The sequence below is a fragment of the Prinia subflava genome, chromosome 12 (genome assembly GCF_021018805.1).
Source record: "Prinia subflava isolate CZ2003 ecotype Zambia chromosome 12, Cam_Psub_1.2, whole genome shotgun sequence".
NCBI lineage: Eukaryota > Metazoa > Chordata > Aves > Passeriformes > Cisticolidae > Prinia > Prinia subflava.
This window is the reverse complement of record NC_086258.1, coordinates 13020215-13164393: the sequence shown is the minus strand read 5'-3', so window position 1 is coordinate 13164393 and position 144179 is coordinate 13020215.

Genomic DNA, 144179 nt, shown 5'->3' with positions numbered 1-144179 from the left:
CATGGTTTTGATGAGTGTCCTATGTTTAGGAAAAATGAGGCTAAATCTTGAATTATTTCTGAACAAATAGTTGGACAGTAAAACCCAGGTGCGTGTGGAGATGCTGGTGAGGTTCTGCAGCTTTATTTCAATCTGAAAAATGATTTATTGCTTTTTTCCCCATGAAGAGAGTCAGGGTTTTGCACTGGAGAAAGGCCAACTTCACCTCTTGATGGTTAAAAAAGCCCCAAATATCAGCTTGTACTTAAAATCCCTGCAAATGTTTTGGGTGGCAAAATCCTGTGGAAATTTGGGTTGAGCTGGGTAACATTTTTTCCTTACAATGCCTTCAGCACAATCCAAATTTCCAGAGCAAACAGCATTTTTTTTCCCCCCCGAAGATTTTTCAGCGTCCAGTGACAATTTGCAATGTGTTATTTCAATTAATTGTCAACTGTTTCCAGATCTCGGAGCAGATCACTGGATATAAACCCGGCCCTGCTACTCAATTTGCTTCTCTTTCCTCTCATTTATTTTCCAAGACAAGAGCTTTGGGGGGACCATCTGCTTCTCATTTCAAACCTGTCTGCTTTTGTTGATACCTGATGTCTTCTGCCTCATGCACAAGCTCAATTAAAGATTGATAAGCAGAGTTTTGTTTTGACACGGGTCCCCGATTCCGAGCAGCAAAGCTTCACCATTCCGAGTTGCTTTTGTGGCGCAGGGTTTTTTCAGGAGCTTTAAATTCAAGTTTCAGCCCCATGTTTGGCAATTATTTCCAAATCTGCTTGTGGGTTACCTTGTGGAATGGAATAGAGACATTTTGGGGCCAAATTAGAGGCATTTGTGAAATGTGGGGCTGTAGGAAATGTGAAGTTAAGGCTCCATCTCTTCCTCCCCCCTGGTTTCTGTACTGAACCCACTCGGTTTTTAGGCAGAAATAATGAATTAAGCAATTTATTTGCCTAATTCCCGGTGCTGCTGGAGCACTGGGAGGATCACCCCGGCTCCTCTCCACTCTTTCCCCTCTGATGCAGCTGCTGTCAGGTGAACAGCTCCAGGCAGAGAGCCAAACACCAACCTCTCCACATCCTAAAGTGATGTTTATTCTCTTAATTGACTCCTTGCCTCCCCTGCCCCCAGCAGGATAAAGCAGCTCTAAAAATTTCCCAACCTCTGAGGTGGCAGCGACTCAGAGCAGCTTGAAAGGAAAACGGGATGAAATATCCAATATAAGGAAGAAATTGTGTTTATCACCATCAAAATCTGCTTCCCCAGCCCCTCTCAGAGCTGCTAAAGGGACCAAACGTGAGGACAAAGTTAAAAAGTGGGATCTAAACTCAGGTGCTGCTTGAACCTGGGTTTATTTCCACTCTCACATCTCTAAATGCTTTTCCTCACCCAAGTTTTGTGCCCAGGGTGTGATTCCTGCATTAAAAATTTGGTCTTTTGAGGGTTTCAGGTGATGGAGAAACCTGAGGGTGCTTTGGTTCCCCTCAAACCTCAATTCCTCCCTTTATCTCCCCCCTTTTTCCATCCTGCAAACAGAACTGCCTGATACTGGGTAGGATGAACCTCAGACAGCAACTTCCCACTCTTCAGGTGGGAAGCTGCTCCTGTCTTCCCTTTTAATTATTCCCTAAAGCCCTTGATTATCTTCTATTTTCCCCATCTAGGCAGAACATCATACGCAAGCAAAATCCTCAAGGGTTTTTTTTTTTCCTGTCTGTTTTCCTTACTCCGTTCATATTTTTCTCATAAAATCTGTCACCAGTGGCCAGTTCCTTTCTCTCTGTAATGGAAATTTTGGGATTGGTTAAGAAAAAACCCCAATCCTAAATCATTAAGTAAGATAATATCTCAGAATTATTACTTAACAATGAGAAATTTTATAGCAGACGTTTTGACAGGACATTTTTCACTTACAAAACCATCCTTTTTTTTTTTTTTTTTAGTCCCTTAGGTTATAAGGTGCTTAAATCATTTTTGCTGAAGGAAGGAGGAAACAGCTGTGGCTCAAACACACTTTTTCCGTCTGTCATTCCCTCTTTATTTTTCTCTTTCTGTGCATTCAGCACTCTCAGAGTGAAAGCAGCGGCAGCAGGGCCAAGAATAGAAGTTAAAGAATGTAAACTTGAATTTGGCTGGTTTTGGGCAAGGTCTGAGAGCAGGAGCCCTTGTTCCCTGGCCGGGCTGGGTGTCCCATCTCTGGGTGAAGAGGCAGGAGCTGGAATGTGCCAACCTCTGCCCATCCTGCAGCCTGAGCTCCCCCTGCGCTTTGGAACCAGGCTTGGATCCCATTCCCAGGCTGTGGATCCCCTTCCCAGGCTGAGGATCCCATTCCCAGGCTGTGGATCCCATTCCCAGGCTGTGACTCCAATTCCCAGGCTGTGGATACCCTTCCTAGACTGGATCCCCTTTCCCAGATTGTGGCTCCCCTTTCCCAGGTTTTGGATCCAATTCCCAGACTGTGGATCATCTCCCCAGATCATAGATCCCCTTCCCAGGCTGTGGATCCCCATTCCCAGATTCTGGATCCTCTTCCCAAATTCTGGATCCCCTTCCCAAATTCTGAATTCCCCATTCCCAAATTCTAGACCCGCTTTCCAGATTCTGGACCCTCTTCCCAGATTCTGGATCTCCTCCCCAAATTCTGGATCCCCTTCTCAGATTCTGGATCCCCTTCCCAGATTCTGGATCCCCTTCCCAATTCTGGATCCCCTTCTCAGATTCTGGATCCCCTTCCCAGCTGCTCCCATTTAATCCAAGGAGCTTCTCCGGACCAAACCCAACCCACCCAAGCCCTTGAGTGATCCTGGAGTCTCCGAGGTTGGAAAAGACCTCCAGGATCATCCAGTCCAACATTGCCATGTCCAGATTTTGGGGATCTCTGTAGGCTGAGATTATGGGAAATGAAAAGCTTGGAGGGACGTGACCCCAGATAAACACAAAGTGTTCTCAGCTCCTTTAAATGAGGCTTTTCCCAAATTTCCCCTTCTAAGCCTTTCCCTCCCACCCCTTCCTATCCCAAGCATTTCTTGTGCTCTAACATTCCTCAGATCCATTTCAGGAATTCAAATTTTGGATCAGATCCTGACTGGTGCCTGTGGAAGTTTCTGCTTCCAAGGAAGCCTCGGGATGCCTGATAACAAGTGTGCATAAATATCATCCACATCAAAGCTGTTGAAATGCTAAACTCCAACAAGGAACAATTCAAATTAATAATATTCAGGAACACGTCCCAAGTCCAGGCCTCACTCCACAGCAGGAGAGTAAAATATTAACATGACAATATCAAGAGAGAGTTTTCAATGGGGGAAAGCTTCTAGAAGTTCATATTCAATTTTTTTCCATGAATTTCTTTTGAAGGAGCAGAATGGATCAGTGTGGAGCTGGAACACAGAGAAGTTCTGCTCCTTTCTGTTAGGCAGAGAAAAAGTTCTGAACTAAAATATCCCAGCAAAAATCCAATGATTATTTGGGTGAAAAAATAGCAGATAATCCCACAGTTATTGTTAATTTTGTGCCAGCTAAACCGGGCTGGCACCCATCCCAAAAAAACCAGCACGTGTTTTGACTTTGATTTTCATTTTCTCCTTCCTTTAAAAAACTGCCCCCATGAAGTCAGCCAGGATTTAAACAAATACATCTATAGCATGATAACACTGCCCTGGAACACAATAATTAGGAATGAGGCCTGAAATAACTGTCCAAAGACACTGGGAAAAGTAAATCAGCCCAGGGACGGGAATAACAGGGAGGTGCTGATGGAGCCTGGCTGAGGTGGCCCTGCTGGAGAAGCCAGAGGTTGTTTGGATGGGAAGAGCTTTGGATGGATCAGTGCAAGGTCTGGGTGTTCCGTGGGGTTCCAGGGGTTCTTTGGATGGGAAGAGAATTGGATGGATCAGTGCAAGGTCTGGGTGTTCCGTGGGGTTCCAGGGGTTGTTTGGATGGGAAGAGCAGTGGATGGATCAGTGCATGGTCTGGGTGTTCCGTGGGGTTCCTGGGCCGATCCATCTCCAAGGAATGTGTCAGGAAGGGCAGAGGGGCTCTGTAATTCTTGCCCCAGGTTTTGTGATGGGAGCAGAGCAGCTTTGAACTGACAAAGACACAGCTCACCTCCCTAAGCCAGGCTTCCTGTCTAATCTTTTGTACTTTTATTTTTTACATAGACCCCACTAATTTTCTTTTAAACCTTTTTATTTTTGCTTTGAAGCTATAGGAATGCTGTTAATTCCGAGATTTGCGCCTCTCCCTGTGGACTTTTTCCTGATGGAAATAAATATTGTTCCTTTTTATTACTTGATGGCAAAGAGCTCAACTCAACAAAGGGATTTTTTCAGTGTGTTTGAGTTCTCAGTTTCCATCTTTATTGAACGATTTGAGAGTTCTCCACAAATATTTCCCAGAGCCTCAGGGACGCAGGGTGTGCCTTATCAATCATGGAATGGTTTGTGTTGGAAGGGCCCCTAAAAACCACCTCATTCCACGGGCAGGGACATTTCCACTACCCCAGGCTGCTCCTTGGACACCTCCAGGGATCCAGGGAAGCTTCTCTAGGGCACCACCTGCATTAAAGAATTTCCTCCTCATCTCTAATCCAAATCAAACCCTGATTTATTTATTTCACAGCCCATCCACTTGCAGGATTTCCTGTGACCCTCAGGGGGAGGATGTCACAAATAAAGGAGATTTCAGCCCTGGACACCTCTGCCACCCCCTCGGTGCCACCTCCTCGGTGCCACCCCAGCCCTGGGCACTGCCAGGGGCGTTTTCCTCTCCTTCAGTCTCTGTTGGAGCCCAGGGAAGGTCCAGATCCCGTCCCTGCTGAGTCACGGGCTGTTCCTGGGCTCCCAGCAGGAGCTGTCCCCAAGGCAGGACGTTCCCAGGAACACCAGTGACTCACTGGTGTCATTTTTTATAAAAGGTCTCCTGCAAAAACCACCTCGTTCTGTGCTGCTCCTTCAGGCTGCTGCTGAGCTGAGCAGGCACTGGGACAACTGGAGAAGGAGTTCAAAATTAAGGAATTAATTATTTCCCACGTTATCCCTGTGAAATCTCACTTCTCACTTCACGTGCATCCACCAAGATCAAATAAAGCTCTGAAATGTCTTTTTTTTTTTCTTTTTTTTTGGAAAACATTAGTAAGGCTATTGACATTGGCTCTGAGGAGCAGATCACCAGGAACAGGGAGAGCTGCTGCTTTTTCTCTCATCACAAACGTGGGGAAGTCAGGAGAGATAAGAAAAGGCATTATTGGCAATGCACGGGGTGGCCACAGATCAATATTTTTCATGCAGAATGTTTTTCTGAGTTGAAAAATGCTTTGGTTTTGCAGGTACAATTCAGGACATGAAAACAGACTTTTGGAACATTCCTGTTTTGTGTTTCAAGCGCTACTGAACTTGAAATTATTTGTTTTTAAAAAGAAAACCATCTATTGCAGTCGTTCCCTTGCCTGAAAGCTCAATGTGCTTCACCAAAACCATTCCCAGTGTTTGGCTTTCAACATAAAAAATACAAACACTTTAAAACATTCAGGGTTTTTTCTCTCTTTGATGAGGTCCATTTTTTCAAAGTGTACAGAAGTTCTGTGAGATAAAAGCCAGGAGAATGAGCACAGAAAATAATGAATGATGGGGCCAGTGGCAGCCAGGAGCAGCTGTGGATGAGGGTCCTGCTGATGCACAAATTAGTGTATTTCTGTCTAATTAGGATGAGGATTCTTGGCCTAGAAAATCATCATCCTTAAACCAAGACCTAAACTTTGAAACGTTCTAAAAGACCTGAAAGTGCATCTTGGCCTGGAGAGCTTTAGTCAGCTTCAGCACCAGAGTTCATTTCTAATGATGGAAAATTGCTAATCTTCCCAAGTTTGTCACCAAACCAGCGCTAAAATCCGAATGGAAAAAGTTTTGCAGTCGTTTCTGTGAAATGTCATGGAATTCAGAGAAGGAGAGAAAGTGAAGAGAGTGTTCTTTCTCTTTGGCTTTTGGTTCTTGCACGGGCTGGTCTGACTCGACTTTGTCTTGGAATCAACCTGGACTGAGCCCTGGCAGGAAAATCCTTCAGGGACCAGGAAAACCCTCAAGGGGAAAGAGCTTTGAAAGGACCCCAAATTCAAGTCCCAAAGCTCCAGAAATCACCATTTCCTAGACGATGAATTAGGAATTAAGTGTTAATTGCACGGGTTGGTGCACTTTCAACTAATCAGATTAACAAGGTGGGGTTTTTTACCTCTTTATCTCAAAAAAATACCTTGAAACCTATTGTTTTGGTAGTTAACTTTGGGGCCAAATATAAATGTGAAAAGTTTCCATTTCACCAGTTTTTAGGGAAAAAAAAAATCTTATTGCCTACTTAACAACGTTCAAAATGAACAGGAGGGAGAGGAGCAAAGCAAGAACTGCCCAGCCCAGGGTGTAAGGAATGCCCAGGCAGGGTCAATACCGGTGTCAGAGGCAATCCGTGAGTTAATCTCATCCAAAGAGCAAATCTAAAAGTGTCAGGTGCTGGAGAGCCAGCCCAGCTCCACCTGGCTCCCTGGAAAAGCTCCCTGGAAAAGCTCCCTGGAAAAGCTCCCTGCCTGAGCCATGGAAAGAATGGGAGTTCAGAGCCCAGCAGAGCTTTGGAGGTGACAAAAGTCTCACTGAGCACGTGGCTGGTGGCACAAGGATGGGTTCCAAATCCTGCACCTTCTGCTCCACCACCTTTTCAGCTTGGCGCAAAATATCTCACGCAGGGGGGCTTCAAAGTGAGAAAGAGCGTGAAATACTTCAATATTATATATGTAAATATATGTATATATGTGTGTATAATTCTGGAATATCCTGAGGGAAGGGACCCACAAGGATCATCAGATTCATCCCCTGGACATTGCACAGGACATCCCAAATAACAAATTGTGTGCCTGGGAGGTTTTTCCCAGTGATTCTTGAGCTCTGGCAGGTTTGGAGCAGTGCCCATTCCCTGGGGAGCCTCTGGGGGAAGAATCTTCTCCCAAAATCAGGCCCTGCTCCACACCTGGGCAGTGAAAAGGGTCAGGGCAGAAAATGAGCTGCAAAAGCTCTGAAACTGAGGCCTCTCTGGGAGCTCCATGGAATATAAGGGAATTAAACCTTCAATTCTGACTATTCCTCTTTAATCAAGACCATCACCTTTCACAATACAAAGAATTAACATTTTTCTGTTGAAGTTCTTGCGATTTGGCCTGGATGTTTTCCCTCTAATTTCACCTTTTGCAGCCACCTCTGTAAAATGCCTGACAGTTTCTTGGAAAAGCTGTTTCTCAGTGTTGGGTACCTCCTGTATCCCTCACAAAAAAACCCCTCACACGTTCCCGAGTTCATAGACAGAACAGCTGTGCATCTTTATTGCACATATGCTGCACTCTGGTTTGGCTCGTGTGCCAGCAGACAGGAAAGTTTTATTTTTAGGCAGATGTGAAAGCCCTAATTTGTTGCAGAGGGGGATAGAGAGCCTAAGAATAGCACACAACGCAGCCACTGCCAAATTAATTAACGCGGACCAAAACAGGTTACAGCTCCCGAGCCAAAGCTACTATTTTCCACTTCCCCAGCTTTCCCCCTCTCCAAAATAGTGGAGTAGGGCTGGAGCTGGAAGAAATGTCCTTCTTCCCTATGGAATCTGCTCGTTCCTGGAGGATTTGTTTGCTGAGGGGTTGCGTGGGGAGGTTTCTCTCGACCTCACCAAATCAGCAGTCAGATTTCCACCGTGGCTGGACAACAACTCCCCTGGGGACGGGCACACTCCAAGCTGGGAAGGGGCTGGAGGGGCAAACCCAGAGCTCTGGAGAAGGTTTGGAGCACCCAGCAAAGCTCCTGCAGCACCAGTGCTGGTGGGTGTGAGGGCGCTGGCAGGGCCGAGCCTGTGACACGGCTCCGGGGTGACCACACGTGTTTGCTCCCAGCCCGTCCAGGCAGGAGCTGGCTCCTGTTTTGGGCTCTTCCTTCTCCTCACGCATGCACTGTTGCCATAGCTGCAAACCCAATGCACATGGGAGGAGAGGCTCTGGCTCTGGGCTGGCACAGAGGCACAGAGCTGCTCCTGTCCCCCGTCCTCACCGGGGCAGAGGGACCTGGCGGGGCTGAGCTGTACACGGTGAATCCCTGGAACTGGGAGCTGCTGGGACACCAACCCCTTTCTACACTGGTGCCTCCTGGGGCTACCTGAAAACACAGACAAGATGAAGTTAAGGCAATAAAAATCAGTTCTATTTACTGAAGAGCCTCCGGGTGCATTTAGGGCAGATGAAGCCCACCCAAAATGGACAATGGTCACGGGTTTCACACTTTGATAACTTTGGCTGGGTGGACAGAGGGAAGGGCAAAGGGCTGTTCCTGGGAACCTGGGAAGTGCCAGGAACATCTCGTGTATCCCAATCCTGGCAGCACAACCCCAGGAAAATGCAGTTTAAAGCAGATAAATAACACATCCATCCCCGTTTGATCACTCTGATGCCTTTTGGGGCTACCCAGAAACACAGGCCAGGCAGAATTAAGGCAATAAAAATCAGTTCTATTTATGGAAGGGTCTTCAGGTACATTTAGGGCAGATGAAGCCCACCCAAAAATGGACAATGGTCACGGGTTCCAGCCTGGTAGCAGGATCCACACCAACCCTTGCACTGATTTTGCCCACATTTGCAAACTTCCAGCCAGCTCCCATTCCAGGATAATTGCTGATTTTTTTGAAGCTGTTGTTTGTCAGGATATTTCCAGAAGAAACCATCTATACGCTTGAAAGGAGCCCATGGGCTTTGGCTAATGGTTTGGAAGGATACTTGATTTAAATGTTTAAATTTTCCTGCCCGCTCCCAATCTTAAACAAAAGCAAAACAACCCAACAGAACTTTTATTAAAGGCAGTGGGGTCTTCAGTGAATATGGACTTAAATGCTTTGCCTTCAAAATTTATTGAAGCTTTGGATTAAAAAAGATGCAAATGCAGGGGTAGGATGAGGGGGGAATGACTTTAGGCTCCAAAAAGGTAAATTTAGAGGACTGTTGGGCAGAAATTGTTCCCTGTGAGGGTGCTGAGCTGCTGGCACAAGTTGCCCAGAGAATCTGTGGCTGCCCCATCCCTGGAAGCAGAGGGAGAATTAAAAATAACAAAGACTAATGTGGGATTTGACTTCTGGAAACGATGCTGACGCCAAGAAAAGGAAAGAATAGAAGGGAGTTGAGCAAAAAATAAACCCTTGGAAAAGGAGGAAACAAATTATCCTACATTTTGTAATATTTTTTTTTCTCTCTAACTTGCACGTCTTACACTCTTTATTTAATTACCTAAGAATAGATGAGTTAATAACCTGCAAACCTGGGCCTGACTCACAGTCCCTGGCTGTGCAGAGGGATGGGAGACAGGCAGGTTTTCTTCAGGAGCCAAACAAGATTAGAAATAACCCCAGGAGCACACTGGGTTTTATTTCCATCAATGGGCTGCTCCAGGTGACATTTTATTCACTGCTTGAAGTGCCTTGGCTCAGTCTCTTTGTTAACTCGTGCAGTGTTAGAAGTGTTGCTACAGAAGCAATAAAGATCAATTCTGGATGGGGAAAAAAATCCATTTACTCACAGTTTACTGTGCAGGGTGCCACAGGAATAAGCTGTGGAGATGCAGACTGTGTTGAAAAAGTTTATATTGGATTTTGGAGGGGGTTTTTGTATATTTTGCCTCTTTTTTTGGTGGCAAAGTCTAAAGGAGCTACAGGGCACCAGCAGCCAGGTACTGAGAGCTCATGGTGGCCATGCCTTAATCTGAGCCTAACATTCAGACTCATCAGCTACTCTTGAAAGAGATAATTTTAATTGAATTCATCAATTTACAGACATGCTGGAGTTTCCTTTGTGTTTGTGAGTGAGCAGACTGTGTTGAAAAAACTTGCATTGGATTTTGGAGGGGTTTTTGTACATTTTGCCTTTTTTTTTTGGTGGCAAAGTCTAAAGGAGCTACAGGGCACCAGCACCCAGGTACAGAGGGTTCATGGTGGCCATGCCTTAATCTGAGCCTAACATTCAGACTCATCAGCTACTCTTGAAAGAGATAAATTAATTGATTTTATCAATTTACAGACATGCTGGAGTTTCCTTTGTGTTTGTCAGTGAGCAGACTGTGGGGGCTTTGCTCATCAATAATTTTTGTTGGTGCCAAGGTTTGACCACCTCAAGCCCCAGCCCTGCAGCTCAGCTTGGAGCTGTCAAGTGTCAGGGTATAAATAAGAGTCAGGATATAAATATTCCCCCCCAGCTATAGCTGTTTATAAAGGGATGCAGCCCTTTTAAAAAGTCAAATTACACCTCCCCTTCCTGCGCTCGCTAATTCCAAAGGCTGCTTAAACACGTCGGATATTTTCCCTTTGACATGCTTTAAATGTAGTTGTCATTAATCCTGACCCCTTGACTGTTCCCTGAGGGACAATGAAGTGATCAGACAGCTGTGCCCCTCATAACTTTTAATGCTTTAATGAAATCCCCTTTGGACCTTTTTTCCCCCCCCCTTTTCTCCGTTCTTTCTTTAGTTCAGCCACCAAGAAAAGCCAACCACAATTTTAACATCTAAACACTGGAAACTATGAACATATAACAATGCAGAAATAATTTCTTATTTTTCAATTTACTTAATTATTTTTCAATTTCGTTGCTGGAACGAATGAATGAGAGTTTCTATTTTCTTCTGAAAATCCTTTTTTTGAAGTCCCAGTGGTTTGGCCTCGTGCTGGATAACCATAAACAGAACTGTACAGCTTTGGACTGATGCTCTTAAGAGAGAGTTCAAGTTCTGCTCTTCCATAGTTTAACAAGACAATAGTCTTTATAAAGCTTTTCCCCACAGAAATAGTTGATCTGTTCTGAGAATGATCAATCTTATTTAAAGGTAGCAGCTTTGGCTCCCAGATAAAACAATCCCTATCATTTTATTCTCTCCATTCCCATGGTTTTCACCCCACTTTTGGTGTTCTGGATTTTCTGGCATGTATAGGAATTGCTGAAAATGTCACACAGTTGGCAAATTTTAAGTATCACTGACATTAAAAAAACAAAACAAAACAAACAACAAACCAAGAAATTGTTTTCCACTGCCTCAAACTTTCCATGAAAACCCTGTCAAAAGTGAGCATCACTTTTGATCCTCTAACTTTTCTTGGAAGGATTAAAGAAATCCACCAGGAATAAAAACGTTGCTAAATGACTTGGCAGGATTTTATTTGCATGGTGGGGGCACCCTGGTAGAATTCTGGTTTTGTTTTTACACCTCTTTCCCCCTTCTCCTCTGAGAATGCTCCTAATTTCAATTAAATAAATTTGTGTTTTATTTGTCAGGTGAATCTCACCGCAGCAAAATATCATTTTGGCTGTTTCTGGTAAAAAGTAGCCCAAAAATGTGAGTTTTAGCTGGCCTGGGGTTTTGGTGCAGCTGGCAAACGGTTTCCTTGGAAAACCTCGCAGGAACAGGCCCCAGTTGACACTTTGGGATGTGCCTGTGGCTTCCCACCCTGGGGAGGAGGGCTGGCAGCTCAGTCTGACACGTTTTTAATCTCCCCAGAGCTCAGAAATCAGGGAGAAGCTGTGCCAGGGGCTCTGCCCCTGAGAAACCTCACTGAGCCTTGTTTGGGGCACATCTTCCACCCACAGGAAAACTGGAATTGTTTCCAGCGTCCAGAAGAAGCAGGAGAACCTCTGGACACGTGGACTACACGGTTCTTGTGCTCTTTGCACTTCTTCCCACTCTGCAAAGCTTCTCCATGAGGGGGAAATGGTTCTGTGTCCTCTGCTGACCCACACAGGGCCCCAGATGTTCTCACCTGGGAGTTACACCACCCTCACACTCCTGATGCCCCTGGAATTCTTAAAAAAATGAATTTAATGGCGATGGACCTCCCCAGCTGGAAACAGCACCCAGAATTTTCTTACACAGGGAAGTTTTTACACCTGAGACCTGCTGATTTTACACCTCTAAAGACCTTGGGACAGATCTCCAAGCCCAACCTTCGACCAAATATCACCCAAACCACACCACAAAATCCCACACTGCTCGTTTCTCTGAAGGCTTCCAGGGATGGTGGCTCCAAGGGTTGTCTCCCAGCCCCTCAGGACAGGCTGAGTTTTTAAACCACCACAGTTTTTAAACCTAGGCCTGATCCCAAGGCCTGCAGATGGACCCAGCCCTTCTCCACAAAGCCAGCCACGCTTCCCACTAATTCAGCAGATATTTAATTAAAAAACAAAGGTGCCTTGGGGATAATTCCAGTGGAGGCTCAGGGCAGTTAACAACAGTTACCATCAGCTAAATTCCATTTATCTCTGCAGGATGAGGGGATGTGCTTCAAGAGGGAACTCCAGAGCAGCTGAAGGAGGACCTCTAGGGCTCCTCCACAGAAAGCAGCAGTGGCTGGAGCAGATTTGGACCAGCACGGGGAGAGGGAAAGGGCATCCCAGATAAAAGTGGCTTATAAAATCACTTGGAATGTCAGCACATGATTATGTTGTTTTCCCCTCAATCATTAGGCAGACTGCTGGGTTGCAAAACACTCCGAAGCCTGAGAAACTGCTAATGGGCAACAGCTTTTGGAATGTCACAAATGCTCCGTTTACTGGGCTGGAGAGGCAGCGCTTTGTACAGTCAGGAGGCAGATGGGGAAATATTTGGACGCTTGCAGCTGGTAATAAAAGGAGAGAAAGTGGATTAGTGGGTTTTGTAACTCGTTAAAAAGGAAGAGCTGCAAAAGGAGGGTTTGTGGGGAATGTGCACCCACCCCTGACAGTGCCTCAGAGTTATCCACACCTGGACCAGAGTGATCCCATGAACTCCCTGTGCCCCACCAGCTCCCAGCACCATTTGCAGATGGGGGAATCTGACAGGTGATGGACCTGGAAGACGCTGAGTGCTCGAGGTAATGATTTTTCCTTTATGGTTTGAAGGTGTGAGAGGAGCCCCTCATCTTTCAGGACAGCAAAATCTTCTAAAGGCGCAGCTGAGCACACAGTGCTGGATAAATCCAGCCCCGCGTGGCTTTTGGCTGCAGCAAGAAGTGGGATGAGCTGGTATCTGCCCTCCATAAATCTCCTTGACTTGCCCCCAGACTCATCCCAACGGAATGAAAACGCCTTTCTGCTTTAATAACACAGGGCGATTCCAGGGGTAAATTAAGAAGAGATACATTCTGAAGAATAAAAATTCCTCTGCGAGGTGTTGGAAAGCACTGAAAGGCTTTGCAATCCCTCCCTGGCAGGCTCAGCACCGGCTCTCTGCTCTTTGTTCTCACAGAACTCCCCACACTCCTCCTGCAGTAACGAGGCTTTTGCTGCCCACGCCAGATCAAAGTTGCCCGCGTAGATAAACACATTTGTTTAATGATTACACCTCCCCGTGCCAAATGAAAACGCATCAAAGTGCAAGACTCGACAGCTCTGGAGATATTTGTTTCTGCCTGAGCCGCACAATGGAAATTGTTTGTACTCCTGGCCAGAACAGTGAGGGCTCTGCAGCTCCGCAGCTGGGCCGGGCCCAGGCCAGGCCTCCCTCCAGGGATGGGGCAGAGGAGCGCCAGCAGCTCTTCCCACACTGCCAGGACGAGTCATGGACAGCACACAGCCACCCCAAACAGCTCCAGACACCCTCCCGGGGCTCCTCTCCCTCATGGAGAGGGCACCAGGCGCTGGGAGTGCCCAAGGAGGGCTGGAGGTGGCACTGGGCTGGTGGCAAGGTGGGCTCGGGCTCTGGATGATCCCAGAGGTCTTCTCCAACCTGGATGGTTTTGGGAGTTGTTCCATCACTGGAAACCCAAGGAGCCACCAGAACGGGGCTCTCCCTGCAGGAGCAGAGTTGGGGTTGGTTTGTGTTTGATTCCCTGGGTTTGGTTCTCTTTGGTTCCTTGAGTTTGGCTCCCTTTGGTTCCTTGGGTTTGGTTCCCCGGATTTGATTCCCTGGGTTCGGTTCCCTTTGGTTCCCTGGGTTTGATTCCTTGGGTTTGGTTCCCTGGATTTGATTCCCTGGGTTTGGTTCCCTTTGGTTCCTTGGGTTTGGTTCCCTGGATTTGATTCCCTGGGTTTGGTTCCCTGGGTTTGGTTCTCTTTGGTTCCCTGGGTTCGGTTCCCTTTGGTTCCCTGGGTTTGGTTCCCTGGATTTGATTCCCTGGATTTGATTCTCTGGATTTGATTCCCTGGGTTTGGTTCCCTTTGGTTCCCTGGGTTTAATTCCCTGGGTTTTAATTCCAGAGAGGAGGAGCGAGCACCACTGGAGGCTGAGGGCAGGATTATCCTAAATTTCAGTGAGTGTTGGGTCAGGGCTCAGGTACAGCTTGATTAAAACTTTATTAATCCTTAATTAAGCCTCTTAATTAATCCTGGCCGTGACCTCTGCCACGTCATTGAGTCCCAGCAGCCCTGAATAAAGACCCTGGTTACAGATCTGCCATGAAACACATCTGAAAGCCTCAGGAGTTAATTGGAATTGTCATTGCTCATTTTTCCCAATAATATCAGCAGTTAAATAAGCAACACAGCCTGACAATTTTCTCTGCTGGATCTGTAAAAACATCATTTTCTGATGTTTCATTTCTTTATTCTCCCTCTCTGACAGTTTACATATTTATTTGCTTAGTCATTTGCCTTCACGACTAGAGGCATTAATCTTCCCTGATTTTATTTTTATACATTTATTTATACAAACTCCACTTGCTGCAGCCCACTTAGCCCAGCACTTCATTAATATAATGCCTGTTTTTCTCTGTATGAAACTCATCAAAACCCTGCTAGGGCAAACACTTGTCAGGTGCTGAACACAATCCTCACTTCTTGTCGGAGTGGCAGGGGAACATTTCTGCCACCTGGGAATTACAGCACAAACCCCTCCCTATTTTCCCTCTCCCTGTGGAAAATTAAGGCAATTTTTACACGCTGGAAGTGCACAGTTGCAAGCTAAATATTGTGGTGGGGTTTTATTTTACCAGCAGAGAGCTTAACTCCATCCCTGGGTGAGCCCTGCAAAGCACCCCGTGAGGAGCTGTTGATGTGTTTAAGCCTAAAATAGTTTATAGGTGGCTTTTTTTTTTTTTCCTGACAATGCTGACTAAAGTTACCATTGGATGTCCTGGAAATTCCCAACGAGCACCAACAGCAGGGATAAGAATAACCTGGAGCACTGAGCCTTGCCCAGGGTGGTGCTGGGAGGGAATCCTGCTCAGCCGGTTGGGATTTTCCATTTTGTTGCCCATTTTTATAATTTCCAATATATTTTTTAATATATTTTAATATTTTTAATATTTTTTATATATTTTTATATCTTTTTATATATAATTTTTTTTTTTAATTTCCACAAATATTTGGGATGGATTCTAGAAACATTTAACCCACAAAAAAAAGCTCATTTCAGGTGTGCTTTTTCAGCTTCACCAGCCAATGTCCTTCACAGAGACCAAAACCCTCCACAATTCCCCGTTCCTCGCCTTGGGTGAAGGAGAAATATTTCAAATATCTCCGGGTATTTTGCTGGTGCCTGCAGCTCCAGGGGGTTTCCAGCCTGCCTGGAATGCTGTGTCCATTTACAGAGCACTCCAGGATGCTCCCACCTAGAACAGCACAAACCTGAATATTTTTTCAGGATGGATCTGGTTGTGAAATGAGGCAATTTGTGCTATTTTTATCCCAGTTACCTTTGTCTCCCTCCACACATTTCTAATAGGCAAAGGATGAACATTTTGTTCTTTGCTTTACGTTTCCAGGCGAGGCTGATTAATTCTTACATATTTTTTGATAGGACAGTATCACCATAGTAGCATCAAAATAAGATTCTCCTCGATACAGATATTAAACCCTGGATTTTTGACTTTAATCATGGAAAACACGGTGAGGTTCTGACACTTTTGGAGGATCTTCAAATGCCCACAGGAAATAAAAGTAAATATGTGCAATTAAGTTACAGATTATTCCTACCAAGGTTTATTTTCTTTGAGAAATGTGTGAAATGAAGTGTAATAATTTTTATATTTATTTTTTGGAAGGCATGATAAAATCCAAGCTAAAAAATAGAATCATCCCAAGTTGAGACCAGCACTGAACACTTTTGCAACCCCAAAAAGGGATAAAAATTCATTCTTCAAGAAACCCAAACTCCCCCAACTTTGGCCAGAAATTCCCATTTCGGTGAGACTTTTGTAACCAGCAGGAATTTTCTCTTCCTAAGGCATTATTGCCATTCCAGAGACTGGGATGGATCCCAGTTTTAGTTTGATTTGGGGTAATCAGCCAGGGAGCTCTCCCCAAAATTATTTCAGTATCTGGAGGCAGAGCAGCCACAGGACAAGGAGGTTCCTAAAACTTAAAATGCTCACTCCTTAAAATGTTCCAACATTCATCCCTTAAAATGCTCATTTCCTTAAAATCCTCATCCCTTAAAATGTTCATTCCTTAAAATGCTCACTTCTTTAAATGCTCACTCTTAATAATGCTTATTCCTAATAATGCTTATTAGGATTATTCCCAATAATCCTCATTCCTTAAAATGCTCATTTCTTAAAATGTTCATACTTTCAAATGCTCATTACTAATAATTTTTATTCCTTAAAATGCTCATTGCTGACAATGCCCATTCCTTCAAATGCTCATTCCATAAAATTTTCATTCCTAATAATGCTCACTCCTAAAAATGCTCACTCCCAATAATGCTCACTCCTAAAAATGCTCACTCCCAATAATGCTCACTCCTAAAAATGCTCATTCCCAATAATGCTCACTCCTCCTCTGGTGCTGAAGCTGTCCAGGCCCTGCAGGTGAGAATCAGAGAAATCTGGAGTGTAGATGGAGCCAAACCCTGAATTTTCAATCCCCCCCCCTGCCCATCCTCTCCCCGAGGTCCCAGCCCAGCCCGGGGTGTTGCTGTTTGGGTTCCTGCAGGGTGGGAATGAGGCCCTGCCAAACCTTTTCCCCACGGGGATTTTCATTTTCCACCCTGTTTTTCCACCCTTGCCCTTGGGTGTAGCGCCCCAGCTGTCCCTGCTTGCTGCCAGGGTGTTTTTATTCACTTATCTCCAAGCCAGCAGTTATTTTTCCAGTGGGGTTTAGTTTCCAATTCCCTCCCCCTGACCCCCCTGGGAAGAGGAGAGGGTTCTCTTTTCACCTCTGGTCCTTTTAGAGCTTCATCAGGGATGCTCTGACCTCTGTGGTTTGGAGAATCCGTTCAGCTCCTCACTCCCTAAACACGTGATGATCTCTGCTGGTGTGAGACTTCAGCTCTGAGTGTCAAAATCACCAATTTTTGTGATTTTACCTCGCATTTTTCCTGGTGTCTGGAAAGCACAGCATCACTTTTACTTGGTTTTATTAACCAGAAGCTGGTTTTCAGCTCACTGCTGCAATCATTAATTTCGATTAATGATACCATTCCTAACCTACTGTTCCACCAATTCAGCGCAGTTTGGAGGGAGCCAAAAGGGCTCAGATTCCCATTTCTACCACAAAACGGATTTTACAACGTTGACCATTTGTTTTCATTACTTCTAAATCCAAGACAAGCTCTCCCTGTGCTGCAGCACTAAGTGGATGAGCACAATGAACATCAGTGTTCAGAGCAGAAGCTCATAAATTATGGGCTTGAATATTTAATCTGCCAGGAGGATAAAATTTAGGGAGAAAAGAAAAGCCCCGGTTAAAAAATAAAAAGAAATTATTTCAGAAGTAGAGAGATCTCTGATCAGATGAATTTCTGGGACAGCCAAGAGGATCAGAAGAGGAAATAATGAGCCAAAAAGAGACAGAAATCCAAATTCCCAATGATCAGGGGGCTTTGGTGACCACACACTCCCAAAAACAGCTTCTGTTTGGATGGAAATTTTTGGAAAAGCACAAACAGCCCCTGATGGAGGGACCTGATGCATTCCCCAGCTGGAATTCCCCAACCAATGGATTCTGCTCAATGCCCAGCCCCGAGCTGCTCTTTATTTATAAGAGAATGAAAAGGATCAGGTCTATTTTTAACTTCCTGGAAAGTTTAAAAATACAGAATAATGCATTGAGCAGCAGGTTCTGGAAATGAGCCCGAGGGTGTGAAGGAGGTGAAGTCCTGGGGCTTCATCAACACCATGAGGAGGAGAATTTAGAACAAAAAAAAAAAACCAAAAAAACCCCCTACAAACCTGAGGGAAAAGCAGTGAGAAATCAAGAAATACAGGTAACATTTATGAGCAGGAATAGATTTGACAGGGAGCCTTTGGAGTGGCCTGGAGCTGAATCCCCCCTCAGCTCGAGAAGTTTTAGAAGGAAACAAATTCCACAGAAGGTTTCTCTTGTGATGGGAACACATCCACACAGATTTCGAGCTGTGAGGTCTCCCCAGTCCAGCCCTGCACCTTTCAGAACCTGCAGGTTCACTTCAGGAATTTTTCCATCCTATTTTCCACCCTATTCCAATTTTTTCTCTCATTTTCCCTGCACACCTTGTGCCTTTCACCATTCACAGTTCGAGTCAGGGTCTGCATTCATGAATTCCACAGCAAATCCCGGGACAAGGGGACAGCGATGCCAGCAGGAGCTTTGGGGACTGAGGAGCCCTGAGGGCTGGCACAGAGCCTGGGCGCCCTCTCGTCACCTCTGCCACCACTTTGTCACTGCCACCCTGGGCAGGGGACCCCAGGTGCAGCAGGAGGGCGTGGGGACCCGGCCAGCAGAAGAGGTGACATCAAAATCTGTCACCAGGAGGTCACCAGGGATCACCAGGGATCACCAGGGATCACTAGGAGATCACCAGGGGGTCACCAGGGATCACCAGAGATCACCAGGTGTCACCAGAGGATCACCAGGGTGTCACCAGGGTGTCACCAGGGTGTCACCAGGGGGTCACCAGGGGATCACCAGGGATCACCAGGAGATCACCAGGGATCACCAGGGGATCACCATAGATCACCAGGGATCACCAGGAGATCACCAGGGATCACCAGGGGATCACCATAGATCACCAGGGATCACCAGGAGGTCACCAAGGGGTCACCAGGGGATCACCAGGGGGTCACCAGGGATCACCAGGGGATCACCAGGGGGTCACCAGGGATCACCAGGAGATCACCAGAGATCACCAGGGATCACCAGGAGGTCACCAGGGGATCACCAGGGGGTCACCAGGGATCACCAGGGGGTCACCAGGGCCACCACTCGTGGCTGGTTGGGTTTTTGAAGAGCTCCCTGGATGGTGGCAGTGAAAGGGGCACTTGGGGACACTGCTGGTGGCCTTGGTGCCAGGTTGGGTTTGATGGTCCCCAAGGTCCTTCCCAAGCCAGAGCATGTCATGGTTCACCTCAGACAGACCCAGGGATCTCCTCCTCCCTCAGGGAACACCGACACCTACACAGAGACAACTTCTCCACAAATTATTTTGTGTTTTTTAAAGTTTCAGCTCAGATAGGACCTCAGGTTTAGGGTGGTTCATGAAGCTAAAATTCAGCCTTGCCTCCACAACCAGATCCTGGTGATTTTTCTCTTTTTCCTTTCATTTCTCTCTCCACAAGAGGAATCATTTTCCTTTAAGCCAAGAAAAGATGATGATAATGAAACAACTCATTTTGCATGAAGTGAAGTCAAGGAGAAGCCCAGAACCAACCCACGGCCTGGCACAGAACCCACAGAGAAAAAAAATGCTAAATAAGCATCACTTACACTTGGATTGAAAGGTTTCTCTAAAAGAAATTAATCTGGAATGCTGTCCAGAAAAAGGAGAAGTAATTATTTTAAAATTCAATTGACAGACAATGAAAGAGGGTTTTTTTAAAGTGTTGTCTGTTGTATAAATTTATGCCCACACACAAACCATGAGATTTAAAAAGCTGGTTTTTATCACAGAATGATCAGAGGTGGAAAGGACCTTAAAAATCAGTTTTTCTCCAAATATAATTCTCTAAATAACTGGATTAGCAGCACTCTGAGCCCAAATCCGAGTGACACAACACCTCCAGCACCGAGGGGAGGGGCAGCAGAACACAGGCGGGAAAGGAGGAATTTTCCAACAGGAAAATCAGCTCCTAACCCCAGTCAGGAGCTGCAGCAGGAGGAGGAATTCCCAGTGGATCCAGCCCAAAGCTCCATCCTCCCCTCTCACCTCCCACAGCTCCTGCTCCCAGCCAAAATCCACCTTCCCCCATTGGGAAAAAAAAGCCAAATTCACCTCGTGGCCAATCCCAGCTGAAATAAAGGGCCCAGCGCTAATGAAAGCAATTAGAAATTCAATTTTAAACCCCACAGGTGGCTGCTGGATCCATGGTTTTTTGCACTGAAGGCTGGGGAATGATGCCCTGTACAAATATAAAGCGAATTTAGCTGCTGAAAGCTCCCAACAGTCTGGCTTTTATTGGCATTCCTCCCTCTCTGCCCTGGCTTCCTCTCCCCCTTGCACTTGAAGCAGCAGCTCCTTTATTTCTGTCCATATTGGTACCTTATGCTCACTGGAAATCCAGCAGACTCAACTTCCCAGATCTTCCCCCCCAAGATTTTTAAGGAGAAAAGGTCAGAGTATTCCAGTGAACTGACGCACTCTGTCTAATTTATACAGCAAGAAGCTTAAAACTGTGCGTCATTTGACCATTTTCCATTTGTTCATGCTGAGATTAAGAGATGGGCTTATTGTTGAGCTGATAGTTGAAATTACAACTAAGAGGGAGGGGGAAAATAAAAAAGGGTTAGAGGGGATCAGTAGCTGCAGCTGGGCTGGGATTTACGGCTGCCCAGTCATGGCAGTGGAAATGAGAAAACTTGAAAAAAGCAGTTTGGGAGGGGTGGGAGGAGCTGGGTGAGTAATTAACCATTTCAGAGGTGGATGTTTCCAGATCAAACACAGAGGCAGGGTTTGCTCCCGGAGCTCATTTCATTGCCAAAAAGCCTCTGTGACCAGGGAGGGGGGTGAAAAACCCAGCAGCAAGCCCAGAACCAGCTGGAATAAAGGATTTTATTGAGGACTCAGCACATCTTGTACCGAGCCCTCACTGCTCTGCACCTCTCACACGGCAGAAATTCCACTCAGGTCCCTCTCCAGCTTTTTTTCCCCAAAAAATTGGATGTTTTCACCACACAAATCGTGAATTTCATATTGAATATTCCCGAATTTTACAGCAGGGCAGGCAAAAAACTGGAGCTGGTCACTGTTTGTTCACCGTTTCTCCCAGGAGGTTTTTGTGGTGTCCCCTGCCCTGCCCTGAGGAATCCACTGGGTTCTGATGGAAACACGGAAATTTCCACTGGAGACCCTTCAGCTCCGTTTTTAAAAATCGAAATTTTAAATTTTCATTGAATTTAATTTTAAATCCCGATTTTGAAACCTGAGTCAACAGATATCAGGTTCTTTCAAAGCAGGAAACCCGTGAGAGTTCTCACAGCTCTGATTCCTCTCATATTCTGTCCCCTGGATCCCAAATTTCTCCGTATTTTCACCACGGTGGTGACAAGGGGAGCAGCCCTGCTGGGGTCTTCTTGGAAGAACTGCTGCTGTCTATAGGATTTTCCATTTTCATCTGGGATATTTGCACGGGGCTGCAGACAGATGGCTTTTCTAGGAAGGTGAAAAGAAGAAATACATTATTGCCATCCCAATAATATATTTCCATCCCTAATACCCCAAGATTCTGCTCGGACTAAATTTATGGATTTTTCAGCACCAGCAGCCTCCTTCCCTGGTGGAAAAAACCCAAAAAATCTCACGTTCTGACTTTGCAAACACTCAAAAAAGGTGAAAACACACAAACTACTGGTGCCAAATGGTGCTGGGGACAGCCAGGGCAGTTATTTTGCTTGTTTAGAGGAAGATTTATGGTGAAATCTCCATTAACAAACTTTATAACTCTGAAAAATACATGACATTTTCCAGAGCTGTATCATTCCTGAGTGGAAGGACCAGAAAAATAGGAAAATGTGGCTGCAGGAGAGAGCAGAGCAGCACCAGGGAGCAAAACCAGGTCCCCTCAGCGGGAGTTGCCAAAACAAGAGCCATGAGGCCAAGCTGAAAAAGCAAATAAATTAAATTTTGTTTCTAAATCTGTCAGGAAAGAGTCTGTCTGTGGTTCCACCTCCTGCTCTTGGAGTTTTGTGGGACCAGCCACGATTTTCTCCTTTTTCTTCATGAATTCTCTCTCAGCTCTGGTTTTATTGGCTGCAAATTTTCCAGGGACCACCTGGATCAAGGCAGGTGATATTATTTTTTTTTCTATTTCAATATAAATTATTTTTATTAAAATACACAAATATTTTAATATTTTTATAAAATATTTTAATGAGCTAATAAAATATTTTAATGAGTTAATAAAAGATCAGCTCCACCCGTGACACTGACAGAGCTGAGACAGGAATGCCAGAAATTTAGGGAATACCTGGGTTTATAGGAATGAAATTTAAATTGGGATTGAGATTTGAATCTTGAGGATGCAGTGCCCAAACCTGGCTGTGAGATCTGAGTCTGACATCACAAAGGGATGGGAGTTTGATCTCAATCCCAGTGCAAATGAGTGGGATTTCACTCTGAATCCCAGTCCAGAGAAATGGGATTTCATCCTCAATCCCAATGCAAAGAATGGGATTTCATTCTGAATTACAATCCAGAAGAATGGAATTTCATTTTGAATGGCAATCCAGAGGAATGGAATTTAATTCTGAACCCCAATCCAGAGGAACAGAATTTCATCCTCAATCCCAGTCCAAGGAATGGGATTTCACTCTGAATCTCAGAGCAAAGGAATGGGATTTCATCATCAATTCCAATCCAGAGAAATAGAATTTCATTCTGAATTCCAATCCAGAGGAACAGGATTTCATCCTCAATCCCAATCCACAGGAATGGGATTTCACTCTGAATCCCAGTGCAAAGGACCAGGATTTCCTTCTGAATTCCAACCAAAGGAACACACCCACAGCAAACATCTGATAATCTCCTCACCTCCAAGAGATGGAGGGAATTTTATCCCAATTTGTGGTGACCATATGAGACAGGCACAAATCGTTATTGCATAATAAAATTATCAATTATAATAAGCTAAAAAATGATCTTTGGAGAGCCTTTTCCTCCTGGAGCCCTCCCAGTGCTGACAGAAAAAGGAATTTAATCCAGGAGTCTCCAGCACCCTCAGGGTTGGACCAGCTGTATTCCAGCTCAGAAATGTGATGGGACCTCTCCTGAAAGCCACATGTGGAGCAATTTTATTTCTACTCCAAATGCACAGGTGGAACAACAAGAAAATGAGGCAACACAAAAGGAGGATAAAATCTGAGAAAATGAGGCTACAGCAGCTCGTTAACCACCAGAGCTAAACCTGCAGCTGCCCAAAAATGGCTTTTCCAACCTGGAGAACCCCGCAGCATCTCTGTCCTCGTGCTCATCCCCATCACCAGGCTCATTTCCAAACCTTCTGTCAGATAAAAAAAACTTCCAGGGAGCTTAAGAGGAAAATGCATTTATAGCCCTGGCTATGGAGGCAGAGCAGATAAAGCTCAGTGCCCGAGCCCGGGGAGGTTTCAGATGTAATTCTGACATGAAACACACCCGGCCAATTTTCCAGCCCCTGCAAACGTATTAAATGTCATTGTCTTTCTAAGAAGAAAGGATCTATTCTATTTTCTTTCTTTTTTTTTTTTTTTTTATTGACTGAGGAAGATTAAAGGTAATCTCCCTAAATCCTCAATCGCCCCACAGGATATGTTTTTTTGGACGTGGCTGTGTCATTGAGAACATCACAGGGAGGACTTGGGTGATCCCTCCCTGCTTCTTTTTGTCCCCTCAAACCTCCTCTAAATCCCAACTTCTGCTCCTGCCACCCATTTTAAATCAACCCAGGCTGGCCACAGCCCTCAAATTTTTATTTTAAAACCCTTCAGAAAGGCCAATGGCCAAATGCAAGGGGGTTTCCTTCCTGCCTGGGCTGCTGGAGGAAAAGCCAAATTCAGCTTTGCCAAGGTGGATTCATTTCCCTGCTCCCCCTCTGCTCTCTCCCACCTCCTGTTATTTAAAAAAAATAATAAATTCATCAAAATCAAACTCAGCCCCCAAACAAACAGGGAAAAAAGTTAAACCACTAAAGAAAATGACTTTGGCTTCATGAAATCCAGTTTTTATCTGGAGATAAAAAGGTCTGGGTCAGGTGGCAGCGTGGGGAATTCCAGGGGAATTCACTGCCTGTGTGGTCATCTGCCCAAAAGGAGGTGGCAGGAGCGGGGTTTGTGCCAAATAAAGATTATTTCGGGCCTGGAGTTGCTGGGGACAAGGCACAAACCACAGCAGAGCCCTGCTGAGAGCCTGGATTAAGCCAAGGCACAGAGGCCAGTGGCTCCCATGTCAGCTTTTCCTCTGGAATTTGGAATTTGGGGCTCAGGAAATGTCAGAGATCTCTCACTCCCACAAAACCTCATTTTCTGCTCCCTTTGGGGCTGGGTGGCTCCTGAGAGCAGAAATGGGAGCTTGGGAAGGGATTTGCAGCTCTGGAGGGACATTCCCACCTGGCCAGAGGCACCTGGGGGAGGGATTTGGGGGTGATGACAAAGCTGCACCCCAGAACTGTCACCTGCCCTCGTTCCATCATGGATTTAAAGGCTCAAGAGGGATTTAGGAGAAGTCCAGACCAGGCTCAGCCTCTGAGCCACAGAATTAAACCAGTCAGTCCAAAAGGCCCTAAAAAACCAACAAAAATGGCAAAAAAATACAATATTAGGGAAAAAAAAACCATGCCAAGGAAGAGGGTCTGAACCCCTTGGATGTGAAATTTTTGACTTTTCCACCAGTTTTTCTTTGAAGAGAAATGCCAGCTTTTATTTCCAAGCTCTACTGAAAAGACTGCTCTAAAATTGACCAGGAGGGAGAAATTCTGGAGGAGAAGCATTTATTTCTCCCAGAATTTTCTCACTCTAAGGGATTCAATCCCATCAATCTGTGCCATCCACCAAACCACCGTTGTTCATCATTTTTTGTTTTAATAAAAGAGCAAATTTTGGGTGCACAGATCACTCTCGAGAATGACTTTTCATGGCAAGGTGGGAAGGCAAAAATTGGCCCTTCTGCTTCGAGACTCTTGCTTTGAGTGCAGCAGCACTGCCCTGAGGAGCCCAAAGTGGGGGAGAATAATGACCCCACTAATTAAAATAATCCTAATTCCCCACCCCAAGCGTGGGCCCGTGACTCAGGTCCTGTGCAGAGCCAGAATTTTTGGCCATTTCAGGATTAATGTTGAAAAAGACGCCAAAAGTTGGAATCCTGCTCGGGGCTGAACTGAAATCTCAGCAAAAAATAAAAAAAATAAAAAAGCTGCTTTGGAAGCTCCGTGGCTGCATTCCTATTTATCTTTCTTTTTTATTAAAAAATCCAACTAATAAAATAAAAGGCAGCTCTGGGGGACTTTCAGCAGAGGAGAGGAAGCTGAATTCAGCCACTGCTGCCCAGACTGACGAGATCTTTGGAAGAGAATCCCAAATGTCAGCAAAAACTCCTTTGCTCTGTCCAAGTGAGAAAGCAATTTTTCCTTTTTTTTTTCTTGGAGTGAAAACAAGCCAAGGATGACAGGATTGTGTAGAGGAGGCAGAAAACACAACAGAAAAAGGAGACAAAAATAAGATAGTGAGGATGAAGGGAAAAAGGTGGTGGCAGATAAGGAACTGAAAGAATTCGAGCTCTGGAAAACAGGAGCTGGGATAAAGCTCCGTGTGCTGGAATCGGGATAAAAACTGGGAGGAACAAGGGGAAGGGGAACTCTGAGAAATGCCCTGGGGTTTGTTCCATCTCCCCTGTTTGTGGGCACTTTTGTAAGGAGAGCCCAGGCAGCAAATCCCAGCTGGGATCTGACTCCCAGGGCCGGGTGGAAAAGGGTGGAAGAGCCATTCCCAGGCTCCTGCAGGTAATTCCACACTCCTGGGGGGTTTTTCCATAGGAGTTCCCACTCAGGAGTGCTCTGAGCTGTGCTGGGATGCTCCGGCAGCAGCTTTAATTTGAATTTCCTCTTCTTTCTGAGGTGTGGAAGCTGCAGAGAAATCCACTCCTGAGGGGCAGGAGGCTTTTCCACCCCGAATCCCACCCCAGTCCCGTCCCAGCTTCCATCATCCTCCCTGCCTGAGCCTTCATCCCAGGATCCAGGGTGATCCCACCCCTCCTGAGCCCTGCAAACCCTGCAGCAGGAGCTGAGACCCTCCCGAGCTGCAGGAGCCCTCATTTCCCCTTGCACAGGCTGCAGAAATAATTCTCAGGTTGAAAATGTGTCCAAGGGTTCCCCAGGATGTGCCTGGGTCTATCTCCAGGTCCTGTTGTCCAGAGGAAATATTGGAAGATATCTTGGTGATAAAAAACTGATTTTAGGGTTCTATTAGCACCTAAAGGAAAGGAGTTTGTTCTCTGGAGGTTCCACAGCCAAAGAGATTTTGGGGGGTAAATTGTCCAGTCTGGATGGGATTGTCCTGTCCCCATTCAGGGGAGGGGAAAACCTTCCAAACATTCCCAAATATCCCTGGGAAAGGCAGGAAAAGCTTTGCTGGGCTGGTGGACAGGGCACGGTCACCTCTGAAATCTGCTTTTGTAATCAGCTCTTCCCTAGGCTGGGAAAAGGTGCAGAAAATCACCCGGGGAGGAATTTCCTGGAGTTTGATTCCTTCCAGCACGGGGTGATTCAGCTCCGGGGGGGCAGGAGAAGCCTCAGGTGGGGGATGGAGGGGTCTGGATGGTCCCAAATCCAGGAAATCCCGAGCTGGGGGTGTTAAAGAAGCCACAAAGGAACAGCGTCACACGGGGGCTGAATCAGCACAGCCCGAGCAGGGGAGCAATTAGTGCTGGCAGCAATATTCCTGCCTCATTAATCCCACAGAAATCATAATCAGTCCCAATCAGCCTGAAACTGCAGCTCCAAACGAAGCCCAGGTGAGGTTCAACAGCCCCAGCTTCAAACACAAAAAAGGGGAAAAAAAGGAAAATGGAACTGAGGGAACATTTTATTTGTGGAGCTCTCTGATGCTCCCAGCTCCCAAACCCTCTGGAGCTTCCACAGGAATTCAAGGAGAAATTGGTGCTGCTAGCAATATTCCCGAATTAATAATCCCACAATATTCCTGAATTAATAATCCCACAATATTCCTAAATCCATTAGTCCTCCAAGAAATCATAATTAGTCGTAACCAGTGTGGAACTGCAGCTCCAAACGAAGCCCAGGTGAGGTTCAACAGCCCCAGCTTCAAACACAAAAAAGGGGAAAAAAAGGAAAATGGAACTGAGGGAATTAAATTTTGTGGAGAGCTCTGATGCTCCCAGCTCCCAAACCCTCTGGAGCTTCCATAGGAATTCAAGGAGAAATTGGTGCTGCTAGCAATATTCCTGAATTAATAATCCCACAATATTCCTAAATCCATTAATCCTCTAAGAAATCATAATCAGTCCCAATCAGCCTGAAACTGCAGCTCCAAATGAAGCCCAGGTCTCACCCCGAAGTTCAACAGCCCCAGTTTGAACCCCAAAAGGGTGGGAAAAGGGGGAAGTGGGGTTCAGGTGCTGTTTTATTGTGGGAGGGCTCTTTCTGCTGAGATAAAACACTTGGAAAGCTCAAACTGGTGAATTCCTCTTCCCTGCCTCTTGATTTTGGTATTTTTAAGCTGCTCACAATGGACAAAGGAGGGGTCAGGCTCTCTAATTAACGTCATTTAAAACAATCAAGCAGCTGAGGGATGGTTTCCTCATTTCTTGCATTAAAATTCAAAGAAAAACTGCAAAATTCCACCGAAGAGCCCCCCGTGAGTCACTGCAGGAATCAATCCATGGACGGGAATTCAGCACACACCGATGGAAATTTTTATTTGTTATTTTATTATTTATTCCCCTGGAGTCCCAGCTTGCACTTTCACCCTGCAGAGAGCCAGAGGGGCTGGCAGAGCTGGGGTTTCCTGCCAATCAACCCCAGGAAATGCAGAAATCCCAGCTCCAGTGGGTTCCCAGCACGGAGCAGATGGCAAAGCCACCCTTGGGGACAAACCTGGCTCAGGAAAAGCAAATTGTGCTGCTGACGGGAGGAACTGGGCTCACAGTCTGTGCTCCTGCCTGGAGTGACCTCCAGATGAATTATTCCAGCCCAGAGCTGGGGAAGTCAGGAGGAAAAAACGTGAGCAAAGCCATTCACGTGGTCAGGTAGGACCTGACAAAGGATTGCACACGAACACAGCCAGGAAAGGAACTTCCAGAAGTGATCCTGGTCCAGCCCTTCGTGGAAAAAGCAGCCCAGATGACAGCAAATAATCAAGTTCCACAAAAATGGTTGGAGAATGGAAAGTTCTCTGTTCTGACTCTGTCAGGGTTTTTTTTCTTTCATTTTTGAAAAAAAAAAAAGGTTTTTTTTTCATTTTTGAAAAAAAAAAAGAAGTTCATTTGCTTTTTTGTGCTACTACATTTTTAATATTCCTAGTAAAGAATTGTTATTCCTATTCCCATATCTCTGCCTGAGAGGCCCTTAATTTCAAAATTAAAATAATTTGGAGGGAGAGGGGTTTTATGTTCTCCATTCCAAGGGAAGCTCCACCTGTCTGTCCAACCCGAGACATCAGCCCTGGCCATGGGAAATCTCCTCATTTCAGGCTCACTCTCGGTTCCCTGGTGCCACCGGGCTGTGCAATCGTTGCCGTGCTACAGAGCAAATATTTTGCCCATTTGGGTTGTTTGACAACAAACAGAAACCCGTGGGGAAGTAATTTTCTGCTTTACTCCAGGGAGAAACGAGCCTTGAAACCGGAGCAGGCTTCCAGGGCAGTTCCTAGAAATGCAACAGGGAATAATAAAAAAATAAATATTCCACGTGGTGTGGAATTGGGTTCACCTTGGGGCAGCCACGCCAGGAGTGCTATAAAATTGTGTAAAATGCAGCTGTGACTTTGAGGAAACAAAACCAGGGAGAGAAACACGGGAGTTTTCCAAAGCAGGGCTGGCTCAGGCAGTGTTTGCTTGGAATATTCAGAAAATCGTGTTCAGTTCTTTAATTTGATCTTGTGTGAACTTCAATCATTCATCCGCTGCACTGAATAATAAACTTGGGTTTAACTAAGCCGTAATTAGGGTTTAGCTAAGGCACGTTCTGCTCCTGGGGCAGGAGATTCTCAGTCTGAGCATCCTCGTTGCCCTTGGAAATCATTTCCAGGATTTCATCAAGAAATGACATTTAAAGTATGCCCAGTCTCATTTCAATTTGTCCCATTTCAGCTTCCAGTGAAACTCGGGATGCTCTGGCAGATTCCAAAGGGCTCTGAGCGCAGCAATTCTCTCTGAAAGGGGAAGGGGCCGCGTTTAAATCACCTCGTTAGCAGCTAAATGGGAGATGTTGAAGCTTTTTATCCCATCTCTAGGTAATTTCTGCGGCCTCCCTCTCCATTTTAAACACATTGAACAAAGGCAATAACAATTAAAATAAAGAGGGATTGATCAGGCAGCGTTTTATTGTTATCCACTGCTTTGAAAAGTCGCGATAATTTGGAAAAAAATGAGATTTATCTCTTTTAGCGCAGTAACAGCAGGACGAGGCACGAGGATTACACAGGAAAAATGGAATATTCTAACCAGGAATATAAAACCATTTAGGGGGAGAACCTCTTGGCTCAGTCAGCCCCACAGGCTGTGAGGATTATAAAATGAAAGGGCAGCTTGACGGACAGGACACAAAAATCCCTGCAGCCTCCGATCCCTCTGGGATCACTCCTGGGAAGCTCCTCTGGGTGAAACCTCTGGAATTTACCCTTTGTGAGTGACCCAGAACTCCCGGCAGGGCTCAGGAAAAAGTTTTTCCTCCTGTACCCAACTCACCCGAATGGGTTTTGTCCTGGCTGTGGGCAAACAAGAATTGAAATCACATCAGGATTTTTATTTTTTTTTAATTCTTTCTCATCCTTGGGAAAAAGAAAAGTGAAACTAAACTTTAGCCCTACTCAGCATCAGGAGCTGCTCTTTGCCTCCAGCTCCGTGGCTCTTGTGCTGGCTGCAGAGTTTTTCCCAGAGTTTGGGTTATTTTGGGTTATTTTGGGTTATTTTGGGTCTGGCCAGGCCGTAAATCCGAGAGGAGATGACAATTCCTGATGTCAGCGCTGTGACCTCTGCTAGGGGACATTGCTCTCCTCTTTTAGGACTTGCAGGCTCCTTGGAAATAAAAAAAAAATAAAAATAAAAATCCCCCAAAACCGACCAAACAACAAAACAAAACCAGGAAAAAAATCAGAACAAAGTTCAAGGCTCGTTAAATACCTGATAATTATTAATGAGATGTGTTCCCTCAGTTCTCATCATCCCGGCAGCACGGCAGGATCAGTGCTGAGTTTAAAGGCCGATAAAATAAAATAATAATAAAAATAATAAAAAATAATAAAAGCTGAGTTTAAAGGCCGAGTCCCACCCTCTGCAGGGCTGATATTAAAAGCCAAATTTATTCATTTAAGGCCCACTTTATTCATTTCAAGATTGAAATTCAACACATTGCAAAGTGCAAGAAGGAGATTTTGGGGATTGCCACCCCCTCAGCCAGGCACTGCCCTCCTGCAGGACAATTCCCTGCTTTGTTCTCCCTTTTATCTCATTTTTTTTCTCTTTATTTCTACTCTTGATTTATTTATTTATTCATTTGATTTATTCAAGACCCAAAGGAAAAGCTCTGCCCATGGCAGGAACAAAGCTCAGAGCCCCTGAAAACCACCCCAAAATCTTGGTTTGTTGCACTCAGAGCAAAATAAAGAGGCCAGACATGAGGAAAAATTTTGTTCAGTTAACAATGGATGGTTTCTTTTCATTAATTAATTAGTGGAAGCAATTAATTAGTTAATTTCTTGTTAATACAAAAGAGTTTTTCAAGTTCGAAGAGCTACGTCTTGAGTGGGTTTTCAGCTTTATCTAAAATCCACCCCATGGAAATTAAAATAGCTAAAAAAAGCTAAAATATCTTGGAAAATTTTAAAAAAAAATCTAAAAAAATTTCAAACATAATCTTAAAATAATTTTAAATAACCTTAAAATAATCCTAAAATAATCTTAACCCTAAAATGGTAAAAATAGCTAAAAAAAATCTAAAATAAATCTAAAAATGTTTTTAAAATCTCTTTAAAATCTCTTCAAAATCTCTTTAAAATCTCTTTAAAATCTCTTTAAAGTCTCTTTAAAGTCTCTTTAAAGTCTCTTCAAAATCTGTGGCCTTGACTTCCACTCCTTGAGGGTATTTATTGCTGCAGGGCATAAATCCAGCTTTGCTCAGCAAGGATCACATTCCTGCCCTGCCATGGAGAAAAGAAAATGGATCTCTGATAAATAATTGGCATAAATTTGATCTAAAATATTCTTTTTCTAGGAGAAAAACCTGTCACCAGCAGGCTCTGAAAGGTTCTGAGTGCAGATCTTACCCAGGCTTGGGTAGGGAGCTGCCAATTAAAAGATGGGAATAGAAATGGGATTCCCAAAATGGAATTTCAGCCTCAGCTCTGGCTGATGGGATCCACTGGCAGTCAGATGAAATCTTTTTTATCAGGAAAAAGAAAATATTCCTATTTTTTTCCCACCCCCAGGCAATGTAAATACCCGGTGCTGCTGATGCATCAGAACCCAAATTATCTGCAAGGATAGAATTCTGGGCAGGTCACAAATCCAGCTCCAATTTCACTCAGCAAATATTTAATTTGTCAGCTGCTAATTAACTGAGTGCCTGGAACGTTTCCCAAGGTGCCCAGGAAAGTTCCAGGCCCTCTCAGGAGGTTTGGAATCCAACTCTGGCTCAGGGAAATGCAGGGAAATGTCCCCAAATTCTGGATTTCCAGCAGGAGGGGATTTCTGAGCACAGCTCGGAGATTTTCTCGTGGTTATTTCTGCTTTTCCCTGCTCTGTCCCACTCTTCGATCCCTCCCTTTGTGCTGTTTCCTCATAAATCAAATTTCAGCTGCTCTCCATCCCTGCCCACGGGAGCTGCCGTGGGGACACCGCCGTGGGGACACCGCTGTGGGGACACCGCCGTGGGGACAGCACCGTGGGGACAGCACCGTGGGGACACCGCCATGGGGACAGCACCGTGGGGACACTGCCGTGGGGACAGCACCGTGGGGACACCGCCGTGGGGACAGCGCCGTGGGGACAGCACCGTGGGGACACGGCCGTGGGGACACGGCCGTGGGGACACCGCCATGGGGACAGCACCGTGGGGACACCGCCGTGGGGACACCGCCGTGGGGACACCGCCGGGGGGACACCGCCGTGGGGACAGCACCGTGGGGACAGCACCGTGGGGACACCGCCATGGGGACACCGCCGTGGGGACACCGTCGTGGGGACACCGCCGTGGGGACACCGCCGTGGGGACAGCACCGTGGGGACACCGCCGTGGGGACATCGCCGTGGGGACACCGCCGTGGGGACAGCACCGTGGGGACAGCACCGTGGGGACACCGCCATGGGGACAGCACCGTGGGGACACTGCCGTGGGGACAGCACCGTGGGGACACCGCCGTGGGGACAGCGCCGTGGGGACAGCACCGTGGGGACACGGCCGTGGGGACACCGCCATGGGGACAGCACCGTGGGGACACCGCCGTGGGGACACCGCCGTGGGGACACCGCCGTGGGGACAGCACCGTGGGGACAGCACCGTGGGGACACCGCCATGGGGACACCGCCGTGGGGACACCGTCGTGGGGACACCGCCGTGGGGACACCGCCGTGGGGACAGCACCGTGGGGACACCGCCGTGGGGACATCGCCATGGGGACAGCGCCATGGGGACAGCGCCATGGGGACAGCACCGTGAGGACACCGCCATGGGAACAGCACCGTGGGGACAGCACCATGGGGACACCGCCATGGGGACACCGCCGTGGGGACACCGCCGTGGGGACAGCACCGTGGGGACAGCACCGTGAGGACACCGCCATGGGAACAGCACCGTGGGGACACCGCCGTGGGGACACCGCCGTGGGGACACCGCCGTGGGGACACCGCCATGGGGACACCGCCATGGGGACACCGCCGTGGGGACATCGCCATGGGGACAGCGCCATGGGGACAGCACCGTGAGGACACCGCCATGGGAACAGCACCGTGGGGACAGCACCATGGGGACACCGCCATGGGGACACCGCCGTGGGGACACCGCCGTGGGGACACCGCCGTGGGGACAGCACCGTGGGGACAGCACCGTGGGGACAGCACCGTGGGGACACTGCTGTGGGGACACCGCCGTGGGGACACCGCCGTGGGGACAGCACCGTGGGGACACCGCCGTGGGGACATGGCCGTGGGGACACTGCCATGGGGACACCGCCGTGGGGACACCGCCATGGGGACACCGCCGTGGGGACAGCACACCTGGGAAGGGCAGGAAGGGAAACCCCCAGCAGGGATGAGGGGCCAGGGGAGCCCTGCCAGAGGAAACAAATAAATACAGAGGAAATAAATAAATACAGAGGAAATAAATAAATACAGAGGAAATAAATAAAGAGGAAATGAACACAGAGGAAATAAAAAAATACAGAGGAAATAAATGAATACGGAGGAAATAAATAAATACAGAGGAAATAAATAAACACAGAGGAAATAAATAAAGGGGAAATAAACACAGAGGAAATAAATACGGAGGAAATAAATACAGAGGAAATAAATAAACACAGAGGAAATAAGTACAGAGGAAATAAATACAGAATAAATAAATACAAAGGAAATAAATACAGAGGAAATAAATAAATACAGAGGAAATAAATAAATACAGAGGAAATAAATACAGAGGAAATAAATAAATACAGAGGAAATAAATAAATACAGAGGAAATAAATACAGAGGAAATAAATAAATACGGAGGAAATAAATACAGAGGAAATAAATACAGAATAAATAAATACAGAGGAAATAAACACAGAGGAAATAAATAAATACAGATTAAACAATTCTTCACCTTGCTGGGCTATTTAGTAATGGCCACTTAATTCTGCGGGGTAATATATTAATGTATCTTAAACAGATTAAAAAGAATCAACTCAGAATCACAGAATTGGGTTGAGAGGATCTTAAAAACCTCCTCACCCCTCCACCCATGGGCAGCAACACCTTCCACCACCCCAGGCTGCTCCGAGCAGGAATTCCAGGGGGCTGCCTCTCCCCACTCCTCCCTGGGGTTTCTCTTACTCTCTCCATGTCTGGGCACTGATAATTACTGAAGGCTGGCTAATTAACAGTAAATGCAATCACAGAGAGGCCCGGGTTGGAAGGGACTCACACGGATCAAGGTCCAGCTGCTGGCAGGAGCTGAGTTGTGACTAAATGGGATATTTGTGATGCTTTAATTGCAGTTTATACGATTTCAATTTCAGTTTGTTTGATTTCTAATTTCAATTGCAGTTTATATGATTTTTACAGGATATGGAAATAAAAGCTCAGTTCAGGGGGTTTTGTCTGTCATTCTTATAAGAGACAGCAAAGAAGATCTGCTCTGCTGGCTTTAACCCCAAGTTTAAGAAGTGGCTTCATGTGCATGGAAAGATGTTTGAAGATCTCTGTTAATGCAGGAAAACTCCTTTATTCCTTTGATCTGACCAAACTTTTCTTAGGAAACGAAATTCCCCACACACATCACCGAGGACTTGTCTGCAGCCCCAGTAAATTAATGTCACTCTTGGAACTCAATCCTTCCATGAGTGCAGTGACATTTGAGAGGAGTCCCCACACTCACTTCTCTTGCAACTGATTAATTGTGACACCAAAAATATTTTAGGAAGTAAAACAAACAGTTTTCTTGAGACTTTTTTTTTTTTTGGGTTTTTTTGGGTTTTTTTTTGTTTGGTTTGGTTTGGTGTTTTTGTTTTTTTGGGTTTTTTTTTTTGTTTGTTTTTTGTTTTTGTTTTTGTTTTTTGTTTTGTTTTGGTTTTGATTGCAAGGCAAGAACTGCTGCTGCTCCCAGAGCTCTGCTTTGCTCAGGAATGGAAACCAAAGCCCGTCACACTCTCAGGGAATGTCTTCCCAAGCATTTTGCTCCAAGGACAGTTAAATTAGAAACCAACCTTTAGCTCCTGCCAGCACTCCAGAGAGTGAAGTTTCAGTGTCTGTGATCCCTTGGGAGGGCTGGGCTGGAGCAGAGCCTGGGCAGAGCTGGAGAATAAAGCAGAGATTTATTGAAAGGCCTTGAGGATCCACCTTGGGCAGGACAAGAGCCTGGCCAGGGCTGCACCCAAGGGGGACCCAAAATGGTCCCAAATGGACAAACGCTCCCCAGGGCTCCCCCTTGGATCAGTTTTGCTCCGTTTGCACTTTGGGGTTGAATTGTCCAATTGCAGCTGCAGGCTGGGAGGTCCCATCCTTCTTGTTGCTCCCTGCAGCCCCCCTTGTTTGTGCTCTTGGGGCTGAAAGTTGTCCTGGGTGTGCAGCAGGAGAAGGATTTGTTTTGTGTCCGTGCTGTGTGCAGAGAGCTGAGTGAGCCTGAGTGTGAGCTCAGAGCTGCTCCCTGGGCACCACAGGGGCTGGGATAAATGAAAATAAACCTGAAGGTATCATCTGCACACGGGAAAACCTCCCAGCAGCTCCCCCTCACTACAGCAGGACGGGCTGGACTCAGAAATCCTGATTAATGTCACATTAACTTGATGTCACTTAAGCTCTGGTGAAGTTAATTTGGTTTGAGCCTTGTGCATGAGCCAGCAGGAGCTGTGTCCCCAACTCGGAGCTGTCAACCCAACAGCTGCAGTGCTGTGCTCCAACACTCTAAATTCACTATTTCCAGGAATTTTGGATCTTTGGCTTCCATGGGAAAGGCCCAAAAGTTCATAAAATCTGCTTCTGCAGTGAAATTTCTGATTTCTGTGAGTATTGACACTCTTTCATCAGGTTAACCTGAATTTTCCTTGCCATAAAATCCCTGAAATGCCTGGGCAAGGTGGGATGGAATCCTTGGAACAGCACAAGCCAGAGGGGTTTTCAGGGAATGCAAAATCTACAGGATTGCACTTCAATCCTGCAGGACTTGGGGTTTTTAGTCCTAAATAAATCCCCCAAGAACATTTCTGTTTGGAAATTCTGAATGGAAACCAAAGGGCTTTTGGCAAGCAGGGAACTGAAGATTTCCAGGGAATTTAAACCAGATCTTGCTCCTCTTTTGGCAAGGAAAGCATCAAGAACAGGGTGAGAAGAGAACGAGTCCCCCAACATTCCTATTTTAGCTGGATTTCACAGAAACTGGTGATCACTTTGTATTTACACCGAACATTCCCGCCTTCAAGATGAATATTTGCCGGTGGGAATTAATTTCTCCTGTTAGACCCAGCCCTAGGCCGGGCTCAGAGCCCAGCACTCCCCAGTCCCAGCCTGACCTCTTCTGACCTAGTGAAGAAAATCAGTTTAAGCCGCATCCTCTCGGTGCTGCCTCTTCACCGGGCTGAGAAATTTGGTGCCATCAACACCTGAAATCGAATTTGGCATTTTCCGCACATTTTTTGCGCCTCGGGGTTAAAGCAAAGAGGCTGCTTTAGCTTGAGCAGGCAATAAAATCCCTTCTGGAGCTGAGAGCTCCACACGAGATTCCTCGGGTGGGATTTTTGGGGGAAAAGTTTGACAACCCCAGGAAAATTTGAGGAACTCCTCAATAGAATCCGATTCTGAGCTGGAAGGGACCAAAGGATAAAAATCATGTCCAGGACATTGAGGTGTCGCTTTTATAGATACAGATGCAGAATTTCCTGATGTCTTCAGGAAAATTGAAACCTGTACTAAAATCTGGGGTTTTTTTCCCAATCCCCGTTTTTGGAGCAGTTTTCCCAGGACAGCAGCCACAGCAAACAGGTCCGTGTATTCCACATTCCCATCCCCAGGGAATTGGTGCTGGGCTCCCTGAGACAAACGAGCAATTAGCACTCATTAGCGGAGCCCTTCATTCCCAACTTCCCAAACTTCTCCTCTCCCGGGAAAAGGAATCCCGCTGATTTCACCCTCTCAGGGTTGTCACAAACCAATCCAGGCTGGGAAAAATTCCCAATCCCGAATTTTCCGTGCCCGGCCCAGCCCTGCAGAACCTCTCCCCTCTCCAGACACCCCTGGAGGATCATTTCGAGACAACTCTGGAGTCACCAACACAACTCATCCAAAGAAAAACGAGGTTCCGACTTCCCAACTGCTTTTAAAAACACTTTGCCGGTCCCATGCATCCATTTATCCTCTCCCAATTATTTTTGTGCTGCCTGTTATTATTTTATTTCCACTTTCCCCTGCTTAAACCAGCATCTTTTGCCTCCTTTTCTCCTCAACACCCCTCAACAATAACCCCCAGTGGTGCAAATTCATTTTAAACTGACACCTGGTTCTCCTCACCCTCCGGAGAGGCCAAGAGCGGGCTGGGAATCGAAATGATTGACAAAGAAATAAAAAAAAATAATTAAGACTACATCTGAAAAAGTCAAATTATCTTGAGGTTTTGTGCAACCTTAATGCACTTGGAGCATTAAAGTGGCTGCGGGGAGTTAAGTGTTGTCATTTGAAGAGGTTTAATGAAAGCTGGCCGTGTTCCCCGTTAAATGGATAAAAGCTTTTCTTTATCTGCTGCAGAATTTCCTTCACCTGTAACTCTATCCCCTGTTAATCACCGTGTTCTGTGCATGAAGTGCTCTTTAAATACCCGAGGAGCCGAACAGGGCGTTCTCTTCCACCGCCCCAGAGGGCAAATCCCACACCTGACACCTTTCTGTGCCCTGCCAGAGAACCGGGAAGGGGTTAAAGAAAAACAAATTTTGGAGCAGCAGCATCCGAAAATCCATCGTGCCACATGCAAAGTGCGTGGTGGCTTCGGGGGTGGCTGCGAGTGAAGGGGCCTGAAAGGGAGGAAAAGGAGAAGAGAGAAAAAAAATCCATAAAAAATAAAATTTAAGAAGTTTTCAGTGTTTTCAGAGAAAGACAAGGACAGAAATGAAGAGAGCTGCAAAATGCTGGCATGGAAATTAATGCACATTCTAATTTAACTTGGGAGTGTTTGGGCTGGGCTCTATCAGGTGGTTTCAGAAATTAATGCATATTCTAATTTAACTTGGGAATATCTGGGGTGGCTTCTAACCAGTGGGTTCAGAACGGAAAGATAAAGTCCCAGAGCCACAAGATTGTCCCTGTAACAGAAAATATCTTTATAGATGAAGGCAAATGAATCATTTTGGCTTCATTAATTCCCAAAGGATGCACCAACCTTTGTGTCCAAGAGCTGAGCCCTCGCTCCCATCCTGGGCTCTCTGCTCAGCTTTTCTGCCCAGCTCAGCCTGATGGAAATAAGATAACTTTAGAAACCTATTTATTTTATTTCTCTAATAAATAAATAAAAATAAGACACAAAACCCACTGAAAATATTCCTAATTAATTATTTGCCCCAGAGTTAGAGAACATTGCTCTCAGTGCACGTGATAATTCTGGAGGTAACAGAGGAAAAAGGAAAATCTCTGAGCTGCACAAGAGGCTGCTGCATCTCTCTGTGCTGAGCTGAGGGCTCCACACAGGAGAGGATGAAAATCACTGCAGTAATTTTTCTGCAACTGGGACAAATCCAAATTGATGGTCACTCCCCTTAATCCTGCAAATTATCTGAAGTGCTACTCACTCCTCAGCGTTTTTTATTTTATATCATTTGTCAAAATGGATCCAGTTCTCACTGGCCAGGCCAGAAAATCACAGTGAGAACCAGCAGTGTTCCAGGAACATCGGGTTCTGATTGTCCTGGCCTGGAGAAATTCACTCCGTGCCAAAACCTTCTAAATCAGGTGGTGAAAAGTGGGGTGAACATGAGGGTACTTGGACAGATCCATTCCCTTGGGAATAACAGCAGAGAGCACCTCAAAAACGGGAGGAGCAACAGATCCTGGTCCCATCCCTGGAAGTGCCAAGGCCAGGCTGGAGCAGCTGGGTCTCTGGAAGGTTCCCTGCCCAGGGATGGAGGGATGAGATGAGTTTTCAGCTCCTTCCCAACCCAAACCATTCCATGATCTGTAGAGGGACATGGGGAGGATGTTCCAGGTCCTCTCCAGGTGTGAAGATGTTCCAGATCCTTTCCAGATGTGGAAGGTGTTCCAGGTCCTCTCCAGATGTGAAGATGTTCCAGGTCCTCTCCAGGCATGGAGGATGTTCCAGGTCTTTCCCAGATGTGAAGATGTTCCAGGTCCTTCCCAGGTGTGAAGCTGTTCCAGGTCCTTTCCGTAATTCTGCCACCCCTTGGTGTTTGCATGATTTTCTTCATGAAGCTCCAGTTCACTTTTTGAACATCTCAGCTGCACGAAGCAGCAGGCAGAGCCCCTTTTGGAGAGCCTGAGAACTTTTGTCTGCGGCGTTTTGGGATTTGATACCTTTGGCAGGGACTAAATTACCTCAGGAATCAGAAGCCTCTGGAATAAAGGAGGTGAGTTATCCCTGACCTTTTCTGCCTGAAGGAAGCCTCTTGGTCCAGCCCCAGAATCGTCACATGGAAATTTTCTTGCCAATATCCCACCCAAACCTACCCTCTGTCAGTTCAAAGCCATTTCCCCTCATCCTATCACTGAAATTCCTGATGAGGAGTCCCTACCCCACTCCCTTGCAGCCCCCATCAGACACTGGGGGCTGTTTAAAAATCCAAGTTGTTATTTTGTAAAAGTTCTGCTCTTAAACACTGCAATTCAAAATGATATTCATAAAATTCCTGAAAATTTTTCCAAGCACGTGCCACCCACCTTGGCACCTCTAGCCCACAATAAACACTGATTGGTTTATGGTGATTTATAAAGTCTAAATCAAGCTGAAAGATTGTTTTCACTTTGATTTACATTTATAGATCACTATAAACTAATCAATATTTATTGGTTTTCTCAAAACCTCTGCACAAACACAACTCTGCTCTGCATCCCCCAGACCCAAAATCCCATTTCTGGTGACAACAGAGCCCTGGACACGGTCAGGAGCTCCCTGCTGTCCCCTCAGCCCTGCCAGAGGGTGACACTGGCACAGATCATTGCACCCTGACCTTTCCATGGAATGGACTCCTCCAAATGCCTCAGCTGCTGCCTGGCACTCGCTTCCTTCAGGTTGTGTTTGGGGGAGAAAAGCAAACAGGGCACAGATTCCCACCTTGGAATGAGGGATGAGGGGCCCTGAGTGCCTGCAGGGTGAACAGGAGACATTTCTGGGTGTCATGTGAATCTATAAATGGATTATGGAATCAGGGCATGGATTGAATTGGATGAGATCTTAAATTTCATCTGATTTCAAGGCCAGGGACACCTTCCCCTGTCCCAGGGTGCTCCCAGCCCTGTCCAGCCTGGCCTTGGACACCTCCAGGGAGCTGGGAATTCCATCCCAGCCCCTCCCTATTGTGATAAGTTAGCTGAAATTCCATTATCTTCATGCAGGAAAAGCCAATTTTTTATTATCACAACCCATTTGATACATTTTTCACAGACCTCAACTTTAATTGCTTTCCTGCCAATGACTCTATTGGTTAGTCAAAGTTATTCCATTTGTCCATCAAAACCCAGCTTTAGCAAAAAGAAATTCAAATAATTTAAAACAAGAGTGCTGGGGCAGGGTGGGAGTTTTATATGGCCAAGGGGGAAAGAGGAGAAAGACAAAGAGGTCAAGTTCAAAAATAACTTGGAGGAGAGTTGGGAGGGAGCCCTGAACGGATACAAGGCTGTAATTTCCATCTTCACAGTTCTGTGTTGGAAATAGCGGATATTTATATATATTTATATAAATAAATATATATATTTATATAAATATATATATATATACACAGACCTAATTTATCCCCGGCTGCCTGGTTATATATTGGACCTCTCCACTTATAGCAAAGAAAATAAAGTAATTTGTATTTGAGGCTCTCAGGTTCCCAAATCCTTCTCCTCCCAACCCAGCTGGCGGCTGCCTTCAAAACTAAAATCCTGCTGTCAGCTCAGGAGCAGGGGTAAACCTACGGAAACTCCCTTATTTTTCAGCTCTAAGGGGTAAAATCCCAAGTTTTCCATCATGTGATATCACACACTTCTATTCAACCTACACACCCACAATCCCAGTGCTGTCACTCGATTTTGGAGCCTTCTCCACAGCCTCAGGTCAGTGCAGTGTTTGCTTGGGGGTCAGTGCCTGTCAGCACAGAAATATTAAAATATTAAAATTTTCAGTGCCCAGGGTTCCACCAGCTCCACATCAAGTTTTGTTCACTCACAGTGATTCCATCCCTCCACTCATGAAGTGAATAAAATGAGGTTTTTTCGGGTTTTTTTCTGGCTGCAGCTCTTTCAAACCCTCAGAAAATGCAAAACCTCCAGGAAAATGAGCCCTCAGCCCTTTTCAGCAAGCACTTTGCAGCAGTAGCTCTAAAACAAATGTTTGCCCATGGAGAGGCTCTATTTGTTCAGGGCAAATAAAGAATAAATCAGGGGGGTTGTTGGAAGGGCTCACAGGGCTGATGCTCAGGGTTTGCTTTTCTCCATGGAAAACTCTTGTCAGGGTCCCTGTCCCCTCTTGGGGGACACAAACTCTGTCCCTATTTTTAGATCTGGCCCTAAGTCAGGGATGGATGGATGGAAGGAAAACCAGCAGAGTAAAATTAGAGTGTTGAGTGAGTTACCCACCCTTGGTGTAAAATGGAAGAGGAGAAATCAGTCCCGAGGAAATCACAATTTTTGTGGAAAAAAGAAGCAGCATTTTCCTTGGGATGCCAGGCTCAGCAGCTTGGGAATGACACCAACCACTGAAAAACCCCAATTTTCATTGATTTGAGCCAAAATCTACTGGATAATCTCAAAAATTATTATTATTTGAAGCAGCAGGGACAGGGAGGGAGGTGTGGGCGAGGACGAGGTGAGGGAGGGGTGTGATGCACCCACAGCATCCCGGGGGATCATTGGGACACAGCTCTGCCAAACTTCCCAATTTTTTCTGGAATAAAAATATTCCACTGGGAATAAATCAGCCTGAATAAACCACAATGACATAAACCTCCCCGAGCAGGTGACAGGACCTCTGTGACATCTCCCACGGGTGCCCCCCTCTCCAGGGTGACGCTGGGGCAGTGCCCATAAAATTCCCCTGATCTCCAAAAAGGGTTTGGGATCGGCCTCAGAATTCCCTGAGGGATCCCTGAGTGACCCCAACACCTCCTGTGATATTGGAAATTATTTCAGCTGAGCTCAGAATGGGTTTGGGTTCATTATTGACCCCCCTCAGTCCATTGATGGGATTTATGAACTCAATAGAATTGTAATATAAATTATATAAACATGCAAATATAAAATATATCAATATAAAAATACTGTGCTGGTTTGTCCCATTCTTCAATAAATGTGGGAAAACGCAGGCTCTGTCTCCAGCATTTTTATACAGGACTGACTTTTTAAAATACCTGCTTGAATTATCTTTTATAGCAACTCTCTTATCCAAAATTTTGGCAATTTTAGCAGCATTTTAAACAACAGAGGCAGGAGGAGAAGAACTGTTGATATTCTGATATTCTTCTTCCAGATATTCACGCAGTGTTTGCCGCATAAAACTGCACAAACAAAGTGATTTTCCAAATTCTTCTTGTCATTTTTTACTCCCAGCCCACCTCTGCAGCAATCCCTGAGAATTCCTCCAGTTCCTGGCTCCCAATTCTGCCCCAAAGGCAGCGAGGATGGAGATTTGGAATTAAAGCTGGATTTCAGCTACCTGAAATCCTGCTGATCCTTTTTGTCTCCCCCAGGGGTTTTAATTAACACCAAGCACTGGTGGGACTCCAACCCTAGTCCAGGATTTAATTAAGACAGGACTAATTGACCTCCCTAAAGGGGATCTTTAATACAATAAAAATAGATCTAATATTATCTAAGCATATAAAAACAGATACAATAAAAATATCCAAGTCTGTCTGCAGACTCACTGTAATGATCCTGATTTTCCCTTTTAAAAGTGCTGCTGTTGACTTTTTTCCAGGAATTTTTTCCACCTCCCTCCATGGGATATGAAATGTTAATCTGTAACTTGACAGTAATCTTTGCCTGTCATTTACAGCATCCCCTCAGTAAAAACAGACTTATTTCCCCCAGATCCACGCTCCAGACGCTTCCCAGTTGTTTTATCTCCAAAGGATTAAAACACTTGCAAATATTAAATTTAATCCACTCCAAGGGAGGGCATAAATTAATCGTAATTAAGCCTCGGCAGCAGTAATTCTTAGCAGGATGAATTATCTAATGGGGATTCTTGCTGAAGAATAGGGCTGAGTCATGGGCATCCCATTTCCTCTGGGCTGCAAATCAACCCCAAAGATGAAATGAGCAATTCTTTTATTCCAAAATCAATACGAGGACATTGATCCGCAGCCTCCCCAGGCTTCATGGCACGGTTCTGGTGCTGCAGGACAGGAAAAGGCTCGGAGCTGTTTGCAGAGCAGGGAGAGAGGAGATTTTATTGGGGATGGAAACGCCGGGAACCTGTGGCACAAAAGCCTGGGGGCGTTCGGCTCCTTTTAATCCCAGGAGAGCTGCGGGAACTGAAGGTTTTTATCTCCCTGGCAGCTCAGGAGTGTTGGACACCTGAACCTCAAAGCTGATGAACAATTTGGGGTGTGGGGATTTCTTTGGGACCGCCTGCAACACCTGAGCCGCTCTGCCCCATTTGCACCGCATTAAACGCTCATTATCCCATTAATTAGCACCTGCTTGGGGTTAATTTGTGTTTATTCCACCGCCAGTGGTGACCTGTGCAGAGGTGAGTCCCAGTCCAGTGTCTCAAGGATTTAAATTCCAATTTCTGATTGGAAAGTCCCTGCTTTGGTGGATTTGGGGATGGAAAAGCCCTCCAGGGGCTTTGGGAAGTTGTTGGATAAATTCTGTGTGTGCAGAACACGCTCAGAATTGCTCCATGTGCACCTTGTGAAATGAAATCAGCACAGAGTTGATTCTTTCTTACAAACTCCTTTTGTTCAGGGGCTGGAAAAGTTTCCAGCTGCCACCAGATACCAAAAACTTTCTCCATGGATGAGCTGCTGAAATTCCTTCTTTTGTGCAATTGCCAGATCCAGACTGATGTCTCACTCCAGGTTTTCTTCCTATGGATGTGCAGGGCAGGGAGGAGACTTTGGGGAAAGGCCCTCATGTAATACAGCCCATAATAAGCAGCCATTAAAGGGATTTAATAAAACATTGGCCTCATTAAACCGGAATGACATAAACATAATGTCATGATGCAGGAAAGAAATGTTCTAGTTCGGCTCTAGGATCGTTGTTTACTTGTTTGTTTGCATCTGAAATAATCTTTACCCCAATTTCCCGGTTTTCTTCCATAAATACACAAAATATTAGCTGGCTGCTTGGTGCAGTTGGAGCTAAATATGGCTTTTTAATTTCAGATAGATCTTTTTGCTGCCCTAAAATGGCAATCCGTGTGCAGGGCCATGCTCAGCGTGGGTAACAGATGTTGTGCCTGAAATACTCCTGTAAACAGGGCCTCGAACGCAAGGTTTGGGAGGCTCAGGCTGTAAAAACAACGCACAAAAAAAGATCAGTTCTGTTGGGGCTTTATTGGGATCATTATTTGTGTCTCGGGGTGACAAAGCTGAGTGTCCTCGTGATTGCCCAGGTTGCTCCTGAGGAGCAGGAGCTGCTGCCATGGAGAGTCACACCAGAGCTGGCTCTGCCTTTGTTCCCTCCAGCAAAGCCACCCAGGCTGGCCCCAGGTGGCACCAGGGGACAAATCTCAGGTGGTGGTCCTTGCCATGTGCAAGTGCAGTGGCACTGTCCCCTGCCTGCCCCTCAGGGCATTGTCACTGTCCCCTGCCTGCTCCTCAGGGCATTGTCACTGTCACTGTCCCCTGCCTACCCCTCAAGGCATTGTCACTGTCCCCTGCCCGTCCCCTCAGGGCACTGTCACTGTCCCCTGCCTGCCCCTCAGGGCACTGTCATTGTCCCCTGCCTGCCCCTCACTGCCCTGGCACTGTCACTGTCCCCTGCCCGTCCCCTCAGGGCCCTGGCACTGTCACTGTCACTGTCCCCTGCCTGCTCCCTCAGGGCACTGTCACTGTCCCCTGCCTGCCCCTCAGGGCATTGTCACTGTCACTGTCCCCTGCCTGCCCCTCAGGGCCCTGGCACTGTCACTGTCCCCTGCCTGCTCCCTCAGGGCACTGTCACTGTCCCCTTCCTGCTCCTCAGTGCCCTGGCACTGTCCCTGTCCCCTGCCTGTCCCCTCAGCACCCAAAGGACCCTTCCATGCTGGCAGCTCCTCGGAGGAGCCCCAGCAGCCCGGGACACCCAACTCCAGCGGGGCTGGGGCCGCGATGCCGCAGCAGTGATGCCAAAGGTGTCCTGATAAATAATCTCATTTCTGGCGTGCCCTTCAGCCGAGCTGCGCTCGGGGACAGCTGGCAGGGGACAGCAGCGGTGGCAGGGCTGGAGGGGGCAGCTTGGGGGGTTGGAAGGGATTTGGGATTTTGGGATTTGGGGGCCTCAGTCCCGCACTGGGACAGGGCCGGGCTCTCTCTGCTGTGCCCCTGATCTCCATCCTCACAGCTTTGCCTCCTCTGCACCCTTCCAGCCCAGCAGCCACGGCCTGCCTCAGCTCCCGTGAGCTGGGACAGCTCCAACTGCTCAAATCTCAGGGTTAATAAACAGAGAATAACATCATTTATATTATAATGATAAAATAATTATCTAACCAACCATTATATAGAATATTATATATTCTATATAATAGAATATTATATAGAATATATTCTATAAATATTAAAATATAAAATATAGAATTTTAAATTATAGAATTATAGAATATTAAAATATAAAATATAGAATATAAAATATTCTATAGAATATTATATATTCTATAGAATATTATATATTCTATAGAATATCTCATATAGAATGAGATATTATATAGAATATAATATACAAAATATATTATAAATATATAAAATATAAAGTACAAAATATAAAAATATAAATTTATAAAATATATAAAATATATATTTATCATACAACAAATATATAAAGAATATATTCTTTTATATGTAAGTATATATATTTATATATAATATATAATATTTATAAATGTCCCAGCCCTCCCAGAGCTCATCCCAGCCCTTCCAGAGTCAGTCCCTTGCTGCCACCCTGTGTCGAGCCAGCACTTGGAATATCTGGAGCCTCTGGAGTTTTTCACGGGCAAATTTTACATGGAATTGCAAATTTCTCCTCCCCGGAGTTTCTGGGATTTTCCTGCTGAATGCCGCGATTTCCCAGTGCTCCATTTCCTCCCTGCCCCTGGATCTTTTCTCTTTTTGACACGCTCCACTCCCGGGGGATTTAAATTCACTTTTAATTTCAATTGTTACATGCCTTTACAACCTTAGCACAAAGAATCTCTGACAGGGAGTTGAATTCTATCCCAAGATAATCTAAATTCACGAATAATTCATCAATAAATAATGAATAATTTCATCAATAAATGTGATTATTTTTTGTCCCATACAAAAGAAAAAAAGGATGAATTGAAATCTCAACAGATAAATTTTAATTCCAAAAGTGACCTGAAGGATGAAGTATTAAAAGATATATAATCATAAAATGTCATGATCTATTAAAATAGCCTGTAGGTGAGTATTAAATTCAATTAATGGAATTTTTTTTAATCAGTGAGTTCGTTTTTAGGAAAATCGCTGGAAGAAGAGCAGGGAAAGGCCGGGGACAGCTCGGAGAGTGAGGGAAGGGAGGCTCCACCCGCAAGAGGGAGCTCAGGGAACGCGAAAAGAAAGAGCCTAAAATCTTTAAATTGCCGTGAAATCTCCCCTCTGCCCGGCAGTAAATGGAAAAAGCACCACGGGAAGCACCATAAATTCATATTTTAGTGCTTTTTGTGCTTAAATTCCCAGAATTTCCCTGCGAATGATCAAGGACCAGTCGTGGCACCATCAGAGCTCTGCTGATCCAAGGACTCCCAAGTTTGCTGGAGCAGAGGAGTTCCTTAGCACTGACTAATACAGTTTTAGAGGAGATAAAATCAGATTTTTGGCCTTGTACAGATCTGTAAATCTGCTGCTGGTTCACACTTGAACCAAGTTTATGCCGTGGGCTGTGAAAGTGTTTTTTTTCCTTTTACTTATATCAAGAGTACAATAAAAAATTATTAATTCTCACAAATTCAGGCATAAAGGGAAGGTGGAGAAGGCCCTGGTGAGTCCTTGCTGATGTTGCAAAAGTCATTTGCAGGTTATTTATGCAGCTCCTTGTGTTGGCTCCTTGCTCACAGCAATAAATTTATAAAGAAAAAGAATCCAACATCCTTTTTAGTCTCTGAATAATAGAAAAGGCACCAAATGATGGGAATTTCTTAAAGTGAATACTGAGAGGAGAGAAAACCAACGGCATCAGAGGAATGGAGGCCACTTTCTGGAGCTGCCTGGTATTTTGTTGTCTAATTTTGATGTATCTGGGGTGTTTTTCTTTCCCCTCTCCCTATTCTCATCCAAACCTGAGGCAGAATTCCTGAAAGGAGGAAGGCAGAGCCTCATCCTGACAGCAACCTCCAAAAGCAACCCAAACGTTTAATTCCAGACCTTTTATCCACAGAAAATCCCTGCATTCTGAAGACCTGGGGGATCTCAGAAGAGTCTTTGAGTAACTCCTGGATGGGACAGGGAGATGAGATCGGACAGGAGAATTCCAGGGCTGCTTCTCCTGTGCTGGGGGCTGGGTTTGGAGCCAAACCTCCCAAACTGGAGCCAATTCCCATCCCCATGGAGCCCCTGATCCCTTGGGAGGGCTGGGCTGGAACAGAGACTGGGCAGAGCTGGAGAATAAAGCAGAGATTTATTGAAAGGCCTTGAGGATCCACCTTGGGCAGGACAAGAGCCTGGCCAGGGCTGCACCCAAGGGGGACCCAAAATGGTCCCAAATGGACAAACGCTGCCCAGGGCTCACCCTTGGATCAGTTTTGCTCCGTTTGCACTTTGGGGTTGAATTGTCCAATTGCAGCTGCAGGCTGGGAGGTCCCATCCTTCTTGTTCCTCCCTGCAGCCCCCCTTGTTTGTGCTCTTGGGGCTGAAAGTTGTCCTGGGTGTGCAGCAGGAGAAGGATTTGTTTTGTGTCCGTGCTGTGTGCAGAGAGCTGAGTGAGCCTGAGTGTGAGCTCAGAGCTGCACCCTGGGCACCGCAGGGGCTGGGATACACAAAAATCACCCCTGGGCAGCCCAGAATGTGAAATAGAGGAAAGCAGAGCTGCAGGCATCACCCCTGGCCCCGCGGAGGGGCCGCCGCGGCCGTGCCCACGCTCGCCGGGGTGGTCGGCGCTGGGGGAAGCCCAAAGCAAACAAAGTCCAGCTGCAGCCAGATGTGGGGAGCGTTCGGGGTCACTGAGGCTCCCCGGGCTGGGCAGCACGTGGCCTGGCTCCTGCTCGGGGGAGAAGCCCCAGCAGCCGTCCCTGTCCAAACCTGTCCAAAGGGAATCTCTGCTTCTCTTCCCGAACCATCGGAGCGAATTCCGAGCGCTTCCCGAGGCCTCGGGGCCGGGCTCACCCCTCTGGACAATCCCCAGCTGTCCCCGCTGTCACTGATCCTGTGTGAGGCTTTTTCCCTGGATTTTCCTGCTGCACCCACCAGGATCAATGACCTGACTCCACAGAACCCCACTGGTTTGATTTTTCCAGGGAGGAAAATTGATTTTCCTGCTCCTTGGGCAGGAAGCATTTTCCTCTTTGTCCAAGTCAAGAAATCCTGCTTATCTGTGGAATGAGGGAAGATTTCACATCAACTTTGTTTTTGTGTATATTTGGTGAATATTCTTGAGAATGCCACTTGCTGAAATCAAATCAGTTTATTCACAAGTCTCACCTGATGGATTTGGGGTGATCCCCAAATCTGGAGAGATTTCCCAGGTCTCAGGGGATGGATTTGGAGACATTCCCCAACCTGAAGGGGTTCCTCAAGTCTCACCTGGTAGATTTGGGGTGATCCCCCAATCTGGAGACATTCCCCCAGTAACATCTTTTAAAAGTCTCCCCAAGAGGAGGTTTCTGTCCTCTCCTTGCCCTGTGCAAGGGGAAAATCAATGACTGAGGCTGGGATTAAGTTGTGTATTTCCTGTGAGCTCCTCAGAGCTGCAGAATTTTATGCTCCGTGAATTAAATTCGATGCCAGCAGGATGCCAGTGAAATGTGGGAATGGGATCCTGGGGGTTTTTCCAGGCCAGATCTTCACCTCGATGGATTTACTCAGAAAGGATTTACTCTTCAGCTCTGGAAATGACATGAAATAAATAAGAAATATATTATTACAACAAATGCAGGTAGCAATAAGACACAAAGCCCTTACTTTTCCCTGCCCGTATTTTCTCCAGTTTGTGTTTTCCCTCAACTCTGCCTCCCCCAGAAAAGGTCCAGGAGGAGGAGGAAGGACCATCTGTGGTGGGGTGAGCGCTGAGCCCCCGAGGCAGAGCTGCCTCGAGCTGCAATTCTCACGATCCCGGGGCTGAACTTTGTAAATAGACTTGGCAAAGGCTCCTGCCTGCAGAAAACAGCCTCGGAGAGGGGAGAAATAAATAAACAAGCAACCTTCCTTCCCTCTCTGCAGTCCCTGCCCTCCTGACCCACCTCCAGAGCACACATGTGGCTGCTCCGTCGGAAATTGGGATGAGGGTTTGATTTTGGGGCTGGAAAAGGCAGAGCTCCTGCTTGTCTTTATTTCTGGTCTGTCTCTGAGGGGCAGAGCTCGTCCTCAGCAGAGCACAGAGCGGGCAAGGTGCTCATTTTGTCTCAGCCCTGATTTAAAGTCTTGGGGTTAAGATACTGAGCTTGGGTGTGAATGAGGACATGGTTCCTTCAGGGCTGAAAAGTTTGTGTTTAATTTATTTCATTAATTAACCACAGATTTGTACTCCAGAAATGCCACAGGTCCTAAATCTACCCCTCCCATGACCGCAGTGTCTCCCCGTGCCAATAAACACGATGGAAATGGGCAGCTGGGAACACAGAGTCTCTGCAAGCCTCGCTCAGCGCTGGGGAGAGCTCTCCCCACCCTGATCCCTGGAATTGCTGAGGATCCTCCTGGAAAATCAGCAAAATATTTTTCCAGCTGATATCCCTTAAAGCTGAGCTCCAGAAACTCCACACTATAATTCCAACATAGATGGAGCAGCCAGGGAGTACCTGGAGAATGTCAAGTGTACCCAGCATCCTTCAGCAGATGGGGCCTCATTGGTCTCAGGACAGCAGAAATCAGAGAATCCCAGGATAATTTAGGTTGGGAAAGACCTCTGAGATCACCAAGCCCAACCTTTGGACGAACACGACGCTGTCAACCACTGAGTGCCACGTCCGGTCACTTCTGGAACACCCATGGCAAGAAAGGTCCCAGCAGTTCCCAGGAAAAGCCATTCCCTGGGAAGGGCTGGGCCCATGGAGCAAACCCTGCGTGCTGCTGCTGTGGGATGTGTGGGATGGTGCCTGGAAACCTGAGCCGTGCCAAGCCCATCCTCGGTGCCCAGTCGTGTCCAACAGGAGCGCCCAGCCCTCTCTGTGGAGCTCATTCCCATTCCAGAGGCAGCTCCATCCTTCAGGGCAGGGAGAAGGAGCCGAGCAGGTTTTGAATCAGCCCCCGGGGAGTGCCCACCTCGGGTTTCCTGCGGGATGGCAGCGGGGCTGGAGCGGGCACAGCGATTCCAGGGAATTCCCTGGCTCCTGCCCCGGCCTCGCTGCAGCTCCTGGAGGAGCTGAGCCGCACCTGCCCCTCCCAGCCAATCCCCCAGGGGAATATCCAGAGTTTGTCATGGATCCATTTATTAATCCACCTTTTGCTGAGTGGAAGTCTGGCTGCTCCCTCCTGGTGCTGCCCAAATCCCTCAGCCCGTTCCTGCGACAAGACTCCCAGGGAAGAACATTTCCTTCTGTTCTTTCTTCCAGAAATGGGAAGTCTTGAATGCTTTTTTGTTGTTGTTGTTTTGTTTGGTTTTTCTCCTTTTTTCCTGGCTCTTCTTTTGACTGACTGGGGTTTTTCGTGGCTGTAGCAGGGAGCTGGACGTTCCCCTTTGTTTCAGGAGCACTGGGTGATGGATCACATTTTAATTGGCGTTGAGGTTTCCAGAAAAAAGGAGCACCACAGGAAGTTATTAGAATAACAACACTCTGCATCTGCACAGGAATTAAAACTGCAAATGGACAGGGCATATTAATTGCTACCAAATGCTTTGGTTTGCTCCTGCCTCAACAAAAGCTTGGGTCGGGGGTTTATTTTTAATGCCTCTTTTCCCTTCCAGCAAAAGAGTTAAGTGATGAAACTCGTAGGATTTCAGCCTTCTGGAGAGAAAATCTCTTCAGCAGAGTATTTTAAAGGAGATAAACACATTTGTTTTGACAGGGAGGACACTGATGGCTGCAGACAGACCCAGCCTGGCCAAGGCTCTCGTTCCCACAGCACGAATCCGAGCGTGGGCTCCGCCGCCTCCTGCCAAAGCTGCTCAGAATATTTCGCTTTTCCCTTTTTTTTTTCTTTTTCCCCAAGAAATTATCAATGTCACCGAGCTGCATCTCCCGTTACAGAAGTGACAGATTGTGAGTGGTTTTTCTTTTGCTTGCTATATATTTAATTTTTTTAGTTTTGTAAATGAAAGGAGGGAAAGCAAAGGAAAAAAAGCAAATTTAACTCACAGATATCCAAAAACTCTTTCAGCCAACTCAAACCCATTTTTTTCTTAAGAAAGAAGTTGGAAATGTTTGGGGCTTCTTTTCTTTTTAACTTTGATTTATTCCAACACCTTACTTCTCTCTCTGTTCCTGAATTACTCCAACAATTTTCCCTTTTTCTACATCCTAAAGTCAATTTTGGCCTTCCTTGGAAGGATGTTCACCCCTGGGCTCTTTTCAGCTTTCCTGAACTGAAACATCCCTTCTACTGCACATCAACTTCAAATTATTTGTGAATGTCTCTGAGAGAAGAAGAGGGGAAGAGAGGAAGAGGGGAAGAGGAAGGGGAAGGGGAAGGGGAAGGGGAAGGGGAAGGGGAAGGGGAAGGGGAAAAGGGAAAAGGGAAAAAGGGAAAGGGAAAAAGGGAAAGGGAAAGGGAAAGGGAAAGGGAAAGGGAAAGGGAAAGGGAAAGGGAAAGGGAAAGGGAAAGGGAAAGGGAAAGGGAAAGGGAAAGGGAAAGGGAAAGGGAAAGGGAAAGGGAAAGGGAAAGGGAAAGGGAAAGGGAAAGGGAAAGGGAAAGGGAAAGGGAAAGGGAAAGGGAAGGTCTTGGTTTATCTCAAGCTGCAATTTCAGGGCAGCTGTTGAAAGGTGTAAAAGCCTCCATGGATCTCCTCATCCCTTGGCCTCACTCCCAGCTGGGCTGGGCTGGAAATCCTCCAGGTGGGGCTTTGGGGACACAAACAGCACCATGGGGGTGTCCAGTGCTCGTTGAGGGATCCAAGCCCAGTTTCTCCCTGTCCTGGTGCTCCTCTCCCACCTTGCACATCTGGGCCTTTGGCACGTGTCCTGGAGGAAGGACACGGCTGAGACACCCAGATCAGCCCAAGGAGGCAGCAAGGAGGATTCTGCAGCCTGGGGTGCAGATGGAGCTCTGCAGAGGACAGGAGAGGCCAGGCCTGGGGCTCTCCAAGCTCAAGGAGGCACCACAGACATCGCATTCCCTGCCTGGTGCTGTCACCTCTGCCACACCTCCTGTGACAGCTCCTTTCTGTTCAGGCCAAAGAGGGTCCTAGGTGACACTGTTATGATTTTATCAGCAGCACGGGAAACTGATGTTCTGCTGTTTGGAACTGCCTGATATTTGAAATTCCACAATCTGTGTGAGCCACCTGTGAGGTGTGCAGGGTACCTGCGTGTCCCAGGTCCCTGCTGACACCACAAGACAATCCTGCTGTGCTTTAATTTGGGAATATTGGTGATCCTCTGTTGCCACTGCAGAATTTTGGGAAGACCTGGCGCACACCAAGCATCATTCCAATCTCTCTCTTCCCAGATATCCAATGGTTTCCTGGAGCGTGGCTCTCCAGGGTCACTCCTCTCCTTCCTGAGGTGATGGATCAGCCAGCAGGAAAATCCAAGCCCAGATCTTCCAAAGGGAAAGGCTGAGGTGCAAATTTAGCCCTAAAGGATGTGACCGTGAAGGGAGGGGGGGAACAGGGATGGAGGAGCCTTGGGATGCTCCAGCAGGGAAAATCCCAGGTGAGCTGGAAACCCATGAACCCGAGGGAGATGCCAAAGCTCATTAGCATATTTAGAGCCACGGGATAATCAGGGAAAGGGAAACAAAACCGGGAATGTGGCCTTTGAAAGCACTCTGTGGTGCCGTGGCCCAGCGCCAGGGCCCCCCTCCAGCCGCTCTCCCGGGACTACAAAGCCCTGGCAGGGAAAAACCAACACGGCTCCCGAAAAACCCACCCCGACCAAAGCCCCCTCGGGCAACAATGGTGTGTCAGGCGTGATTTACTGTCCCCGCAGCCCCCGGGCAAGCTTGGCTGAGCAATCTCAATCCTCGGGGTTCCCACACTGGGCTGCTGCCCCAAAGCACCGCGAGCGGGGCTGCTGCCTTTGTGTCCCCGGGCTGGGGGGAGGCAGGGAAACCCAGTGAGAAATGGGATATGAAATCAATTTCTGCTCTTGGGGGGCCGGCTTGGGAGGGAGGGGTGGGTTTTGTCACCCAGGGATAGATTCTTCATCGTTTTGCTGAGATGCTTCAAGAAAACCACACTTTTCCTCCTCATTTTACCCATTCCCACTCTTTTTTGGGGGCTTTTTTTGGTATTAAAGCTATTTACAAATGAGAGGAACTGGCACCACTCTTGATCTGCTTCACCAAGCAATAACAGCCCATCCTGTGGGGAATCACAGCCCCCCATGGAATATTTGTGGTTTTCCTGTGCCCTGATCTGAGTTTCTTGCACTCTCTCTGGCCGTGCCACCACCTCAGTGCCCCCAGGAATATCAGAGAGGATTTTGGTGGAGAAACAAGCACTGCCCTGCACGCAGTGTGTCCTCACTGGCAATAAATGTGTGCAGCTCCTCCGAGCCCGCAGATGCGGCCTCCAAGTGCGGTTGTTTTCTTTTCCTTCCCCTGGATTTTTTTATTCAAGCTGTTCCTGATGGGGAGTGTGGGATTTCTGCAGTAATGCAGAAATGATAAAGAACAGGAAATCAAACACCATGCCTTGGATGCGGTGGGGAATCAGAAGAGCAGCGTTTATGGGATGAGATATCCCAGGAATAAACTGCCAAATGACATCATCAATTAGATAATCCCAAACAATTGCCTCCCCAGCATCTCCCACATCCCCTCCTCCCGGGACCCGCAGGAATAATCCTCCCTGCTCCGTGGATTCCAGCAGCTGGATGGCTCAAAATCGAGCTGCTACTAGAAAAATTCTCTCTTTTCTCCTGGAAATTATTGAATTCGCTGCTCCTTTTCCACCCCCCAGGTTCACCGGAGGTGTTCACCAGTCCAGCTTCATTTCTGCATCGCTGTCAGCCTGAGTGTTCCCCCACGGAGCAGGACCAAGCTCAGCCAGGGCAGGACCAAAGCTCAGCCAGGGCAGGACCAAAGCTCAGCCAGGGCGGGACCAAAGCTCAGCCAGGGCAGGACCAAAGCTCAGCCAGGGCAGGACCAAAGCTCAGCCAGGGCAGGACCAAAGCTCAGCCAGGGCAGGACCAAGCTCAGCCAGGGCAGGACCAAAGCTCAGCCAGGGCAGGACCAAAGCTCAGCCAGGGCAGGACCAAAGCTCAGCCAGGGCAGGACCAAGGCTCAGCCAGGGCAGGACCAAGGCTCAGCCAGGGCAGGACCAAGGCTCAGCCAGGGCAGGGGCAGCCACACCTTGCCTGGTTTTCCCTCTCTCCCGATTTTCTCGGCGCATTTTTGTGCTGAGCCCGGGGGGGATGATCCTCTGCGGAGGGTGAGAGGGTGCTGCCTTCCAGCAGGGATTCCAGCAGGGATTCCAGTGGGGATTCCAGCAGGGATTATTCCAGCGGGATTATTTCAGCGGGGATTCCAGTGGGGATTCCAGCGGGGATTCCAGCAGGGATTCCAGCAGGGATTATTCCAGCAGGGATTATTCCAGCAGGGATTATTCCAGCGGGGATTCCAGCAGGGATTCCAGCGGGGATTCCAGCAGGGATTATTCCAGCGGGGATTCCAGCAGGAATTCCAGCGGGGATTCCAGCAGGGATTATTCCAGCAGGGATTCCAGCAGGGATTATTCCAGCAGGGATTATTCCAGCAGGGATTCCAGCAGGGATTCCAGCAGGGATTCCAGCAGGGATTATTCCAGCAGGGATTATTCCAGCAAGGATTCCAGCAGGGATTCCAGCAGGGATTATTCCAGCAGGGATTATTCCAGCGGGGATTCCAGCGGGGATTCCAGCAGGGATCCCAGCAGGGATTATTCCAGCAGGGATTATTCCAGCGGGGATTCCAGCAAGGATTCCAGCAGGGATCCCAGCAGGGATTATTCCAGCAGGGATTATTCCAGTGGGGATTCCAGCAGGAATTCCAGCGGGGATTCCAGCAGGGATTCCAGCAGGGATTCCAGTGGGGATTCCAGCGGGGATTCTAACCGGGATTCCAGCAGGGATCCCAGCAGGAATTCCCACCTTTCCTGGGGAATGTGGAGGAACCCTCTGCAGCCGCCCCTGGGCCGTTCCCCTGGGGGATAGGGAGCAGCTTTGGAGGTGATTTTGGAGGTGATTGTGGGGTGCTTTGGGGGCTCTGTGAGGAGCAGCTTTGGGGAAAGCTCTGCTGGTCCTGCCATAAATCCCCTGTGCTGCCCCTTTTCCCTGGCTCTCACAGCACTGGATGCTCGGACACCTTTCCTTTTCCATGGCAGAGAGAGGTTACTGTGGAATTTTGCTCCAGGTGAATCCCAGAGTTCAGAGAATCCTTCCCTGACGTGTTCAGCCCGACTGCTCAGTGTCAACTGTCACAGCCCTTAATCCACTCAGGATGCTTTGTTTGCTTTGAGAGCTGTAATAAAACCCATAAATTCACCTCCACCAGCTTCACATCGCCTCAATTATTTCTCCCTTGTAGGGCTTTGATTTATCTCCCCTCAATTACTCTTAAACACACTGACATCACTCAGCAATAAAACCCACGGACAAAATTCAACACTAAAATGCACTGACATAATTCCACACTAAAATCCACTAACAAAATTCAACACTGAAATGCACTGACATAATTCAGTGTTAGAATCCACTGACAAAATTCAACACTAAAATGCGCTGACAAAATTCAACATTAAAGTCCACTGACTTAATTCAACACTAAAGTCCACTGACAAAATTCAACACTAAAATGCACTGACAAAATTCAATGTTAGAATCCACTGACAAAATTCAACACTAAAATGCACTGACAAAATTCAGCACTGAAATCCACTGACAAAATTCAACATTAAAGTCCACTGACATAATTCAACACTGAAATCCACTGACAAAATTCAACTCTAAAATGCGCTGACAAAATTCAACGTTAGAATCCACTGACAAAATTCAACAACAAATCCCTTCTGCCCCTTTCCTGCCACCTGCTGATGGCAGCACAGAGGTGCCCACGGTAGGAGGGACCACAATTCCTGCCGGGAATTCTCCCGGGTGTTGGATTGCTGCTGCCGACCAGCCCTGCTGATAAAGGCAGTTGTTCCTGCTCTCAGCACATTGTTCACTCCCTCTCCAGATGGAACAGATTAGCCAGGCCCTGAAATGTTGTTAAATAAAATACGCAAAAAGAAAATACAATTATTGCTAAAGTGAAAACATACCGCATGGGATTATTAAAAGACCAAGATGTTTTACATTTTAAGGATGTTCTGCAGGTTTTAGTTTGTTTTTTGGAGTTTTTTTTCCAGCCTTCATGCACCAAAAGCTTGCAGGGGTGGTGTTAAACTTTTCCATGTGATCTCAGGGAGCTCTCCCTGCCGGGGATGGGGTTGCCCTCAGTCCCTGGCCGAGTGCTCAGGGCTGTGGGGTGGCAATTCCAGGAGCCCAAATCTGTGTTTGCTGCTCCTTCAGTGAGCACCAGGCACGCTCAGGAGCTTGGCAGAGTTTGTGTTCACCATGCAAAGGGCAAATTCCTTGTGCTGCTTCTCCCCCGTGCCCAGGTGGAGTGGAAATTTGGCCAGGAGAATTCCCAGGGGTCAGAGGAGTTCCCTGAGAGCCTTTCCCCCCAGATAGAGCCATTTTCTACCAAATCCCATCCCTGAGGGTCATTTTCCCCCAAATCCCATCCCTGGGTGTCATTCCCCCCTAGATCCCATCTGAACACAACTGTTTGCAAAGATCTCCAAAATTCACCATGTTTATGTGCTGTGATAAACTCAGTTTAATAACTACTGATTTTATATTGATTTTATACATCATTACCACAGACTCGTGGGATGGTTTGGGGTGGGAGGGACCTTAAAGATCCCCTGCCAAGGGCAGGGACACCTCCCACTGTCCCAGGGTGCTCCAAGCCCTGTCCAACCCGCCCTTGGGCATTCCAGGGGTCCAGGGGCAGCCTCAGCTTCTCTTTAATACAAAAAATACTCTCCAAGATTATTTTGAAAGGATTTTTACTGATTTTGGGGATACCCAGCAGGCGGGAAGTGGAGATGGATAACAAGAGGCCTGCAGTGATTTTGGCTGCAGAAAACACGGCTGAGTTTAAAATATTAAACTGAGTTTAAAATGAGCTGAGTGAGTCCTCAGCGAGTCCCCAGCTCAGAGATTTCAGCAGCGCTGCCTCCATGAGTTCATCTGAGCACGGGTTTAATGTCTTTAACCTGGCCAAGCCTCGCAGGCACGTTCAGGTGTGTGGTGATAATAAATCACTTTTTAAATGGCCTTGAAGGGGAGTTTTGAGCGGAGCCACATCCGTTAATGTCCCAGCTCTCTCCTGAGCATCTCCTTAATGTCCCCCCACCTAAACCAACTCGCTCATGATGGATGGAGAATAAACTCAGCTCCTGGAAAGGTTCTCTCCCATTTTATTTGGATGGCTGGGGCCGTGCTGGTGGCTGCTGACTGATGACAGGGCCTGTCCCCAGCAGCCCAGCCTGGCTTTTCACCGGGCTGTCACTCACCAGGGACATTTCCACTGAAGCCAGGCCCTGTGGAAGGGGTTTGGGGGGGATGCTCAGCCACATCTGCACTGCAAAGCACAGCTGGAGAGGCAGGCGTGGCCCTCCCCTGCTCCCCTGCTCATTAATTAGGGAAGAGTTATTAGAAAACTTAGAAACATCAAGCTGGAAATCTAAAAAAAAATTCAGATTTTTTCCTGCAGCCGCGTGGAAAATTCCACCCCCAAATCTGCCCTAGAGGAATTTGTAAAATTCAGCAGAACCCCCCAAAGCCTGCTCTAGTTCAGGTGCTTTGTCAGCAGGAGAGAGGCAATTTCTGCCACAAAAACTCCTGAAATGTTGCAAATTCCTTTAAAATAGAACACAAAACAGAGCCTGGCTGATTTTTACGAGGTACCTTCAAAAGAGCCATGACTTTTCAGCAGAATTCTGATGATTCCAGGGTGTTTTTCCATATGATGGTACCTTCAGAATGCATCAGGACGCAGGTGTGGGTGTGTGAGTATGAAAACATCAATATTTATTTAAAAGGTTGATATTTTCTGTTCTAAGAAAAAAGTGCAAGCCTGTGGTATGCCCAAAATGCTGCTTTTTCAGTACCCAGGAACATTTCTCTGGTGGAAAACTTTGCAGAAAACCAAATATTAGGGGAAGGATGGTGGAATGTGTTTGCCATGGCAAAGGGAGGAGCGGCGGAGGGAAACTGCTGAGCGCTGCTGTGCCTTTTAAAAATGTTTGCAGATTCATGGAAAAGTGGGAATGCAGCAGGAGAGGGAGCTGCTGCCGATGACAACTTTGTTTCCTTTAAGAAACAGCTGCTGGTGGCAGCTGGAGTTAAAGTGATGGGCTGAGAGGAGTTTTGATTTATAATTTTGGAATTAAAGAGGGGAATCTGCTCCAGGCTGGAGCAGGATCTTCATCCCCACGGGACAAGGGGACACCCATTTCAGCTTTTCCACCCCCAGAGCCTTCAGATTTTCGCTCCATCCCAACCACGCCACCCACAGTCTGATTATTTCTAAATGCTGGTTTCACTCACCTGATTATTTCTTAATGCTGGTTTCACCCACCTGATTATTTCTAAATGCTGGTTTCAGAGCGTTCCTAAATTCCTGGAGGACCAAGTTTATGTCTCATTGCAATTTTGGTGTTAATTAAACGTTCTCCCAGCAGATCCTCTCTGGACCCATCACCCAAACCCCACAGCCCCTCATCCATGAGTGGCTCCAGCACTGGGAATGCAGGCTCACCTCGGATTTAAATCTGATTTAAACTTGAGCTCTGCCCCGGCCCCCCCAGGTGATTTTATCAAGTCACTTAATCCATCAGGATCTTGGCTTTCCCAGCCAGAATTCAGAAAGAAAAGCGTTTTCCTCCACGCCATGAAGCGTTTTGCAAAGAGGCCTCCGTGATGTACTTAGGGATTTCCTCTGTGGAAGCTGAAACACCTCAAATCCTGTCAGAACCCCTCCAAACGTTCCAGCCCAATAAAGTTCAAATGGGGAATAACACATTTGTTAAAAGAGGCCTGATTTTATGCTGAGAGGATGACATGGCCAAGAGACCATACATCCCTCAAAAAAAAAAAAAAAAAGAAATAAAAAAAAATAAAGAAATAAAAAATGAGGACAAGACCACCCAGCCAACATAAACTGGAGTGGCGTGGTCAGGGTTTTTAAGATTTTTAGAGACACTTGGAAGGAAAGAGGGAAAAATCCCACAGCCAAGTCCCAGGCACCACACAGCCTGTGTACACTGCAGGAGGAAACTTGGGTTATGAGCAAATATTTTAGTACAAATCAAAAGCCTTCCAGGGATCAGCAGCTGGGAAGGCGGGAAGAAATTAATATTGGAAGCTTTGGAACTTCCCAGAACTCTTCCCTCCCTCCTTGATTGAGGGAATTAACTTGTATTTTATTAACTTTTTCATGCCCTTCTCCCATCCAGGGTGTCCGAGGGGTTTCTCCTGCTGGGCAGGGCTGCCCTGGGGTGTTGCTGGCTGAGGTTCAGGAGCAGCTGGCTGTGATTAAGGGCATTGGGAGCATCAGAGCTTGATGAACTTTGTGCTGCTCCCGCTCCGCTCGGGTTCCTGCAGGGGAATTCATCCCTGGCTCCGGGGGATGCTGGGCTCTAATGGATCCCAGACCCCGGAGCCCACCCAGGGCCAGAGCCCTGCAGGGCTGCAGCTGCCCTGGGCTCTGAGCGCAGCTTTGCTAGGCTGGGCTTTAGTCCGGGTGCTGGTGAGCTCACCCAGGTTCCACCCAGCTCCGTGTCCCGGATTGTTGCTCTGCTATGGAATTTGTCGGGGCTGTGCAGAATTGTGGAATGGGTTGGGTTGGAAAGACCTTAAAGATTATCCTTAAATATTATCCTTAAAAATTATCCTTTAAAATTACCCTTAAATATTACCCTTAAATATTATCCTTAAAAATAATTTTTAAATATCCTTAAAATAATTTTAAAGAATAATATTTAAGTTACTCTTAAATATTATCCTTAAAAATAATTTTTAAATATTAAGGAAAGAACTGGAAGATTATTTTTATTACTATTTATTATTATTAATTTATATTTACATTTACATTTACATTTACATTTACATTTACATTTACATTTATATTATTTATATTTATATTTATATTTATATTTATATTTATATTTATATTTATATTTATATTTATATTTATATTTATATTTATATTTATATTTATATTTATATTTATATTTATATTTATATTTATATTTATATTTATATTATTATTATTAACAAGGCCATGGACATCAACACCTCCCACTGTCCCAGGCCGCTCCAGCCTGGCCTTGGACACTTCCAGGGATCCAGGGGCAGCCACAGCTGCTCTGGGAATTCTGTGCCAGGGCTTCCCCACCCTCACAGGGAACAATTTTGCCCCCAAATCCCATCTAAAACCCTCTTCCTTCACCTTAAGGCTACTGCAAGTGTCTGGGTGGGCAAAGTTTTCTGAACCAGAAGAAATTTCTGGGTAACACCAGCAGAACTGAGGGCTGTAAGTGATATTTATTTTGCATAATAAACAAATAAATCCAAAGATAATTTTGAAAGGAATCTGCACTCCTTGACCTACCAAGGATCACTTTGGGCTGGAGTTGTTTACTAATTACAGGGATATTACAGGGATTTCCCACAGAAAATCAGATTTTCTTCATTGAAAGTACAACAGTGATTGAATGAAACCCCAAAACCTCCACCACTGTGACTGTAAGATAAGAAACACCAGGCTCTGAGTGCATAAAATGTTCTTTTTTACCCAGAGAAGATGGACACACTTTCCTGGAGGGAGATCTCTGCCCTTGGAAAACAAGGGCAGGACATGCAGGGGACTTGATTTTCTGCAGAGGCAGGAGAATTTCTCCGTCCTGTGCAAATTGTGACACTCGCTGGCCAAAACCTCCCTCAGGCGTCCCCAGGTGGCCAAGCCTGAGCCAGGGTTTCTAATGTCCTTTTCCTTTTTCACACAGAGTCCCAGAAAGGGGCAGGGAAAGCGAGATGAGCACAAAGCAAAGCAAAATTCTCCAATTAACAGTGTCTTGAAGTAGCTCTAAAATCGCTGTCGTTTCCCACTGCAGAGAAAAGCTCCAACAATCCTAAATCAATGACTGGGCTGAGGAAGCTGCTGTCCCAAGGAGCTTCTGGTTCCTTGAAACTGCAATGTAAAAATAGCAAGAATTAAAAAAAAAAGACATAAAAATCAAGAGAGTGCAAATGGAGGCTTGGCTGGGCTGCTGCACGAAATTCTGCCTTGATGGAAACGAATAAAGCTCAAGTGAAGTCCACAGGCATCTCCTAATTATATCACAAGGTTTTATTCCACTTAAATTTTCATGAAAGACTCCTGATTTCTTTTTATTATTCTCCATGGGAGTATAACATGTTGGTTAACCAGGAGAAAGGAAGCCAAAAAAAAAACCAACAAAAAAAAAGAGAGATGAAACTCCTGATGGCCGTGTTTGTCGGGACAGATCAATTGTGGGGTTTCAACTGGGTATGGAAATTCCCTGCTTGCAATATGGCTAAAAAGAAAGAGCATGGATGATTTAACAATTTACATAACCTGAGAGACTCAGCTGCAAATTGGATGAATGGGGCTCTTTGTTTTCCTCTAAACTGGGTTAAAAAGAGGGGGAGAACAAAAAAAAAAGAGAAAAAAAAGAAGGTTCTTATATAATTGTCCCTGTGGCTGGCATGATAGGAAGTTTTGTGTGGAATTAACACTGGGAATGATGAGGGAACACAAAGCAGTGGAGGGGCAGTGGGGCACTAATGGGGAGTGACAGGGCCAGGCAGGGCTGTGCCCCATTGTCCCCAGCAGGGCTGGCTCCTCCTGGGGCCCCGAGTGACCACGGACACCCCGGGACACTCCCGGACACCCCGGGACACTCCCAGTGACCCCCAGACACCCCTGGACACCCCCGGACACCCCCAGTGACCCCCGGACACTCCTGGACACCCCCGGACACCCCCGGACACCCCCAGTGACCCCCGGACACTCCTGGACACCCCTGGACACCCCCGGACACCCCCGGACACCCCCGGACACCCCCAGTGACCCCCGGACACCCCCGGACACCCCTGGACACCCCCGGACACCCCCGGACACCTCAGACACCCCCGGACACCCCCAGTGACCCCTGGACACCCCCGGACACCCCCGGACACCTCAGACACCCCCGGACACCCCCAGTGACCCCTGGACACCCCCGGACATCCCCGGACACCCCCAGTGACCACGGACACCCCGGACACCCCGGACACCCCCGGACACCCCCGGACACCCCTGGACACCCCCAGTGTATTAAAAAATACAAATGCAGTATTCTTTTCCCATCTTTTTCTTTCTCTTTCCTTCTTTTCCTTCTTTTTCCTTCTCTTTCCTTCCTTTTCCTTCTTTTCCCTTCTTTTTCCTTCTTTTTTCCTTCTTTTTCCTTCTTTTTCCCTCTCTTTCCTACCCCAATCCTTGCAGCCACTCTGTGGAGATCACATTTTATTTCCACACCAGTTGTTAAAATTATCAAATTGTGGCCTCTACTGAGCTTGTGAATTTTTTTTTTCCCAAATACATCTCTATTATTCAATGAAAAAACCTCTTAATTAAAGAATTAAAGGCTCGTGGCATAATGAGCCTGGGTGGGCATCATTTATTTCAGATCCTGACCATAAAACCTTCATCAAGATGATGATGGGAGCTCAACTTCATTATTTAACTCCAGAGATTTTCAGCAAAACCCAGATTTTCTAAACTGAAAGTACAACAGTGATTGAATGAAACCCCAAATCTTCAACCACTGAAATTGTAACATAAGAAACACCAGGCTCTGAGTCTCTAAAATGTAAAAAAGAATTAAAATCTTCTATATCCAGCATTAAACCTACACAGATCCATGAATTCTGGTCAAGTTTATCTCTTTTTCTCCAAAATTCGATATAGCAACAGTGGTTTCTTACCCACAGTCTGCTCCCAAAAATAATCAAGTATTTTGAGGGCTTCTTTCAGGGTACATTTTTTTTCTCATAAAAAATAATAACTGGCAATATCTGAACCACATTTAGGTATTTTATTCGCTCTCGAGCCTGCCAACCCAAACAATGATTGGTGTCTTTATAGGAAGGCACTTCACCATTTTCAAATAAATATTTAAATGCTCCTTCACAGGAAAAAATATTCCTGTGGTTAGGTGAGATATGCTGGAAAAATTAAGGCTGGTCCTCAAAGGCCTCGTGTTGTTGCATTTTCCTGTTCTTAATTTGCCTAATCCTTCCTCAAACTCAAAAAATTCAGATCAGAGCAAAAGCAAAACTGATTTAAAAGCAGCTTTGATACCCACAGCAGATTTCTTAATGAGTTTTATTTTAGCAAATTGCAGCAGGAAGAGATGGGGATGAAATGAGGGCTTTAATCTTTAGAATTTATCTGTTTTCCTGGTGATGGGGCTACACAAATTCTGGTGTCTGCCAGGCAAAGCCTCTCCATCAAAACGGGGGATTTGAAAAACAGATTTGAAAGGGATAAAGGTTTGGTTTTTATGTGGGTTTGTAATCAAAGGGGAGCCACTTAAGTATTAAATTTCCCTTTTTCCTCTAAAAAAACAGGGGGAAATGAGGGAAGAGAGGATGAGGAACACCCTGACACAAATTTGTGCTGTCACAGGGAACGTCAGCACCTTCTATTACAGGAACTCACAGAAAAAGGCTGAGTAGGAAAAAAAGTAGGAAAAGTTAAGGATTTGTATCCCATCAAGTGTTTGGTGGGGAAAGAAGTGAATCCTGCTTTTCTGCCTGCAAAAAAAAAAAGCTCAAATGGGAAAAATCCTCTAAAATTTCTCATTTTCAGGTGGTTTTTCAAGTCCTGTCAGACCTGCTCCTGCTTTAAGCTGGTCGAGAAGCCACAGAGCCATAGTGGGGGTCAGGTTCAGCCCAGGAAATCCCTCTAAAGCCTTGGAAAAACTGGAAAAACATCGTGCAGGGCTGAAGGAAAATCTCCCTTCTCCAGCAGCGCCTTTTGCTCTTGGTGCTGGAAGCTCCCAGCACTCGAACCTCAGCCCTGCCCTCCTCACGAGCTCCTCGTGCTTCCCAAATCCTGGGAACTCCTGAAATTCCCATCCTGATATCCAAATCCTGATATCCCCTGGAATTCCCATAATGATCTCCAAATTCTGATATCCCCTGGAATTCCCACCCTGATCCCCCTGATCTCCAAATCCTCATAACCCCTAAATTCCCATCCTGATCTCCAATCTGAAAACTCTTAAATTCCCATCATGATCTCCAAATCCTGATATCTCCTGAAATTCCCATCATGATCTCCAAATTCTGATATCTCCTGAAATTCCCATCCTGATCTCCAAATTCTGATATCTCCTGAAATTCCCATCCTGATATCCCTGATCTCCAAATCCTCATAACTCCTAAATTCCCATCATGATCTCCAAATCCTGATATCTCCTGAAATTCCCATCCTGATCTCCAAATCCTGATATCTCCTGAAATTCCCACCCTGATCCCCCTGATCTCCAAATCCTGGTAACCCCTAAATTCCCATCCTGACACCCCCTGATCTCTTTTCTTGGCTCTTTTTCAGCAGCTTTCAGAGCTGCACCCCCTGCACTTCAGAGCTCTCAAAGAATAACCCAAATCTTTATTTGGGATGAAAAAATCCCTTTTTTTTTTTTTTTCCCCTCAGGCACTGAGGCAAGTGTGAGGTAGCAAATCACAAATCAGATCCCTTTGGTCCACCTTTAATACCATTTTCCCCCTCCCAATGAATTAAATATCCGTTCTTTCACCACCCAGTTTATTTGATCATCCAGGAAGATAAACGGCTTCTGCTGAAATATTAAACAAAGGGAAAATTAAAGTACTGGGAAGGGTAAACAACACCGTAAAGCACAATTTCCTTTCTGCTACGTGGAGAAAATAATTCTCTCTTGCTAAATAGCAGCACACAGGCTCCAGCTCTGGCCCTGGGCACACAGGGAGCTTTTCTCCCCAAAATCAATAGGATTTGTACCTGTCTGGGTGAAATTTAATTGCAGGGGAGCCAAGGAAGTTGTTTCTAGATAAGATCCACCCCCAAAATAAAATTTATTATGAAGTTTAGTGCGAGGAGTTTTTAATATCGCAGCTTTGGTTCTGCTTCTTACTGTTTGAGCCAAAGTAGAATGAAAAATGTGATTTTAGTTGGGGTTTGGGCCCAGGCTGGTGGGACAGCACCAAGAGCTGGTTCATCCTCTTGGACCAGCAGAATTCCAGCCCAGGGATGGATCCTGGGGAGAGCTGGGAGGTGAGGAGCAGCAATTAATTTTGTGAGAGCTGATTGAGGTCAGATTCCCCCCAGACCATCCCAGAGAGGAGCAATTCCCTTCCTGAGCCAAGGGGTGTCACATTCCAGCAGGGACATCGGCTCCAGCCCCGGCCAGGGCGAAAATTCCCAGGGGAAAATAAGAATTAATACCTGGGACTGACAAATTCCCTCAGCCAGGATTTCTCCTGGCTGCCGGGAGCTCTTCCATTTCAGCTGCTGTTTCATTTGGAATTCCATAAAAAGCATTTCTTACTTCAAAAAGTGTTCCAGGAGCTGAGGCTCAGAACTCTGCAGTAATTTGACAGATGATTGATGGGAGGGAAGGACTCATTTCTTATGGACTTGCCTCTATTCCATAGGAAATATCCAAACATCACGGGAATTTTTCTCATTTTTGCACAGTTGCAGCCCAGATTCGGAGTTTAGGCTGAGTAATCACTGAATAATTCTGAGGGGAACCTGACAAACGGCAGCAGATCAGGATTTGATCCATGGATATTGATTCTCCTCAGGGTTTTACTGTGATTCACTTCTCTTTTTCTTTCCAGCAAAGCCACCTATGGATCAAAAAATAAATTCTGCTCAGTGTAGCCGAGGCATTTCTTGGTTTATTATTGCTGGATTATTCCTGGGGATTTTCAGGCAGACTAAACACGATGTGGGGTGGAAATGGGAACGTGAAGGGCAGGGAGAGGGGCAGCAGGAGAGTTTGGGAGTTCCAGCAGAGCAACAAAACCCTGGGGGCTGCACCGGGTGAGGCTGAAATCTCTTTTTGGGAGGCTGGGGGTGCTCCAGGGCTGCCCTGGCTGTGACCCCCAGAGCACCCCGGGGTGCAGGAATTGGGATTCCAGATTCCCTGAGCCCTGACCTGCCCCTGACAGGGATGGATGCCCAGCCCTGCTCATGGCCTGTGGCAGCCCCGGGCTGGGATTCCCAGAGTGGGAATGATCCAGGATTTCCAGAGTGAATCCCAGCTCATTCCCACTCTGGGAATCCTGGATCATTCCCACTCCTCTGGGAATCCTGGATCATCCCCACTCTGGGAATCCTGGATCGTTCCCACTCCTCTGGGAATCCTGGATCACCCCCACTCTGGGAATCCTGGATCATTCCCACTCTGGGAATCCTGGATCGTCCCCACTCTGGGAATCCTGGATCATCCCCACTCTGGGAATCCTGGATCATTCCCACTCTGGGAATCCTGGATCATTCCCACTCCTCTGGGAATCCTGGATTGTTCCCACTCTGGGAATCCTGGATCATTCCCACTCTGGGAATCCTGGATCGTTCCCACTCTGGGAATCCTGGATCGTTCCCACTCCTCTGGGAATCCTGGATCGTCCCCACTCTGGGAATCCTGGATCGTTCCCACTCCTCTGGGAATCCTGGATCGTCCCCACTCCTCTGGGAATCCTGGAACACCCAGCAGCCTCCTGAGCTCCCTGGCTATTGGATTATCCCTTTTTCTGACCCAGAGATGGGGCAACTGAGAAGTGTTTTAAAAGCTTTTATTCCATTTACAATCTCATGTGAAGGGTGAGATGGTGCAGATGTTACAGTTCATGCTATCACCATCAGAAGCCAAATTATTTCTTAATTACAATACATTACAAACATTTCTTGGCCTATCAGTTTTTGTCACACAATGCTGCAATGCCTTAAACCAATCACCTAAAATTACCTCTTGTAGGTCCTACTACAGTACATATTTCACGGTTCTATTTCTCCAAAGTATCCAGTCTTATTAGCAAGGCCATCATTTGGAACTTGTTTCTAGTTTTATTTTTCTCTCAACAATGTCTCTCCTATTCCCTGGCATTTCTAAGTCAGCATTTTTAATCTCAAAATTTTCACACTGATCCATACTGTCTGAGCCTTCTGCCAAGCTTTAAAAACCCTCCACAAATCCATTTCCACCCCCTGGTCCTGCCCCGCCTTCCCTCTTGGAACTCTGGAGGCTGAGAATTCCAGAATTCCAGAACTGACCCCCAAACAAACACTGCACTGACCTCAGGCCATGGAACAGGCTCCCAAAACTGAGTGACAGCACTGGGATTGTGGGTGTGGAGTTGTCTCACAGGGTGAAAAACTTAGATTTAAGATTTTAGTATACAGTAAAAAATATGGGGCAAGATGGAGGATTTAAGGCGTTGTCTAAGTCCTTCTTCTTCACCTTCTTCTTCTTGGTTTGGGGTGGTTTTTTTCTAATTGGGTGAAAAATTGCAGGCTTTGGATGATCATTATTGGGTCAAAAATATAAATAATATAGGAGTCATCTCGTTATTGAGTGATGAGTGCTTAAATAACCTTGGAAAGAGTTAGAGGCACCCATTTACCTCCATTTTCTACCTTGCTGGTTAGAGCTCACAGCTCATGAGGCTGTGATTAAATAAGAATTAACAAGAATTAATAAACACTGAATCCAAACACAAAGCTGTGACTCCCATGCATTAATCCTGGCTCTAACATGAAGAATAAAGATAAGAAATCAACACTTTTCACTTGGAAAACACTCAGGAACCCCCTCCTGTTGTCCCAGGTTGGAGCACGACCCCTGGGAGGTGCTGGGTGCCACATCCAGGGTTCACCTTTAGAGCTGCACGCGAGGAAGAAACAGACTCATCAAAAATACCATCCAAACCATCCAAAAAATGAAATTAAAACTGTCCAAAAATGAAACTAAAATTGTCCAAAAAATGAAATTAAAGCCCTCAAAAAATGAAATTAAAATCCCTCCAGCAAACATTTTCCTGGACAATTAGCAGCAGTGTTGGGCACCCTTTTTTCAGATTGCTGCGTGTGACTTCAGCCCCTGCAGGACACAGAGCTAATTTAACGAGGCATGAATTTAAATATATTAAGAGCTCAACAAAACAGGGAGAGAATCAGAGAGGTGAAAAGTCGGTGCCCCTCCTTGTCCCGCTGTCTTCTTTTTGTTGGCTGCCGGGCTGGGAGACACGAAATCAAACGGAGCAACACAACCTGTCTGAGTTTTATTCAAATCAGCCAATTAAAACATCAAGCTGAAATGCCAACGAGCGTGTTCTGGCCACTCAGGAATTAAAGCAGGAAAGCATCTGTCTGTCCTCACCACAAAGCAGGGAAGATTTTTAATTCCACTCCTGCAAAAGCTGTGACAGGAGATTGCAGCCATGACAAACACCCTCTGCAGCGGGCCCTGCCTGTCAGCAACTGCTGCTTGGACACTACATTAGAGCCAGCTCAACACCTTTTATTTTGCTTCTTTTTTATTCACAGGAACTATTTACCAGGCAGCATTGTGGTTAATTAATTATTAATTGAGGATTCAGGTGCATTCAGGGGTGCACCATCCACCTGTGACACTGCCATGGATTATCCAGCTCATTTTTACCCCTCTCTGCTGCCCAAATTCCGATTGCACCCGCTCCTTTTAGTCACAGGAACACACAGAGTGAAGCTCCTCCAGCTTTACGTTTTCTGCAAAATCAGAATAAATAAAATCCAGGGGATTTCAGGCTGAGCTGAAGGATCTCCTCCTGAGGACAGGACATTGGGGTGAGCAGCCATCCTTCCATCACCCCACGGCTCCTGGGGTTCCCTCTTTGTGATGTCCCCAACAAGGGGATGAGCTCGGGGCTCTTTTCCACAAATGATTCCACGAGAGGAGCCTGAGGCTGATAATTCCAAAGACTGCATGAAATCAATGCCTGCTCAAGGCTACCCTGGCGACCTCTTGGCTGCCGAAGGTCAGTAATTTCCTTTTAGTAATTTATAGAAATTACTAAAAGGAAAATAAGATTTTGTCAGAGTTGACCTGTTCTCACAAAAGTGGTGAGATCTCATCAAGGCAAAAAAGCAGGAATTCCCAGAAAAAACTCGGACATTCCCAGCTGGAGTAACCTCCAGGCTCCTGAAATTTGGGTGGAAAGTTGCATTTTTCCCAGGAGAGGTCACTGGAATTATGGAATTCTGCTCACCCACTCTGGGGTGGGAGAGAGGAGTTGGGACACCTCATTCCACATCATTTGGGGTGATGTGGGGACAAACAGGACCCTGCTGTCCCACCCCAGGCAGATCCTACAGCAAAGCTTTCCTTCCTCTGCTTAAGGAAATCCTTCCTGATTCTGATCTCTGACGAGCCCAAATTGGGGTCATTCCATCACTTCAGAGAGGCCCCAAATCAGCTCCATCCCTGTCTGCTGGAGCCTCCAAGAGGGTTTGAAATATTATGGAATATTTCAGTGTCCTTAAATTTATGGGACCGTGTCTTTGCTCTGCTGACTTCAGAGCTGCACTAAATTTTCCCTGTTAAAATTCTGCCCCAGAAAAGACAAAACTTCCTGAGATGGGCTCCACACCAATCATTTTATCCACCATAAATTAGCCAGGTCAGCTTTGGATTATCTACAGCAATTCCATTTTCTTCCTTATGAAAAAAACCCAGAATATCAGGGAAGGGAAAAGGAATTCCAGTGTGCAAATATCCCAGAGAACAGATTAGTTATTGTTCCAGAATATCCTCTTTAATGGCATTACCAGAAAATCAGCCTTTAGTAGAAAGATGGGCTGATTTTCCTGCCCAGGCTGGCAGCTGGGAGGTGTCCTGGACAGGGAATAAATGGATATTAAACATGGAACTCCTCCATGAGCGAGGAGGGAGGAGAGCTCGTTCTGCTCTTGAGATGTTCTTTAATCTCTTTTTATTTTACGAGCTCCTGCTGCAGCCTCCTCTGGCTGGTGGTGGTTTCCAGCAGGATTGGATTGGGAATTCTCATCCAGGGAAGTTTCCCCCTGGGAATTCCCTCCCATGTCCATCAGGATGGGTCACGGGCTCCCCTCGCTTCTGTCAAATCATTCCTGGCCAGTTCTGTCCTGCCACCATCTCCATTCCAACGTGGAGCTGGGAATGAGAGAGGCTAAACCTTAACAAAACCAAAATTTTGCTCTTTTCACAGCTGGCCTTTTCCATAAAACCAAAACAAATCTTTCTGGCACACTTGGGTTCACACACAATGGTCAGGTCAGCATTTTTTCAGCTGAAATTGAGATTAAAAACAAGCTCTGAGCTCCTGAGCCTCTTCTGGAGGGAATTTTTTGTGTTCACACCCTGCTGCAGATTTAGTCAATCACCAGGTCTGGGCAATCTGGTTTTACAATAAGATCCCAAACTCTGCTGATGTTTTCAGGGTGCTGCTCTAACAGGAGTAATGAGCAAAGTGATGATCATAGAGGAATTTTATTTTTAGGGAATTGGGACCACAACTTCCTGAAAACTACCAGACCAGATAATGGTTTTTTCCCTTCTCCCTCTTTTATGGCAGCCACTTGCTCTAAAAAAAAAAAATTCCCCCACTTTCTTTGAAATGGATTTTAAAATCCATCATTTCATGCAGCTCTGGCAAATCAGCTCCTGTGCTATTTCCTTCCCTTCCTTCCTTTCCCTCTCCTCTCCTTTCCTAAACCCAGCCCTGCATTTTAAATCAGAGAACTAAAGCGAAAGGAGCTTCAAGGAGCTGAAATCTCTTCATCGTGACAGGGCCCTGGGTTTTTTTTTTGTGTGTGTGAGCCTAAATGAGGCTTTAGAAAATGATTTGATCCCCCCTGAATGGATCTGCTCTGCCCAGAGCCCATTAGGCAGGGCAGGAGGATCCCTCAGGGATGGCTGGAGCAGACTCGGCGTCCCCGAGGATGGAGATCACTGTTTACTTTCCTGCAAGGAGAATTAATAAATGTCTCCATCTTCCACCAGCACTGCACATAAAGGAAGCAGAATGAGTGGGGAGGAAAAAAAAAAAAAAAAAGGAATGGGATGTGTGTTTTTCCCTTTTTCCTTTGGTGCACATTCGTGTTTTCAGTCAGTTTTGCACATTATTCTTCGCTTGCTCCCTGGAGGGTTTTCTGCCCTGACTTGAAGGCAATTCATCTGTCCTGAGCAGGTACCTAAAGATAATGAAGAGGCCATAATTTAGTAATCTTGGCCATCTTGTCCCTGGAAGATTAATTTTTGGCCTTTAAGTGTCCAGGTTGGTTAAACGGAGTCAGCAGCAACCGAAAGGCGCAGGCAGAGGGGCAGAGAGAGCCCTGGGCTGGGAAATGCCCAAAATAAAGGGATCCTGGAGAGGCTGCCCTGTCTGCACAGTGCACTGAGGATTATTAAAACACTCCCTGCTCCATCCAGTTCAGAGCCTGGAGTTGCTCCTTTCATTTTCTTTGCCTGTTTTTTACAGAAAATTCAGTCCCTGAGCCTGTTCCTCCCTTTCTGCCCACTCTGGAAAGGCTTTGCTGAGCTCTGGAGGCTTTTTTGGCTTTCTCCAGCCCAGAGGGGTGGCTTGGACGGCCTTTGGGAATTGATCTCGAGGAGTGAAGGAGTTTTGTGCTCGAAAATTCACGGAATTATGGAATGTTTGGGATGGGAGGGGCCTTAAACTCACCCAATTCCACCATCCCAGGCTGGCCCAAGCCCCTTCCAAGCACTCCCAGGCCAGGAAGAAATCCATCCAGAAAGAGCCCAGGCTCTCTCGAGCTCCAAACTGGAGTGATGCCCCTTAACACGTTTTTAAAACAAAGCTCTTAACAAAAGTAGTTAAGAAATGCTTAAGCAGCTAGGAAATAAAAGGAAGGGTCTTGAAGTGACACGTGTCTTTTGGATAATTAAGAAAAAGATGTTAAAGGATAGAAGGAGTCGACTATGAATACAGGAAATTAATAAATTCACATCATGTAATTAATATATCAGCATTAATCATCTTAGGAAGTTGAGATAACACCTTTGTAAACTGTCATGGACTTATAACCTTGAGATAAAATACAGAAAATCACTCAAACAGCTTACAACCAACAACAGGCACGATGTGAAATTGTTTCTGACTCTTCTGTGTCACCTCTGGAAGATAAAAGAGCAGAGGTGGTAAAGGCAGCTCGGGCCTGGTTTCACTCCTGTGCAAACCCAACGTGGACCCCGAGCCAGCTGCTCCTGCCGTGCCAAACCAGCTCCTGACCCCGCAGATCAATTATGCAAAACAGAAAATCTGTTTATTTTCTAGGAACCGGCTGGAAAATCAGCCCCACCAGGAGCAAAGAGCTCTTTATTCCTGCGAGCAGGGGCTGAAGAAAGCACAGCAGCCTGGAAGGGCTGAGTTTACGGGGGAGAAAACCAGCCTGGAGTCTGGAATTCCTTCCTTTCTCCCAAACCAGGCTGGACCCTGCTGGCTCTCATGTGAAATGAGAAATAAATAAATCAAGAGTAGAAATAAAGATAAAAAATGAGATAAAAGGGAGAACAAAGCAGGGAATTGTCCTGCAGGAGGGCAGTGCCTGGCTGAGGGGGTGGCAATCCCCAAAATCTCCTTCTTGCACTTTGCAATGTGTTGAATTTCAATCTTGAAATGAATAAAGTGGGCCTTAAATGAATAAATTTGGCTTTTAATATCAGCCCTGCAGAGGAAACCCAGGAGTAGGGACTGGTTATATTCCAGTCCAAACTGGAAATACCCTGGAGTAAAGGTGGGAGTAGGGACTGGTTATGTTCAGGATCCCAACCGGAAATATTCTGGAGTAAACCTGGAGTAAAGCTGGGAATAGGAACTGGTTATATTCCAGCTCCAAACTGGAAATATCTTGGAGTAAATCTGGAGTAAACCTGGAAAGAGGGACTGGTTGTATTCCAGATCCCAACTGAAAATATCCTGGAGTAAACCTGGTGTAAACCTGGGAATAGGAACTGGTTATATTCCATTTCCAATCCTTGTAAAAACCAGGAGTAAACCTGTGAGTAGTGACTGGTTATGTTCAGGATCCCAACTGCAAATATCCTGCAAATATCCTGGAGTAAACCTGGGAATAGGGACTGGTTATATTCCAGCTCCCAACTGGAAATATCCTGGAGTAAACCTGGAGTAAAGCTGTGAGTAGGGACTGGTTATGTTCAGGATCTCAATTGGAAATATCCTGGTGCAAATCTGGGAGTAAGGACTGGTTATATTCCAGCTGTAAAATGGAAATGTCCTGGGATAAACCTGGTATAAACCTGGGAGTAGGGATCCCAGCTGGGAATATCCTGATTTTAGGAATGCCTCCCTCACCCCTCCTATTTTTTCAGTGCAAAGTTCATCATTCTGGAGAGTAGAAAGTGAAAAAGTGAGAAAACATGAAAAATTTTGAATTATTCCCTTTTCCCCACTTGTCGCTCCTTTATAGGCAAAGAAAATATTCAACATGATACTGTCTGGAAAAAAAAAACTAAAACAGGGATGGGAATTATTTTTACCACATTTTTGCCAGTTTTGCACATAAAAAAGAATGAGCAGAGGGAAGAGGAGGAGGGAAGAGTCAGCAATGAGAGAAACAAGGTGATGAAAAATTGAAGTGCTTAAAATGCAGCAAGGAAATCTCATTTAAATAATTTTAAACAAATAAAGTCCCATCTCTGCATTGAAAATGTTGCCCAGGCTGACATTTCAAAATGAAACACAGGTTTTCATTTCAAGGCTTTATTTCATATCCACGCACACAAAATCAAACTGGGCTTTGAAATGAAAGCACCACAGGGAAAATAATATTTTCAATTGAAAATTTTTAAATTTTTGCCTCCGTCTCCTCCAATAAATAAATAATTTGGTTTTCCAGGAAACTGTAAAAGTGAGAAGAGAGGGTGAAACGTAATGGAACAAAAGGGGTTTTGCCATTTGGAGCACCAGGATTTGCTGAAATGTCTGGGAGTTCCCAGGGATTATTTCTGGCATTTTCATTCATCTGCCGAGGAAGGGGCTGCTCCCTAAAATCTGGGGGTCATTCACCAGCTGTAAATGAAATATTTGATATTATTTAGGGTTTAGCAGTCCCTCAGCCCATGGAGTTTCTGCTGAGGTGTCTCAGCTCCTCTCTCTGAACTTCTCTGCCATGGGAGATTTTTGGGGATTTTATTCCAGCAGTGGAGCAGTCAAAGGATGATGTTCCCCTGTTACAAATGGAAAATTTCCCCTCAATCCAGGAGTTCCTTGGGATGGGAAAAAAAATGATATTTTACCTATGGCAAGTCAGGAGAATGGGCATGAATTAGGTCTGGAAAGCTCAGGAGAAGAGGGATGAAATGATGTTTTAGCTGTGGCAGGTGAGGAGAATGTGGATGAAATTATATTTTAGCTCTGGAAAGCTCAAGAGAAGAGGGATGAAATGCTGGATGAAATGATGTTTTATCTCTGGAAAACTCAGGAGAAAGTGAATGAAATGATGTGTTAGCCCTGGAAATCTCAGGGCAGTGGGGCTGAAATGATATTTTAGCTCTGGAAAGCTCAGGAGAATGGGGCTGAAATGATGTTTCAGCTCTTTGGGCTCAGGATAATCCCACTCCCAGCACAGCTCCATCCCAATTTTCCCTGACCCAAGAGCTCTGTCAGGCTCGCAATCTGCAAAGAGCTTCCAGCCCTTGGCCATGGAAACTGCTCCTTGCTTTAATTTCTGTTCTCTGAACCAGCCCAAGTGTCCCTTACCCCAGTCTGGGACTGGAAGGAGCTGGAAGGGGCTGGAAGGAGCTGGAAGGGGCTGGAAGGGGCTGGAAGGGGCTGGAAGGAGCTGGAAGGGGCTGGAGGGGGCTGGAAGGGGCTGGAAGGGGCTGGAAGGGGCTGGAAGGAGCTGGAAGGAGCTGGAAGGAGCTGGAAGGAGCTGGAGGGGGCTGGAAGGAGCTGGAAGGAGCTGGAAGGAGCTGGAAGGAGCTGGAAGGAGCTGGAAGGGGCTGGAAGGAGCTGGAAGGGGCTGGAAGGAGCTGGAAGGAGCTGGAAGGGGCTGGAAGGGGCTGGAAGGGGCTGGAAGGAGCTGGAAGGAGCTGGAAGGAGCTGGAAGGAGCTGGAAGGAGCTGGAAGGAGCTGGAAGGAGCTGGAAGGAGCTGGTCCTTCCAACCCAGCCCCTCCCTGGGTGTGCTCTGTGAGCCCCCAGGGCAGACCCCCGAGCCTGCAGAGCATTTTTGGCTCCTCAGGGCTTTTCCATGAGCCCCCCACAGCCAGGGGCAGCAGAGATGAGCTGAGAGCACAGGGAGCAGAATTTTGCCTTCTGCTGCATTTCTGGGGGGATGCAGAGCTGGGCTGGGGGTGACACGAGCTGGTGGCACAGGCTGTGCTGGGGACATCCTCTCACCAAAGAGCACTCAACTACATCAGCAAGGGAAAAGCTGGGGTTGCTCATTAAGGCTGGTGATTAATCCGTGCTGAGGGCGCCTTTAAAGCGCTGCACATCGCAGGATGCAGGGAGAGGCACCGAGAGGAGCCTGGAGGGTGAGAAGGGATCCAGAGCGGCTGTAGAGGGCACTAAAGATCTTCGGGATTTCTCTGCCAGAAGAGAAAGCTCCAAGCTGCTCTTTACTCTTTGCTATTACAAATAAAAATAACGAAATATAAAATTAACCCTCTCCAGCAGCGAGTGGGACCACATCAGGCTCCGGCACTGCAGCTGCTCCCCTTTTAACCACTAATAGCAGGGTGAGCTGAGCTCTGTTTGCATTTGGGGTTTCTTTCTCCACGGCTGGGGATTGTGTGGAGCCCTCCCCAGCACCGATTTTGGCAAGGCAGGATCTGCTCAGCACAAAGAAATCTCATCCTGTGAATGAGAAATCAGCCTGAGCTGCTGAGAAATGACAACTCCTCATCAGCTCGGGACCGCAAAGAGATCTGATAATGTTAAAAAGAACCCCAAAAAAACCTTCCCTGTGTTTCACTGCCTGGCTTTGCACGGCTCTGAAAAATCTGCTGGGATAAAGCTGCTCCTTTCTTGTGGGGTTTTCTGCCATCAGCAATTGGAAATCTCACAAGAAATCCTGTTCTGATGAGATTGCCAGCCTGACCAGCGGGCTGTGAGAGAAACTGCTGATTAAAAATTGGATTTCAGAGTTTTGTATGAGTCGGGTCAAACCCTCCAAGAAATGAAGATCTGAAATGCCTCGTTAGGAGCTGAGATTGTTTTCAGATTGCAAATTGAACCCCACATTATGGGCAAGCCCTGCATCCTCAATCAGCATGGGTATCTTTTCCTGCAGGGATATTCAGGATTTATTCCATGCAGGAATCTGCACAGTCATCCTGTTTTCCCTGGGTGTCCTGCCAGCTCTGCACCAGCCCCACATCACAAATGCAGCGTGACTGAGAGCTCTGTCTGCTCCCTAATTACACGGCCAGAGCTGCGCTGGGGTTGCTTTCCCTGCAGCTTCTATTCTGGAAAATGTGGCCCTTAATAACAACTTTATAATTTCCCTGCTTTGGTTTCACTGGGAACCTGCCCCGTGGGCTCCAGCCTGGAGTGTGGACACAAAAAAACTCACAGGGTGAAAAAAAAAACCTGACAGAGCCATGGATACACCTCAGGAATGTGAAGATTTGTGAATTAACATGATTTTATTTCTCTCAGCTGATCCTGAGGCCTTGTCCAGATCCCTTCTCACTGATGAGTCAGTGGCAATCAGCCCCCTGGACAAAGCCATGGAACCTCCACTCCTCGTTCCAACAGGGTGCTGGTGATGGGACCTGGATGGTTTCATCCAGATTTACACCAAAACTGATTTTTTTTTTTTTTAAATATCGGTTGGAAGGGGAAAATAAAACCCATTTTCAAGCTTAAAACCAGAGTAAAATATTGCAGTCTGGAATGCGAGTGCTCCCCAGGAACCACAGATCCTCTGAGCTAACAAAAAAAGATGTAGCTGAGCTAATAAAAACAGTCAGACAGCAACGAGGGAGCACATGTTCCACCGAGTGCGAGCCAAACAATCAGGATTTCACTGAAATCCTGCTCTGACATCACCCTGGAAAAGCTGGAGAGCCCAAACTGCCCAGCTGGGGAACCGGGGAGAGCTGGGAGCTGCATCCTGGGAGCTCAGAGGTGCTTCAGGAGCCACTTTCACACGGAAGAATGATCAGATCCCTTCTCAGGAGGAGAGAGCCAAAGGGAAGCAGAGCCCCTGGGCTGGGGGAGCTGGGCACGGCTGGGGAGCTCCGGGTGAGTTTTCCCTTTGGAATGGCTGAGTGAACATTGACACCGAGTCAGTGTCCCCAGGGTGATGTGACACCCGAGAGCCATTTTCCCTTTCCTTGGTCTCCCCCTCTTCCACGTATTCCTTCCCCTTTTCCCTTTTCCCTTTTCCCTTTTCCCTTTTCCCTTTCCCTTTTCCCTTTTCCCTTTCCCTTTCCCTTTCCCTTTCCCTTTCCCTTTCCCTTTCCCTTTCCCTTTCCCTTTCCCTTTCCCTTTCCCTTTCCCTTTCCCTTTTCCCTTTTCCCTTTCCCTTTCCCTTTCCCTTTCCCTTTCCCTTTCCCTTTCCCTTTCCCTTTCCCTTTTCCCTTCCCTTTCCCTTTTCCCTTCCCTTTCCCTTTTCCCTTCCCTTTCCCTTTTTCCCTTTTTCCCTTTTTCCCTTTTCCCTTTTCCCTTTTTCCCTTTCCCTTTCCCTTTCCCTTTCCCTTTCCCTTTCCCTTTCCCTTCCCCTTTCTCCTTTCTCCTTTCCCCTTTCCCCTTTCCCTTTCCCCTTTCCAATTTTCCCTTTCCCCTTTCCCTTTTTCCCTTTTTCCCTTTTTCCCTTTTTCCCTTTTTCCCTTTTTCCCTTTTTCCCTTTTTCCCTTTTTCCCTTTTTCCCTTTTTCCCTTTTTCCCTTTTTCCCTTTTTCCTTTTTTCCCTTTTTCCCTTTCCATGGAACTCAGGCCACAGAGCTGCTGTTTATCCCAATGCCTGAGGCCACAGGAGTTGTTTTTTTTCCAGACCATCCCAGGGACGTTTTTCTCAAGGGTTCCTGGAAGACGTTTCCCACCCCTTTAGTGACTGAAGCAGTTTTTGGGGATCTCCTGGATTTTGTGTGCCTGGGGAGCTCCCTGGAAGCTCCAGCAGGAGCAGCTGTGCCCGGTGGGTGCCGTCACACGAGGCTCTTTGCACGATGCCCTCCTTTCATTCCTGGAGGATCCAACAGACAAAAGTCTCCCGTTAATGATTTCTCCTCTCTCTGAATGTCCCAGCTCCCCACGGAGCCGCTTCAGGCTCTGCTCAGCGCTCCCAAAACACAACCCTGGCGTCGCTGCCCAGCCCTCCCTGCTGGTTGCCATCGTTTTTTGTCATCTCCCTCATTGTGTCCTGCTCCAAATGAACCCACAGGCTCCTCCCGGCACCAAAACGCTGAAAACCAAAACACTGAACTGAACTTTGTGGAGTTTGAGGGGAGCTGAGTGGATTTTCCGTGCCTGCGAGGGCTGAGCTCGTGGAGATTTTATCATTTTCAGGCCATTTTGCCTGGCAGATAAAGCAGATTTCAGGCGCTCTCCAAGTGAAAAAAAAGCATGAAGTGATTCAGTGCCTGCACCTCCCACAATCAAAGCTACCAGTTTAGCAGGCACATAATTAGTTCTAATTAGTGTAAACGAGTCCAGCCAGCTTATACTGGAACACGAAAATGGGTTTGATTTGACTCAGTCACTCCCCATGTGAGCCTGTCACAGTTTATTTGTATCAGGAAAAAAACCCCAACACAACCCCAAATCCCAAACAATGTGGAAAGATGGCAAACTTTGGGATTCCAGGGTGCTTTCAGCTGGGTGGTCCATGGGAAAGGGACAATGGGACAGGTGCTGGCAGGGATGGGGTGAGCCCCTGCTCTGCTCAGGCCATCCCAGGAGAGGGGGGCATTGGATGAGTTCTGGAAGGTTTGTGGCACAGCAGGCTGCCCCAAAAATCGCGTGGGCCGGTGTCTTAGTGTGGAAAGGCTTTGTTGTGTTCAAGGAACTTCTCAAAATTCTCAAAACTCAAAATACTTCTCAAAATACTCAAAAGCTTCATACGGCAACTCACAGATTGCTTGTGAGCTGCACTAGGAGAAATGACAGATTTTTGCCTCTTTCTTACACTCTGTCCATGGTGAAATAAAGGGGCAAGGAGACCTGCTCTTTTTTAATGTCTTTATTAAAAATTCAGCTCTGGGTGTGGCCCGTGGGGTTGTGCACACCAGTGCTGCTCCCCTCAGTGATGTCAGGGAGGAGGTGGCAGCTGAGATGGGGCTGCTGTCCTCACAACCGTCCCTGCAAACCCCAATTTTGGGCTCTTTGTCTGGGGGTGTCCTGCAGATGGAGAAATGTTGAGCTCACGCCGACATGGTGGAGTTCCTTTGGCTGATGGTCTTGTCCTCTCCAGTCTGGTGCCATTTCCAGTCTTGGATTTTGTCCTGGCTCATTATCTCAGGGGTTTTTTTATCTCTGAGCAGCACCCAGTGTCCTTAGCGTCCCTTCATTTGCATATTGTGCACCATTTTGGGGAGCAGCAGAGAGAATACCCAACAAATAACAAAAAGGACACAAGTAAGGAACTATTGATAGGGTAATTAACAACATTATGATTCACATTTAACAATTAACAGAACATGGTAACATTTAACAATAAACAGAACATGGTAACATTTTACAATTAACAAACATGGTAACATTTAACAGTTAATGAACACGGTAACAATTGATTAACCTATAAATTGTTCCTCGGCTGGGAAGAGAAAACCCTTCAGCAGGGCTGGGCACTGCCCTGTGCCCTGCCTGGCCCACAGATGAAAGAATCCCTCTGCCAAGGCTGCCAGCGCTGCCAGCAGGACAAATCCCCACACCAGGGGCTGGGACAGACAACAAAAGCTGCAGGAGAATTCCTGGAGCCACAAAGCTCCTGGTGGTGCTCCTCCAATGAGCTCAGACAATCCTACAAAGCTCCAGGCCTCCTTTATTTCTGCCTGTCGTTGTGCTGTTTCCCAAATCGTGGATTCCAATTATTCCTTTCTTTCCCATTCCACCTTCCTAATTTTTTTTCTGGTTTGATTTCCCCTGTCCCTGCGTTTCTGCCCTCAAAGAACAAGAACAGCATCACCCACCCACGACAATAAATCCTTCAGTGCTGCCTGCAGCCCTCCTGGGAGCCAAACCCACAGGAGGGAGAGACCCCTGAGCATCCCAATTCCTTGGGCAGCAGATGCTCCAGGAATTCTCACAGTGCAACAGTCACCAAAGAGTTTTTGGGCTTCCTGGACACCTAAATATGGGATTTGGGTTGCTAAAAACTTCTAGAGTTGATCAGTCCCATTTCCCACCACAGGCTGCTGCAGGAGAAATCCTGCAAGCCCATGGAGCATTTTTGGAGGTGGAGGAAAAGAGATAAAAGTGTGATTTGCACTTTCCAAATGTTATAAATCCTTGTGGTAGCTGTTTTTTCTCTGGAGGCGTTTTTTATCTAAGCTCACTTTCTGGTTGTTGTTTGCTGATTGCTGCTGGTATTTAATTATGGCGAGGCTGAAATGACACTGATCCCCACCATGCAGAGCCCTTTTCCAAAATTCTCCTCCAAACATTCCTCACGGCCATGGACAAACACAGGCAGTGCTCACTTGGCCCCAAAGTCACACTGCAAATATTTTCACAGGAGCGAGGATGAGCAAAACCGTCCCAGGGCCAACTCAATTCACTGCAGACTTCCACCCATGTTTAATCTGGAGACATCCAGCTGTTTTCCTGAACTCCCTTCCCAGCCCTAAGAGGAATTAAGACCAAGCCTATTTGGACCATCATGGATTGAAGAAAAATATGCTATAAATTAAGTTTTAGGTGATTTTTTTTCTTACCTGAGAGAAAAGTGCTGTTCTGTCCACATTCAGGTGCTTCTCAGTGCTGTGGGTGAGGGAGAATTAATAAGAATTGCTTCTTTAGGAATGCAGCTCCTGGTTTGGGAGATGGAGCTTCTTCTTTTCACAGATTATATCCCCATCTCCTTTCAAAAAAGAAACATTTACTTAATAATTGCATTGTTATTCACAGTGATGGGATGTGTGTGCAGCAGAGGATGGGGAATCCAAACACCCTTGAGGAGATCACAACAGCAAAATTCAACCTGGAGAAGAGAAGGATTTGGGGTGACCCAATCAGGGCCTTCCGGGGTCTGAAGAGAGCCTGAAAGAAAGATGGGGAGAGATTTGATAAGATTTTATAGGATTTGATAAGATTTGAAAAGATTTGATAAGATTTGATAAGATTTGATAAGATTTTATGAGGACATGCAGTGCCAGGATGAGGGGAATGGCTTCACACTTAGGCTTGGCTGGGATTTGGGAATAAACCCTTCCCTGTGAGGGAGGTGGGGCCGTGGCTCAGAGGGTCTGGGGGTGAATCCCAGTGTTCCAGGGGGTTGTCCATAGGCTCTGGACACGCCACTCCTGCACCCAGTGCTGCTGGAGGAGATGCCAGCCCCAGCCTGGGGCTCGCTCTGCTCTGAGCTGCCTGCAGGGCTGGGCTGGGGCCAAGCCTGCCCAAACAAGCTGGATCAAGCCTAAGCTGGTTAAATACTGAGCCTTTGATAAGGTGGCAGGGCAAGGAAAGCTCCTGGAAGAGAGGGAGGAAAACAACGTCTGTGTGACTCTGGGATGACGGCTGGGCTGGGCTGGCGGCCAAAGTCCAGGGAAGGAGGAGGGAGCAGGAGCTGCACCAGGAACATTCCTGCTGGAAGAGAACGTGCCTGGGGGTCACAGCCACCTCAGCACCTCCAGCAGGGCCAGGGGGCCACAAATAAGTGGTGAATTAAGGAGAAAACCCACTGGGTTTAAATCCCCCTCAGCCTTTTTGCTGTGGGCATCACCCTGGTCCGGGGCTCTCTGCAGGGAGAGAAGCCAGGCTGCTTTGGGGAGGTTCATTCGTTTCTTTTCCCCTCCAATTTTCCCTATTTTTTCCCCTTGGAAATCTCCTGTTTGCTCTTCCTGACTGGGGAAAGCCCTTGCAGGTTGCAAGAGGCACAAATTGTCCTCGGAGCCAGGATCAGTTGTTGTTCCTGCAGGTTCCAGCTGCCCATCCCTTGTCACAGCTTTAAAGGAAAGATCAGGGAGAGGATCCCCACTCCAGGCACCCGGGGATCCCTGCCAGACACCAGGGGAGATGCTGGGACCCCCCAAATTCCAGCACAAACACATTCCTGGGACGGTGTGATGGATATTTAATGTCCCTGCCACCCTTGGGGATGCACTGAGAAACTGCAAACAGAAAAATACCCCAGGAGGGTTTTTTTCCCTTCCTTTTTTGCCTCATCTTTGAATTTATGTGACACTGAGGGGTTGCCCAGAGCTAGGACAGCCTGCAGAATTCTGTTTGATTCTCAAAATCAAAACAATTACTCCCCAAGAACCCAGGTGAGGTTCTGTAGTTCAGAATTCCCTTTTTTGTAGGACATTTCCAAAGTCCTACACCCTCAGCCAGGGCTTGGGAGCTGGATCTTACCCTGCCTCCTTCGAGGTTATCCTTGAAGGAATTTGTGCCTGCCCATTCTGGGATTTTATCCTTTGAATCCACATTATTTCCTCTTTCAGTCAAAGTTTCAAGTTTATTTGAGAGCAACAAGATAAATAAATCAATCTCTGCCTTCAGTACCTTTGTCCTGGAAACCAGGAGTATGGCAAGGAATTGTTTCCTTCCTGTAGATTTTTCAATTTATTTGTTGCAGTAGAATTAAAACTCGCAGCGTTCACCCCAGGTAAAAGTTGGTATGTTACAAAAATTCAGGAAATCACAGGGAAATCAGAGAATCTTCAACTCTGCCTTTAATCAAATCCATTTTTTTCTGTTAACAGTTTCCAGATTCTTATTGTAACTGGTGTTAATTTTTCTCCACTTGTGGCCATCTAACTCCAAGCAAAGCTCTGCACCTTTCTGTGCAGCCTGAAAAAAAAAATTGATGAACAGCTCAGATTTAGTAAATGGACCTTGCTGCTTTTAAACCCCTCATAAAATCAAATATTATCTTAAGAAATCCTAATCAAATTAATCTTCAACTCCATCTTCCCTCTCTTCACCCCATGACTTCACCCTGAGCTTGCCTGAATATGACCTGAATCTCATTTACTTCCCATTAAAAAAAAAAATGCAGTGAACTTCTAAAAAAAATAACCTTTCAATTACCTTTTAAACTCCTCAAAGAGGACTCGTTTTGGCCATGACATCATCCCCTGATGGCTTTAGCACATGGGCCACACTCCCTGCCTGACCTGATTTATCTGAGGTAACAGAGATGGGCAGACAGCGAAATACGGGGAGCCCTCATGGAAGTCCAGTGGAGTTGGGTGAATTTTCACATTTCTCTGCTGGCAGGTGCCCACTTTTCCTGGAGAGCAGCACCAGGGGTTTGGGTGGGAGGGCAGCAGACACCCGGAGGGAGCTGGGTGTGGCACTTGGAGAAGTGAGCAGGAATTTGGTTGGACTGAGCTGGTGTGTGATAATTTGGTTGAGCATCCAGAGAAACAATCCTTTCCCCATGTCTGACACCGATTTCAAGGTGGGATGAATCCCTCTCCAGAGGGATTCCCCTCCCCTCGTGGTAACAGGAGCTCAGGAGGGCTGGAAATGTCCAAATCCAGGGACAGGGGTGTCCCCCAGACAACTCTGAGCATGAAAAGTTGGATTTTAAGAGCTGCACAAATCCCAGAGGCAGAGGGTGTTTAATCAGCACAGGATAAACAGGATTGGGTTCAGCTCTCACCCAGGGCTGTGTGAAAGTGTCAGCTCAGCCTGAGAGGAGTTTTTATCTCTTTAAACCAGCCCAGCCATGGATCTGTGACATTCTGAGCCACACTCAGGGCTCTCAATAAACCCTCCAGAATCTCCTGAAAACTATTGACAAAGGTTTACTTGATGTAACTCTGATTTTTTCAGAAATAAGAGCTGCATCTTTGGCCCAGAGGCTCAAAACAAATGGGCTGCTGAGAATGGAGCAGTCAGCGTTCTACTTTCATCAGAGGCATTCTGGATTTCTCATGGTTTTGTTGCCAAAATTGTCCCAGAACCTTCCCCAGGCTCAGAACTCCATCAGGGGATGGAAAACATCAGCCCTTGGTCCCCTCTTTGCCTCCTGAGAGGGTGACAGGGACAGAACCAGGAAATAAAGCTGAACCCCATCGCTTCAGCACACCAGGCTCTCCACATGATCCAGGTTTGGAGAGGGTTTTTGCTGTTGTTGAGGAGGTTTTTATTCCCAGAAGAGCTGGATAACAGCCTAATGAAACCGTGGCAGACTCAGCTCCTGGAACAACAGTTTGAAAATTTGGCTCTGCTGAAGCTGCCAGCTGGGTGTTGGTTGCAACCCCAACCTTTGCCATAAATCCCTGGATTCTCCACTGCAGCAGCACAACCCTCAAACCCAGAAACGATGCAGGGTTTGCTCTTTGCTGAGCCATTAAAAGCTGTCACCTCCCCAGTGTCCCCAGCACCCCTCAAACCCAGAAATGATGCAGGGTTTGCTCTTTGCTGAGCCATTAAAAGCTGTCACCTCCCCAGTGTCCCCAGCCCTTGCAGCCCCCAGGATCCCCTGTTTGTGTTTCACTGTTTGACACCCAAACAGCCGCTGGCTTTTCCCTCAGAGCCCTGGGAGAGGCAGGACAGGAGCAGGAATGACATTCCCAAAGTCTGGATGCACAGTAGCACACACAGCCCAATCCAGCCCCTCTGGCCCCCAGCACATCCCGGATTCCCTGGGCGCCGGAGCCCAGCAGGGTAAGTGATCAGTCCAGGTTCCGTGAAGGATGAGTCCCCCTGGGAGTTGGGTTCCTCTATTTTTCATGCCATTCTGCCCCAGCCAGATTTATGTGTCAGGGAAAACATACAAGCGGGATCCGATTTACTCGCACGAGTTCCTGTTGGGTTTGATTTATGTTTGGGTAAATAAAGACATATGTCTTGGAGGGCTTGGGCTCTGGCTGCCTTTCTCCTCGTGGATCTCTGGCTAATTTATCAGCCCCTTTCTTTGCTGCACTCCTAATTATTGCGAGGAAGGCAGTGCTGCCTGCAGGGAACGCCGTGGACAATTTGGGGTTTCATTTTGGAATCGTTTTGCACTCAAATTTGCTCTTCTGTCAGCCTTTAGCTGCCCATCCTGAAGGAACTTCCCAGACACTCCCTAAGCTGTGATCTGCAGGGGAAGGGGCAGCCCTGCTTGTTGTTTTCTGAGCCATGTGGCAAATTAATTATCCAGTGAGGCCAAAAAGTCCTGGTGGGTCAAGTTCTGTGATCTCAACCAGGCCAAAAGTGCCGTTGTTACAGCTCCTAATTACCCACCCCACCATAAACCATTCGTAGCTGTTTCTGGCACGGTGAAATGAGCCTGGACACAGGATCACCGACAGTTCTGGGGGTTGAGTTTGCTGCTGTGTTGAGGAATATCTCAGATCCCACCAGGAGAAAACTTATGGGATGTCAGCAGTGAGAGTTCCTCAGGCAGCAGAGTTTATTTGAAAATAAACAAATCCGAGTGGATCATCAGGATTGATGCAGACAATTTTCTGTGGGTTTGGCGTGGAGGAATCCACGCAGAGCACCTGGAGTGTTCCTGCTCTTACAGGACTGAATCCAACCCCCAAACACTCCAGGAGTTCAGGGCTGGGGGATTTTCCATCTCAGCATTCCCTCATTTATTAAATGACGTTTCCTTGGACCTGACCCTGGTGGATTTGGCTCCGTGGTGGTGGCTCCAAGCAGTGTGGATGGCACTGGAACACCTCCTCTGCCTCCCCTCTAGGGACTACAGGGCAGGGAATTCCAGGATATCAACAACAAAAATTACGGCATCACTTGATATTTTGTGATATTTCGATATATTTTGATATTTCTCCAACACTTCCTCAGCCGTGGCCTCTCCATTTTGCCCACTGGAAAAAGCCTCTTTTAGCCCTCAGGAGGGAGCTGGAAGGAAACATTTCCCTGTCATCCTCAGTGCCAAAAGGGAAGCAGGAGAAACGGGAGGAAGCTGCAATGATAATACCAAAATAATCCTGCCAGATGTTAGAGCCATTACCCCCTTCTGCCTCCGTCCCCAGATGTGTTTGAAGAGAGATTCATGGTTACATAATGAATCTGGAGGGAAAGGATGGGAGCCACGAGGATGATGTAAGGAAAGGAGAAAAAATAAGGAAAAAAAAAAGAAAAAGAAGAAAAAAAAGAGAGGAGACTGTTGAAGTCTTTTGGAAGGGATGGAGGAAGCCTCAGTGCAGGGTTTTGGAATTCTCCCTCAGTCAGAGGAGCAGATTCTTGCAGCAGGGAGGAGGAGGAGGAGAATTGTGAAGCCACTGAGGAGAGGAAGGAGCAGCAAATCAAAGAGCTGCTGGAAATCCGGGTGGGCAAAGAAGGAATTTTCAGGCAGACTCTTAAAAAATAATAATAAATAAATGCAGTTTTTATCTGGGTCACCAGGAATTGTGGGGTTCTTGGTGCTAGCAGAGGAGTGAGTCAAAACCAGAGTGGGATCCAGTAGCTCCAAATTTGGGCAAATTTGGCCGGGAAAGCCTTCCACGAACAGGATTTATGGTTTAGGAGAAGGGAGGCCTTGGGCTAATTCTCCTGAATGTTTCATTTCCTCCAAATCCTCCTAAACTTTCATTTGAGGGGCAAATATTGGCAAAGGCCTGAGGGGAGGGAGACGCTTTGACATTTTTAAATTACATCCACCTCCAATGGAACTGATGGGAAAATCAATGCCTCAGGTTTAAAAGAGCAGGTCTATATAAAGAAATCAATTCATTCTTTTGCCAGTCTCATTTGAATTATGATACATTTTAATTTTCTGTCATGTATTTGATATCCAGCACCATATTTTGCCTCATTAACCATTCCTTCAGATGCATTTCAGTATTAAATACAGTAATACACTGCAAATAAACTCCTAGAAAGAACTGAAATCCCATTTTTCATGAAGTCATTCAAAGGACTGTGGTTTAAAACTGAATTCATGATCTAGGGATGAATTATTACAGTCACAGTTATTTTACCTCTGTTAACTTTGTGATTTTCTCCTGCTGAACAATTTCAGCCCAGGATAAACTCAAGAAATTACAAATTTCTTTTTCCAGTGGATGTCAAATCTTCTGGTTCTATGCCCAAAAAGGATTCCAAGGTGTTCAGATGTGCTGCACAGCTCAGGAATGGCAATTAAAGGGCGGGTCAAAAAGAACTTAATAAACCAAAATTTCGACTCGCAGGGTGACACCAGCAAAATCAAACTTGGGAGCGAATTTCAGAATTTCTGACAAAACGAGGGAAGGAATTTTAAGACATAAAAAAAAAGGATTTTATAGCTGGCTTCAGGACTCTTGTATTAACGAGGCCAGTTCAAATTTCTCCCCAGTACTCTGCAGCCACCCACTGCACTGGACCGTGTCCCACTGCTGCGTTGGACGCCTTGCTCAGCAAATTGCTGGGCCTCAGCCCAAAAAAAAAAAGGGGAAAAAGTCCTGAAAGGAATATGAGGTGGGAAGGAGAGTGAAGTGCGACCTGCAGCCCTCCAGCGCTGAGTGGGAACCAGCCTCACTCTCTCCTCCAGCCACATTGTCTGGAAGGCTCTGAGGAGGCAGAACCAGGCCAGGATTTCCAGCTTGAGCTCTGGAAATCTCCAAACACCTGCTCCATCCACGTGGAAGGCAGCGCTGGACAAGGCCTGGGCACATCTGGTTCCACTCAGCTGCTCGGGAGGGTTTGACATCCTACAGGGTTTGACAGAGCAGAGAGTCCAGAGACTCCTCCAGACAGACAGGCCCAGTTTGCTCCTTTGGACTGGATTTTACCTGGCTGGGCTGATTAGTTTCATAAATCCCTAATTAGAAACAGCTCTTCACGTCAAACGCAATGACATTAAGTGGAACGCAGTGACATGAAGTCGAAAATGAGGTGAAATGTATTTACACTGAAGGGATATCTAGAGAAAAGAATGAGCCTATAAAACCTTCTCTCTGTGTCTGATTTGAAGTCAGCTGAACCTGCCTGAAAGCATCAGCTGCCTCTATTAATCTTTTCCCTCCACGAGGACTTCTCTGGAACTCCAGTGTGAACAGGATGGACCTCGAGCTCGCAGAGCTATTAGGGAAAAATGAGTTATTTCAGTGGGACACTCCGAGGAAATCACAGCAAATGTTCCTCAGGGTGGAATCTGCAGCGAGGGAAACTTAAAGGCCAATTTAAGCTCTCGTCAGATAAAAAGCTTGGTGTAAATTTGACAAAGAGCAGCCTTGAGGGAAGCAGGAGCCTGCCTGTTTATCTGTCTGTCTTGCTCCTCAAGAGCCTCAGGAATTAAGGCGTTGCATGATCCTTTCTGGCTCATTTTGATCAGTCCTCATTATCCTTTTTCTGCCCCAAACCACAGCAAGAACTTAACCTGAATATTGGCAAGACATCCCCTATTCTTCCCTCAACCCCAAGTAAAATATCCCCATCCCTTTATTCACCAGCACATACATTTGATGTCGTTTTCTTTTCCTATTTGTAGAGCTACTCAAGGATATTGGTTCTTCCATTTAACCGCAGGGGCCCTGGAACAATCTTTAATGCATTTAGGATGTGGTCATATTTTAGGATGTTTTAGAGGATAAAAATCACACTTGAGGGCTATTTAAGCCCTTGGAAAAGTGCAGTGGACCCCGCTGGAGGGGCTGCCAATCCCATAAGTGTCCCTCCTGCTGGCCCTGGGGCTGGGAGGGTTGGGGCAGGGCTGGGAGGATTATTCTGCTGTGAGTTCACCTGTTTACCCAGGCTGTTATTTATTGAAGATCAAATTGACTGAAAATCACTCCCGACAGAGAGCTGGCGAGGGATGACATTATGAGGAGAGCAGAGCTGGGGGTTTCGAGCTCCAGTTATCTGTGATTTAGGGATCATTAGGATCTCTTTAAAATTCTTGCAGCCGGCCAAAAAAACTAAAATTAAAGGCAGGCTGTGCCTTACATTAAACAATTTGGGAATAGACAAGAGACACCATTCTGCTGGGTTAAACATTTTGTTTGACATCTTTAGATTTTTTTTTAACCTTTTTGAGCTTAATTTTGCCAGTTTGAGTGCATGAGGGGAAGGCTTATTTGTCATGGGGGTAATATTCCTGTGAGTAATTTCTCTCCAATTTATATTTTGTATTTATTCTTATTTTGCCCTTCAACTGGAGACCAGATTATAACTGAGGAAAACTGACATGTATTCCAATCCCCCAAATCTGGGTGTCTGAACCAGTTATGTGGACAAAGGGAGACTCCAAGGGCTGAATTTTAGACCTGAAATGCATCGGATTAAATGAAAACATCTTTGCTGTGTTGAGTGCAGTTGGTTTTTACTGCGGTTGCAAGTAAACCACTTTCAACTGCCTATTCTTGTTTGCAGGGAGGTTTTCCAACAGTTTAGGAGTGAAAGGAACAGGTTTAATCCTGTGAAAGCAGCCTCCAGCCCCATTTTCAACCATTTCCACGTTGGTGTGGGCAACAAAACACAATTTGGTGCTCTTGGAGGGCAGCAGGAGCAGGAGAAGCAGGAGTTCCACCAGAGAAAAGCACCTCTCTTGTTAAACCAAGCCCTGCAATTCCAGGGAGCAGTTGGGTTTAGCCAAACCAGCCACCCCCCAGCAGAGCCATGGATTTTCCTCCTCCTTTTGCTTTGTTTTATTTGGGCAGAGCATTTCTTGCCCTGCTGTTTATCCCCCTCGGAGCAGTGCAGGAAAAAGCCCACTTGCACCCCTCGACCTTTCTCCTCCACCACTGACAATCCCCTTCCTCAGCCTGCAGGCATGGCTTTTTTTGGGAGTGCCTTATTTAGAACACATGAGCGGCATTCCGAGCCTTCCAGTAGCCTCCCAGCCCCACGGAGGATTTATTTACATTGCATAAAATGAGAGGAAATGAAGGGGGATGTGTTTGAACCTCGTCGCGCTTGTTACAAACTCCCCTCATGGAAGGGTTTCAGTCAAAGTCAGCTTGAGGCTGGGAGGGGGGAAAAAAAATCCACTCCTGGGCATTTCCAGGATAATGGGGAATGATGCCTGGCAGTGAAACACACTCAGTAACTCTCTAAACAAAATTATTTGGTGGGTTTCAAGTGATTTTTGGCCATTCCATGCCGTGAATGCAGGTTGAGTTCTTGGCTTCCTGTCTCACCAAAGGATGTCCCGCAGAGGAGGCCTTTGGGGGTGGAGAAAAGGAAGAATTTCTTCTTGAATTAAATATATTCTATGTTTAAAAAGGTGTTTTGTACGTGGGGGAAAAAGCAAAGATTCCACTGTGAGTGATAGAGGTGAGCGTCCATAAAAACATTGACTAGAACACATGTAGAAAATTCAAATTATTAATTTCAGTTAATTAGTTATCTGTACAAATTTCTAGATATTAGAAATTCTGGATGTTCAAACACATCTAAATCACAATTCTGCCCTACTTCTCTTTTTAAACCAAAAATCTTCAGAAGATCCCACGGATTTATAAACCCATTGGAAGGGCAGCCATGGAGGCTGCGGAAAAAAGTTCAAAACGGGATGGAAGGAGAGGGTGAAAATATTCAAGACTGATATCAACTTACAGCAAAGCATAAAAAAATAAAGAAAATAAACTTTCCTGTCCAGGGGTTGATAAAGACAGAGCCAGCTTTGGTTTCCTGGCAGTATTTGAGAGGGGAAAGGGAGAGAAGTCCCAAACCGCAGATGATCAACAAGGACGGGGACTCTGAAAAGAACTTATTTATTTGTAAACCCTCTGCGGAAGCAACAAGCGTGTTCTGCTAATGACTGGGAATTTAAACAGCTTTATTTTTTTGAAAAATAAAACAAATAAATATCCCTGTGCACCTTCAAGGCTGCTCTGCAAAGGTCTCGTCGGCATAAACCGCTATTCAGTAGCTCGAGCAGGACCTGGCGTTCAAGGTCGAGCAAAACCTCCATGAAAATAAACAATTTCTCATCAGCCTTTCCAGCAGGAGTGGCTGAGAGCAACAGATCAGATGTGCAGGAAAAACGTTGGGAAACTGGGGAAAAACATTGGAAAATTGGGAAGAAACGCTGGGAAATAGTGAGGGGGAAATATCAGCACAAACGTTCGGCCTCCGCCAGACAACGTTCGCTGGCTTCTCCTCAACCTCGATTTCTCCTTTTCCTCAGGGATCCTCTGGAGGCTGCAGCTCTCCAGGATTGGAGGCAGGAAGCCTCGGGAAGCGGCCGGGAGCCTGTGGTGATGTAACTGTCACATTGCCCCGGGCCTGGCTCTGTTGATATTAGCCCGGGCTAATCACCGCGCTAATTGGGCGGCCACGACGCGGAGCAGCTCGGCTTTCACTTCAACTGCTCACCCAAATGAGGTTTGACTCAAATGTAATACTTTATATCAACACACGGGATGGCTGTAAAAATAATACCACATGTGCTGGTGCCTCTTTTTAATAAGTGTCTTCCTCAATTTTCCCCGCTGGATGAGGCACTCGAACGTACACGTAATTAAGGTTATTTAAGGGATATCAATTGAAAAATGCACCCGCAGGAGGCTGAACATGACTGATGGAGCTCCCAGTGCAGCTCCCAAAAGTCAGCTGCCAGAATTTCTTGTACAATTTGATCTTCCCCACATTGCCCGGGACAGGAATAACCTGGAAATCTCTTGCTTTGCTCTTTCTGACGTCGTTTGCCTCGGTACAAAATGGATTTAGAATGGTGGATTTATGGTTCGGTAGCAATTTCTGTGGGGATCACAGGGAACAGAAAAAGCAAAAAAAGGACAGAGAAAAGCAGGGCTGGGCTGGTTTTGTGTAGCTGGTGGAGAGACAAGCAAGAGTCCCTCAAAGCCCCAAGGCAAAAGTGTGCCCAAAATAAGATGGAAAGACACTGGGATGGGAGAAGATCTCCTGCAGTAGAATTTCCATGGATTCGTGGAGCATTTCGGGTTGGAAGTGACCTTTAAAGGCCACCGAGTCCCACCCCAAGAACATCTTCCACTAAACCACGTTGCTCAAAGCTCCACCCTGACCTGGAACATTCCCAGGGATGGAGCATCCACCACCTCTCTGAGCAACCTCTGCTCGTGTTTCACCACCCCCATTTTAAACTGTTCTTCTTTATATCCGGTCTAAATCTATCCCAATTTCATTTAAAACCATTACTCCTTGTCTTAGACCCTGCTAAAAGTTTCCCCCCATTTTTCATATAAACCCCCTTTAAGAACAGGAATTTTGCAGATAAATTTTTGCTCTGCCGTCCACATTTTTACACTCAGATGAGGCTTTTCTTGGACAGTAAAATATCTGAGAAATATTGGAGCTGAGAAAATGCCTCAGGAGGGAGAGAAGTCCCCCCTGACACAAACCTGTCTCACTGCAGCTCCCTTTGCATCCGAGAGCTTCCCTTCTCTGCAAAGTTGTGATAAAAATCATTATGAGCCCCCAACAGATGTGACCTTAAAGAGCAACTTGATGGAGGGGAAAAAAAAATAAAAAAGAAGAGGTGAGGAATAGAAAATAGCCTGTGGTGAAAATAACAGCGGGGAAACATTATAAAATCTGAGCCATAGCTGGCTGGATTCCTCTTGATTATTGCTTTCTCTTGCAAGGACCCGTCCTTGAGAGCGCAGAGATTTGGGGGTGATTTGGGGAAGGCAATTTTAACACTCTGCTGTTCTCATGGAACAAATCTCTGCACGGAGCTGGGATAACCCAGGGGCTGGGGGAGCATCCTCGATTTAAATAGAGGTGTCCAGGACACATCATCATGGTTTTTGTTCTGGTGTGAGTGATCACAGTGCCCTGACTGCTTGTGAAAGGGGTTTTTTTTGGATGTCAAAGGCTGTGCAAACTCCTGGCATGGGAGTTCTGATTTGTTTAGAAATAACCTAAATAAAAAAGAAACGAAGTGCTGCTCAGCGTAGCCAAAATCCACAGCAAGGATGGAGCTCAGCCCCTGGGACAGGCAGGGCCAAGCTCCCCCAGCTCCCCTGGAACTCAGGAGAACTTCAGGACATGGACTGAGACCAGGATTTGGGAAAAGAGCCACGGAATGGTTAAAATATGAACCATCCAGGGAGAGAATTCAAATTGTAGCAGGATTTGCAAGTTGCCGGCACCTCCTCTCCCCTTCCAGCCACCAAGGAAAGCTGGGATTTCACCTGACCTGGGATGTTTGGATTTGAGGGCATCAGGCTGGGTCAGGCTCAGAAATAATCTTTTGGGTGGGAGAACAAACTCTCCAGCGTGTCTGGTAAGATTTGGATGCAGACAGGGCTGTCCTAAATCGACAGGGAGCTTCAGCGAGGTGTGAGAAATGAAATTAGGAATCTGCAGAAGCCCCTCTGAAGCTTTCTTACGTTTGTTTTCTACGTGAAGGAGCTCAGAGTGAAAAGGGTCTTTGCTCCAGGGGGAGCAAAACTACAAACCCCTGTGGGAAGTGGACGTGTGGGAGCGCTCGGAGCCCTGTCCTGCAGAATTCCTGCAGGATTCCTGCACAATCCCTGCACAATCCCTGCAGAATCTCTGCAGAATCCCTGCAGGATCCCTGCAGAATCCCTGCAGAATCCCTGCAGAATCCCTGCAGAATCCCTGCAGAATCCCTGCAGAATCTCTGCAGAATTCCTGCAGAATCCCTGCACAATCCCTGCAGAATCCCTGCAGAATTCCTGCAGAATTCCTGCAGAATTCCTGCAGAATCCCTGCAGAATCCCTGCAGAATTCCTGCAGAATCCCTGCAGAATTCCTGCAGAATTCCTGCAGAATCCCTGCAGAATCCCTGCAGAATCCCTGCAGAATCCCTGCACAATCCCTGCAGAATTCCTGCACAATCCCTGCAGAATTCCTGCACAATCCCTGCACGATCCCTGCAGAATTCCTGCAGAATTCCTGCAGAATTCCTGCACAATCCCTGCAGGATCCCTGCAGAATCCCTGCAGAATCCCTGCAGAATTCCTGCACAATCCCTGCAGGATCCCTGCAGAATCCCTGCAGAATTCCTGCAGAATCCCTGCAGAATTCCTGCAGAATCCCTGCACAATCCCTGCAGGATCCCTGCAGAATCCCTGCAGAATCTCTGCAGAATTCCTGCAGAATCCCTGCAGAATCCCTGCACAATCCCTGCAGGATCCCTGCAGAATCCCTGCAGAATCTCTGCAGAATTCCTGCAGAATCCCTGCAGAATCCCTGCAGAATTCCTGCAGAATTCCTGCAAAATTCCTGCACAATCCCTGCAGGATCCCTGCAGAATTCCTGCAGAATCCCTGCAAAATCCCTGCAGGATCCCTGCACAATCCCTGCAGAATTCCTGCAGAATTCCTGCAGAATCCCTGCACAATCCCTGCAGAATTCCTGCAGAATTCCTGCAGAATTCCTGCACAATCCCTGCACAATCCCTGCAGAATCCCTGCAGAATTCCTGCAGGATCCCTGCACAATCCCTGCACAATCCCTGCAGGATCCCTGCAGAATTCCTGCCCAATCCCTGCAGGATCCCTGCAGGATCCCCGTGTTCCCAAAGAGGGCACTGTTGCTCTGCACAGTGCGAGGGGACAGCCCAGAAATCCTCATCCAGGACATAAATCTCCGCAGAGAAATCTGCCTTAGCACGTCCACCTCAGGAAAAGGGGAATTATTACACTTAATTAAAGCGTATTGACACCACATGTGGCCCCACCTCTGGCTTTTTGGGCTTTATTAATGACAGCAAAGCTGCAGGCTGGGCCGGGGGGGCCACACTGGCTGCTCCCAGACACAGCCACGCTCTGCCCCTGGGCTCCATCCTCTGCTCAATATTTCAGCTCACAGAGGGGATCAGTGCATCCTCCCGGGCCACTCTTCCCATTTTTTCACTGAAATATTTCGTTCTTCTGGTCCTTTCGGGGTGTTGGGAGTTGCTGCTTGGGTTTTGCAGGGGAGCTGTTTCATGAAAGGTTGGGGACAGGATAATTCCTGCTCCACCAGGAGACTTTTGGTGGTAATTCATGAGAAATCTTGGTTGAAACAGAGAGAATTTGCTCAAATCTTGAGTTTTGTGCCCCGATTTATCCCTCCCACTGAGGATCCCTAATTCACAGTGCAATCCTTCGGGTCCACACATGGATGAAGATTGGAGCATCTTGGACCACACAGAATTTAATATTTTTATTCAGGATTTTAAACACTCAGCATCCTGGGGCACACAGAATTTAATGTTTTTATCTAGGATTTTAACCCCTCAGCATCCTGGAAAACACAAAATTTAACATTTTTATTTATCATTTTAACCCCTAAGCATCCTGGAGAACACAGAATTCAACATTTTTATTTAGCATTTTAAACCCTCAGCATCCTGGGGAACACAGAATTTAATGTTTTTATTTAGGATTTTAACCCCTCAGCATCCTGGGGCACACAGAATTTAACAATTTTTATTCAGGATTTTAACCCCTCAGCATCCTGGGGCACACAGAATTTAATGTTTTTATCTAGGATTTTAACCCCTCAGCATCCTGGGGCACACAGAATTTACCAATTTTCGCTTGGTGCCAGCCCTGACAGATTCATTTGGCCGCTCATTATTTGTTTAGCAGGGAAGGGAAAACACAATTTTTCTTCCACGGGGAGTAAATTTGGGCATCCCAGGAGTTTCGAGGGTGAGCCAGAGAATTGATAAGTGGCTGTGACAGGGGTTAAACTCCTCCGGAAGCAGAGTGGCCAGCGGTGATGTCACAGCTGCCCTGGGAGGGGGCCAGGTCCTGGCAGGGCTGTGCAGGCAGATAAGGGGCTGTCCAAACAAACAGGAGGAGCAGCCCCTGTGGAGGAGCCTCCTGCTCACTGGGACCTTTTCCTAAAGGGAATCTGCCTGCCTGGAGATGGGACACTCTGTAATCAAGCAATGATTCCATGAAATTTGACCTCAACCTAATATTTTGCCAACTTTTTTCGTTTTTAAGCAGTGCCTGTGGCTCTTTTTTTGCTGTCCCAAATCCCCAAACCCCCGTGAGGGTGGTGCTGGGGGGAGGCCCAGGTTTCCTGTGGATTCCCATTCCTTGGGATGTGCAGTTGGATTTATTTTGTCTCCCAGTGGGGAATTGTGTTGGGAGAGGGGATTGAGGGGATCTCCTCAGCTGGCTGTGAAAATGTCACACCTTGGGGGCTGTAACAAGGCCAATGAGTTGGGTTTGCCCAACACCCATGGGCTGAGACAGCTTGAATGAGATGAAGATGATGAAGATGATGATGAGGAGGAGGTGGAGGGAATTGTGTGGCTGGAATCCATAACTGGGGAGCCTGGAGAGAAAAACCAAGGGAATTCTGCCTTTTTACACCATTTAAAACCTGCCCTGGTGCAATTCCACACCTTTTCCCCAGTTCTAGAGCAGTGTTGTGTTATTCAGTGGAGAGTGCTGGGAATTTTTCCCATCCAAGAAAGAAAACCTGGCAAAAAATGGAAGGATTTGATGAAAATCATATTTAGATAAGGTGGGAGGTGTGCAGGTTTGAGCCACCCAGTGCTGGTGTGACTGGAATTAAGGGGTCACTGCGGGTGAACAGAATGAGGGGATCAATCTTTGGGAATTAAAATCCCACCAGGGCTCTCCAAACCCACACGGGCACCGTGAGGCCACAGTGCCAGGATGGGAAGTGACCCCACTCTGCTGAAAACCAACCCCTCCACCAGGAGGGAGGAAATGCAAAAAATTCCCCTCAGCTGGAGAAAAATCAGCCTTTGGGAGATCAGGAATTTGGATTCTCAGTCCCACCGAAGTGCAGGGGAAGGCAGGGACGCCCATGCAGGGCACAAATCCAGGGCAGCAGGAAAAGAGGAGCAGGAAAAGGGGAGCTGAGCCCCCTCTGTGTATCCCTACAAACACCCCACAGCCAGGATTGCACAAACTGCATTCCCTGGACAACGATTCCCTGAGGAAACACTGAGAAACCCTGAAGAAAACAACTCTGCCACCTTTTATTTTCAATATTTTTGGCTTTTCTTTTCTTTTCAATGTTTTTGAGAAAATGGAAGGGATGACCAAGAGGCTGAGCCAGTCTTGGAGGGCTGTTTGAGAATTCCCATGGCACAAACAAGTCCTGAGGACTCCAACCACTTGAAAACCCCTGGAACTGCAAACCTGTCCTTAGTGGTTTGGGGAGAGCAGGGCCTTTCACCATCTATTAATACCCTGCAGGCTCTGCTTGCTAAAATATCACCCTGGGCAGGCTATTTTTGACACTCAGCTGGGAGCAGAGCAGCAGACAGGCACTGCAGATGGTTATCTGCAGTTAAAAGTCCAGAAAATATTGTTTAAAGTGTGTAAATCCGAGGAATCTGGACAAATTCCAGCCTCAGTAATCCCTTCTCCCACTATTCCTGCTGCTGTTTCAATTGGAAAACCATCCTGCCGTATTTTAGCCCGGGTCTGGCTGCTCTTCTCTTGGAATAGTTTGGAAGTTGTTCAGTGAGGAGCTCTGGGATGAAAAGGGCTGCAGAAATATATGATCATTGTCATCAACCCTGGCACCACTCAAGACCACCAGTATTTAAAATCAATTAGCAGCCCTTTTCCTATTATCATTGGCATCTCGTTGTCGTCCAGCTAGGGCAAGTTAAACTCTCATAAAAGTTAGAAACAATCTATTTTTGGAGGTAATACAGCAGCAGCAAAGGAGAGCTGGTGGATTCTCACTACACTTTTACTGACAGGAGTTTTCTGGGAATAAGTTCACACGCAGAAATTTTGGATGGGGGAAAGGGTGAGGTGACATCCACTGAAGTGATTTAACCCTGCTCGCTTCACACCCTCAGCTCATCGTGTTTTTCCCTTCAGGTTATCATGAAAATGCATCAAAACAAAATCTGCTCTGAGCTTAAAATACCCCGAGGCAGAGCCTAAATCCTCCCTGGGTTTGGCTGCTGGGAGCCAAGGCAAGGCTGGGTTTGTGTGGCACTTCCCAGGTGTCAGCAGAGGGAATTTTATTCTTTTCCGTGGCTCCTGTTCAGCTTTGTCAGCAGCCAGGACAGGACAGGATTAATGGGGCAGCAGCTTCCTGAAGGGATGGAGCATCCCCAGCTTGGAGAACTCTGGATTTGCATCAGCCCCAAATTCATCTGCCTGTTCCACGGGGAGTTTCAGCAGAACTCTGTGTGTGCTGCATGGGAAAAACCTCCAAAGTCACCTGGAAACCTCCCCTGATTCAGAGATAAAGCAGAAAATAACTTTATCCGTGCTCTGACACTCAGCATTTCTGAAATAAACCTCAGATAAACCCAAGTAAATCCATCTCCCTACACAAAATGATAATTAATTAATGAATACCACTAATAACAGCTCACAGCAGAGCTTTGGGAGCTCTCTTGTTATCTCCAAGCCCACAATCAGCACCTGACTGGGGCAGGATCTGCACATTTCCTACAAGGCAGCGAGGAGCATCTGGAGGCAGCTGGAAATAATTCAGGAGCACAGTGCAGTGAAAAGGAGTTTAAAAACCACACGGTCTCAACGATATTTTCACAGTGCTCCGAGCAATTTACTTCCACCAGCTAAATGTTTTCAAGGCTCTCCAGCTCCAAATTACACCCACGGAACAAATGCCAGCAGTGGGAAAAGTCAGAGCGTCAGGCCAGGGGAGCAACAGCCAAAGGCCTCGAGGAAAGGGCAGGAGGTTTGGGAATGGCATCCTGCTGGATTTGAGTGGCATCAGCCCAAACCCTCCCATCTCTGTCAGCATCTCCCTCAGACGTGTCTCATGCTGGAAAATGATTTGCATTTTCTGCCAATATTGCAAAGCCCCTCAGAGCCGCTCAGCCCATGGAGGGCACCTCTCATCTCCCCTTTGCTGCTGTCTCGGGTTGAAATGCAAGATACAACCAAGAGTTTGTATTTATAACCAGCTGTTAAACCAGCTGGGAAGGTGTTTTCTTTATCCCTTCCAGGACCCATCCTCCCTGCAGGGGATCTCTGCTGTCCATGGCCCATCCAGGCTCACTGCAGGGCTGAAAATCCAAAGTTGGAGATTTTTCGTGGGTCTGGACACATCTCAACTTGAGACACGTGAAAATTAAAGAGATGAGAGAGTTATAAATAAAAAACTCGCTTTATGTTTAAAAATTAAAAATCCCCATCTAAAATTTTATGTAAAAAAGTCTCAGAAGTTCAGGAGTTGTCAGAAAGATTGGAGAAGTTGGGGATAACTTGGAAACAGGGGAGGGACAAGTGCAGAACCCCTGGATTGGGTCAGAAATCCAACAATGGAGAAGGCAAAGAACTCCCCAGGAGGGACATGAGAACGGGAGCTTGGAAAGAAAATAAATGAACATTTTACATTTTATCTCGAGGGGAGAAAGCAAATCTGGAGAGCCTGGGAAGGCAGATGGAGCTTTGGGAGATGAAGTGATTTTGCTATAAAAATGTACCTCATGTTAGGACTGTGAAAATTACCAAGTGAGAAAATGAGCAAAAGGCCAGCTCGGAGTGAAAAGAGAGCCTGGCTCCTCTGAATAAATGTTTTTCAAAATGAATGAGTGAAGCCTTGCAAAGCTGGCAGGGGGAGGGAGGAAAACTAAGAAGTGTTTAAAGTAAATTTATCTATGAATGAATCAAGAGAGAAAATCTGAACAGGGCACTTGCAGGCAGAGCTGTCTTAATTTGATCGTCTCTAAAGGTCAAACACTTTCTGCCTAAGTGATTTATCAATGTCCCAAAGTAAGAATCCAGATTTTCTCTCCTCAAGAAAAGAGATGAGTTTCTCTCACCATTAAAAAAAGAGCTGAAAAATGGAAATTTTAATCAGGGTACAATTAAAGGAGAATCGTAAAACCTTCCTGAATTTCTAAACTGGAATTGGGGAATGTCACAAACATCCTGGCAAACCCAAATAGTTTGATGTCCCTTCTTGTTGAGAGGGGTCTTTTTTAACTAATAACATTTTGGCAGGGCATAATAGAGATTTAGAAACCTCTAAAATCCACAAAGGATGCACTCACTGGGATATTGAATGTCCTGAAAGCAGAGTCAGGGGGTGTAGAGAGTTCTAAATGTTGAGAAATTAAAGGGGAGCTAAAAAGGCATCACAAGATTTGAAACTGGGGAAAGAAAAAAGTTCCCAGCAGAAAATCTCAGGGGCTGAATTTCTGTAATTTTCAAACAAAAGCTTGGTTATATCACAACAATGTCAGGCTCTAAAATTCAGTGTGGGGTGGATGAAGGTTGTTGAAATCAGTGGCAGATTTCTGATTTATCTTTTTAACCAGAGGAGAGAGGTTGAAGCCAGTGCAGGTGAGGCCCCCTGTGCTGGCATCTCACACAAAGGGAGTGAAATATCCTCTTGAAGAAGCTTTTCAGCCCACTGGGGAACAGCATAAAACCAATAAATTGAAGCCAAAATGAAGATAAAAATGGGACAATTGACTTTTTCAATGGATTCTTCCTCTCTGATCTCGTTGAGTTGGCTAAACCCAATTCCTTGGCCTCGTTACAGCCCCCACCCTGTCCTCAGCAAGGTTCATCCCCCACGTGCTTGAAATGATTTGTGAACAAACCCAACACCCAGGTGGGCTCTGGAGGGATCACACAGCACCCAGAACCTTCACTCCTCTATTTTGGGGCTGTTTTCTCTAAAAAAAGTGTTTCAGTCCTGAGCGAAAAAGCTGCTCCACTAACCCCAGGTGTGCTAAGGAGGTGAAAAACTTTGTAAACTCTGCTTTAATAATTACAGGATTTGAGCTGTGGCATCAGAAATTTCAGGTCTATTTCATAAAAAGAAGCAGATCCTTCTATTTAGGGAAAATTCCCCCCCCTACACTTTTCCCCCCTCCCAGGACAGACATGAAAACACCTTTGAAATATTATTTTTTCCCCCCTAACTCTGGTTTCTTTGCCGGGTGTAAGAGCGTTGGAGCGAATGTAATTACATCTTGCATTGGACAAGGCAAATATTTGATCTCATATTAAAATGTTTTCTCTGCAGAGGGTGGGAAATGTGGCTTCTTGCAGCAGATGCAGAACATTTTTAAGAGCTTGGGCAAACCCAAGGAGTATTTATATGTTTATGGAGATGTGGGGATGTGGGGGATGGAGTCCCTCTGCCAGGGGATGGGGAGATGGGAGAAATCCTGCCCTGGGAGGGTGGAGAGGGGCTGGGGTGGGATTCCCAGAGGGGCTGGGATGGGATGGGATTGCCAGAGGGGCTGGGATGGGATTCCCAGAGGAGCTGGGATGGGATTCCAGAGGAGCTGGGATGGGATGGGATTCCCAGAGGGGATGGGATGGGATTCCCAGAGGAGCTGGGATGGGATGGGATTCCCAGAGGAGCTGGGATGGGATTCCAGAGGAGCTGGGATGGGATGGGATTCCCAGAGGAGCTGGGATGGGATTCCCAGAGGGGCTGGGATGGGATTCCCAGAGGAGCTGGGATGGGATGGGATTCCCAGAGGAACTGGGATGGGATGGGATTCCCAGAGGGGCTGGGATGGGATTCCCAGAGGAGCTGGGATGGGATTCCCAGAGGGGCTGGGATGGGATTGGATTCCCAGAGGGGCTGGGATGGGATTCCCAGAGGAGCTGGGATGGGATTCCCAGAGGGGCTGGGATGGGATTGGATTCCCAGAGGGGCTGGGATGGGATTCCCAGAGGAGCTGGGATGGGATGGGATTCCCAGAGGGGCTGGGATGGAATTCCCAGAGGGGCTGGGATGGGATTCCCAGAGGGGCTGGGATGGGATTCCCAGAGGAGCTGGGATGGGATTCCCAGAAGGGCTGGGATGGGATTCCCAGAGGGGCTGGGATGGGATTCCCAGAGGGGCTGGGATGGGATTCCCAGAGGAGCTGGGATGGGATGGGATTCCCAGAGGGGCTGGGATGGGATTCCCAGAGGAGCTGGGATGGGATTCCCAGAGGGGATGGGATGGGATTCCCAGAGGAGCTGGGATGGGATTCCCAGAGGGGCTGGGATGGGATTCCCAGAGGAGCTGGGATGGGATGGGATTCCCAGAGGGGATGGGATGGGATGGGATTCCCAGAGGGGATGGGATGGGATGGGATTCCCAGAGGAGCTGGGATGGGATTGGATTCCCAGAGGAGCTGGGATGGGATTTCCAGAGGGGCTGGGATGGGATTGGATTCCCAGAGGAGCTGGGATGGGATTTCCAGAGGGGCCGGGGCTGTTCCATCCCTGGGATTGTCCCAGGCCAGGCTGGAGCACGCTGGGGTTGTGGAAAGGGGAGGGTGAGATGATCCCAACCCAATCCAATCCATCATTCCATGGAAAACTGATGATGGGAGAGGGCAAAAAGCTCCTAATTGTGAGCCCTAATTACAAACTCCCATCCCAACTGATGATGGGAGAGGGAAAAAGCTCCTAATTACCAGCCCTTCCCTCTCCCCTGGAATAATTCAAGCTTTGTGGAATGAAGCCATAAATGTTCCTGATCCTTATGGCACTGGGGAAAAAAGGATCAATAAAAAAGGAAACAACAGCCCCCAGTGGTGCTGGGAGAGGTTCCCCACCCCTCTGATTCCCTGATAATCTGAATTCTTGGGGTGTACACCTGGAAAGGGTTTGGAGCATGGACTAGACACCCAGGACTGTAAAATCCCGGGATGGTTTGGGCTGGAAGGGACCCCAAAGCCCATCCCAATTCCATCCCCTGCCCTGGCAGGGAACATTCCAGAGCCCAGGCTGCTCAGTCAGGTGCAAAAACAGGAAAAAGAGGAACCAGAGGGAAAAAAACCAAAAAATCCAAGGATGCAAATGTGCTGCTGTCCTTGCCCACACCTCAAAGGAGCTCCTGACACACGGGGCTGGGTGGAAAACACCTCTTGTGGCTGGGTGTTAATGAGAGGCCGTGGAAAAACTAATCTGAAATATTTAATTGATGTTTCATGCCCCAGCTTTGGACCTGGAATCCATTTCACAGCCTCCTCTGGAAGTTTGGTCAATGTTGTCACCTAAAATTTGCATTGATAAATGATCTATATTAAATAAAAAGAAATTAAAGAAATAGATATCAGTGGCTTCATGTACTCCAGTGTCACATAATTCAGTTTATAAGGGATAATTCCAGTGGAACACAGACAGCGCCATGTGAGGGCACCTCCAATCCCTGGTTAAGGGCTTCAGGAACAACACAGGAAAAGTTAAAAAGGAAATAAAAAAGAAAAGTTGTATTTCTGGAAGGTACTTCTATATTTTTAGAGGGTTTTAAAGTTTTAGCAGCAGCAGCAGCACTCGATTCTTGACATCACAATCAGAAAAGTGTAATCAAGGTAATCAAAATCTTAAATAATCTCATTTAAACACCATCCTGATTTGCAGAGGGGTGGGAACAGAAATATTTATAGCTCATTTGGTTGAGGCAGGGATTTCCCTCCATTTCCCAACTGGAACCTGACAGGACCTAGGGAAAGCCACCAGAAGTGCAGGAGAGAAATTATCATAATCCCTGTTTGGAATTCAGATTTCTCTGGGTTCACACACTGCTTCCCCCAAGCCACATCAAGGGATCCTCCCTCCAGGACTAATATCCCACATTTTTAAATTTCATTGTGGGATTTTGCCTCCCTCAAGATCCAACAGCAGCTTCAGGGACCAACAGATAATTAAATTATCACTTTTCAATGGAAATCGAAAATGATGCTTTGTTGTTTAAGAAGCCTGGATAGGAAATGAGTGGCCAGGACTAGGATTCACCCCAGCATCTCCTGATTTTTCTGGGAACCACCCACATCCAGCAGGGAGATTCCAGAGAAATCCCATCCCTGCATGGACCAGCACCAATCAAAGAAAAGGTTGGGTTTGTTTGGATTAGGGCAGGGAAAGCAGAGAAAAATAAACTGCAAACCAAAGTATGTTCCTACTTCTGGTCCTTTCCCCTGGATTCAGGAAGAGATCCAAACTTTCTGCGCATTAAGGACAAGAAAAATCTCTCTGCTCCCCTCAGCCCTTCCAGCTCTATTTAGTCTTGATTCAAAAATCATTGAGAAAAGGAAAAATCAAGGATTTTTGCACTGATTCCCCTGATTGAGCATCCCATCCGTGTTTAGCCCGAGGAGCGCTGAGCTGTGTAAATACTTTTTTGGGCTTCAGTGGCAGAAAATAATAGGGTTCAGTAAATGGATGCAAGAGAAAAAGGTCGTAATTATTCAACCAAAATATGGAACTCAGCTTGCTTAAATAAATACCCTCCTGCCCAAAGCCAGCAGGGGGTTTAATGCATTTTATCCCATTGCAGGGATAAAACGAGGATGTAAAGCCTGATAGCAGGAATCAGATCTAAAAAGAGCCCTCGATATGCCAGGAGTGAGGGGGATGAAATGATAAAAACCCCAATTTCTCCAGGAAAATGCTCTGGATTGAAGGAGAGGCCCCCTGAGGTTCCTGAGGGCAGAGCAGAGCAGTGAGTGCAGGAAAAGGAGGGAATTCCAGCAAAATAAAAAAAAATAAAATTAAAAAATTAAAAAATTAAAATAAAATAAAATAAAATAAAATAAAATAAAATAAATCCAGCAAAATTCCTTGCAAAAGGCTGAGCTATGGGTGGGAGACAAACCAATCTTGTTGAGGAAAAAGAAATCCCTGTGCTGGATGTCCCTCAGAGATAACTGCGAGTCAGGTGGGATTCCCAAGGAGCTTTGGAATCACAGCCAGGGGCTCTCCCTCGGAGCTGCAGAGAACCTGCTCTGCTCAGGGAGGGAAAAAGGGATTGAAGGAAATTCCCCAAATTTTGAATTTTGGAGTTGTTTCATTCCCAAACACCCTCAGACGCCGGGGCAGTTCAGCACTGAGGGGATTCCTCTCCCCTGGAAATCAGGATTTCTGCTCCCAGGCAGCAGGGCTGGGACAAGGCTCCTGTCAGGAAATCCAGCATTAGTTGGGTCCCCTGCACTTTTCTCCTGAAATCCATGGAGAAGAATTTTCATCCATTAAATCCAGGGGGGTTCAAGGATGCACTGAGGTTCTTTGCCCTCAAAACCTGAATTTCCCTCTGCAGCACCCTCCAGTTCCACCCCAAAACCTCCCCAGGGCTGGGCAGCTTTCCCCACGTGGAACCAGGGAATGGCTTGGGCTGGAAGAGACCTTGGAGAGAATTCCATGGCCCTGGAAAAACCATGGATCAAACCATGGAATCACAGAGGAATGGAATGGTTTGGGTGGGGAAGGACCTTAAATTCCAACTCATCCCATGGCAGGGATTCCCACTGCTCCGAGCCCTGTCCAGCCTGGACACTGCCATGAAATTCCCAGATTTCCTGGCTCCTGGAGTTTGGGTTCCAGGGAAGGAAGGGGCTGTAACCATTGAGCTTCACTGCAGTGCTGCGAAATTCCCTGGGATCTTCACTGAATTCCCAATATTCCGTGTCTCTGCACTGCAGGGACGGGCAAAAAATGAGGGACTGAGAGACACCAGGGATGGTTCTCCACAGGGCATCTGCCTTTGCTGCCAGCCCTCCTCTTCCAAAAAGAGAAAAAAAATGAGAATCCATCAGCAGCGTTAAAAAAAAAAAATTAAATTAAATAAATAAAATTGCAACTCTCCGTTCCACGTTATTGCAGAAAAGTAATTAAAATCCAACTGCTGCCTCCATCCCCCTGGGAGCAAATTTTTACTGGAAACGAGAAGGAAAGGTGGTTGGGCTGTGGAAACATTTACCAGCTGCAGGTATAATGCTGTGTCTGTTGTCAGAGGGAACATTTCATTGGTTTATTTCTGGAGGATTATTTAGAGGGTTGTGGTCTCTACGTCCAGGTCTGAAGAGTGAGAAAAAAAAAAAGGGGGAAAAAAAAAATCCAAGCTCTGAGGTGTGCCTTCTTTCTGCAGAATAGTGATTTGTTACGTGTTTGTCTGAGTTAAATATAGCAGCCAGGCCTTGGGTACAGGCTGGTATTTTATCCTGCTGGCTTTTGAAAAAAAAGAAGGAAAAAAAAAAGAAGGGGAAAAAAAAGGAAAAATAAGGAGGAGAAAAAAAGAAGGAAAGAAAGAAAAGAAAGGTGGAAAAAAAGGACAGAAAAAAGAAATTACTGTTATTATTACTGTTATTACTGTTATTATTGTTATAATTATTTTTATTATTGTTATTGCCATTTCTAATAATAGAAAAGCAGATATTTCCATGAAAAAAGGAGTTAATTGATTAATATTTAATACTGCAATGAAAACAGGTTTAGACCCCAAAAGTTTGACTAAACAACAACAGAAACAAGTTTTAAGGATGAAATATTTCGTGTTAAAACACAGGGATTTCTCGCCTCAAGTTTTTTTGGAAGGAATTTGCTCACTTCATTTCATTATTATGGAATTTTTGCCGTGCGGTAGTGCAGGGAATTCCCAGTCTCACAGCTGGGGAGATCCACGGGGCTCCCTTAGGGTTGGACATCTGTCAGTCACACAAATTCCTGGGACAACTCGTGCGTCCAGGCCAGGGGAGAAATGAAAGCTGACAACCCCAACATTGGGAAATATCCTTCCACAAAAACACAGCTCCCACTCCGAGGCCGCCTGAGGCTCCTGGGGTGGGGCTGGAAGGCCCTGGAGTGTCTCAGGTTCAACTTTTATTTTAAAACAGTTTTATTTCCCCCAGGGCGGTGTGTGAGGAGCATCCCTCCTCTCATGGTGGATGTGACACCTCCTCAACCCGTCCTATTCCCACCTGGATGCCCACTGCACTCTGAGAACATTTAAAAACATTTAAAACATTTAAAAACATGTTTACAGATATTTTTCAGCTCATTGCCCCACAGTTTTTCCAGGAATGGGACAGGATTTTTGAGAAGTGACGTTCCTGGGAGCCTCGGTTTGCCGGCCTGGGTCGGGTTCCTGCGACAACAGGGCCTGGTTTGGTGGCACTGGGCCGTGTTTGATTTATGGTTGCCCTCAGTGACCTCTGAAGGTCTTTTCCAACCTAAATTATGCTCTGATGCCGTGGATTGCTGCAGGTCGGGCTGCCTGTGCCAGAGCCCTGCGGAACCTGATCGCCCACCAGGCGCTGGGGCTTGGGGCTGTTTCCTTCTGGAGACACAAACAGTTTAATTTGCTAAGCTCATAATGAGAGTTCTCCTTTCACCCAGGAGAGCCCCCTGATTCCAAAGATAAACCCTGGAAACCCAGCCGGAGGTGCTGGGCAGTGTCAGGGCTCCCTGGGTTTGGCACTCAGGGAATTCCAAAGGCTCCCCCTGGCTGGAGTTACCTCTGCCCCTGGTTCCAGAGCCTCAGCAGCAGCAGGAGGAGAGGAAACGGCCTCAGGGTGTGCCAGGAGAGGTCTGGACTGGAAATCAGGGAAATTCCTGCATGGGAAGGGATGTGTGGAGTCACCAGCCCTGGAAGTGCTCAGAAATGTGTGAGTGGCACTCGGGGACAGGGCTCGGTGGTGATGGTGGGGGTGGTGCTGGTTGGTGATTGGGCTTGGTCATCCTGGATATTCTCATCATTACATCTTCTGCTGCGTTATCTTGACTCTGTTTTATCATCTTGGCTCTTCTCAGCCCGTTTTGGCAGCAGAACCATCTTGAAAACTTCAGGTTTGACCCAAAAACCCCGGGTTTGACCCAAAGTTGGTGTCTTATCTAAGCCCAGTCTCAGAGACCTTTTCCAGCTTGAACCATGCTGGGATTGAATGATTCCCATTTCCCTGCCCATTTTCCTCCTGCATTCCAGAAGGAACTCTAAATCCTCTGCAGAAATGACCATCTTTTCATTCCCTGCCCTGGCCAAGACATATTTTCTTTCGCAGTATTTAAAATATTTTAAAAATCAGAGTTTCCAGCTCTTCCATGATCTGAAAATATTAATTGTACAAAAAAAACACCAAGGAACCAGCAAGAAAATTTCACCCTTTAAGGAGAGAAAGAACTCAGCACTGAGGAGAACACGGAATTCCTCACACACCTTTCCCATCCCACGTGGGATCCCCCCGTGGGAAGGGGATGGCGTTCCCGTAGATTAGCAGGAGCTGCCATCAGAGGCACTTTAATGAAATATTAACGACCCTGCTTTAATGGGAATTTCAGCACGACCCAAATGAAGTCACGGGGAGGGAGATATTGTCCCATCAAGCCCAGTAAAACCCGGAGCTCCTGTCTGGAGGAGAAGCTGGGGGCAGTTAAAGTGACCATCAATTCCTGATGCTCTTTACAGGTCTCTGAAGTGCGAAGCCCCAGCCTGGCTGATGTATTTCACTTTAATTTCCTTTTGGAAAACAGAGCTGTGGTTAGTGGGGAACCTCCTGCACGCTCCCACACGGGCAAGGGGAGCCTGAGGAGTGCAGGCAAGGAGGAAATTATTTAACCCTTTCCAAAAGCGATACAATTTCTTTAGTTAAGTAAAGCAAAATAAGCAGAGATGGTTTCCCCTTTAGTTCCTGTGCAAAAATAAACAATAGTTGTGCATAGCTAATAACCAGGTTAGGGCCCCTTGCTAATATCTCCTCCAGCTCCTGCAAACTCACTGAAAAAAATCTCTTTTTTTCCCCATTTCCCTGCACTTCAAGCAAGTTCCAAGTCAGCAGCTTGTGCCCTCTGTAGGGGAAGAAGATAAGGATCGTGTAATTCCATCTGATTTGCCATTTCCAAGCGTTCCTGTGGCACCAGACCACACAGGTACACGGAGACTCCTTATCTGATGGAGCTCACTGCAGGGTTTGGGTCAGACACGGAGTTTTTGGGTCAAACCCGAGGTTTTTGGGTCAAACCCGAGGTTTTTGGGTCAAACCCGGGCGTTTTTGGGTCAAACCCGGGGGTTTTTGGGTCAAACCCGGGGTTTTCAAGATGGTTCTGCTGCCAAAATGGACCGAGAAGAGTCAAGATGATAAAACAGAGCCAAGATAACACAGGAAAAGATGCAATGATGAAAGTATCCATCTAAATAAGGTTTAAAAGAGGAAAATTCTTCCCCGCTTTAACTACATCATAGATATATTGATATATTTTATGTAGATAGAACCTGATTATTGCAGAGAGATTGAGAAACAGCAACAGGGATGAAAACATTGTGGGGATTTTCCCTTATGTTCTTGGCAATCAATAATTTAAGAATTAATTATCATCATCAGGAGAACCCTACTGTTGGTATTTACCAAAAAAACAGCAAAGCCAAATTATTTATGACCCCCTAAGAGAGGGATCTACAAATAAATCACCAGAATTTGGGGCTGGAAGTTGACCAAATGCATTTATCAATGATTTCAATGCTCTAAGTTATTATTTTTAATGAAAGGACATCAAACTGGCCCCTTACAGGGTGTTATAAAGTCAGGCACATCACAGAATCCCAGGAATATATTTGTATAAAACAGAATCAGAACAAATAAAAAACCCAGCCAGTTTTATTATCCCATCTGCAGGACCATGGTGCCACTCCATTGAGCCACTAATTAATCAAATTTCCTGGGAAAACAGGCAGGGATGAGCCGAGGATCCCCTCCAGGAGTGCCACAAGTGTCCCCCAGTGCTGGCAGCTCTGGAGGAATCTGCAAACAAATCAGTGAAATTTGGGGCTGGAAGATGATTAAACGCATTTATCAATAATTGCAGCGCTCTAAATTATTATTATTATTATTATTAATAATAAAAAGACAGAAAACTGGCCTCTTACAAAGTGTTATAAACTCTTGGACATCACAGAATCCCAGGAATATATTTGTAAAAAATGGAATCAGAACAAATAAAAAACCCAGCCAGATTCATTATCCATCTGCAGGACCACGGTGCCACAACAGGAGGGTGCTGAGCCACTAATTAGCCCACAAGCAGCACATCAAATTATCTGAGGGTGAATGCAAGAATGAGGGACAAACTTCCACTGAGAGTTCCTACTTTGGGCAAAAATCTGAGCCCTCCTGGTGGAGAAAAAATATACAGAATTTAGGGAAAAAAGATTAGAAACCCTGGCCTGAGGATACAAGATTTGCTGTTCAAGCTTGGTTGCTCTTGAGATTAAATCCTAGAAATAAAAAAAAAAAATTCTGAATTTGTGATAGGGGTTAACATCTGGATTTAAAATCACCTAAAGCTGTCTAGAAATGCTTGTTCTTGCTGTTCTCCTGCAGTTCCAGCCTTAAGAATCCTCAGAATTGATTGTTGGGTGAAGCTCCACGTTTTTTAATGGATCCTGGAGTGATGCCGCTGGAACATTTCCTGTCCTTTGTCTCTTGTGGGGCTGTTTGTGAGCCTGGAGAATGATGTGGGTGTAGGAAAGCAAAAAAAAAAATTGATAAAGATTCAGCAGCTTTCCAAAAAGTTTGTCTGAGTTGCTTCTTGCTTTGCTCAGTTTGCCTGTGCAGGGAGATGAGCTGTGCATCCCCTGGGACCCCAGCTCTGGGCAGCAGGGACATCCTGCATCCCGATAGCGAAATCTGGGGGAGCATCCTGTCCCTGGAAGTGGAAAAAACCAAAAAAAAATCCAACCCCCAAAGGTGTTAAAGCCTCCCAAAGGCAGCCGAAGTGGGGAGCAGGGTGGTGGGCAGGAAGTCGGGAGCCTGGTGAAGCCTGTTAAGATGGAAAAAGTGAAGTAATCCAGCACAGTGGGCTATTCAGGGCTGCAGAAAGTGGGAAAGGCCAGGAGGAGATGGAGGCAGGGAGATTGAAATTCAGATGGAAGCCGGGGGTCCCCGTGCAGCAGCTGTAGATCATGTCTGGCAAAGCAAGTGTTTATTTGGACAATAATAGCCTTGAAGCCTCCTGATAAAACCATCTCCTTGCACTTCCATCCATAATACTGCCAGAGGTTTTCCTTTAAGCATTCCCTTCTTCTGGGATGTAAAGCAATCCCTGCTCCCGGCAGCGGAAGGAGGGAGGGGGATGAAAATGATTTCCCTTGCAGTGGGCAAGCAGGGGATTAAAAAAAAAAGGGTTAAAAATAATAATAAAAAAATAATATAAAAAAAAAGGAAGGGTCAGCCTTTTGTTTTGGTTTTTTTTGGGGGTTTTTTATCCACATCTTTAATTATTTCCTTGGAAAAACAGACGGGGAGAGGGATGCTGGGCTCCTGAGGAAGCAGCAGAGGAAGGGGCTGTTTTCCAAAGCCCTCTCGCCATGTGGCTGCTGCTGGGTGCCTTTTGTCTCCCTGGTTTCCTGAACATGGATGGAAAGCGTGGCCCTTTCAGACTCCAGCCCCTCTCCCTCCCCTCTGCCTTTGTACAGTCGATAGGAGAAAGGAACCAGCTGCAAAATAAAAAAAAAAAAATTAAAAAAAAAAAAAAGCCTTTTCATGTGTCCCGTGCTCCCTGACCCCCCTTCAACACCTTGGGGTGCCCGCCGGGATTTCCAGGATTTCTTCAGTTACATTACAGCAATCTCCTCCTCCTTGAACTTGATGGCAGCCTGGGCTGGCAGGAACAGCTGCCTCCAGAATTTTAGCACGGGTTTTTGGGAGGAAAAAAAAGGGAATTCTGAGCTCTTTTTGTCCCTTCTAAGAGATTCAACTCGATCTTCCCCCAAAAAAAAGAGAATGTTGAGTTTAAAGCATGAGTGAATCAAAACAAGCCTGGCTTTAAAAGCTGGGATTAAACTCAAATATGGGAATTCATCGAAGGTGTGGGTGAATATTAAGGGCAAATTCCACACTGTGCTGAACCGCCCTGTAAAGCACTCGGTGCCTTCTGTGCCTTGGAGCAGTTGTGAAAAACCCAATGTAATCCCAAATCCAGGATCCTCGTCCCATGGAGAGGGGGGAAAGATGAAGGAAATCAAAGTGATTGTGGTCTGTGCTTTACCTCTAAACTGGGATGCCAGAAAACGCCTTCTGAAAAAAGCCAGAAAATGCCATTTTCAGGAGAAATTGGAAAGAGCAGAGCTACAGATTTTCCTGTGGCTGCCAGCAGTCCTTTAGGCTTTATTCTTTTAAATTTATTTATTAAATTTATTATATATTAATTTTTAAATTTATTCATTTATTCTTTTTAATTTCCAACAGGAATATTTACAGAAAAAGGAAGAAGTTTCTTCTTCTCGATGCAGTCTTATGGAAAGGCTGCTCCTTTTTAATGAAACCACCCAGCCAGTGTCATTTTTGTGATAGATGAATAGAAAATCTATTTAGATGTGTTTATGGATAGATTTAAACCCAGAAGGTGATGCTTGGTTGTGCAGTTTGACATCAAGAAGATTAAAATCCACTCTGTAACCTCTTACCAAGAGAAATAATCTCTATTTGGCTGGAACAGCTGCTCTTGACTTGAAGACAACGAGGCCTTGAGAACTTTCTCCTTCCTTAAAAATTTATTCACGTCCCTGAGTTTTCACTCCTGGATTTGGGCTCATTCAGCAACTGCTGCTGTCCTTTTGTCAGGAATTTTGGTGATGTTTTTGTGGTGTTTCAACCCTTTCTGACCATCCTAAACCATCCCTCTCCAAGGCTTTTTCTCAGGGACTCTGGATTTTTTTTTTTTTGCACCTTTTCCCTGCACATTTCTTTTTTTCCCCCACCCCACACATCTGTTTTCCAATCTGGAGCCCAGAATGGGATCAATCTGCCCAACACTCACCAGGAATGTACATCATAAAGCAGACAGAGGCCACATTGCAGGCGAGCCGTCAGCGCGGCAGCGACCGGCGCATGAAATATCGAGCGGGGCTGCAGGAGCTCAGCCTCATTTGGGGTCTTTTACGAGCTGCTGCTCCCAAACTGGACCCCCCAAAATAAAACTGAGGTCAGGGATGGCCCCTGCTCAGAGAATATCGGGGAGGGTGTTGTGAATGGGCACGTCAGATACAGAAATTGAGGATAAAAATCTGCCCAGGGCAAGGATTGGGACTTGGATCAGCTCAGAATATTCTGAGATTCTGTGAAAAATTGTAAAAGTAGGAAGCCTTTGGGAGGATATCACTAAACATCATTTCTCTGTATTTATAACCTTCCTTATATTTTTGATTAACAAGGGACTCAAAATTCAACAGAGATCTCTCAGGGCAGCAACTTTTGTGCAGGTTTGGCTTTGTTAATATTTTGCACTTTGGGTTTGGCCACTCTGCTGGGTCTGTTGGTGCTTCCCGTGTGTTTTATTCCTGAATTTTGGCAAGGACTGGGCACTGGGGTTGTGTTTAGTCTGTCGGGGTAGGGCTGGGACCCGTCTTTCCTCCCCTTCCCTTCCCGTTCCGCCGCGCTGGCGGAACCATAAACGAGGATTCCAAGGGATGCTGCTGCTTCCTCGGACACCCAGGGAGCTGGGCGGGTTGGGCAGGAGGTTTCTGGCCTCTTGCAAATATTTCTGGCCCCCTGGAAATTTATTCTGTAGCTAAAGCACAAATATACTCAGAGAGCCACTGCCCCGTCCAGCAAAGACTCTTAAAATTCACTTCGTGCTTCTCCCACCACAGGATTTCCCTGGTTTTGCTACTGATGAAAATATTTCATCCAAAAGCAGGAGAATGTGCTTCCCTTATCTAGTCAGCTGCTGCTTTATATGAAACTCGTGATTAAATCTAAAATCAGGGGAATAATTCTCCATTTCTCATGTTGTGCTGCTGCCATTCGTCCTGCATATGTCGAGAGTTTGACTCTGAGGCACAAAATTTGAATATCCATCTGTTTGACACTTCCAAAACTCATTTTGTTACCAATCATGGAAATAAAACATCAGATCAGCTACTGAATATCAATAAAAGAAAACACAATTTCAATGGAAAGATGCAATTCTATCAGGCCTGAATTTCTCAGGCTTGAAGCAGACAGAAAATTGATGTTGCTCCTGTCCAGGCAGTGGCCAAAACCAGAAGGAATCAAAAAGTCCTGCCCTTTTCTTAGCAGCCCAAACTGAACCAGAGGCAATGAATCTGCAATTTTCACCTTCACATCGTTCGTGGAGGGTGGATTTGGCCTTTGCAAATTATAGCAAAGCTCTGAGAGCCTACATGGAATAATTCAGCCAAGAAATTGGGCCCAACCATCACCAGAGCAGTGAGAAAACAAACACAAGTGGATTAACATAATTGCTTAATCAACAGCATTCACTGAAGGGCTTGCAAGTGTGTGGAATTAATCATCTCATTGTGAGGAGCATTATGAGTAATGAACATAATGAGAACTTTGCACAGCTGGCAGCTATTTTAATCCATTAACCAGCAAAATAAATAGGTCTAGAAAAACAACATTTCATCTTATTTTTCACTCTGTAACCAGGCTTGATAGAGAATATTGGGGTTAATTGGAGGAATTTGAAGGGGGAATCATCTTCCAAAGCTTCTTCCTGCCCAGCTATGAATGGCAACACCCTCCACAAGAATATTTCCCTCTGTCATAATTAATAATTCTGCATTTCCATGCGGATTGTAATTTCTTGGTGGAATCAGCAGGATTTTAATGGGAATTCTGCAGGGAATATTCTGGATGTTGACAGTCTACACCCAAATCCTTTAATTAGGCACCAGGGTGATGATGCAGGTCCTTGCCAAGGCTTGGGGACCACCTTTAGTTCCCTGCATTAATCCAGGTACAAAGCTGGTGGCCTCCACCTTGACCCTCCTGGAAAGGTGAAGGTGAATCTGGAATGTTCCAGGCACTGAGGAGCAGTTTGTGGGGATAAGGAAATCCCAGGGGAAAAACAAACCAGAATTCCAAACACCTTGGGAGATGAACATGGGAAAATGAATCGGATACATTTTCCTTTTGTCTCCAAGTTTTGGGGTCAGTTTGGATGCCACAAACCCTCCTGCCCCCCAAGTTGGACCTGGGGAGGTCCTGCTTGGTCTGACTGAGCCCAGAGGGCTGGGATTTATTGTGCTGTTTTCCAAAGGCTGACGTCTTCCAAGGAAATATTTACCCACAGCCGCCGCTGACCTGTGATGACTCAATCAATCCCCGGCTGGCAGGAAAAAGCAACTTTCACCCAGGGATTTGGGAGACAGAGTGCTCCCCCCTGGCTCCAGCCAATCCATCTCTGCTCCAGTGCAGGGGTCACTGCTGGAGAGCTGGGCAGCAGCATCTTCCCTAAAGCTTCCCCAGATTCCTTAGGAACAGCAAATTTAGGGATGTCTGGAGCACCCATAACACCACCTTTGATTTTTTCCAAGCATGATTTTCTCCTTTAAGAGCAGGAAAATGACAGGGGGAGGTTAAATAAAGCAAATAATCCTCAGTGTGTTCTGAGGTTTGGCGAAGAGAGCCACGGGAAGCTCCTTATCTGTGGCCATCCTCCTCCAAATCCAGGCTGTCTCCTCCCTGCACCGCATTAAATACTGCAAAAATCCTCTCAGAACTGATAAGGAAAATGTCAGCTGGCTTCTCCCCCCTCCCTGAAGTGGGATGTTCAGACAGGGATGTGATCCAGCCTGGAAGTGCTCGAGGGAAAGTACCTAATGCAGGAGCTTTGAAAGAAAACAGAATTACAGTGTGATCACCCAAGATTTCTTGTTTGGCTGTTGAAATCAGGAAGGAGGAAAAGAGATTTAAAAGAGGACCTGTTTAGGAGGCAGAAGACCCCTGGGAGTTGTTGGTGGAGTAACCTGAGAGAAAATCCTGCATTTTCTGAAGTTCTCTCTTCAGAAAAAGCCCGATTTTCAAGGTTTTCTCAAATCCCTGATTCAAGCTGATTTTGGGGTGGATCCCAAGGGAACTTTTCCACCCCGGAGGCGCCCCGGGGTGCTCAGGAGCCTCTGGCAGATGCGTTCACCCGAGCCCCCGCGGATTCCTCACACGGAGCTTCCCTTCCCCTTCAACCTCCTGAACAAAAAACCCTCCCCAGCACTTTTTACCCCCTTCTTTTTATATTTTTTCCCCCCTTCCTCCACCAGGATTTGGGGCTTTCTCTCAGTGCTGGGGCTGTGCCTGCTGAGGCCTCTCACAAGGCCCTTCCTGGCCCGCGTTGCTCCAAACACGTCCTTTGAGCTGGAGGAGGAGATGAAGTCAACAAGTAAAATATGAAAATAAATAAAACTCCAGTTCAAACAAACCACTTGCCTCAGTAAATAGCTCCTGGCCCCTTTTCAGGGCTGGCCAGCAAATCATCTGGGCTATCTTGTTTTCCAGCAGCTCGGAGGCCTTCAAAGCTCACCTTGTTTTGGAGCACTTAGCTCAGCTCGAGGAGAAGTGATTCAGATATTGTTGTGTATCGATGATTCATGATGGCTCTGCTGCAAAATGAAAGCTAAGGAGTCTAATCAATAAAATTATTGAGTCGCTTTGAACTAGCTCCAGGTCAATTTTTCTTGGCAATTTTTGCACTTCCTGAATTATACCGACCCAAAGCATGAATAATGATCTAAAATTACACAATATACAGAAACCATCTGTTAGATAGACACGGGCAGGGTGATGTCATTGGGCTACTTCTAATCTGGAGCCTTGGATGTTGCCAGTGGTGATGTCACGGGCTTGGCAACCCGAGGGTTGGGTTGGTAAAGCACGAGCAGAAATGTGATTTTCCCCCGGTTTTTATGGGAAGAATTGACTTGTGCTCATTATCTCCAGGAGAAATGGAAGGGCTGTGGGCTTGAATAATTTATCCTACCTGGAAGAGGGTGAGAGTGGAACCAGAATCCCCTCCTGACAGCCAGCTCATCAAGAGACCAGCCCCAAAACGTCTTGGGCTTGCCCCGTGTTCTCCCTCCCAGACCCCATCCCGAGCTCCCGGGCCCTCAGAACAGCTGGATTTCACTGCCCAGCCCGGTGGGGGCTTTCAGAGCAGCCAGATGTGTCCAGCAGCAGCTGCCAGCTCCAGATGGGGGCCTGGAGGTTCTGCAGTGAGAGCTCCACCAGGCCTCGTGCGCTGGATCCAGCCCAGCCCTGCTGAGGATCACAGTAAATTCCATCTGCTTGAACACCGTGAGCATTCCGGGTTGGAATCCTTTCCCCGTCCCGGTGATAACACAGGGAGAGCAGGAGAACTCTGCCAGGAGCTCTATCAATATCCACTGGCATCTGCTTCAAGGAAGGATTAAAAACTCGGGTGCAGAATCCTGGAATAACTCGTCCATGGAACAGCTCAGCCTCTCTTCAGGACTAAAGGTTGAAATTTTCTGTCATTTCCCACTGCTGGTTGTTACCACCTTGACCTGTTGGGAACGTGTTCATTCCAATTTATCCCAGAAGGTCAGGGATGGTGGGCTTGGTCAAACAACAGTGAACAAAAATTCAGTATTTCTGTCCCATCTTTGCAGTAATTAAACAGAAACCCAAATTCTTTGTGACTTCGAGATGAGAACTTCTTAATTTTCAGAACATAAAGAGCCATTAGTGGGTGGTGTTTCACCAAGTCTCCCAAGACAGGCTCGAAGAGAGCTGAGTTTCATTTAAACTTTGTATAAAATTTCACTTAATTCCTGCTTGTTTATCAGGATGTGTAATTGAATTGCTCTAAGTGACTGAAAATGTATTTCTAGTTGGATGGAAATCTGTAAACAATCTGGAAGTTTCTTATTTTTACTTCATTTTCACTCTGCCTTCAGGGCTTGGTAAGATAATCAAATGTTAGTTTTTCTTTCTAAATGCAGTAGTCCCGTGCACATCACTCAAAAGGAAAATTCAGCCATAAAACCCCAAAGTTCAGCTTTTAGACCTGCATCACTTCTGGCTTGCAAGGAGAGCTTCACATCAGCCCAAACACAAGAAATTGCCCCATAAAATTGTGATTGTGAGTGGAAAACAAATCTGGAAGTGTTTTGGAATAGGTTGACTCAGAAATCATGGAATAATTTAGTTGGAAGAGACCTCGAAGACTGAGTCAAACTGCTGAAAATTGAAATAGAAATGAATTCACAATTCTGTGTGCAACAGCTGGAATGAGGAGATTTTGGAAATCTCCCTCTTCTATTTTCTCTGTCAAAATCTTCTGTATTTCAGCCCTTCCAAGCACAAAGGAGGCTCTCAGATGATAAAAACACATCATTTAACACGTAACAAATATCAATTTAATCAGCTTTGTGTACAGACTGTGCTCTGAGAGGGCAAAAGTCAGAACTTATGAGAGATTTTTGCTGTGTTTTAAAGCAGCAATTTCGGTGAGGGGAGAATCCAAACGGATCCCCTGATCCTACATTCAGGAATTTATAATGAACATCCACATGAATCTATACGAATTCAGGATGTCATAATCTGCAAATTAGCCATTAATTACAGCTGGCTCTTAGAGCCAGACTTGGTATTTCCCATTTTAAAGGGCAAGGAAGAATTTAAAAAAATTAAAAAAAAAAAAAAAAAAAAAAAAAAAAAAAAAAAAAAAAAGGAAAAAAGCAGGGCTGTGCCTTTGTGCCTTCTTCCCTGAAGGAACCAGGATTTGGAATTTCTCAGCCAGCTCCGGAGTAAATTCCCCATTTCTGAGCTCCTGCTAAAGCCCAGGAGCACCCAAGCCCCTGAATCCAGGCTTTTGTTCGGGTCCGTTGATGGAAATCTGCTCCTGCATGGCCACGGCAGCAGCACAGCCGATGCCTCCCGGTGTTTCCCTTGGCAATCCATCAAAGGAGCCGGGAATGTGCCGGGTTTGGGGCAGGAGAGGCGGCCACGGACCCGGGGGCTTTGCTTTGGGAAGCCCCAGCCTTGGCCAGCGAGGATTTTCTCTTTTTTCCATGATATTCTCATTATTTTATTATTTATTATTTATTCTTATTATTTTTCCATAACTCCAGCAGGCAGGAGTTACAGAAAAGCATCTGCCATGAATCCTGAGAAAAGAAAAAAAAAAAAAAAAAATAGGAATTTTCTGTTTCATTCACTTGAATAATGAAAAATGTTTGGGAAAAAAAAAAAAATATATATATATATATATATATATATAATCTGGGTTTTGCTTCTAGAGCTGCCCAGAGCTTGAAGCTCCTGATTTCCACACAGTTTTTATCAGATGATCAGCCAGGGAATCCCACTGAGAGAAATCCCAAGGAGTTTTCCCTCCAGAGCTCACACTCCATGATTTCCACCCGATTCCTATCACAGGATCAGCTAGGGAATCCCACTGAGAGAAATCCCACTGAGGAGTTTTCCCTCCAGAGCTTAAAGTTCCTGATTTTCCCCCAATTCCTATCACAGGGAATTTCCCTGATACAAATCCCCATTTGGAACAACAAACCCTGTCCAGGATCTTTTGAATCCAAGGAAATTTGGACAAATGTAAATGTTTACAGAACAATTTTCCCTGACATTCCCACTTGTACAGGCTGCTTTGGCTTGGATGGGATTAACGGGAAGGGTTTGATGGAATTGGGTTTTCCATGGCTCCCGTGGAAACAACCAAACTGTGCCAAAGCTTTTGTGTTCCTTCTGCAATGGAATCAGATTGGAAAAGGACCTGGACAAGGGAGGAGGTGCAGATTTGGTTTAAAATCTGGCAAATGTGAAAGCACCGCTTTAACAGGAATAGAATAATAAATAATAATAATAAATAATAATAGAATAATAATAGAATAATAATAGAATAATAATAGAATAATAATAAATTCCTTTCAAAAATATTTTAGGGATATTGTCAAATTATTAAGGGCCCAAATTTAGGTTTTCTGAAAGGAAAGGAGAAGAGCAAAATGGGTTTTTTTACAAGGTAAAGTTGTGGCTTGTATCAAATATTTAAACTCACATCTACAACAGCTTCTCCTTCACTCGCCTGTGAGTGAATAAACCCAGTTTGTTCAGTGGGGTTGCTCAGGCAGGTGAAGTTTAGATTTTATATATTTGGCCCCAGTGTTTCAGTGTTAAGTAGGAGTGAATTTTGTCCCAAAAAGTGCATTACAAATAATAATTCAGAATGTCAGGCTGATGGTTACTTCTGAATTTCCATAACACTGATATCCTCAGCACTGACACAGCCCTGGGTGTTAAAATGCTGCCCAGATAATCAGATTTTGATTAATTAAAACAACCCCCTCCTCTGCAAAGCAAATCATTTCACTCTTAACAGACACAACACCATTATTCTTTTTTTTTCCCTTCCCCTTTTCAAAGAACTTTTGATGCTCTTGATTCCTACCACCCAGAAAAATGGTCGAAAACGCTCATCTTAATTTCCTTTTTTTTTTTTGGAGGAGGAGGGGAGACAAATCCCCATCTCCAAATCTGCAGCCCATTCGGGACTTCAAATGCTTCACTTATCTGGTATTGTAAACTCGGGGCTGTGGAGTAATACTCACCAGACAAGTCATAAATCATGAGCAGAGACAGGTGCAATAAATACCGGTGTCAGAAAGTTACAAAGTAAAATTATATTGTTTTGACAAGATGTCCAGATGCGTTGACAACGGGGCGAGTAAATGGGCTCGCTCTGAGAGGCTCTGTGAGTGCAGGGGAGGCTGAGGGAGGGAGGAAAAAACCAAAAAAACCCAAGAAAAATAACCCAAAAGCTTAAAGGCTTATCAGGAAAACGATGTAACTACTGCGAAACACCTATGAGTACATTCATTTTCTTCTTCTTTCCCCTGTGATCAGTTGAGGGCATCTCTAAAACAAAAAAACAAAAAAACAAAAAAACGAAAAACCAAAAACCAAAAACAAAAAAACAAAAAACAAAAAAAAAAAAAAAAAAAAAAACCCCAACAAAACCCAAAAAACCAAACAAAACAAAACAAAACAAAAAAACCCAAACAAAACAAAACAAAACAAAAAAAACCCAAACAAACCAAAAAAAACCCAAAAAAACCAAAAAAAAACCAAAAAAAACCAAAAAAAAACCCCAACCAAACAAAAAAAACCCCAAAAAAACCAAAAACACCAAAAAAAATCCCCCCCAAAAAACAAACAAACAAACAAACAAAAAAACCAAAAACAAAACAAAACAAAACAAAAAAAAAACCAAAACCAAAACCAAAACCAAACCAAACCAAACAAAACAAAACAAAACAAAACAAAACAAAAAAAAAAAAAAAAAAAAAAAAAACACACACAAAAAAAAAAACACCTCCACATTTTTGGGGTTGGATTTGCTGTGTTAGGGTAAAGAGTGATTGATAAAGAATAATTCTCTTTTTTTTTGCTCTGCATCATGTCCACTCAGAAACTGCCTGGCTGGGTTTTCCTGTGGCTGCAGCAGCCTTTGAGCAGCATTTGTGGATTTAATGTTCCTGCTCCTCCTCACATCAGGTTTTTAATAAAAAATCTGGGACAGGATCCCCAGTTCAGCCCTCCCTCTCTGCTGGAGATCCTGACACGTGCGTGGGCATCTTTCTGAACAGATTTCAATTTTATGTCCATTATTCGGGGTTTCTGGGATTTTCTGAATTAGGCCAGAAGGTTCAGCAATTTCCAGTTGCAAATTTTGAGCAATTTGTCCAAGATCAGAGAGCGGTTAAGACAGAAGGGACAACGTTCAACCCAACCAATTTCCCCAGCCGTGAGCCCACCCCTAATTCCTTGTTTGTGCACAATCCTTCAGGATTCTGGATTTTTTTTTTAATTTCCATGTATTTGGTTGGATCCCTTTGTGATGTTTCCAGCAGAATATTCTAGCTGAATTCTAATTTTGGAATTAACCTCGGGCCATGCCTGAACACTTTTTTTTTTAATTTTAATTTTGTACTTTTATTTTATTTTATTTTATTTTATTTTATTTTTTGCTCTTTTTTTTTTTTTTTTTTTTTCTGCCTGGATTTTAAACCCTCGGGAGTATAATTCTCTTTGGGGAAGGGACGAGCACTGAAAGTCTTCCCTGTAGTGTGATAATGAGTGGAAATAATGCAGGGACACCTCACTAAATGAGATTAGAACGTGTCGTGTCACTGAACCGACAGAGCCAGCCCTCCTCAGAATTTTGGTGCATTAAACCAAGGGAACCACGGAATGGTTTGGGCTGGAACAGACCTTAAAACTCATTTTTTCCACCCCCTACCATGGGCAGGGACACTTTCCACAATTCCAGGTTGCTCCAAGCTGGCCTTGGACCCTCAGGGATTTTTGTACCAGCGCAGTTAATCTTTGCTCCCTTTCCATGCCCTCCCAATTCCCCAAATTTTGCTGTTTTCCCCAAAAAATCAGTGCCAGAACTTTAGAAATCTGGATATTTCTGCCCAGGTGAAGCTTCCCCGGTGTTTAGGGGAAAGCTGGAGGATGTTTTTGGCTCCCAGGCGAGGCTGCTCTGTTGGATTTGGAGCTTTGGGCTGCCGGGCCAGGCATCAGCACCCTGTAAAAAAACCCAATATGTTTCTGTTGAAAGGAATGTGCTACCATAAATGAAGGCACTTGAAGGTCAAAGGTCACCGGGAGTAATTAGCCCAGGCCATTAAAGGAAGAATAAAAATCATGTTTTACAAGCTGATAGAAAAGAAAGTTGAAAATATGCCTTGGAGAGAGAAAACAAAATTAAAAAAAAAAAAAAAAAAATAAAACCAACAAAAATGCAGCACCACATGGTGGGGTGGGTGTTGTTCATGTGCAGTGGGGACAAGCTCACATATATTTTCTTTATGAAAATCTGCTCCTGGCCCACTCTGAACACGTGGAAAAGTGAAAATTCGGGGGAAAAGTCAATTCTCCTGTGCTGTGTATAATGTTTTAAAAGCTACCTTGAAATTGCTCGAGCCTTTTTATCATCACATTATCTCCTTCCTCCATCTTAAAACCTGTTTGACGTTGGAAAAATACACAGAGTTTGACAGCCAGGCTGAGGGGAAACCCAAAGACATCCTTGGGAATTGTTGGCCCTTTCCCAGCAGCTCTGGGACGTCGTGTGAGCACAAACAACCCACAAAGACCAGGCAGCCCTGGCCCAGGAACCTGATGGATGAGGGACCCATTAAAGAGCCCCCCGGGGCTCCACCATTGCATATTTTGGTTAAATGAAATCAAAAATATTCAAGGCGACTCTGGAGTTGTTAAGTTGGGTGAAATGGGGAGAGATTTTTAGCACAAACTGGAGAAAATTCCAGATGGAGGTGACTGGTTTGGTCAGTGGTGCTTGGGGGTTGTGCAGGAGAATTTAAACATGGAAAGCAGCATTTTTTTTATTTAGATACTTTTATTTCTTAGACATTGTGGTTGTCCCATCCCTGGAAGTGTCTCAGGCCGGGCTGGATGGGTTTGGAGCTCCCTGGGGTAGTGGAAGGTGTCCCTGACCATGGCAGGGGATGAGAGGAGTTTTAAGGTCCTTTCCAACCCAAACTTTCTCTGATATCAGTAATTAAGGAAATGCCAAGAGGTTTTTCAGGACGTTCCCTGTGTCAGGCTGGTCAGGGATACCCAAAGCAGTTTTGTTCCAAAGGATTCCAAGCACTGGGAATAACCTTCAGCACCGACATCCTGGAAACCCCAGTAACAAATTAAAAAAACAAAAAACCCTTCTGATTTCCCAAAGTCCTGTCATGAATGACTCTGAAGTGACAGCCTCAAAACAGTTACAACCAAAAAAAACAAAAATCCTGGAAGTTATCTCCAGCCGTTTCAGGAACCAGCTTCAAACAATTTGCTTTTCCCCCACTTCCCCCTGACCCCATCCCAAACCAGGGAATGTCCCCGAGTTCCCTGTGGCTGCTGCTGGATGTGGAGAGGGCTCCCTGTGATAACACCTCGGGTTAATCAGCTCTGAGATGGTTTCCAGCTCTTCCTGAGCCCCCACGGCTGCAGAGGAGCCCTGTCAGCAGCAATTACCACCAGGTTCTTGCAGAAGAAAAGGGACCTGTTTCAATTATTTGCCTCTCCGGTGTTCCCAGGTCCTCCTTCCAAATGAAAAACGCCATTCCAGGGATGTGGCACTCCTGGAGCATCCATGTGACCTCTGTGGCACAGAGGCCTTGGTGCTGCAGGAGCAGGAGGTGGGGTGGAAAAATCCATCTGCTGGGTTGGGATGGAGCAGCAGGAATGGGGAATGAGGAACTCTGGAGCTGCTTTGCCCTTCTGTGTGCTGCCCTTCGTGCAGACTGTGCTGTTAAACGGCTCTTCAGAATGGGACTAAAAGGGAAGGTTTTGATAAAATGCTGTTAGCAGCAGGTTCTGGTGAAATTCCTCTGTCTGTAGCTGTACAGATTTTTTAGAATGCTGTTTTTAACATTTTCTGGCAAAATCTCTCAGCCTTGGACTGTCCCAATTTCATGCCAGGATTGGTTTCCCTTCACCAGGGATCAGATATTTCCAGAACTGTGTCTCCACTTTGAGCTGCTCCATCCTGCACTCTTACTCTTGATTTAGAGCAGCAAATCTCTTTTTTCTGTCTTTTTTCCTCATTTTTACCTCATTCACCCACCCCACATCCACACCCCACCTTCAGCACCCCTTTTTTATTCCTGGGGGTGCTCCCAAACTCCTGCAGATCCCCCAAACCCCTCGGAAGCTGCATCCCCAAGCCTGCAATTCCCCACAGGACACTTAGACATTTGCTTTTAATCTGGGCCCCGAGTTTGTAATGGATTCTGTAAACATAATCACGAGGCCTTTCCTAAAGGGAAGCACTCCCAAATCCCAGCCATTTTTGCTGACACTTTTGACTCTGGGCTTGATCTTTGCCCAGGTTGCCAAATAAAAAGGGCAGAGGGCAGAGTTCAAAAGCGGCCGTTTACCCCTCGGATTATTGAAAATCAAAACCCGGCGGAAACGCTCGGGAGGAATTGGAGGAAACCCCTGCCCCCCTGCTCCCCCAAGGAAGGATGTCATTATATTGTTTTCTGAGGTTAGGTCTGTTTATAGAAATAAACACTTGAGTGAAAACAGGCATGAAATGCTAGAAAGGCAGAAATGCACGGGGCTGCTGCAGCACCGCAAGCGCGGCTCGGGACAAGCTCTTCCCCAAGTTCATGCCCCATTTCTCCACCAAAATCTCTTTCCATACACTGAATTTATTAATGATTTACCTGGGCACTGATAGAGATACCCGTGGGTGTCTTTGGGGATGCTTAATATCAATTTTTTTTTTAATTCCATCTGATTTCTCTCTGTTACCTCAAGGCCTTGCACAATCCAACACAACAATGGGACAATTCCCGTGTCCTCTTTGCAGACCTAATTACTCAATGCAGATTTTAATGATGAGATATCAGTAATTAGTGTTATCAGATCCCATTTAAGGCATCTGAAGTGAAGCTTTCCGAATTACAACTATTCAAGATTGTTCCTAAAGATGAATTTATGCTCCCAAACCACACTTTGCTGTTTAGTTTGAGCTCCAGGCTTCTCCAAACACATTTTTTATGTGTCTTCAGCTGTGGCTGGGAAGAGCTGGAAGATCCTGGAATGGATCTCATTTCTTATCTCCACATCTCCAATTTATTTCTTTTCACTGCATTTTCCCCCTCACCCCCACGTGGCCCAGTCCCATTCACTTGCTGTTTGTTGACCAACACAGAGTTTACTTTTTGCAGGTTTTTTTAATCCAATGGATTTTCCAACAACTTCCTGATATTTTCTCCTTTCTCTTCCTTCTTTTCCACACAATTCCTTCCCCTCTTTTTCCACATCTGTGATGTGCAGCCACCACTTTGGATTTCTGGCACTTCCCACCCCATTCTGGAGTTCTCCACTCCCCTCATGCTCACGTTTTGAGCTCTGGGTGCTGTTCCCACCTCTCTTCCTCTTCACATTTAGAAGCAGGAATATGCTGAATAACTCTAAATGGACAACAAACCAAAAAAAACCCCAAACCCTGGCATTACGTAGGAACAGGAGCACATGGGGGAGTCCATAAATCATTCTTCCTGCCACATCTGTTTTTATTTTGAAGTTTATCAGCGCGCTCGGTTGCAACGGGGATTTTGGGGGATAGGGGAAGGAGGAGGAGGGCCCCGCCGCAATATTAATCTCCCAAAGTGCCTTCCAGAACATCAGAGAACGCTCTGGGGAGGGGGGAGAGGGAGGTAAAGAAAGGCTTTTAGCCGGTTTCTGCTTTTCCTTCCTTGAGGCGGCAGATAAAGCCCGGCTGCCCACGGCGCGCGCGGCTGAAAAGGGCGATTCATGCGCGCGTTATCAGCGCTCCGCCGGGACAGCCCTCGCGGGGACCTGGCGCGGGTGGCAGATAAGACAAGCCCCAAACTGATTCCTGCCCAGACGAGAAGGGGCTGTGCCCCCTCTGCCTGCCGTGTGTGGGCACCTCCAGAGAGACACTGGCAGCGATAAGGCCCGGCCTGCTCGAGGAGAGCGGGAAGGGGGCACGGATATCTGGAGCCTTTCCCAGAGCGTGGAGTCACCTCGCGGCTCCCTCCCCTCTGATACGGCTGAGGTTTGCTTGACATCTTCCTCCATCCTGCTGGCGGGCTGATAGCTCACGCCAGGTTTGGGTTGCCAAGATCTCCACGGGGATTTGTGCGGATCGCCCCAGGCACGCACGGTCTTCCCTCTCTCCTCCTTCTGGAGGTGCCCTGTGCCTCACAGCGGAAATGTTTGTAAAGAGGAACATCACTAGAATGTTCTTTTCCATGTGAAACCCTTGGTTCTGGAAGTGCATTTCAAACACTCAGGGATTCTGGTAAATTCGAGTGCCTGCCTGCAAAGGCCGGAGCAATGAAAGAATAAAAAACCAGAAAGATGGAATGGATGGAATTCCCAGAGCAGCTGTGGCTGCCCCTGGATCCCTGGCAGTGCCCCAGGCCAGGCTGGACGGGGCTGGGAGCAGCCTGGGACAGTGGAAGGTCTCCCTGTCATGGCAGGGGTGACACTGGGTGATCTTTCTGGTCCTGCCCAACCCAGATCAGTCCATGATTCCATGAAATTCTTCTCAGATAGATCTCCCTCTAAAGTGGCAGCAGATATTGCCCATCCCACCCTTTCCTCCTCCTCTGGGCCATGTCGCTGCCTCCAGAATTCCCTGGGAAGGGTCTGGGTGAGGGCAGGAGCTCCCACAGCTTGGAGACACCTGAACTCAAAGGAGGCTGCTGCAGATGATTTTGATGTTGCCTGATTTTCCTTATTTTTAGTCTTTTTGTGACCAGTAAATCCATGGGACCTGCTGGGAATTCTCTGATGCTTTGTATTACACAAATCCTCACTTTTCTGGAAATTCCCAGGATTTACCTTGCAACTTTCTTCTGCTTTGGATTCATGCTCTGAAATGGGAATTTAGGATGAAGAGGGGAAAAAAATTCAGGCATAAAAGTTTCATCTGTCAGCTTATTGTCACAAGGATTTCCCTGATTAAGGGGGCTCTTTCCTGCAAAGGTGATTCCAGGTTTTTTGGTCTGTAAATCAATCTGTGTGCAGAAACAAGCAAAGTTTGAATAAAATCCAGTTCAAATGGAATCTAGAATATTACATTCTGCTTCAGATCTGTGACTAAATGAACAAAAATAAAGCACAAAAGTTTTTATAAAAAAAAAAAAAGACACCAAAACAGATCCAACACTGAGCTGGAATTCCTGTAAAGGCATCAGAACTGCGGCTATTTTCCCCCAATTAATTAGTCCAACCTCCATGTGCTCTCCCTCTCCTCTCCAGCTGCCTTTTGTGCAGCAAATCCCTGCAATCCCTTTCCAAAGCACTGTTTACACAGCCCATGTTGACTTAGCACTTGAATTGCTCGTCTCATTTCCCTGATTCATGGGCCAGGAGGATGCTGCGCTCTTGATTTGTAGCCCAATTGATATTTTGCTTGCCCTGGGGCTACCACGACTGCTGGGGCCTGCTTTCCATGGAGTGATTAGTCCTGACAGCTGCAGCACACAATTACCCTGCCAGGCTGCCCTGGAATGCTCGGGCTGGGCCAGTCCTTCCCCTGGAAATCCTGGATGTGGGGCTGGAAAGCTGAGCCCCAAAACATGGACTGGGAGACGTGGGCAACAAGCAGGGAATGAAAGTTAAGCCAGGCAGAGATCTGCTTTAATCAAACCTCATGCACTAGTTCTATTGATTATTAATTTGTCTATAATTTATTTATCTTTATTATCAATTTATTTCTCTTTATTATTTTTTTTTCTGAATTCCACTCAGTAGTCAAAATCCATTCCCCAGAATTATTCCCTTCAGTTGTATCAGCACAAAATTCCTTCGGCATTTGTTTACAGTCACCAACTCTTGTTGCTTCCCATTAATTCCATAACTTCCAAGAAGAAGTTCCATCATTTACTTTCGTCTTGTCAATCAGACTTTTCTTTCAGCTGCTTTAAATAATCAGCTGCCTCCAGCTCCCAAACTCTGTGGTTTGGTTGGCTGGGGTTGGGTTTTTTTTTATAGATAACATTAACAAAGCTCTCCTGAAGAGCTGTTTACTGGAAACAGAGCAAATATCATGTTCCTTATGCAGCCTACAAATGGCTAAAATAAAAATAAACAGAATTTCCTAGGACAGGATGCTGGAGAGGGGATTGATTCCTTAATGAAAACATCCCAACAGGTTCCTTGCATATCAAGAAGCTGCTTTTAAAGGAGAAAATGCAGTTCAAAATCTGAGCTGTCTGCAAAAGTTAATCATCACCCACGGATAATTTAGGAAAATCGCAAACTCCATGGGTTTTTAGAATTCCCAACCATTCTCAAGGGAGAAGAAAAGCAACTCTTGATGGGATCAAATCCATTTCTCTAGGAGAGGGGTTCTCTGCTGGTTTTACCTGAGAGGGGATGATGCAGAATGATGGGGTCAGGATAAGCAAATCTGGAACAGGGAGTCCCCAAAACAGATACATGGCACAAACTGGAATTTCCAGATCCTCCCAAATCCCTCATTTTAACGTGCACCCCTAAAATTTACTTTAGGCGGAACACTTGTACAAAAGAAAAGTTTTGTCTCCACCGAAGCTTCAGGAGACGCAAATGACAACGCAGAAGAGCAGAATACATATTTTAATTATTTTTTACATAGCTAAAATCCATAAAAATCCATCCTTTAACCCCCGTTTTCCCCACACGGGCTGGCCAAGAGCTCTTGGAGCAGCCGTAGGAGAAGAGGGGAGCTTTACAGCGGGGCAGCCTAGAGGCAACCCTCTTAATTAGCTGTTACCAAAACCCCCGAGCCATATGGCCACCATAAAAAGGGGGTTTTAATGCACTGCTCCACTTCGTGTCACCAGTTGCGAGCCGTGGATTCACTCTCACCCCCGGTAAGTCGCAATCTCACAGAAGAAAACCCCTGAAGTGAAAACACGGCCCATCTGTTGGCGACGGGGCCGAGCCGCGCGCTCGCGCCGTACATTCGTACATTTCCTGCGTTGCATACGATTTCAAATATTTGCTCTTGGAGCTGCAAGGTGTCCTACTGTCATAACAGTCAAGTTATTCATTAAGCTGTCAGCGCCTCGGCGCATTGCTCCCACGCGGGGTCCAGCTCTGATTTTTCCATTCCCCCTCGGAGCACCCCCTCACTCATCGCTCCCCTCAGAACGGGTGCAACTGAGATCCTCACGTCAACAGATGTAAACCAAAGCTAAACCAAAGCTAAACCAAAGCCCTGCCACGCTCCCGGCCCCCCGATTTCCGAGGGCACTAATGGACTCGCAGGGGCCAGCCCCGGTTTTGCCAGGGTTTTGTTCCTATCGGCGTGATGCAGTTCTTGGCACGCACTTCTGAGCCCCGGGCCCGTGAAGCCTTCAAAGCAGAGAAGTCGAGCAAAACGAGGATCGACCGAAAAAGCAAACGCCGTGATTGATTCGCAGCGCCGGCGTTCGGGAGTGAGGCTGAGCAGATGGTTTACAACAGCAAAGCCAAGGCACCCAACTCGCAGGGCTTTGCCTAAAATTGGGCTTTTGTGCTGAGCCTGACCCGCGGGCTGCCCACCTTCGGCACAGGGGGAGTTGGTGTTTGTTGCCACTCCAGTGGAATAAATAAAATGGGTCTGCTGGAGGCTGCTGAGGGTGACCTCATGCTGCTTGGTCTGAATTCAGCTCTTTTTGTGTGTTTTTCTGGAGCCCTGAAATGGAAAGCTGCCTTGTCACTAAGACAAAACATCGTACCTGGATTTTTCTTTTGTAATTTGGGATGATTAGGGATGACTCTGAGGAGAGTCAGCTGATAGCTGATTCATTTCTCTACTTTAAACTTGGCTTAGGTAGAAAGTTCAAATTCACAGAATTTTACTGATCTTCAAAGGTGCTTTTGGCCCATCAAATCTTCCTGTCACTGCCCTCAGAGCAGGGATGTCACTGATCGTGGAAAAGGACAATCCAGGTGTCCCCAGCATGTGAGAGGAGAGAAGGGGCTGGATGGTCCACCCTGGATAAGGACAAAAATGCTACACCCAAAAGCCCTGTCTGTAGCTAGACTCTCCCTTAGCCAGGCAGTTTGAACCATTTCTCTCTCTTTCCCTGAATTTTTGCCTATTTTTCCCCAATTTTTGCCTGTTTCCCACTGCTGGGTTCAGATTGATGAGGCACAGATGGATGGACAAGCCACAGACATCCAAATAATTTCACAGTTTGACTGTCACTGTTCTGGGGTCTAACTCTGGCCTGCCTTGCTACACTCCAAGGCCCTGCAGTCAGACCAGGTGGTCATTTTAGCTCCCTTCCCACTGAAGTATCTCACTCCAGAATACAGAATTAGGATAAATTCCGTGTTCTATTCACATCCAGCCACAGCAGCTTTACCACGGCCAGGGTGGCTCTCAAGGCATCAACCAGCCCCTGTTCCATCACATTTCATCCCTTCCCTTCCCTTCCCTTCCCTTCCCTTCCCTTCCCTTCCCTTCCCTTCCCTTCCCTTCCCTTCCCTTCCCTTCCCTTCCCTTCCCTTCCCTTCCCTTCCCTTCCCTTCCCTTCCCTTCCCTTCCCTTCCCTTCCCTTCCCTTCCCTTCCCTTCCCTTCCCAAACCTTCCCAAACCTTCCCAAACCTTCCCAAACCTTCCCTTCCCTTCCCTTCCCTTCCCTTCCCTTCCCTTCCCTTCCCTTCCCTTCCCTTCCCTTCCCTTCCCTTCCCTTCCCTTCCCTTCCCTTCCCTTCCCTTCCCTTCCCTTCCCTTCCCTTCCCTTCCCTTCCCTTCCCTTCCCTTCCCTTCCCTTCCCTTCCCTTCCCTTCCCTTCCCTTCCCTTCCCTTCCCTTCCCTTCCCTTCCCTTCCCAAACCTTCCCTTCCCAAACCTTCCCTTCCCTTCCCAAACCTTCCCTTCCCAAACCTTCCCTTCCCAAACCTTCCCTTCCCAAACCTTCCCTTCCCAAACCTTCCCAAACCTTCCCAAACCTTCCCAAACCTTCCCAAACCTTCCCAAACCTTCCCTTCCCAAACCTTCCCTTCCCAAACCTTCCCTTCCCAAACCTTCCCAAACCTTCCCAAACCTTCCCAAACCTTCCCAAACCTTCCCTTCCCAAACCTTCCCAAACCTTCCCTTCCCAAACCTTCCCTTCCCAAACCTTCCCTTCCCTCCCCTTCCCTCCCCTCCCCTCCCCTCCCCTCCCCTCCCCTCCCCTCCCCGTTCCCACCCGTGTCCAGCAGGTGGCAGCGTGGGGCCGTGCCCGCCGCTCATCCTTTTTTTCCTGCAGAAATAACAACTTTTCGCTCAATTTCGAGCGATTTTCGTCGATTTGAGGGCAGCAGGCTCCGGGCAGCCGGGAGCGGAGTCCTTGGGGAAGGGGAGGGGTAGGGGGGCATCAGCGCTGCTGGGCATCGCTGCCCCTGACAGCGCTGCAGCCGAGGCTCCTCTGTCACTGAATTTCTGCTTTTACAGAGGGCTGTGCCTGTGTTTCGCCCTCCGGAGGCTGCCACTGTGTCACCGTGACCTGAGATCCCTGCGGGACAGGGATAGGGAAGGTTTGGGATCAGTGGACACCTCAGCTCCTGCAGCTGCAGCCGTGTCCTCACGGGATAGCAGGGATGGATCCTGGACATCCTCCCCCAAACTCTGCCTGCCAAGGGCAGACAAATTCCCTGGAACAGCTGGACTGGCAGGTCCCCTGTGCCACAGGGAATTCTGTGCTTCCCATGTGTTCTGTGCTGAAAACACGGCAGGGCTTTCAGAATGAGAGGATCTTAGAGGTCCCTCCCAACCCAAACCATTCCACAATCCCGTGAATTTAAGCTCCTCTCCCCGGGAAGAGGAGCAGAATCCCTCCCTGGGGCCTTACCCACCTCTCAGGAGGGAATGGATGTGCTGTCCACGGAGGAGGAGGAGGGTGTGGGAGCCTTCACAGGACCTGTCTGCACCTGGAGCTGTTCGGCTCTCAGCACCCATTCCTGGAGAAACAAACCCTCTCACTCAGCACCAATCTGCTTTCAGGCAGGCATAAATAAATTCGGGGTGTTATATCTTTCGCCATAGTCAGGCAGATTTTTTTTTTCTTTTTTTTTTTTCCCCCTCAATGCTCTCTCCGGGCCTGTTTTTATTTCTTTCATCACCACCGAGCGCCGGCTCCTGCAGCTCTCGGTGCTGCCGATGCTCAGGTCGGAGTGAGCGGGGCATGTTTGCTCTGACAGGAACTCTCAGCTGCCTCGTTAGAGCCTTCAGCAGGTGGGGCAGCCCCGAGCAGTTCATCCATCTAAATACAGACGTTATTAGGGCTGACCTTGCCTGGCAGCCCCCCTACCCCGACCTTCTGCGGGGTTTAATAAATGGATCCGAGCTCTGCGGAGAGCAGCCCCACGCTGGGCAGCCAGATAAGAGCAATGTCATGTTAAACATTCCACAGGAGCCTGGCAAGTGGCTCCGGGTGGAAGCGAATCCCGGGGAAAAAAATAGCTGATTTATTAATGCTGGCCGGGCGCTCGTAACAGCGCCGTTCTGGGGAGAGTCAGGTTTAAAACCTGGATCTGGCACAGGGTCTGAATAATCATTTTCTAATTTTAGCCTTCACCAGAATGTTCTGCTCAGTCCTGTGCCGCTGGGTTTGTGGTGTGCATGGGCATGGGTCGCTGTCCTCACCCATCAAAGGGAGAGAAGATCAGATCTGGTGACAGTGGCTTTGTTTTCTCTGGATAAAATTAATCCCCAGAGCAGGAGAGAGTCAGCAGCTCTCCAGAAATAAAGGACAATCTTTTTTATAATTCCCATCTCCCTTTTCTTTTGGGGTGGTTGAAACCTCTCTGACGTTTGGAAATGTTGAAATGGATGTGAAGTGAGGGGAGGTTTCCCAGTTTGGGCAGAAGTTGTTTCACAGCTCGATCCGTTCTGCTCCAAGGCAGTAAATGCACCAAACTGAAACAGGAGAGACTCCACTATCCAGGGGGAAAAATATTCCCTGTTTTTCCTAACATTTTCAAGTTCATTTAAATTTTAAGCATCAAGACAAAAATAAAAAAGGCTTTTGATTGTGTTTTATCTCTCTGATTGGATCCAAGCCTGACCTAAAATGAGACTTCTTGCAGAAATCTCTAAGTAGCAATATTGGCTCAGGCCACCAGACATTCTTGGGTCATTAGGACTGATTAAGAGCAAAGACTTTTATTTTCTGCTCTGCCACTGGAATCAGCAGCAGAGCCTTCTCTCCCTAAAGAAACCTCCTCAGATTAAATCAAAAACCCCTCAAACGCTGTCCCACTGAGCTGTGTTCCAATCCCATTGTTCTGACGTGCCTGTCCAGGGGTGACTCACCAAGAACTGGAAGTCACCAGGAACAATCTCTCAGCCAGGGCTGGAAAATCTCCGCGATAACTCCGAGACACTCCAGGAAAACGTGGTCCCGTTTCTTGGAAGTGCCTGATTGCACAAACCCGTGGTGGGATTAGTAAGAGGTGCTGCTTTAGCCTGGATTTGTTCTGTCTGAGCCACGGTGGTGCTCAGAGCAGTGGCTGGGGGTGAGGCTGGCAGGGAATGAACTCTGTGTGTGTGTGTGAATTTAATTTTAATTGCCCATCTCAGCCACAAGACGAGGCAGCCAGACAAATTCTGGGCTCATTATCTGCTCCAGCACAAACCTGCTCTTTCACCATCTCACCAAGGCTCACGAGTCAGGGTGTGTTTTGTGAACATTAAAAAGGAGGGATTTTCCTGCATTTTTGGCCATTTTTGTTGCTTCTTCTCCCTTGGAGGGCAACACCAACGACTTCCCAACCTGAGATTTCTCCTCCGAGCAGAACAAGAAATATTAAACAGCCACGAGCAGGCATCAAACAGAGAGGGGTTTCTTATCAGTCAACAAGAAAATCACAACGTTTTCCAGGGTCTGCTTTCCTTTGCAGCTCTTTATCTGAGCTCCACACGTGGTAGAAGTGAAGCAGCACGGTGAATTCCAGGAGCAGCAGCAGGGCTGAGCCTGCAGCCCTCAGCTCTGTTGCTCTTTGCCTTTCAACAGCTCCATTCCTCTCTGGGCTGCAATCACACAGACACAGGCCAGGCTGGGATTTGGGAAAGCAGCAGGAAAGGCTGGTGTCAGAGCCCCAGACAGCGTCCTGCTGTCTGCAGGGAGAGCAGAGCATCCATCCCTCCACCCCTGGGGGTGGACAACCCACCCTGCCCCTCCAAAGGAGCCCTTGTGGTCACGGGCAGAGCTCGACTCCCTTCAGGCTGCCTGTGAGCCCAGCCCTGCAGAGGTGGATGGAGCAGGGGAGCACAAACAGCCCCACTGCACACAGGGTCATCCTGGGAAGGGAAGGGTTCCTCCCAAAACTTCCAGCAGAGAGGAGTGGAGCTGGGTGAAAATGGTCAGATCAAAGTTATTTTGCTGAAAAACGTGATGTTTGGAGATTATTCTTGATTATGTACTCACTTCAATTTTGAGTAATTGATTATTGGATTTCTAGATACGTGTGTACTCTGGGAATACTCAGAAAACTCAGGTTTGCTATTTGAACACTTTGATGTAACCTGTGCTTCCCAAAGCTTCTCAGAATTCTCTTTAACATACAGCTGAGCAAGCCTGAAATGCTGAACATTGTTTTATCCCCAAGAAGGACCTTTTGCTGTATCGATTTGCATCCAAATATTTCGGTAATGAGCCCGTGCAGAAGGTCTGTGCTTGGCTTGGCAGAGAAAGGAAAATACAGTTCCTTATGGCTCTGCTGAGCAGTGCTAATTGCAGCCTGTGCTGGTGGGGTGTGCACATGTGAGTCATGTATGGATCACCCCTTTTCCTTTGGAAGGAGCACAGGAGGAATTTTAACTGCGGGGATGAACAGAAAGGACCCAGAGTTAATGGCTCACCGAGGAATAAACAGTTCCTCTTCTTGACACCCGCCCGCCCAGCGCCAGACCTCAGCCGGGCTGAACCACTAAATCATTACCTTTAATAGGGGTTTGCCAGTTTACACCTCGGCAGGATCTGGCTCCCACATTTCAACAACAATCCCGCTCAGACAGAGCCAGCACATCAGGCACGGGGGCCTGGCCACGGGGCAGCACGGCCACACACTGCTGCCCTGCTTGGGACACGGCAAACGCAGCCCAGGCAGCCCAAAAACGACTTTCCAGTCATACATCAGCCCCTCGGAGAAGCAGACTGTTGTGCCCACAGAGCTACTGTATTTTGGTAATGAATCAGACAGGAATGGTGCTTAAGCTGCTTGCACCGCTTTAATTTACAGCCTGTGGTAATGTAGTGACAGTAATGTTGTCATCGTTTGCTCTCTTCCTCTGTGGCGTCAAGCCCAGGCTTCCACGTTCTCATTTTTGGGATGGTTTCAAGCTCAGTTTTACCCCCACCCTCTCAACCCCCACACCACCCCGATGAAATGAGATGTTCTTTAAAATTAAGTAAATAAAGCCGGCCTCACTCGATAGCTCCAGGATCTGCTGGGTTTTCTCTTCTGCCTTTAATGTGCTTTTCACCCGGGGAACAGAATGAAAACGAATTTTCTCTGGTAGGAACTGGCATGTTCGAGATGGTGTCAGAATTCAGGAACATGACAAGCAAAATACAGCTGGACTGGAGGCCTCCACCACACATGGAGGAGGAAATATTGCATTCCCATGCTGTTTTCATGCATGCGAGCGAGCAGCCACATTACAAACCCCGAAAAACATTGTGAGAACACTTGACATTTCCCAGATGGGCGGCTTGGTGGAGACTCCCCCATCTGCCTCGCCTTTCTCCCCGGGAGTTTAACCCCTTGGAGCTCCTGCAGGGAAGCTCCAGCTCCTTTCCATGGCCCTGGGGTGGGCAGGGTTGTTGGAGGGCAGGTGACACCCAAGTCTTGGTGGGAAATGTGGTCAAGGATGTGCTGTCCTCATTCTGTGGAGAGCCAAGAGCTCTGCACAAACCTCACTCGGGGCTGGTTTGGGACCAAAATCAGCAGCTGCTCCTCAGCCCCATTGTTTTTAATCCTGACAGCATCGTGGCCTTGCTGGTTTAAAACTCCTCTGACAGCTTTAGAGCTTGAGCTCAAGGTGTCTCCAATAATTCCATGAAAATCTGTGAACTCATTTTACCTGCAGAGCAGTTGGGGAACAAACCCAGCTGGGTTTTTTTGGGATATTTCAGGTGCAAACCTCATTGGGGTGTGACCAGTGTGGAACAGCGTGCTGGAGGTTTCATCCTTGGTAGAGCTCTTACAGCCCTGAAAGGTTATTCAAAATTATCTACTTGCTAATTACTCCTTGATTTTGTCATAATCCTTCCTTAATTACAACATCTTGTAGGCCTGCTGGCAAGTTTTGAAGTTGGATAATTTTTTAAGGCAGACAATTCTAAGGCAGACAATTTTTTAACACTGATAATTTTTTTAAGACTGACAATCTTTTAAGACTGACCATTTTTAAAGACCGACAGTTTTTTAAACTGCTAGTATTTTTTAGGATAGACAAAATTTTGCTCACTGTTAACTGGCTGAAAAAACCCCCAACCTTTATTTCTCAGTGCCAGGCTGGTTTTTATTCAGCAGGAACCCAAGAGCACAAAAGCAAGTCCCTTTAAAATCAGAGCCAAGCACTTTCTCAGGGCTCTCCCACTGTTCAACAACTGAACAATGTCTTCCCAGAGGCTCAGATGCCAAGGTCTACCCTGATATAAAGCTAATCCACCACCCAAAAACCCATTGGATGCAAATCAGAGATTGAACTACATCCACCCCCTTTTTCTTCCTTTCTTGCCTCCCTCTTGATCTCTTTTTTATCAAAAATAACTTGGGGAAGGAAAAATAAACACTGGAAGACACTCAGCCATGTGTGCAAGCCAGGCCTCTTCCCCCTGCCCTGCTCCTGCAGCCTGAAAGGAGCTGGAGCTCCACTTTTGGAGGCAGCCTGAGAAACCTCAGCCAGTTCTGCTCACAGCTGGCCCTGCCTGGCTGGTCCCAGACAAAAGACTTCCGTCTTTATCTGGCGCTTATTGAGACATCTCATTCAGCTGGAGATAAAAGGGAGGGAGATGTGCTTTGAAATCGAACCATCGGGGCGGCACAGGCACCAGCATGCAAATGCCACACGCAGATGGGTTCAGGATGGAGCTGGAGGAGAGGAGCAGAGCCCGGGGCCAGCAGGGCTCTGCCTGCACAGGGACCCAGCAAAGCCCCTGTGCAGCCTCAGGGGAGCTGGGTGCTGTGTTTGACTGAGGGGAGGAGGTGGGAGCTGGATGGGGAAACCATCCTGGACATAAATGGCAGTGGGGTGGGTTGTTCCTTTGGGTTATTCACAAAAATAACTCCACCGAGCCACGCAGAATTCCATTTTCTGATTTCCCCCCTGATCTGCCACCCTGAAAGTTCTGGCAGGGCTCCATGTGCCACTCCCTGTGTTTGTCACTTGTCACAGAACCACAGAACCACCGGATTCTGGGGATTGGAATTTGGGGATTTGGGGATTTGGGGATTGGACCTGTGAGATGACCCAGTCCAACCCTCCCCTGAGTGTCCTGGGCAGTGCTGGACACACCCAGACCTGCTTTGCTGTGGGGAGGGATTGTTGAGAGAAGAGGATTTGCAGAGGATGCTCAAAGCCTGGCTGAAGGCTCACAGAGTCGTTCACATCTGTGTGCAAACCCTGAGATGAAGTTTGCTGACTTGGAAAGGCCATGGAGTGGAGAAGACATTGTTGAGAGAGAAATTGAAGTGGAAACAAGTTTTAAATGATAGTCTTACATACAGACCAGCTATTTTGGAGAATTAGAACTGTGAAAAATGCATTGTAGCAAGACCAATAAAATAAATAAAATAATAGGTCATTTGTGTTAGATGTATTAGCAGCATTGGGTGGCAAAAACTAACAGGCTGAAAAGCATTTATCATCAGGTATTGTAAACAAGAAATAGCTTGACTTCTGATAAACTGAGGTTTACATCTCTTGTGTCTCACCCTTCTAGGAGATTGATAATGAAATAAAACCTTTAAAAACGCCTCTCAGTTGCCCCATCTCTGTAGATCTGTGTTTTTCCAGCAGACTGTGTCACACCCAAGGCTCTCAGATCGCTCCTGGAAGTGTTTGGTACCCCCAGCAAAAAGCGAATTTATTTTCCTCACTCCCTCTAACAGGGCAGTATTACCAAACCCTATCAGATCTCTGGTGTAACCAGCTCTACTGAATTTATTTTCGTGCTCGATTTTAAGGGCTGTGGGATGTGTCCCAGCCGAGGAGGATCAGGGATGACAGCAGAGCGGAGCCTTTGTTTGGAGCCAGGGATGCTCCGGGGCTGGCCAAGCCCTCCAGGGCCACCCGGAGTGTCCCCTGCAGCCCTGCCTGGTGACACCGCTGAGCCCTGACTACCTGCAGAGACTAAGCCAGGCTTAGCAAAGACCTCGGGGCCGCCCAGAACAACCCTCGAGAGGTTTTATTCTGATTTTATTCCCCCCTTAGGTCCCTCGGGCCGGACACACCTCGCTGGGCTTTTGAGGGAAGAATGGAGCGTTTGAGGAGGAACCTTCCCCTGCCTGATCGCTTTCCACCCACCGAGAAACGAGCACTTAATAACGTGCAAATCTCTGGTTAAAGAATTACCGAGATTAGCCTGAAGCCTGACACTCATCCCGCAGGAGGGAGCGCACCGAGATGCTGTTGACAAAGGGAAACTTTGTTAAAGCGTGTTTAGTTCAGCTCTGCTATTGCAAGGATCCCTAAGCTGCTTTGTTTTATGAGATTTAGGGCAGAGGATTTTCTTCAAGCAAAGGGCAAAGGATTTTCTTTAAAAAGCATATTCCCCCTAGACGGGTGCAGAGTCTCGTGGGATCTGGGGATTAGGTGTTCATTTCCTATACAAAAGCTCCATAATTGTCCAAAGGACGCCTGGATCTGAACCAGCTCCAAGTGAAACATCAAGTGCAGGGTCTAAAAAAAGGGGGGAAAAAAAAGAATAATTTCACTTCGTGTTACCTGCACTGAGAGTTTGAATGAAAGGGTTTCTCTCCACGGATGTTGTTTGTAAAAGCCAAAAGATTTGTGGGGTCTGAGGAGAACCCAGAGGAAACTGTGCAGAGAAACTCTGATTTCTCCCTCATCCTCTCCATGTATGGTTTGGAATCCTTTCTCTTTTATTAACTAGAACATTCCATGGGGATCCCAACCCTGCAGGCGCTTCCCCAAAATCCTCTCCCTCTGATCTGATTTTCTGTTACTTCTCTTCCAGGTGAGCCACTTGTTGCTCCTAAATATTTATTTTATTCCAGAGTGAAAATATTTCGGGCTGAACAGTCCAGGTGCCCAAAATTCAGACAATTCCACTGAAAAAAAGACCCCTCATCCTTCAGGTGCTCATTAAAATCAACTGATTTCAGAATATCTTTCTTCGCAGCAGTTTGTGCACAGTAAAATATTTTCACTTTGTTCATCTTGCCTGTATGAGCCCTTACATTAGTGATTAGTGCTGCTAAAATGGAATATAATAATAATTATTGTTATTATAGCTGTGATAACATTTTATTGAAATTACAGTTTTAAGGTGTTCATTATCCCCATTGCCTCTCAGCAATTAAAAAGTGTCATTTCTCCTCCTCTTGACCTTCTAGGATTTTTCCCAGTTTTGTCTGGGATACCCTCTGGACACCGCGGGGTCTTTGCAGCAGCTCTGACCTGAAGGGAGGTGTCAGTTCTTGATCAGCTGTGTGTGCACAGGGAGAAATGCGCAATTCCTCCCTGTCCCTTTGCCATCCACATCAATTTTACCACTAAAACCAACAAATATCCGCAGTTTAAACATTGCCACAGTTGTACTTTCACACCCACACAGCGAGAACAACCCACAGCTCCACACGTACCCCCGACCAGCCAAGTTTAGACTTTGAAAACAACTTTTTTTCTCTAATTTTTTTTCTTTTTTTCACCTCTGTCTCTTTTTTTTTTCCCCTCCTAAACCCTTCACGGGGATTGCCTCTTTGTAAAGTGTATAGTCTGGGCTTGGTTTTGGGTGGCTACTCCCTCTATCCCAGGGATTCTCGTGACCATATGGAGCATCCGTGCTTGACTGCACTCCACACAAACGCAGCCCGGCGGGGTGTGGGATGGGACATGGGCTGTTTGTTGCTGCTGCTTGGTTTTCTACAAGGATTGCTCTGCACAGGAGGTTTTTTAGGGTGTTCTGTGGGTTTTATAATCTTACCCCACACCGAGTTGTGTTGCTCTATAAGGTGAGACTAGATGGCTCCACAGAGAATATTTAATTCTCAGTTTATGTGTTCCAGAAGAGCAAAAATCTTTTTAAAAGGGTTTTTTTCAGACATTTCTCTGTAAGATGCACAGTTCTCTCCTGACTTGCAGCACCTCAGATATTTCCTTGTTCAACAACAGCAATTTTAATAAAATTAAGGCTGAAAATTAATGGGTCTGGTTTTCCTCTTCATGCTGGTGTTACCAAACTTCTCTGAGCTAAAACTGCTGTCACTGAAACCCGAATTGGGGCCAGTCATGACATTTTGGGGGTTTTAAAATAAAATTAAAATAAGGCTGTGGGGTTTGAAATAAAATAAAACAGGCTTCTCTTGCCTCCTCTGTTATTGATATTGAAGGGGTTTGGTGCAGGTGATCGAGAAGATAATAAAAATTTTGTTTTACAAATCATCATTGAAATATCCAGTGCACTGAGGCACTCTGGAAGAGGAACCAAGGGGACAATCCTGCCCCAGCCCTGGGAAACACAGCAGTTCTGCCTTTAATTACTCTGAGCCCACTGATTAAGGCCAGGAGCTCTCCCTTAATCCTGACTTGCTCCTGCTGACCCCGGTGGGGTTTGAGGCTCCATCCCTGCTCTCCCGGGAATCACGGGCAGCTCCTTCCCGGGGCCACCTCCGCGTCCCTGGGAGCATCCTGGAGGCAGCCCTGCCTTAATTGAGTTGCTGACATTCCCCGCTCCGTCCCTGTCTGCTGCCTTGCCCAAGAACAAAGGAGCAGCCCCTTCCCATTAAGGGCGGTAATAACTTAATTAAAACCAAGCCGGCCGCGCCACGGGATCCCGTTTGTCATCGGGAGCCCTTCCGCGCCTTCCCCCTCCAGTTTTTGATAATCTATGCCAGATATTTAATCACTGGATACCCCGGTATAAAGCTCCCGGCCTCCATAACCAGCAGAAAGCTTGTCAAAATAAATTTTAACTTCTGACCGTGGTGGAAGCCCAACTAGGAGGTATTAGCAGAATCAGAGCTGTCAATCAGGGCTCGGGCTCGCCGTTTATATTATTAATTCCAACTCTGGTGGCATGGGCTTGGGATAACAACCATCCTAAGCTGCGCTGGTCCAAGAAACACAAACCAAGAGTGGAATATATTTCGTGCCGAGGTGACGTTACTGAGTGTCCAGAGGAACTTTTTTTTTGTCTCTGAAAGGTGATGTTTTATTAGATTATTCTCATTGCCAAAAGACACAGCTACTGTCTGGCTTCGTTTGCTGAGGGTTTTTTTTTTCTTAATGTAAAGATTTGTTCTTCACACAAAAGCAACTGAATGAGAAGAGAAGCTAAGAAATTGTTGTTTGTTTGTTTGTTTCTGGGAATTTAATTAATGCAACGTGTTAGAATGGAGACTGAACGTTCTGTGGTGGGTTTTGCAGTGAGAGTGGCCTCACAAACTGAAATCCATCTTGGAGCCCATGAGCTGGAGGTATTGTTACAATGCAAACCAGCGGGAAGGATTCCAGGGAGAAAGGGGAGAAGTGTGTTAATTGAGAACAATAACACGCCCAGGACCTCCAGGAGCTGCTGACCTTAATAAAAGGAGACAATGCCATGTTGTTGCATAACCTGAATTTCAAATTCAATTTCAGCTGGAGTGGAGCAGAGCTCTGGTGCTTTTTCTCTGCCCATTTGCTTTTGCTCTCTTCATCTCTGAGGCCCCCTGGATGAAAAAGGTGTCGTGGGCTCTGCTGGACTGAGTTTCTCTCTCCCATATCACACCCTCGATGGTGGAATCAGTTCCAAGGACATTAAACACACAAAAGGTGGGATTCGAGGGGATATTTGCAATCTAATCAACATCAGTGGCACAGGTTCCATCCCACCTCGTCACGGGGTGTGTTCCTGCCCGGTGTGGCTCTGCTGTGACTAAAATTGGGGTGATAAGAAGGGACTGCTGGCATTGAGCTGGTCCTGAAGGGTGCAGGACTTTGGAATTCATTTCACCCCCTGGTTTTCTTCATCACCATGAACAAAACCAGGCTGAAGCTGCCTGGAGAGGATCCTGAATTCCCATTTTCCAGAGTGTCCTCCCTGGTCACCCCGAGGGTGAAGCCCCTCGTCCAGCCAGGCAGAGCTGTGGGTGAAATCCATTTTTTCCCTCCCGTGTGGGAGGTTTTGCCTCCTTGTCCTCAAGAAAAGAAGGAATGAGGAGCAAGGAGCTCCATGAGAAAATTCCTGAGCCCTTTCACACACCAGCACAGATCTGGGTGTCCTCAGCTCCAGGACATTTCGTGGCAGCAATTTCTTGCATGCCCAGAGCTCTCTGGCAGGATTTATTTTATTTTCTGTATTTGTCTGTGGGAATCACTTCCCCACTGATTTCCCACCATTTTTTGTTCACCCAGACTTCCCAGTAGGAAGCATTTGGGTTCTTTTTGCTGGATAAAAATGCTTCCATTTGAGGAAGGCAGGAGGGTGGAATACACTACTCAAGGTCCTGAAAACACCAATTAAAAGTTACAGATAAAACTCTAATTATTGTCCAGGATATGATGGATCTGGCTGGTGTCCAGCCAGCACCCTCAACCTCCTGGGAGAATGGAAATTCATCCCAACAATGAATCTGCCATCATTTTTAATAAATTTTGTGTGAATAAGACCAAAATATAAACCCAGTCATCCCTAACTCCTCCCATTTAAGCAAATAAATGTAGAGTAGAAAGCAAATAGAAGTTTTAGGATAATTTATTCTAGATCTCTAAATATTCTGGAATATTTTAGGGGTGAGTGAAAAATGGAGGATCTTTCCCTCTCTCCCTTTAGTCTGGACAGCACAAATTCATCATTTATGAACTCGCACAACCTCTCCTGAGCTGTGCTTGCATTTCAAAGCCGTTGTGAGGCACAAACTGCAATATCTATTCTGATTTTTCCCCCCTCTCCCCGTCCAGCTCCACAGAACCCAGGGATGTGGAGTGTGCCTGCAGTGCTGGGATGTATTTGTGCATATCAAAAGCAGCAACTCTCTCAAATCATTCATTGAAAGTTCCACTTGGCTTCGAGTCTTCCTGAAAAAAATATGTTTATTTTGTCTTCTCGACTTACTTTTCCTCGTGTCTGAGTATTGTGCCTCCAGGAAGAAAAGCTTAAATTGCTGAAGTAGGGCTTTTTTTCAAAGCCTGCCAAGAATAAAGTGGCTTAATAAGGAAGCACACAGATTTCACTTTCTTACAGGGAAAAAAAAAAAAAAAGAAATAAAGAAAAAAAAGAAGGGTGAAAAAAAAAAGGAGTAAGTCCCTGTCCCTGTCCCTGTCCCTGTCCTTGTCCCTGTCCCTGTCCCTGTCCCTGTCCCTGTCCCTGTCCCAGCCGAAGCCACTCCCCGGCCACCAACCCAGAGGACACTTCCATCTCTGCGGCGCCTGAGGGAGGCTCCAGCCACCAATTGTTTTGTTTGTTTTTTCTGAGCAATATTTGTAGGAAAAACAGCCTGGGAGGAGCCGTGACTCATCCTGGGAGCTGCAGAACGTCCCTGCTCCATCCTG